The sequence below is a fragment of the Temnothorax nylanderi genome, unplaced genomic scaffold (assembly GCF_030848795.1).
Source record: "Temnothorax nylanderi isolate EJ_2023f unplaced genomic scaffold, tnyl_v1.0 TNYL_tig0197_pilon, whole genome shotgun sequence".
NCBI lineage: Eukaryota > Metazoa > Arthropoda > Insecta > Hymenoptera > Formicidae > Temnothorax > Temnothorax nylanderi.
Window position 1 is genome coordinate 1 of NW_027249259.1, and position 144,179 is coordinate 144,179.

Genomic DNA, 144,179 nt, shown 5'->3' on the forward strand with positions numbered 1-144,179 from the left:
TCTTATTACATATGTCCTCCGGGGCGAAGCCCGGGTAACCAGCTAGTATATACATATATAGATATATATTTCGAAACTTCTTCTTTCTCTTATACATATGTATATAAGAGAAAGAAAAAAGAAAAATTTTTTCCATATAAATCCATATAAATGTATAATTTTTTGAGCGTAACTCTTTCCTTAAAATAATTTTTAAAGTATCGACATATGTTCCAAAACAGTTAATAAAAGTTACTCCATTCTAGTATCCTTATTAAACTTATTAGATAAATACAAAAAATATAGAATTACCTGGGCAATCGTATGAGAAATGAGTATCATATAGAAGCACGTTGCACGAAAACGCTCAAACTTGGTTTTTTTATAAGGCCACAAACCAAGAAACCTCAAAAGGTTTTGATTAAGTTTATGATACTGATCGTCGAATATGTACATTCTCTTGCAATGGTCGAGACACGAATAGGAGGCGGATCTGCAAGAGCAGATTTCAGAGAGCGGATTTCAGAGAGCGGATTTCACTTCGCGCACTTTTTCCTCCGTAATGATTTATTTAATATACCGGCCAATTTCTTCTTGGATTTTTCGCGACGCGTGATAGACAGCGGGAGATACAACATCGAGGAGTGAGTGACAGTTGTAGCAATTTAAGTATTGTCCGTGTCTGTATGATGGAAGAAAAAAAGAAAATCAAACTTTTCTATTGGCTATCGCTGATATAGCGAGATATGAACAAAGCGAAGGAAACATGAGTCATGTAAATGTTCGGTATAAAAAAAAAATCTCTTTAGAAATTTTTCATAAGCAAATTAGCTCCCATTCCGTTCTGAGTTGGCGCAAGCGCATTCGCGTAGCGTTGCCGCCGCAACGCTTTGAAGAAATTCATTCCCGCATCAGCCGTTCAACACAGAACTCTCTTTTTTCTCCATAAAAGAACATCAACGACGACATACTACATCTTTTGTTAAACTACGATAAATTAGTCGAGGTTCGAATTTTTACGAATGTAAATGTGAGTTAAATAATTGCGAGAAGAAACGAAATTGGAAACATACGGGTGCGTATAAAAATAATTTGTGACATACACATTGAATCGAGACGTTTTTTTAAATAATCATATTTTTATTAAACTTTTTGATACAAAGAAGGAATCAGTTATGGTCTTGACTAGACTGTATTCTTCTCATGACTTGTAAGTGCTATCTTCATACGTCTAATTTACATTTATTCTATTATTTCAAATTATTTTCGCTACTTTTTTATCCACAAAGCTTTAATGCTATACTGAACTCACTTAACGATATATTTTTTATTTTCTGGATTTACTTCATTCAGGTAGGAGAGAATTTTCTCAATGCAAGATGAAAAGAAGACAATTAAAATGCTATTAATAATTAAATCAATTCTATTTATTTTTAATGATTGTAATAATCAAAATAAGAGATTATGTATCTGAATATTTGCGTCAGTGTTAGAGTTTTTGTTACAAATATATTCACATATTACATATATTCTATCATTAATCTTTTTTATCATCATGTAGAATAAAACATCCGCTGCTCGTGGTACTTGGCGCGTTTAATACTTGACGCGAGATACTGCCATGTCTCTTGATATCGTAAAATAAGATAACGATCTGCTTATAAATTTCAATAATTAGTGTTTCTTTATGTGCAAATTTTTATTTTGCATCTTTTATCAGCTACATATTATTTATAACCCAGCAAAGTCACTCGTGTTGTCTACTTTTTGTTATAGTAGAGTATACATTACCATGAAATAAGACATTGACAAGTTTACGAGCTGTAAAACATATTTGTTAAATGCTTTCCGTTAATAAAAATCTGTCATTCTTCCATATATATCATATGTTACCTCTCTCTACCTTAGAAAAACCTTCGATTGAAGTGGAAAGTAAGTTACCAATATTTATAACATATGGCGTTGTAGTACTTTGCATTATAAATAATAGTAATTTCTGCATCTTTATTGGAGCCTTATACCATTTTACATTATATCTGTTAATAAAACATTATTTTACATATTCTAAGCTTTTCTTGAAACTTAATCTAATTTTAGGAAGTTTAATTTCTGGTTGACAATAACGAGAGTGATTATGTAATCGCGATAAATACTCACGCAGTATTAAAAATTTCGTTATTATAATCCGTAAATTTTTGCCCATAGTAATTAGCGATAAACATGATTAAAAAATGAAAACTGACGAGTATTGTTGATGAAAATAACTCGTATATATATATATATATATACATATAGAGATACCGATTCGAGGGCTCTCCGGTGTATATCCACTGCGGTGATTATGCCTTGATGAGCTACACAATCTTTTTGTGCAGAATTATGCGATACATATTTGTCTATTGAATGTTCAATCCGATAGCTGCAAATATATTTAATCGCTTCTTTATTCGTAATTTTGATATAATAATATTTACATATATTATATATATTTTAAATAATTTTGATTTTCATATAAATTTTTTTACGTATATTATCTGGACTCCAAAGTTAGTATGCAAAATGTTATTACTTTATTTTTACATTAATTTCGATTACTTCATTATTTCAATTATAAACATAAATCATTATTCAAGTATTGAACTTTAGGTCTCACCTGGCGATTCTTAATAATCCGCAAAGATTTTCGAAGTATATTATTTCTAACAAACTTGTGGCCATAAGGACAGAGATACCGAAAAGCATGGAAATTATATAGTGGCAAAAAATTGGATAAAAGTACGTTGTTTTGTCGATGAAATATTCTGTCGAAGCATGGAGCTCTTGCGGACGCGTTTGATTTATATCGGAAAGATTAGATCAAGAATAGTCGGTAACAGTTCAGTGATTGCATACAGAATAGTACATATGATGACACTCACTGGAATTACATCAATACATACATATATAAAATTCTTTGTACTGAGTATAATACTCAATAGTTGTTGTTAATGTGTGTAAAATATAGTTTATTGCGCAATGTATTAAGCAGGTTTTAGACATAAACGAAACGAATAGGTAATGAGGACGATGATGAGTAATTAGCTGTGACTAGAAATTCAGAAATAAACACGAGCTTTCAAAATCGTGTTTTAGGCAAAATGATTAATACACTGAGAAAAAAATTGGTTGTACGGACTCTATTTGTATAGTTGTTGATCCAATGGTTGATTCAACAATTATTAAGTTGCACCAAAAAAAGGTATAATTCATGCCAACCATCAATATTTTTTAATCAAGAATTAATTAATTCACCTAATGTTTAGTTAAAACTAATGTTTGGTTAAACATATCGGACTAAATATTTTAGTTGAAAACACATTTTGCGTTTTTCAACAAATTCTTTTTCTCAGTGTAGTAACTATTAATAGTTATAATTATACTAAGAAAATTTTTATGGACATTCTTGTATATGGACAAAATCTGTATGACATGTTGTCGTTTCTTTATAACTCTCATACATGATGTGAGTTTCGTCATTAGTTCACCAAAAGATGAATGTTGCCGCATTATGTCGCGTTCCGTTTCATCTTTCAAAAGACTCCAATTATCACGTATATCTTTCCAAATTCGCTTCACCTATATGATTGGATTATTTCAGATGACTTTCTGACTATTGAGCGAAAATAAATGATGGGATACAGTGGCTAACTTACAGCGTTGCGATTTACACAAAATGCGCAGTACTGTACGATATATGAGAAACCCGGTACGGCGTACGAGAGTACCATAATACAGAGATCCAGGGTGAATTGTAATGTGAGAAACGATGTTAACTGAAAGTGATGAGGACATCAGAAATGGTATGCCTTAGTTGTACACTCTTTTCGAATATATAAATCTATTATACTAACGTGTTTAGTTTTAATGTTCTCATAATAGATTTGTGTTATTAGAGTCATTTTTAATTAGATTTTTACAAAGTTAGTCGAAACTTATACGAGAGCATATAAAACCAAATTGTTCAGAACTAAATAATACGTATAATGTACATTATTTAGAAAGAATATATTTTTACCTGAAAAAACACAAAAGATCCCATTATACCAAAATGGAAGATATGATTAATTATCGTAAATGTCGAGCGTTGATATGGCCATAGACCGACCGCCGACAGAAGTATTTGATTTAATCTGTAATAATGATTTTCGGCGAAATCTGTCTTCTCGCGATTCAACAACATGTTAAAAACAATATTGAGGCACCGTATGCGTTTTTTCCGGTAGAATGATATAACCGTTTCCACCCTCACCGGATATTATTATAAAATATTGTCATCGGCGTTCACGGTATCGCGCCAAGGTGGGGGCCGCCCATCGATCGCTCGCGTTTTTACGGCGCCGAAGGGGACGACAGGAAGTTGAATTATCAAAATTGCACGTTATATTCGTCAGATGTAGCCTTTCCCAAGGCAAGGGTGAAATAATATCCCCTTCTTTTTTCTCACGTTGGCGCAGGCGCGTTTTGGGCTTTCAGAAGGTTTCTCACGCGACACCCCTCACAGTCACATTCGAGACGTCGCGAACATCGTGCTACCGAATCAAGAGACACGGTAGTGTCTTGCGCCAAGTACGCGCGGAGCGAGACCGCACCGGTGACTCTTTTACGCGAACGCACGAGTTGCGAGTACCCGAGATTTTGAGATTGCTCTGTTACACGAGTGTTTTCCATGTCGTGCCATATAAAAATTCATACTTAGTTTTATTTAGTTATTAAAATACTAATGTGCAAGAAATGTGCGGTCTCATTGAGTGTATATGTGAGTGAAATTTATAAAACTACATATATAAAAAAAGTAATAAATCCAAATAAGAGGATACAGCGGGAATATTAAAGGTTCCTTTCTTTCTTAGTAAATATTCACTTGGAAAGATTATACTTATTCGATTTTATATAGATTTTAATTACTATGAATATGGACAGCGTAAAGAACACATGTCACAAGTAATAAATTTAATGAGAGTTGAAATGATTAGATAAACACTGATAATTTTAAAGTTGATTAATGTTTAACTTAGTTAATAATTGAAAGATTCAAAGATAACATAACAAACGACACATTATAAAAACTTCGATGAAATTCTCAGGTTTATTTCCAAGTGTTTCAATTGTTTTTTAAACAGATTATTTTTTGCAGATCATGAATAAAGAAATTTGAATTTTGAACACTAAGATATTCCATAATTTCAATAACGTATTTTAATCTGTCTTTATTACTGATATTAATATTTTGCTCCATGTGATGTGACATTATTGCAAACTTTGATTCCTTTCGTTGAGTTTCCGTGAAAGTTGAAAATATGGTCGGTATCCGATTCCTCAACAGAATATCGGCTTCTTCAGAAATCTTGTGTAATTATCTACGACGGGCTACTAAATGCTGTATCGCATCCTATGTGGTCATCGGGTGGAGTAAATCATTGTGAAGTAAGATACTGTCATACTCGTCATCTAGAATATATATTCTATTTATGTTCTCAAGGTATATAATTTAAAATAAAGAATAAATCATATATCTATATATATAAAATAGTTGATAAACATATATATATATAGATTTGTTTATTTATTATGAGTACATTACCGAGGCAAAACCTTCTAGAGAAGCGACGAAAATGCTACCGATAGTAAAATAGTAATTTTTCGTATTTCTCTGCATTATAAAAAGCAGCAGCTTTTGCGCTTGTAACGAAATCGTGTACCATTGCACGGCATACCTAAGGTGTTAAAGTGATCAATAGACCTCAATTGATCGTACGAAAGTTTGCAATAAATATGTAAACGCTGCTTTTTGCTTGTGAAGTTACATTGGGTGTTTAAGGATATAAACAAGATGTTTTAAAAATACTATTTTTACGGTGTAGCAATGGATTATCGTATTAGATATTAATTACATACGTTGTAGTGAGAATATCGGTATTATGATCTGTGACTACCTGACCAACCAAATTACCGATAAACATATAACAGAAATGGGCGATAACTAACAAGCCGCATGCTAGCATTCCGTTCGTATCGTTCGTAAACATCATAAGTTGCAGAAGCTGTAACACAAATTTTGTTTTGCGAGGAAATTGCAATTTTTTGTCATATTTTATCACATGTATTTTTCATACATCTAGTTAATTCGATATCTCTTCTACATAATTATTTTACCATAGAAAGCATCATCTTAAAAACATTTTTTTGTATCGTTAAAATGATAAAAATCAAATATAAATTAGTTATTTCGGTATTATATTTTATGTATATTAAATAGAATTTTTTCGAAGAATTCATATATAGCATTCATTATAGCATATAAGACAGAGCAGCCGAATTAGGTATACTCACTTGAAACATGTTAATGGTTAAAGATGCGATACCTACACCAATTAATATGAAGTATAGTTTCGAAATACTAGATAGTATATATTCGCCAAACTCGAGCGCTCTGCGATGTATGTCAACGGCGTTGATTATTCTTTTACAAATAATGCAATCTTTTTCGGATTTAGATACTGATGGTAAATTATCGTTTATATGTTCAAGACGATAACTGCAAAGTCGAATTACATCTCTACATAATTCATTAATCGGAAAAGGATACTGTATTTATTTACGTATATAAATTAATTGCAATTCTTAGTCACTTTTTTGTTCATCGTTACATTATTATAATGTAAGATCAACAATTAAATTGTTGGATGAATAAAATAACTATAAATAAAAAAGTACTAATGTTGTCCGTTACTGTTGTCCATACTTGAATTATTACCATTCCCCTAAGTCACTTATTAATTTTGTCAATATATAAAAAAATCATTATATTATATATGAAATAATGTTTGTAGAATTATTTCTTTTACATCAGCATATACAGTGAAAGAAACTTTTTATCTTGAATAAGCCATTATTAAGTTATATTTCAATTTTTCAATTCTCGCGATTCTTACCTTGCTATTTTCAACATTGCGCAGATGTGCATTATAAATCCCATAAGCATAGTACCAGTAGAAACTATTGAAATACCTCCGATATAAACGGCCACTAGATTATGTGTTAAAATAAAATAAAAGTATTGCTCTTGATCGACGAAGTACTCGGCTAAGAATGTGAAATGACGCTCACGAGATTCATTAAGCGGTATAATAATGTCAAGAAGGTTCGGAAGAAATTGAAACAAGCCGAAAGAGTTCAGAACAAGTAATATCAGCACTGTAAAACGCAACGAGAAATATATATAGATATATATAAATTGTCCTGCTGTTAAAGTTAATTATATCTTCAAATTATTGTATTAAAATTTTCTTTTATTCCAACACATATAATGCAGCAACATAATTCATTTATTATTTTATTTGATTATTCCACAAAAAATAAAAAAAAATTGTGATATGATAAAAATATCAATTTATTGTGATATCCCAATATTTAAATTCTCTTTCAATCCATATAACAATCGATATTTATAATATGTACATATCTGATTCTGATTTTAGTAATAAGTCCATGCAAATGCGAAAACAGAATAAATCGAAATAATCGGAATTAAAATAATCGGATTGATTCTTTACCCGTCATTGTCACCGTAAATAGTCTGGAAAAGTCGGCGTATTTTCTTAATATATCGATTTCATCTGTAGCTTTTAATGTCATCCATTCGTAACGAAGCCGCTCGAAGAAGATTTTTATCTATACTTTCGAATAATCTATGAATATGTATAACAACATTGGAAACCGAAAATGACGGATATGAAATGTTAATTATGATATACGCACGTATCTATATTTTACTCAACTTTTAGAAATGTATACTTACTTGTTTATTATTCAAAAGAAAAGAGATATACATTAAGAAATATATCAAACAAGGAAATGCTTGCGAGAGAACCGTTAACATAAGATTTACATTGAATTTTGACGTAATGAACGTTGCCAACTGTAAATGATAATTTAATTATAAAGATTCATGTATTTAATTTAAACGATAAAGAATATCCTTTTGAATATTGGCAATAAATAGCTATTAATATATGATTTTAAATAAAATCAATGTAATACTATTAAATAATAATATTATTATTATAAATATCAACATTTCGAAAAATTACAAATTTATGTAGGCTCTCTTTAATTTTACTTTAAGTTGTTAAATATAAAACGTACTATTGTTTAATCTTAAAAAAAAATGTGTATGTGTATGTATATATGTATACACTAAGAAAAAAAGTTGTTAGCTTGACTAAATATTTTCAACTGATTATTATTTTTTAAATTAAAATATTTAGTTTGAAGTATTTGAGTCAAATTATGTCATGTTAGATTTAATATGTCGTATTTAATTTAAATACATAAATATTTCAATTAATAAAATAATAATCAGTTGAACATATTTAGTCAACATTAGACGTTTATTTCATCGACTACAATTGGCAAATAATCATCGTGACGATTCGACCATTGGTTTTGGTCCGATTGATCGTCAAGACGTTAATAATCTTTGATATTTATATATATAAGCATCTCATTTTTAAATAATTTAAATTAAATATTATATAATAATTTAAATATTGTTGGCGAATTACGAATGTACTTTCGGTTTAATTATACACCGCGACTTAAATATCGGTGTCTCCATCTTATTATTGTTTAGTGTGTTATTGCGATAAATATTACCACATGCCTCAGTGGTCGAATTGGTACGACGCCCTACATGCACGGAATGAGGGAGGTTCCAGGTTCGAGCCCTGGCTGAGGTAATATTTTTCGCAATAAATTTAATAATTTAATTTAATTTAAATTATTTAAAAATGAGATGCTTATATATATAAGTATCAAAGATTATTAACGTCTTGACGATCAATCGGACCAAAACCAATGGTCGAATCGTCACGATAATTATTTGCCAATTGTAATCGATGAAATAAACGTCTAATGTTTATTATATTGTTGGCGAATTACGAGTGTACTTCCGGTATATTTAGTCAAGTTAACAACTTTCTTTCTCAGTGTACGATAAATATTTTAAACATATAAAGCAACTATGTAATAACTGTTGGACTGTGAAATCGAATCAGAGTGAATGCAAGCAAACCTGAGCGATCAGAAAAGAAATGAGCACACTAGGAAACAATGTAATTTGAAAAATTCGGCATCTCCACTTTTGATAAGGCCACAATCCCATGATCTTCAGTAACTTCCGATTAACGTTATAGTATTGATCTATGAATGATATCATTTCTCCTCGAATGTTGAACAACATATGAACTAGAGGTTCTCTATTCTCCTACCCCAACATCTCTATATTGAACATCTCTAATATTTTTTTTTCTTAAATTTCTTTAGGCTATATATAAAAAAAAATTATTTCTTCAGAATTGAGTGACAGGATATATAATTTAATATTCACAGCTATCGTAACTAATGTCGCGATACAAATATCAGTCAATTACCATTATTTGTACCTTTAGAAAAGAATTATCAAAATATTTTTCTTTGTACAGACATTGCACATGCTTTTATCGCACGTTTATACATTCTATTTCTCCACGCAAGCGCAGACGAAGTTGCTACTAAATTTTCAGAACTTATCGTCAGTATGGTTTCAATCGTTAAGCGCTATACATCTCTGACTTTTGGAACTTCTAAATAGTATCACAGTGTGTTGCTACAATATCTTTATTATCATTATAATTATCTTTGGGAATAAGTTATGTATGTATAAAGATATTGGTAATAAAAGAAACTTTCAATGTAATATCATTTATTAGTATATAAAAAGTAAACAGAGAACGCAATTTTTATAATTGTTGTTGCTGAAAAGTGCTAAAAAGGTGAGAATTATATAGATAATTTCGCCTTTCTATTATAAAGTAAAAAATAACTGCTCAGAGCTGGATTTTTATATTCTTGTATAACTAAACGATGTGTAAAGAAATGTTTCTTCTATCGCAAATTGATTTTTGATTAGGAATCGCGCCAATTACTTATATTTATTATTTTCAAGTTTTTCTCGTAATTAAAAAAAATATTATTTTTTGTCTTTTTAATTTTTTTCTCCTTTTCCTGATCTTAAAAATTTCACGCAATACTCTACCTGTTCGGCCCACCATGCCTACAGTGTCTAACAGAAAATCCGACTCTAGCAGCGCTGACAAAAAATTGAAGTATTTTATAATTTCCATATGGTAACAACTTGAGTTTTGTGTTTTATTTCTTTTAGAGATATTTCAAAATGCTTATATCTCCATTGTTTTGTCTTTCAATTGCGTAGAGTAAATTACCATAAAATAGGAAAAAGATGTACTTAGTATCTAAAAATATATATTTTTTATATATTTATATGTTTACACACACACACACACACACACACACACACGCACGCACGCACGCACGCACGCACGCACGCACGCACGCACGCACACACACACACACACGCACGCACACACACACACACACACACACACACACACACACACACACACGCACACACACACACACATATACACACATGTATACGAGAATTAACTTTATGACATCCGCTTTATTACCAATGCTCATTACCGTGGCAAAACCTTCCAGTGAACTGACGAAAAAACCGCCGAGGATAATGGTAAAATTTTTTGTGCCATATTGTAGTAGGAACAATACTAATTTCTGAACTCGGAGCGGCGCTACATACCACATCGAGTTATATCTACGAATTTTTATAGAACTAGCATTAAGTAATATTATTATATAAAGATAGTTTTTTAATAATAATGAAAATTTTTAAATTTGAGATAGGATTTGAATATATCCTATGATTGGCAACATATAAATAAGGTTTCTTACACATAAAATCACGTTTAAACTGAGTCAATACTTACGCTGCATAAAACACATCGTTACAGTGATCTGAAAACTCTTGTGCTGTATTATTCGCGAGAAACATATATAAAAAATGTCCGATTAGTAGTATTAAGATTATAAAAAGTTCACACCAGTCACGATTTGTTTGTAAGTTTTTAAGGAACTGGAACATAATTGGATTTTTGGTTTAAAAATAGCTCAATGTGTAGAAAATGCACTTCTGTATAAGTGCTATACTTATTCTAATATATATGTATATAACTTACTCGAAACATATTGACGCTTACGGCAGCCGCGCCTAATACGATTAGAGCAAAATACATTAGGGCGAAAGTAGACATAACGCGGTTCGTGAACCTTTAAATTCGAAATAATTTCTTAAACAAAATAAGCATACTTTGTAAAAAAAAAACCATAATCTCCATTCAATATATATATGTATATTTTCGTTAATTAAACTTTAATTTAAATGATTTTTAAGTGTAATATAATTTTACAAGATAAAATATATTTTATATAACACACTATAGCTTATGCTAGATACAAACTTCAACGCTTTTCGTTGGATATCTACGGCTCGTATTATCCTCAAGTACATAACATATTCTCTTTTTAATAGAGAGACTTGTTGTACGTTTTCCATATTTATTGCATGTTCAATTCGATAGCTGTAAAACTTTGGAATATTATTCAATGACTAGGATAGCTGCCAGATTCATCACTTACCTGGCAATTTTTAATAAACCACAAGCATGTTTCATGTATAATCCTATGAATGTAGCGACAGCTACAACTATTAATATGCCAACACCGGAGAATACGATAAAATGCAATAATATGACATAAATGTATTTTTCTTGATTAACGGAGTAATTGATTGGAATATATATATATTGCAAATAAGTATTGTTCTTAGATAAGTAAACGTTAATAATATAAAGCGTTATTGGCGTCACGTATATAATTATAACGCAGCAGAAAAGTACTAGAGTGCAAAAAAAATAATTAAATATTTATTTTATAAGGATGGCTAAAACATATAAAATAAAAATAATAATATAAAAAGATAAATGTGTAAAGCATGACTTTATACATTTATATGCTCCATATGTAATTGTAATAGATTTCTCTTTATAAATAAATAAAAGAATTGCAAATAAACAAATCTTATTATAATATCTTCTAATATAGAAAATAAACTTTATTTATGAAAATTTCTAGTAATATAAAAATAGGTATCTTTGAATAGTAATTTGTAATTTTGCAAAATGTTATGTATGAGAGATAAATGACAGCATTTTTCTTACATATTATAAAGGTAGTAATTAATCTCCAGTATTCGGTATATGATTTTATTATTTCACGTTCATGCTTATCCTTTAGTAAGTTCCAATCGGCTTGAACACATTCTAACAGCTGTTTTATCTATTACCGAATATTTAAGAAAGACATATTTAATATAATTAAATAATATAAATTTAGTATTTATCGTGAATTGTGATGATTAGACTGTCTATTCTCTATTTCATAACATCAATCTACAGCAACACTCACACAATAATTACAAATAAAATTAATAAATGATTTATTAGATTTATTTAGAAGGTCTTACTCATAAAAAAATTTTACAATGTTAGATAACATGGTCTTCCAAACTGACTTTATTCCTGAACAAAGGCCGTAGCCGGATAAGAAGGGTCAATGTGCCCCCACACGGATCATGCTCATTTTTTTTTGCTTTGATTGCTGTCAGTGTCACTTACAATTTAGTCAAATATTAGCCCTTAATATTGAACCGTTTTGCTGTAAAAAATAAAAATAAAAATTTCGAAAATAATTCATATCTTTTGATCGGCTTAACCGATTTTGATGAAATTTTAATATGTTGTAGATATCATTGAGACACATTTGTGGAAAATTCGGGAAAGGTTTCTGATGACAGAAACATTGATAAAAAAAATAAATAAATGTTCTTGATTTTTTTTAGTCTCGATATCTTTCTTGTACAATTACGAAAAAATTTTTCTAGAATCTTGGAGTAGTTTCCTATCGGACATAATTTTTTGGAAGCGATAAAATGGGTAGGCGGTACTTTTAAAAAATAAAATATTTTTATTTATTTTTTTTAAATATGATATGCTTTTGGTACGATCGCCATATATTTTATGTAGAATTTTGGGATAGTATTCTACAACAAGTAATTTTTTCGAACCAATAAAATAGGTAGGCGGAAGTTAAAAAAAAAAATATTGTTTTTTATTTTTCTAAATTATGATATGCTCTTCGTACCATTGCCATATTTTTTTTGTTAACTTTTGAGACGGTATTCTATAACAAGTAATTTTTTCGAACCAATAAAATAGGTAGAAGGTACTTTAAAAAACAAAATATTTTTTTTCAAAATTATTATAGTTTTTTGGTACCATCGCCATATTTTTGTTTAGAATTTGGAATGGAATCCTACAACAAGTAATTTTCCGGAATCAATTAAATAAATAGATGCAGGTACTAAAAAAATAATAAAATAAAGTAAAATGAAATAATTATGAAAGGATAAACTATAATCGTATTAAATCAAATGTTTATTAATGAAGTACACATACACATTCGTTCACATAATCACTCTCATACTATTATTTACACTATTTATAGTTATATTTATATGGATGGACTAATCTTCAGCATTATCTTCATTGATAATAGGCGTGATGCCGTCTGTTTTAAATATATTTAAATATAAAAAAATATTTAAATATATTTAAAACAGACGGCATCACGCTTACTATCAATGAAGATAGTGATGAAGATTAGTCCATCCATATGACTATAAATAGTGTAAATAATAGTATGAGAGTGATTATGTGAACGAATGTGTATGTGTACGTCATTATTTTTAGTGTATGTGTACGTGTATGTGTATGTGTACTTCATTAAAATAAACATTTGATTTAATACGATTATAGTTTATCCTTTCATAATTATTTCAATTTACTTTATTTTATTATTTTTTTAGTACCTGCATCTATTTATTTAATCGATTCCGGAAAATTACTTGTTGTAGGATTCCATTCCAAGATTCTAAACAAAAATATGGCTATGGTACGAAAAAACTATGATAATTTTGAAAAAAAATATTTTGTTTTTTAAAGTACCTTCTACCCATTTTATTAGTTCGAAAAAATTACTTGTTATAAAATACCGTCTCAAAAGTTTACAAAAAAAATATGGCAATGGTACGAAGAGCATATCATAATTTAGAAAATAAAAAACAATATTTTATTTTTTTTAACTTCCGCCTATTTTATTGGTTCGAAAAAATTACTTGTTGTAGAATACTATTCCAAAATTCTACATAAAATATATGGCGATCGTACCAAAAGCATATCATATTTAAAAAAAATAAATAAGAATATTTTATTTTTTAAAAGTACCGCCTACCCATTTTATCGCTTCCAAAAAATTATGTCCGATAGGAAACTACTCCAAGATTCTAGAAAAATTTTTTCGTAATTGTGCAAGAAAGATATCGGACTAAAAAAAATCAAGAACATTTATTTATTTTTTTTATCAATGTTTCTGTCATCAAAAACCTTTCCCGAATTTTCCACAAATGTGTCTCAATGATATCTACAACATATTAAAATTTTATCAAAATCGGTTAAGCCGATCAAAAGATATGAATTATTTTCGAAATTTTTACTTTTATTTTTTACAGCAAAACGGTTCAATATTAAGGGCTAATATTTGACTAAATTGTAAGTGACACTGATAGCAATCAAAGCAAAAAAAATGAGCATGATCCGTGTGGGGGCACATTGACCCTTCTTATCCGGCTACGGCCTTTTATTGAAAGTGTTAATAGAAGTGTTAATAGAAGACTTACAATTCCTGCATTAATGTTAAAGTAGTAATACTTTATTACGACCACGAGAGTAGGAAATATAAGGGACAAAACTTCGATGATGAGAGCTGCGCTACATTCATGTGTGATAAATGGAGATAACTGCAACATTACAGTTATGTAATAGATATTTAGAAGCGAAAAGCGTTATTCGGTAAAAACTTTTGATTTAATTTCATATATATACAAAAAGCAATGATTAATCAGAACACCGACAGATATGTTTAATCTAATAATTGAGAAGATAAAAGTAAATTCTTCTAATCATACCTCAGCACAAATTCCGCTCGCCAGGATAGCACAAACAAACAGTCTCTGTACTTTCGCAAGTATCGATCTTTGATAGGGCCATATACCGACTATTAGAAGAAGGATACGATTGATTTTGTAACGCTGCTCTTCTTCGATGGCGTGCATCTTGCACGAAAGTTAGAAGCGGTTTGTAGAACGCAAGTTCACGAATTTCATTTCTTCTTTTATTTTGTATTTCTCTGAATATTACGATATAATCGCACGATCTAACTTTGCACTTAGAGAAAGATAAATGTACAAATAGCTGCAGGAAGATAAGACGTAATATAGACGTTTTATACATTTAAAATATAGCGTAAAGCTACAAATTTTACTAATATTGTAATATTACATAAATAGAGATGATTGTATAATAGGGGTATAAGACGAATACATTATTTTTTTAGTGAAATATACCGAGCGAAAATTATCAATATAAGCAACGCAAGCGCAGTAATCGTGACAATAGCGCGTATACCTTTTATTGTCAGTCGAACTGCTGTGCTTGTATTTACTTCTCTCGTTTCAGACATTTCAAATCTTTCTAGGTATTAACAGAATAGTGCACGGTATATACTAGAATAATGCATTGATGCAAAATCAGTTTAATGTAATTGTAAGAAGGTTTGTACGAGAATATGATTCATGTTTATATTTCTCGTAATCTTATTTAAAAATTACCAAAGCTAATTGTGATGCATTTTTGTAAGAATTAAAGAATGACATCAGTTTTGATACTAAATTCGCAAAGTTTGTTTAAACTTCAGAGTTCTGTTTATAAGCATAAAATATATACTATAGTGTCTTATTCTAATTTATTAATAACATATTATCAATAATAATTAATACAATACACATTTTGTGTCGCTTTGAGCAATAACAGCATAGCTAAACTTAGTTCGTGTAATCGGTTTGATATATGTAAGAACGTAAAATCGAGGAATTTAATGTATATAATTAATTTATAAAATTTTAAGTTGCACATTTTTTTATTAATTTTATTCTGTATAATTATGTCGTGAACTTTTTGACGTTTATTGTTTATGTATATACGAGAATGAGGTATAACATTAAAACATCCAGAGATATAAGATATGTGAGATATATGGGTTACAAAACTTAATTAAGTAATATATTCAGTAGTGAGATTAGGTCAGCAACTGGCGATAAAATGTCATTATTCAATCGATAACGTCAGTAATATTTTTAAAAAATTTTAATATTGTCAAATAGTAACTGTGTTATTCTCTGAAAAAATTTTCATAATTCAACTATTTGATTTGCAGGTAAATTATTTTCTTCTACTGACTCCAATATTCTTTTCATAAATGAAAGAATGAGAGCTATAGTAAAGGGAACAAAACTGAAAGACTTCTTGCTGCTTCAAACACAGAAACATGGTATAATAGTGCAAAGAATTTTTAATAATAATATATTACATAATATATAATAACATACCTCACATTTAATTCATGATTTAATGACGCTCTTTAATTAACAAGAAAAGTCAAAGAGAAAAAAATTTTTATGTAGATAGATTTTTCTTTGCAACATACATGTATTTTTTTCACATCAAAATCACATTACTATTGTTATATTGATAGTAGTTTACATACAGTTTTGAACAAAGAGCTCCAAACGTATAAAATACAATAATGTTGTCAATAGAATAAATTTTATTAATATAAATAATTAACCAATGTACCAATACAATGATTATATTATATATCTTTAAGAGAGATTTTGTGCATGCTATGTACGATTATATTACGGTTATGAAAACTGAAATTCTTATTCCAAAATTGTACATGATTAATATCTTAAAAAAAATACAATATAAAGAAATAATGCTTTCTTATGTTCTCATGTGTATCCGCGGGAAGATAAAAATTGATATATTAATCGCGCTATTCATATCTTTTTCATTTTGATTGAACAGAATACATCACAGCGACGTAGGACAGCGCGGTATTAACAAGCTAAAAAGATACTTAATGTACACATCTTACAATTAGTAAAATTCTGTTGTTTTTTCATTGTTAGCTTTTCTTACCAAGGCGAAATTTTCTATCTTTGCCACAAATATGAAGCCGATCGTGTAGTAAAAATCTTTACCAGTTCTGGTCAATAAAAATAAAATCAGTTTTTGTGATGTGACAGGCATTAAATACCATGATGTACCATATCTAAAAGTAAGGGTAAAGAGGAAGAGAGAGGATGAGAAAACTTAAAATAGTTTATACAAAAGACTTTACGCGAAAGAATTTACTCTGATTGGAAAACAAATTTTATAAAAAGCGAATAAAATTTTGCTGCTTAAAAAAGTAATTATAATTATTTTACACAGTATAGAAATGAAAAAAATTAAGTCGTAGTAAAAAGATTATATAAAATAACGAAGAGAACTTTTACCTTGTAGGATTTGAATGTTCATAAAGCTCCTACTATTGAAATTTTCGCGTATTGCGAGCATTAATTGAACAAAAGTAATTACTAATACTTACACTAATTTAAAAATATTGTTATTGTAATCGGTAGCCTTCTGCCCAATATAATTCGCCACAAACATGTAAATTATATGACCCATAGTGGCAGCAAAAGATACAAATATATCATCCATGTTTTTTGTTAGTGTTATCGCTTGAACGAACTGTTTGATTAGAAATCACAATTTTTATAAGCTGCATGATCATTAGTGTAAATTATAATTAATATTTATAAGACAAAAATCATATTTACTCTGAATAAATTGACACTCAATGAAAGCACTCCAAGGATAGCAATAAGGCAATATGGCACATTAAATGACGACGTAAAAATGTTGGAAAATCTTTAAATAAAAAGAAAAAGTTTAATATGAAAAAATCCTATGCAATGAAATTATCGTACGACATAACAGATGAGAAATGTTCATTTATTTCTCTCATATTTTACTTAAGTTTTTTAATTAAGTTAAGTTTTAGTTAAGTTTTTTAAACTTAAATTTATATCTTTATTTTCAAAAACGTCGAAACTAAATTATTGATATAGGACTAATGAAGATCTTAATGCTTTAAAAAGAAACGATAATGGACCTTACAGAAATAAATAAAATACAAAATGTACTGACTCTATAGCTCTACGATGTGCAATTACAACATGGATAATCTTCTCGCAAATTGTACGTTCACAATTTGGCATATGTAACACATGATCATCAATGGAATGCTTCATTCGATGACTGCAAATATTCCCAAATTTAGTTTGTGATTGATATATATTTCAATTGGTATAAATCAATATGAATCGATCGTTACCTGGCGATTTTGAACATCCCGAAAGAATGATACGTAAATAACAACAATTGCGTACCAGTGGATGATATCATTGCCGCATATAATGAAATAATAAAAAATTCATGGAGTGCTATGATATAAAAATAATTATCCTGAGCGATAAAATATTCCACTGTAATAATAGATTTACGTGACCGAGGTTCGTCCAATGGCAAAACAAAGTCAAGAATAACCGGAAAAAATTCAGTAATAATTAAAGCGACTATTAAACAACCGCAACCCTCTGTAAGACACACAGATTATAAATGTACTATAATTATGTTTTAATTTTATAACACGAGAAGTAATATACTACATATATAAAAAAGCTATTGCGCTTTTTTTTTGTAGATTTAGGTTTGTTTGTGTACGTGGATGTTATACAGATTAATTATAGATTAAAGATAAAATAAATAATAGCATGCAGATATCTATATTTTAAATATTATTATTGACGTTATTTTTATGACGCACTATGGATAAATATAGAACGGGATTAATAAAATGACATTTTCTTACTGAATATAAAGATAATATGATTTTGGCAGTCATGAGCCTCTTTCTCCATAATATCATTTTCTGATTTATTTTGTATCATTTTCCAGTCCTCTTGGATATAATGATGTAAGATTTTTATCTATAATTAAAATGTTCATTGGTTTAACTAACGGTTGTTAGATATATATTTCCACAAATAAAATCTGTAATCGTTGGTTGTACAAATAAATTGAGAAGCAACTCACAGTTTTTGATTTAAACATAAAAGCGCAATATTTCAGTGTAATTAATATAGAAGGGAAAGCGAACGACATAGTTTTAACGAAGAGGACCATATTATAGTTTTTTGTAATAAAAACTGACAACTGAAAACAATAAATACAATTATTGTATCAATAATATAGTAAAAGCAGCATGATAAACAGACAATTTAAAATTTTTATTTTTATATGTTGCAACTTGAATTCTGTTAGCTCCTTTAATGCTTCAGAAAATTATTGAAATAAAATAAATAATTTTTAAAAAATATCAATTATAAACTGACATTATACGAGAATTGCTGTAGATATATAAACAATTACCTGCAAAATAATATATGTTACAGTTAAAGTAATGACCAGCACTCGTTGCCAAAATACCAATCGCGATCTGTCATGAGGCCAAATACCCAGAAGTTTTAAAAAGGTTTTATTGATTGTATAATAATGTTCTTCGACTAGATGCATGTTGTACTAAAGACGAATTGCAAGTGAACAGCGAAGTGTTTGTTTAATACACACTATTTCTTTTTCCTTTAAATTATCCAAGAAACGGAAGACAAACGGTGAAATATATTTTTGCTAACTAAATTGATACCTGCCGTAATAAATATGTGATATACATTGAAATTATTTAATTCGACGGAAAAGTTATAGTCATATCGGTGTGTGTGTTTCTCGTCTAAGAAGATTAAAAAAAAAAACGTAAATTGTCCAAATTACTGTAAGACTTTCCTTCGTCTCATCATAAGATAACAATACTTTATATTATCGCTTCCCATAATTGTGATACACATGCGCAGTGAAGCGTATGCTCCGTAATGTACCGAACGACGTATCAGTCCCTTTTCAACCGTCGAACGCGACAGGTAGAGTATATAGGTAGTCTATAGTCATAAAACAACGAATCGACTATTTTAAATTTAATAAATTTAAATATTTTATTATCCATTCAATTATTTAGAAAACATATTATAAGGCTTTTTCAGCGTCTAATTTAAATTTGTATAAAAAAATAGATAAAAGTATAAAAAATATATGATTAGTGAAAGAGACATATTAAATCTAATTATTATTATAGAGCCAAATATATTATGTTAAATATATATGTTAAATATATCGTGTACAACAATACTAAATTATATATTTTCTCGAAATATACAGTCATAGATCAGAAAAAAATATTTTAAATAATAACTAGAATCTATTTTTCGTGATTAAAATAAGTCGGTATGATAACAATAACAAGTGATTTTTAAACCTTTTTTATTTACCAATATTTCACTTATATTGCTAAACTCAAATAGAATATTATTTTCTTTTTAATAATTTATTTGTATATTTTTATTAATGCTGCGTGTTAAGAGTGTTGGAGTAAAAAAATATACATTTACATATATTGTTAGTAGCATATATTCAACGCATTTTCTATGTACATGCGTTACACAACTATGTTAATTTGATAACAAATATAACTAATTGAAAATTGATTTTTCTTTCTGGTTTATTATTATCGCGTAGAATAAATCACTGTGAAGTAGGATACTGCCGTACTCGTGAGCTAAAAGTAAATATTGCTTTATACGTTACATGGATATTGGTAGTTTAATTTTCTTTTCTGTTAAAGAAATTTTAATTTTACCGAGGCAAACCCATCCAAGGATGCAACGAATATGCTAAAACACGATATGTTAAGATTTACGCTTCCTCTTTGCATTATAAATAATAACAATTTCTGCGTAGACAATGGCGCTGCATACCATAATCCATTATAACTACAATTTTTTAAGATAAATTTTATATAAAACTAATATAAAATTAAAGATGTTTTGCTAATTAGCGTAAAATTAACTACATGTTTCAAAATATCGGAACAGTAAACACAACATCGGCTTAAATCAAATTTATAAAATAAATCTATGTAGATCTGCATGGGTTACAATCTGTATAAAAACGCAATACTCACATGGCTTTGAATAAGTCTACTCCGTTATTGAGCACTATTTGTCCGCAATAATTAGCCACAAACAAATAAGTCAAATGAGCAAGTATTAATATAACGATCATAAATGCTTTACTGATATTATTTGATGTTATTAGTTGAAAGAACTGTAACAAATTATTACGTAAAAAGCAGTTCAAAATAAAATAGAATAGAGAAAAACGCTACTTACTAGATAAAGATTGCAAGTTAAAGAACTAATGCCAACTACGATCAGAATAGCGAATGGAATCAAAAAAACAGATGTCATAAATTCATTAAACCTTTAATAAAAAGCTGAGTATTGAAACTATTACATTATCAATTTAAATACAGCATTAAATAACATATATGTTATTGGACTCAACGTTTTACAAAGATACTATATTGTTAAATTTAAGCAAGTTATGAAATTAACTGCAAATATTTAATGTTATAGATTTAACTCTTGGATATTGATTAATTTTAAATTTTCATCAATTTGAATTGCATTTAACGTAAAGATATATCAATAAGATAATCACTGAATATCAAACGTGCGATTATGATTGTGTGTAATCTTTGTTAGATGTAACGAATGAAAAATGACTGCGTAAATAAAATACTATTACAGAAAGTTTTATGACAAAAGTATACTGACTCGGCAGCTCTCTGATGAATAACAACTGCATGTACAATCTTCTGATGAAGAAGATACTTCTTTTCAGGATTAGGGATTGCTAATATATTTCTCTCGATAGCATTTTCTATTCGATAGCTATATAAATCTACTAATGTATATTATGTTTGAGACAAGCGTTCGACAAGGAACAACAAGCACATTTTATATTACCTTGCAATTTTAAGTAATGCACATAAATGCGTTACATATGTCATAATTGTCGTACCAGTGCCGTAAATTGTGATCATTCCTATACAGCAGACTAAAAACTCATGTAGCAACATAACCTGGATATATTTATCTTGACTGACAAAGTATTCCATGATCGCGAAAAGCTGATAAGGTCGTGATTCGTTCAATGGTGATATAATATCGAGGATCAACGGTAGACGTTGAAGTATTCCGAAAAGGAATACGCCAATGTAACCAAACGCTGAAAAATGTTAAATTTAACTTGATAATTTAACTTGAATTTAATTATGTAAATTACCTTAAATAAGCATTGCAATATGCGTCAAAATACACCTATTTTGAAAAGTATTAATGTAAAATGAATAGTTTTATACATATCTATATAGAATATATAACTACAAATTGTGTTACCAATCGCACTTATTGTGAAAAGTCTCATATTACTAGCGTATTTTTCTATAATATCAATTTCCAATTTATCCTTCAACGAATTCCAGTCATTTCTGATCTGCTCCATTAATTGCTTCAACTGTACCATTTTTCTTTATCAACATTTAGAATACACTTTACTTTATAAATGTTACAACTAAACGTTCAAATAACCGGCTTATCTCGTTGAACTTACACTATTTGTTTCAACGATAAAAAGGAAATATTTTACAGTAGCGAAAAGAACAGGAAAGACGACTGAGAGAATTGTGAAAAGAAGATCCGTATTGTACTGTGTTGTAATAAATACCAGCAACTGAAAGTAATATTTAAGATATATATTGATTACAAATTATTTCTACATAAATATGTTAACACGTGAAACAAATTTTATCACACGATAAAAGACAAAGCAATTATTTGAGGAATTTATATAGAGGAAAGTCCCCTATTATGAGATAGGGATCCTAATATGAGATGGCGGGGTTTTTTCATGGGATCAACAGATGGGGCCTATATAGGGCCTTTTAGCTTAAAATATCTCATATTAGGATCCTGTCTTATATAATAGGGGACTTTCCTCTCTTAATTATATTAAAAGATAATCTATTATAAAAGTGCTAATAAAAGGTTGTCGTGTGTTACATACCAAATAGAAAAAATGTAATAAAATTAAGGAAAACATTCATTAACGCGTGTACGTATTTAAGAATTATACACTCTGTTACTATTTCATTATAATATTATAAAATTTTAGATTTGTTATACCTGAGCAAGAATAAATGTCAAAAGAATACTAGCAAACAGAACTTTATGTATTTGCGTGAAATACGATTGCTGATAGGGCCATAACCCAAGCGTCTTAAGAATTATTCGATTAATCTTATAGCGTTCCTCGATCACATACATTTCATATGAAAGCTGCGACACAACTGCGTCCACGGTAAAAATTATTGTACTATTTTTCTTGAATATCTCGTGAATGTCAAACGATCGATACAATAAGAGTATAAGAAAATTCTGCTATTTTAACATTAAAGCAATATATTTCATGATATAGGCAGAAGTAAATTAGTCTAAATTACCTCAATTTAGAATGGTGTTTCTTAAACATATAGTTTAAATAATTGTTTTGCGCAAACGCAGTCACGACTTCTATTTCTTAGTAGTGGAAAAGGTTTCAGTTTCTTCAGGAACGTCATGAGGTGTCTTTCTCGTCTTATATAGAATTATAGAGTGCATTGCAAATCATAGGTAAGTTAAACGCAATATTTTGCGATTTAATTTGAAGAAAGTATAAAATATGTAGAAAAAGATACGAATTTATCTAAAAATTATTTTTTTAAGCCGAGCGTATATTACCATCGATATATGTATGCAGAAAATTATGAAATATTTACAATATAGGTATATAAGATACAATATATATCTGAAGAAAAAGATATTTTTGTTCTACGCAATTTTTTATAATTTATTTATGCTTTGTTCAATATAAAAGTTGACATAAAAACATATCCTTTGATAGCGATTATCTAGAAATATATAAAAATTGTTACAAGACTTTTTCTCGAAAAAATAATGTGTTTTATAAGTATTAGCCTAATAATTCTAATATACATCAATATGGATAATTTAATTATCTTACATATTTTACTTCATATGTTTAAAGTTGTACGTTTTAGTTTAAAAATTATACGTGCCTACTAAAATTATGAAAATTTATAATATATCTCATTTTATTTGTTCTCAAAGTTCTAACAGAATTACATAACAATTTAGTAATGCAAACCTACATAATGCGAAGCATTTTACATGTTATCATGTGCATATTTTATGGAAAAATAAAAGGTTTATTTATTTAGATCATTTTATCACCAGGCAGAGAATCGCATGTATTGACAATGCCCGATGGGTTTACTGCACTTTTAAAAACATATCATGACATGCGACTCACTAATTCTCGTTTTTTGTGAACATGAAGCAATTAATGGAACCATACACAATTAACTAAGTAAATAAAAAGATAAATTAATAGACGCGACTGTACATCACAGCGACATAGGACAGCGCAGCATTCACAAGCTAGACAAAAATTTAAATTTTCTTTAATTACACATTTTAGTAAAATTCTGTTATTTTTTTTATTCTTCGTACTCCTTACCGTGGCGAAAGTTTCCATCCTTGCCACAAATATAATGCCGATTGTGAAATAAAAATCTTTGCCAGTTTTTAGCATAAACAACAAAATTAGTTTTTGCGATGACACTGGCATTAAGTACCACGATGTACTGTATCTAAAAATTTAACAAGGGTCTTATATCATATCAGAAATGCGGAAGAATTTATATTGGAATAATCAAAAAATGAATTTCATGGAAAGCAGATGGAATTTTACTGCTTAAATTCCTGTTTAAATTGTTCTTCATTTATATTTTTTCTCCAGAAACAAAAGAATTACATATTCTCTATACTTTTTTTTAATTCCCGTGCAAGATAATTAGCTTAGAATTTTCAATTCTTGTAATTTAGAGAGCCAAAAGTAATAGTTTTGACATTCATTTTCTGATTGCTGCGTATAGTACTACAAAAAGACTAGCTACTTACATTAATCTAAAAAGTTCGTTATTATAATCAACAATCTTTTGTCCAACATAATTCGCTACAAACATATAAACTAAATGAACTAATGTCATAACAAGACAGAATAGTAAGTTGACCATGTTCTTTGATATCGTTGCCGCTTCCACGAACTGTTATATGGGAAAAATGATTTATTGATATTAATATTGTAACTTTAATGATATTACTACAGCAAATTTATGTTCAATGTATAATTCATTATACATTTTACATGAGATTTTACTTACTCCGTACAAATTGATGCTTAACGAAATTACTCCAATAACAGCAATGACGCAATATGGTACATTAAATGATGATACAAAAATATTGGAAAATCTTTGAAAAAAAAAAAAATTAAACGGGAGATCTTAAATGAAGAAGTTATCATTCAATTGATAGCAGATGATATTTGTGAAATTCTAATAAATAGTTATCTTAAGTAGGAGTAATTAGTCTCGAAAAGAAAAAAAAGTTAAATATCTTTAAAATACAGGCATACGTAATAGTTAGGGAGCTGGGTGCCAAAATTTCTATATGATTTGTTCATGTGGCAGACATTATTAATAGCGATAATTGTACCATAAGAAACATTAAGGACTGCGTCTGCCACCATGGTAGCGCTGCGTTGTCAATTGACAGCGCTTCGAATTTGTTTAAAAAAAGGGGGTACTATATGATTTGTTCATGTCTGCCTCTGAGGCTGATGTTCAGAATCCTTCTGAAAACGAAGAAAATCGAAGAGGCAGACATCCAGGGCTCTGACTTTAGTAGTAATCAATTTTTCAAGTTTTTTTTATGATTTAAAAAAGTGTATATGAAGTGTACACTTGGCAGACCTGAATTGTTCGATTAAAGACAATGTGAAGGACCACAGAAAAATGGTCTGCCAGCATGTTGCCTCTGCGTTGTCAATTGACAACGCTTCAAAAATGTTAAAAAAAAAGGTGTGCTATATCATGTGTTCATGTCTGCCTCTTGGACTGATGTTTAGATTTCTTATAAAAAAGAAGAAAATCGATGAGGCAGACATCCAGGCCTCTGATATTCCAAAGGCAGACCATTTGAATATATTTTTGAAAAACTCGCGCCAAGCTACAAGTGCTTTTTTTTACTTTTTTATTACCTGTTGGGTTGAGTTAATAAAAATTACTAAACAAAATAATAATATTAAAACTATTAATAATAACAATAATCAGCCGTAATACCCGCTTTCCTTTGATTCTCCTTGAATTTCAAAAAATTGTACAGTTCAAAATCAGTGAGCAAAATGTCTGCCAAATTTTTTTCGTATTCAGGGAGTCATAATAAATCGAATGGACGCAACTAGAACCATGAGCAAATGACTTAATAGAGCTTTTTTTTTTACATTTTTACAACTACGTCCCGTGATAATGCAGAGCCCTGGATGTCTGCCTCATGGATTTTCTTCGTTTTCAGGATGATTTTGATCATCAGCCTCAGAGGCAGACATGAGCAAATGATTTAGTACTCATTTTTTTTTTTACAAATTTGAAGCGCCGTAACGCAAAAACGCAGCGACGTAGGATCTTAATTGACTGGACCAAATCGATTCGTATTGATCTGAACTTTAATCCCTATCGATATGAAACATGAACAAATCATATACCGATTTGGCACCCAGCTCCCTAACTATAAGTGTGGCGTCGCGTAACGCCATTTGAATCTCTTTTGTCTTCTTTAATGTCTTTATGTTCGGAAATATCGAAATCAGACAAGTAATAAAAGTAATTATGAAGACAAGTATTTTTTTAAAAAAGAATATTATAATTACAAGAAAGTTACTATAAAAAGAAATGTGTTACTATATAATAAAATAGTTGCTATATAAAGAAATCTGATATACTAACTCCATAGCTCTACGGTGTGCAACTACGGCGTGCATTATCCTTTTGTAAATTGCGTATTCCTTCTCGGGATTTGGTATGTGGAATACGCTATTCTCAATGGAATACTCTATTCGATGGCTGCAATATTTTCAAGATTAATTCATGATTAAATCAAATTAAGTCGATATATACACGAAGAGAATTTTTTGTTATATTTTACCCTTAAATTCGCTACAAACTTGGGACAACTTGGCAACCAAGGAATTTTTGAAATATATAAAAAACATTTTACAAACAACGTGATAAAAATTACCAAGCAGATTGGTAAATTTTGAAAAATTATTGAAATTTCTTAGATATATTTTAGTAAAATTAATCAAACATATTTTATATTTTAATGTAATAGATATTAATATTTTTTATCATGGTAGATATTAATCAGAATAGCTCGCATAAAATTCTTGGTGGTACATGTTGTCCCACAACTACCATGATTTCAGGGTAAATTTTAAGAGAAAATTCTCTCCGTGTAGTACACATTGATCGCTATATTACCTGGCAATTTTAAACATCCCAAAAGAATGACAGCAAAATACTAAAATTTGTGACGCCGTCGCGAATATAATTGACGCACATATCGCAATGATCACGATTTCATGAAATGCTTTAGTCAAGAAGTATTTATCCTGAGAAACAAAGTATTTCGCCACAACAAGAAGTTTACGTGGTCGTGGTTCGTCCAACGGCAAAACAACGTCAAGAATATTCGGAAGAAATTGGACGATGGCTATAACAATTACTACAAAATCGACGAATACTGTAAGACATGTAAAACAAGAAAACCTTTATAAATTTACATGCAATGACTATAATTGTAATTATTTTATATAATTATTATATTTTGTGCATTTTTTCATGAACAGTATTTATTTCGTGAACAGCACTTTATTTCCATAAGCGAAAGGTATTTTATATTTGGAACTAGTAAAGAGAGTAAATCTATATATTTTTTAAATATTTATAAAGCACTTGCCGGAGAATAATCTTAACATAATATGCATTTTAATTTCACATTAAATAGTAATAGGTATGTAGACAATCTTTTTTTTTTAATGTTACAGAATAAAAAATAATTAAATATATCTAGTAGTAGGAATTTCTAAAATATTATTTATACATTTTTAATTTCAGAATACTATTTTTATGGTAAATTATAGATAGATATAGAACTGAGATTAACAAAACAATTTTCTTACGGAACAGAACAATAGTATAAATTCGACTACAATGAGCGTATTCCAGTATAATCTTGATTTCTAATTTATTCCGTATTATCTTCCAGTCCTCTCGGATGAGATAGTGCAAATTTTGTATCTGTCATTTAAATATTTATTAGTTCAATTAACATTTGTTCAGTGTAACTTTGCAAGTGAAACTTCTAATTGTTGTTTGTGTAAATCGATTTAGAAGTAACTTACAGATTTTGCCTTCAAGATAAAGATGCAGTACTTTATTGTAATTATTATAAAGGGGCAAGCAGCCGACATAATTTTAATGAAGAGAGTCATATTATATTTCATTGTAGCAAAAACTGATAACTAGAAGCAATAAATATATAATGATCGCAACAGATTATAATAAAAGTGTTTTATTACGCTGTAAAACGAATAAACATTTTAACGTTAACTTTATTTATTATAATAGTTCTAATACATTTCACTCTTTAAAAATTATTATAATTAAAGATTAATTAATGTAAATAATTTTTGAAAAGTATTATTTAACTTTTTAAAAATATAAGTCACATATTGTTTTTGATAATGATTGATAAACATTATACACAAATGAACTGTTACCTGCATGCCAATATACGTGATGGTTAAAGTAGTAATTAACAATTGCTGCATTAATGCAAATCGTGATTTATTACAAGGCCAAATACCTAATATTTTTAAAAAAGTTTTATTGATGGTATAATAGTGCTCTTCGATTAGCATAATGCACTAAAGACAAACAGAGACTGAACAGCGTAGTTTCGAAGCACGTATTAAGTCCACATATTGTTTACATCTCTCATCCCTTTTCTTTTAAATTATCCGAGAAACGAATAATAGAGTGTATATTCTTGATGAATATTTAATACTTATCAAAATGTGCTTGCGATATACAATGGAATTATTTCGTAAAGAAAATTGTGTATAAAGAAAGCTATCTTTCCTGAAATATTAGGAGAAATAAGAAATAGGAAAATAACGTAAATTATTTAAATTGCTATGAAACCGCCTTTACTGCGAGATAATATTGTTCTATTTTCCTTATTTCTAAAGCACATGCGCAGTGGCGAGTACATTCTACGATGTATCGAACGACTTATCAGTCTCTTCTGAACCACCGAAACTTACGCTGATCAAGTATAGTTACGAAATGATGAATTCGCTTTAAGGTTCGACAAGTTTAACATCTTGCACGTTTATATCATTTCAATTAAATATACACTCCAAGCCATGCATTTTCGCGATATAATTAATTATTTCGAATAAGATAAATATAGAAAAGAAATATAATACGGTTAATGACAGAAATGTTGAATTATATGTCTTACAATTAGTCAATTGTATGTCTAGTCAATTGCGTATTATGATAATTGCTATGTATTTTCTGAGCAACACAGTTTAAAAAAAAATAACTTTAAATTATTGTTTAATAACCATATTGTTTAATAACCAATTCACGATTGAACTATATTGTTTCGATGTTTCATGTTAGTTATTTACGACGTAAATTTTATGATAAACAAAATATTCAGACTTATACATATATTACTAAATTTGATTAGACAATATGCTTTCTTTTCGAGAGTAATATGTATTAATATTCTATGTATTAATAATCTATGTATTAATATTTCGAATGTATTAACATTGAAGGATTAAGAACAAACTTTAGTATGTAATATATTCAACAAATTGCCGATCAATGTATTCTATACATTTTAATTAATTTATTTTAATTTGGTAAAGATATGCTTAAACAAGTTTTCTCTCACAATTATTGTTATCGGATTGGAATAAATCACTGTGAAGTAAGATACTGCCGTATTCACAAACAGACAAGTAAATATTACTGTGCACATTACATGAACATTAAAATTCAATTCTTCTTTTCTATCGTAAAAGAAATTTAAATTTTACCGTAGCGAATCTTTCCAAGGATGCAACATATATTTTATCACATACAAGAGCAACAATTATTGTTCATTTTCGCATTATAAATAATAAATTTTGTGTATGCAAAGGTGCTACGTACCATAGTTCATAATTACAATTTTTTCATCAATAATAAGAAAGAAACGTTACTCATTCAGAAAAAATTGATATTTAAAGAGCCAATGCCAACTACGATCAAAATAGCGAGTAATATCGTTAATCGTACATGTAAGTGAAATAAATCACAAAGTCAGGAAACCTTTAAAGAGAAGCTGAATATTAAAATTGCTAAAACTAATACATACACATTATTATTATTAATAATACAAGATAACACATTCATTTACGATAACTATTAACACATTCATTAACGATAACTATTATACTATTATATAAATCTGTTCTATTCACATATTAATATTCGATGATAACTGCCTGATTCTATGTACAACATTATATAAAACATCATGTCATTCTGTCGATATTAAACATATAGCAAATGTTTAATATATTGTTAACTCTTGAATATACTTGATTTTAATCAATTCAACATTTAAATTGTGCCAAATGCGATTTTATATATCGATGAGATAAGATATATCGGTAAAATTTATTTAATATTAAATATGCGGTGAAAAATAGTTTCAGAATCAGTCAGTTACTTTTAATGGATAAAAACTCACTCTCTAAAAATAGGATACTATAAAAATTATCTATAAAAGTATTATAATAAAAATATAAAGATACTGTCGGCTCTTTGATGCCTATATATCAACCGTGCAATGTGTACGATCTTTTGATAAAGAAGATATTTTGTTTTAGGATTAGGGACCATTAATATATTTTTCACGATCAAATATTTTCGACAACTATATAAATCTACTTATTAAGTATATTTTAATTAGAATAAAACTCAACAATAAAAGCTTAAGAAAAACAAGCGCATTTCACATTACCTTGCGATTTTAAACAATGCACATGCGTGCACGATATACATATACATAACAATTACCACACCAATGTCGTATGATGCAGTCGTTCCTACGTACCGGTTAGTAACTCGTGTAATATTAAATAGTAAATACATATATCTTTCCTGGTTAACAAAATATTCCGTGAATAGAAGATGAAACAGCTGTGATTCATTTAATGATATAACATTAAAAACCTAACCAGCGCAGCGGGAAGAATTCAAATACGAGTACAAGAGAATCTGATTAAATAGCAATACTGAGGAATATTAAATTTAATTTGATTCAAATCAAGGAAATTATTTCGAAAAGATTGCTCAAGATGCATTATGGTAACTCATATTCTTACCTATATATCACAGTTATTACGATCAGTCTCATAAGCATATTTTTCTATGATGTCAATTTTCAATTTATCTTTCAATGAATTCCAATAAACCATTTGTAAAATAAACTTTAATGTTTTATTATTGACACGATAATAAACAAGGAATTGAGGCTTTTACATTTATAATATAAATATGTATATCTATTCTAATTAAAGTTGCTAGAACTATAATTAGAAAGCTTGTTCTTTTCTTTGAAGGATATTTATTTATTAGCGTAAAGTATATTAGAAGTGAAAGATATCTTTTTCTTTTAATACACAATATTCAACATAAATTTACATTGTATTTATATTGTATTTAATAAAAATCTGTCAATTAATTAATAATAAATTTTTCGCTTTATTTGTGTTGCGCAGAATAAATCAATGTAAAGTAGGATACTGCCGCATTTACGAGCTAAAAAGGCATATTATTATGCATAAATAAACATTAAAGTTTGAGTTTTTTTTTATTGTTAAAGAAACTTTAGCTTTACCGTAGCGAAACCTTCTAAGGATACAACAAATATGCCTCCACATGTAAAACCGATGTTTATTGTTCCCTTTTGCATTATAAACAATAATAGTTTTTGCGTACGCAACGGTGCTGCGTACCATAGTCCAGTGTAACTGTAATTTTTTAAACATTGAAAATAAAATTAAGTGTAAAGTAGTAAAAAGTTGACGACAATTTTACGATAATCAATTAACGCTAAATTATCTGCGTATTTGGAAATGTCAGAAGAATGTATGTATAGTAACAATTTCAACTATAATTCTAAAGAATAAATGTATTTAGATATATGCATATATGGATATACATACACTGAGAGAAATGTTTTGTTGAAACAACCAAATTTTGTTACAGTAACAAAATTTTGGTTGTTTCAACAAAACTTTCTTCAACATTTCTCTCAGTGTATAACTTGTAATAAATACCGATCTAAAAGTACTGCAAAACAATACTCACGTTGCTTTGAACAGCTTTAGACCATGATTTAATAATTCTTGCCCACCATAATTAGCAACAAACATATAATTCAAATGTAGGAGTATCAATACAGCGAACATAGATGCCTGACTGGTATTTTTTGTTAATGTTATTAATTGAAGGAACTACGATGTGTGACATTATGTAAAAATGTGGTCCGCAATTAACTAAAGTAGGAAACGATATTACTTACTTCATAGAGAATGAAACTTAAAGAACTGACGCCAAGCACGATTAGGATAGAGAATAATGTCGCAAAACTGGATGTCAAAAGTCCAGCAAATCTTTAACGAAGTTTATATATTGGAATTATTGCATGACAAATATAAAGTAAACATGTATATTCACTTCAAAATATACATTTGGTTATAATAACTATTAAAAACATAATATATATAACATATTATATTTTAATCATATGTCGTTTAATGTTAACGACAGCTGTCTACGTTTCTACATTTTACAGAGATATGTTAGATTTGAATGTGTTATTAAAATAAATAGCAAGTATTTCAGATTTATTTTATACAGAATTTTTAAATATATTTGATTTTACGTTTTAAATAATTTGAGCTTTGAATTATACGTTTAGTACAAGGATACATCGATAATAGGTTTAGTCTTAAATGTGCGATTTTAAAAACATAATTTCGCAATCGATTACCTGGTATAAGAAATGTCTAAAAAAAAGACTACTTAATAGAAAGTCTCGTAACAAAAATATAAAAATACTGACTTGCTGGCCCTTTGATGCATAACAATCGCATGCACAATCCTCCGGTAAATGAAATATTCTCTTCTAGGACCAGGGATCATTAATGTATTCTTCTCGAACGTACTTTCTATTCGGCAACTGCATAAACTTATCTAAGTATATATTTCAAATAAAACAAGTGCTCAAGTAAATGCGTTTCACATTACCTTGCGATTTTAAATAATGCACATGCGTGCAGGATACATATTACAATTATCGCACTGGTACTACACAGTGCGGTCGTTCCTACAGTGTAGGCTAATATCTCATGTAACAGCATAGGGTAAAAATATTTATCCTGATCGACAAAGTATTCCGTGACCACGAGAAGATGACAAGGCCGTGATTCATTTAACGGCAAAACAACATCAAGAATTATCGGCAGAAATTGGAATATTGCGGAACATAGTAAGCCAAAATAGCAATATACTGAGAAATAATAAATTTAATTTGAGTTAAATTACGCAAATTATTTCGAAAAATTGTCCAAAATGTATTTTTTGTCTTATCAGTAAAAAAGATTATTAGGAGAAATAATATTACGTGTACTAATACCACAAAATCATGGTAATTCATATTCTTACCTATTATAACTATTGTGAATAGCCTAGCGTTGTAAGCATATTTTTCTATAATGTTAATTTCGAACTTATCTTTCAACGAATTCCAATCGTCTTGGATTTGGTCCAATAGTTGCTTCAACTGTTTATTCCATATTTTTTCTTAACAATGGTTAGAATGCAATTTACTCTACAAAATATTATAATGAAACGATCGACTTGTTTTCTTAAACTTACGTCATTGATCTGAATGATAAAAAGGCAATATTTTATCGTGTCGATAAGAAGAGGAAGGACGAATGAGAGAGTTTCAAAGAGAAGATTCGTATTGTACTGCTTTGTACTAAATGTCAGTAACTAAAAATAACATTTAGAATATGCGTTGGTTATAAATTGTTTCTACGTATCATCAAAATATATTTCACACATAAAATGCACCTTATTTTACGATAAAAGACGATATAAGTTTATTTAAAAAAAAAGTTATAAAAAAATTGTTATATTATTAATAAATGATTGCTTGATATAAAAATATACGAAAAATAATTAATAATAAAGAGCGATAAAACAATATTATTAATTTACGCATTTAAGAAATGCCGGTATTTAATCGCCTCTATTACACAAATCATATAAACGTAGTTCGATATACCTGAGCAAGTATAAATGTCACAAGAATACTGACAAACAATACTTTCTGTAGATGTGAGAGATATGACTGTTGATAGGGCCATAAGCCTACTGTCTTAAGAATTATCCGATTGATTTTGTAATAGCGTTCAATCGCGTGCATTTTACACGGGAATTGTAACGCAACTGTGGAATAGGCTTTAGACTGTCGGTTTATTTCTCACGAAAGCTTCTGCGAATTTTTAACGATCGATACCCTCGCGCGAGGTGAGCAATCGCAAAAACGGTTATATTCTTCTACTAATAGTGGAATAATGAATTCATGTTATAGACGAAAGCGAATTAGTCTGAATTACCCAATTTTGTAATCAAAAGTAATATTTCTTTAACACATAGGGTAAAGAATATTTTTGCGCAAACGCAGTCATGACTTCTTTTTCTTGGCAATGGAAATAGTTTCAGTTTCTTTCGATGCTCTATAAGATGCGTTTCTCGCTTTGCATCAAGTGTAGTGCGATCACATATAATATGAAGGTATTCACATTAACTATTATGCATTAACTTTATGCATGTAGTATCTAATATATATCTACATACTTATTATGATTGCCGCTTATTTCTTTATTATATATTTACAAACTTGTAGTTAAAATACTAATATGAAAATTTTCATACAATAATAAGAATGTTTATTTATAAGTGAGATTTAAACCTAATTAACCGTTATATAACAAACAAGTGAATAGAAAATGTTGCATTATTTTACAGTCGGGCTGGATCTTTTGTGCCTAATAACATTTTTTACGTCAATTTCTGCTTAGTAAAAGGCGTGTTTGTTCTAAGCAGAAATTGTACATAAATTTACGAGAAAAATATTATTGACATAAAAGATCCAGCCCGATCGTATATTTTGGTACATTTTCTATTTACTTGAATGTTTATTTAGTTTATTTATTAAAATAATTATTTCTTTAAGACTTTAATACCTATACAGAAAAGTATGCAACGTTTATATTTGATTTAAAAATAATTTAATGCAGAGAAATTTAATGCAACATATTATATATATGCAAAGAATAAATTTAAATTTTCTCACAAATTGTTTTTAAGATAGGCATATCAATCGTTGATACAAACATGAAATTCTGATGTACATATTCTTTAAAGAAAAATTACTCCCTTTTTACGCAATTTCATATACACATTCATGCTTTACTCACCGCAGAAATCGTATCAATCACCCCGATAGTAACTTTGTGTACTTACCTGAAAATAAAGAACAATATATTAATTATGGTTAACAATAACTTAACAATTATGACTATTTCATAAAACTATTACGGAGTGCTCGTAAGAATAAAATTATTATATGTATTCAAAATTATATATAAATATATAAATATATCTATATATTAATAATGTTTCAAAATTTTCTAAAATTTTCTCTTACAGTGTACACATGAAATATAAAATTTTCGTTAACGTTCTGTATTATTATATCACAAATTTTAATATTTTTCATATTGAGTTCTATTCGAAATGTTATAACTAATAAATATACAAAAAACAAATTATTTGATGATTAACGTAAGAGAATTATTGAAGTGAGAGAAGATATTGTGCGACATTAATGAATATTCTTATTTTCTTTTGTAGTCCTTCCATTTTTCATATGCAAACTAATAAAGATGTAAATTATTTTAATTGCTTGGTCTATATATGTATAAAAAAGGTATATAAAAAATTTCCTTTGTATGTAATGCGGACATGATGTTCGTTATTATGTATTATGTTTATTGTTCCTGCAATGGATTAGAATTCATCTCATTTCCTCATAATTCTTCAGTACTCCAATCAATTCCTTATAAACAGAGGCGTACACGGAACGAAGATTGGAAGATCTCGAACTCGGGATATGATGTTCTTTATTAATATTATTATTTTACAGTTTTCAAATTATAATATAAACTATGAGAGGGATGCCGCATAGCTCAGGGTGGGAGCATTGGTCTCATAGTTGATGGGTGTCAGGTTTGATTTCTCATCTCACATACGGATTTTTCAAATTCGTAATCTGCATAAACTAAGAATAGGAGGCCCTGATAGAAATCTTCCTAGTTAGGAATCGTGTTAGCTGACAACTACATCATGTGAAACACTTATTGTTACGAATGTTCATGAGGAAGTAAGCCGAATCTTTAGGACAGGCCAAGATTTATTCAGGGTTATGAAGTCAATATTGATTTCGATTGGTATTGATTGTTTTTAAGAAAAAATATGCTTCTGCTATTCTTTTTATTTTTTATAATTTAAATTATATTATCACTGAAATCTTTTTTCAAGTAAAGTAGCATTATTAATATTACCAGTTGCAAAATTGACTATAAACATTCGTGCGTCACTACAATTAATCTTTATTTTGTAGAATAAATTACTGTGAAATACGGTATCGATGTTATTGTAAACTAGAAAACATAAAATATATAATAATATTAATAATAAAATTTAGTACAGTATGAATTAAATGCGCAATTAATTATGATATGCACATTATCATTGTGAAGCTATTATATGAAAATTAAATAAACCAAATAGCGTTATACAGAATACATGTGGGACTTCAGTGGACAGGAGACACAAAAGGAATGAAAAAAGTTCCTATAAAAATGTGTCAAAACATTTAACCTTATTTTCGAGTTATAGTCATGTTTGTATTTCATTATAATGTGGAGCTGCTTAAGGGGGCATATACCTTTCTCGGACCAAAAAAACAGCATATTTCACGATTTTTTTCCGATGAAAATATAAAAGATACGAGGATCTGGTTTTTCGCAAATAAAAGTACATATTTTAAAGTGCATTTCCTGATTTTTTTTTATTAGTGATGGAAACCCCTTCCCCTACAGCCCCTCGCCCTAGGCCCTGCTTGTCGTGGAGGGTTTTGCGGTACCGGCGGAATCTCCAAGCTGGCTCATCTAAAGACAAAAAATAAAAAAGGGTCTTAAAAAAGTTTATGATATTTTCTAGTCCCTGTCGAATGGGATTTCCGAAATTTTGATTTCTAACAAAATGGCGGACTTCCAAACTTGAGACATCGATTTTTAGCCAAAATTTTCATTTTGTTTCTTAAAAAACGAATAGAAATAATTAAAAAATTGCAAAAAGCATTCGATAGGGACTAGAAAATATCATAAATTTTAAGACCTTTTTTGCTTTTTTGTCTTCAGATGAACCAGCTTGGAGATTCCGCCGGTACCGCAAAAACATGCAGGGCCTAGGGCGAGGGGTTGTAGAGGACGTACTTTCCATCGCAAATAAAAAACAAAAATCAGAAAATGCACTCTAAAATACGTACTTTCATTTGCGAAAAACCCGATCTTCATATCTTTTATACTTTTATACTTTCGTCGGAAAAAAATCATGAAATATGCTTTTTTTTTGTCCGAGAAAGGTATATGCCCCCTTAACGTTATAAGAAGTGCTTAAAATGACCACCTTCGGCCTGAATGCAAGCCTATACGGTCGTCGTGTCGTAGAATATGCCTCACTCTTTCAAAAATACCCAGGTGTTTGTCGGATCCGTTGGCAGCCTTCTTGTATACGTTGACGAAGCCATTTCAGTGCTGATAATGCGGGTGTTGAATAAACAATTCTTTTCAAGGCTCCACAAATAAAAATCTAATGGATTTAAATCTGGAGAACACGCAGATGGATCATAGTTTTTTGTGTGCAGTCGTGTCAGCGTCGTTCATCGTTATTCGTTCGCTATACGTGACTCCACTTCTCGCTATATCATGCTCGCTATGATGCTCACTGTTGCTAAGAGATTTAACAACTAAGACATTTTACATGCCTACCGAGTCCGGCCTATCGCTTCTCATGCGCTCATTCGCTCAGACGTTTTAATTAATTAGTCTATAACAAATATTAGTATATATTGCGGGTTTTGCAAGATGGTACATGACTTTTTTTCAGTTTGACCCAATCTACCTTCACGTTTCGGTTGATTAGTGACTTGTCTGACACCCTGTATACATACTATATATACATACTATATTTTTTATTTATCAAAAGAATTAAGTTTAATTATTTTCGATAAACTATATGTTAACAAGATACGTTTTAATAAATTTTATTTGTTGATTCTGTGTTCTCTTAAATAAATAACATTATTGCTTATTTCCGTTTGCATGTATTATATGTCAAGTGCTAGAAGTCAAAATTATTTTTGCTATGTTAATGCCGCTAATGGTACCGCATGTATTTAAATTTTATATAATAATATGATGTGTATGTTTTGTTTAAGCAAATATTTACTTAAGCAATAATTACGTACCTATAAATCATTAATTATCTTTTGTAATATGTGCAAATACCACTACATTAAAATTTCTATAACCAATTAAAATTTTTTATATACTATTTCGCCGACACAGTATATATTGCAGTAAAGTATGATATTGCTGTAGTTGCAAGCTAGAAAAATATTTTAATTTTTATGTCGTTAGCAATAATTAAGTTTCATTGTTACATATAATGTTACATAACATTATTATTTTTTAAAATATGTATTAAATGCAATGAATCAATTTTCTATATATAAAAAGAAAAAAAGATAAGATAAATCCTTTTCCTAGAAAATTAGTTTACTGTTCACTACAAAAAGTATTTATTACCGTAGAAAATCCCTCTAGAGATGATATATAAATACCACCAATTATTAGGGTGTGCGTCTTCAGAGAATTTTGCATCACAAATAAAAGCAATTTTTGTATTGATAACGGGGCTAAATACCACATCGTATTGTACCTAAAAATTTACAAAGATGTTAGATTTAGCGTTATTTTTGCTTATGCTCGCGTATTCCAATATCATATGAATACTTCTACTTTTTATTTATTTTAAAAATGTAACAAATTTACAAGTATGTAAATATTATTCTAAAGTAACAATATTTCTTTAAACACTTTTAATCTAACATTAAAAAAAACAAATTATTTAACACATTCAATGTCCACTCACTAAGATGAAAATGGAATTTAGGCCGATCTCTATATTCTTGTAACTCGGCGTAATGGATCCACTACAATAATAGCTACCAAATAGGGAATACTGTTCTCTCTTCTTATAATTTAATTTTTAAATTTATTATTGATTATTTTTGGAAGGTATAATTTGGAAGGTATAAAGTCGGTAAAAAATGTCATATGTGGGGCATTGAATTTGTTGGAGGAATCCATTTATTTCGTTCATTCATCATTAGATTTGAATCTTTATATGATGTACTTACGCGGCATTAAATATTTCTGAACTGTGATCGGTAAGTGATTGTCCAACAAAATTAGGTACAAATATCATCATAAAGTGGCCTGTTACCATACCGATGCATATTATTATTTCGGAAATCTCATTTAACGCTGTTAATGCATTAAGTAGCTATAAAAATATATTACATTAATATTCATATTTCACTTTATAATGCACGAATTCATAACTATGGAAATTAAATTAAATGTAACATGCAAAATACATATACATGTGCGTTACTTACTCGAAAAAGATTGCAACTTAAAGACATTACACTGATCATTATTACAGCGAAATACCATTTGTTCATAATATTCATAAGAAATGTAGAAAACCTTCAATGGCGAAGAAAAATTCAATTCATTAGTTTCGAATCAAACATATCAAGGGTACAAAGAATGTGCTTTTTTATAATTAAGATTAAAGTGTGTCATGTATAGACGGTAATTAAAAGAGCAAATTAAATAAAGACTAACTGCATAGATTTTCTATGAATATGAACAGCACGACTAATCTTCTTATACATCACATGCGCTTTCCGACAAGCAGGAATTTGAAGCGTATGTTTAGTCACTGTATTTTCAATTAAATTACTGCAAACAATTGATATATAATCAACAATTCAAAATAGATTATTTTTTTTAGCAAACGTAAGAGATACGCACTCACCTAGCAATTTTGCAAGTTGCGCAACAATGCCGCAAGAATGCCATCGACAATGTTCCCGTCGCAAGTATCGAAAACATTCCAATTATTATTGTCATGACTTCATATATTAAATAAATATAAAAATATTGTTGCTCGTCAATAAAAAATTCGAAGTTTATCTTTATTTTACGTGGCCGGGATTCATTCATCGGTGCGACAGCATCAAAGATAACCGGTATTAATTCGATAATTATAACACAAAATATAGCAAAGGCGACGAGAACTGGAAACGTTAAAAATGACAAAATAGCATATCCCCTTATTTAATTTATCATAAGTATTTATTTTCAATTTCAAATATAGAGGTATAGTGTTGAAAATTATACGTATAATTTGTTTTATAATTTACTTACAACTCAGAAATAATGAAAAAAGACGACTCTCAAAAGCATACTTCTCCAATATTCTAATTTCATTATTATCCTCGACTGTATTCCAGTCCAATTTAACTTGTTCGAACAAATATTTCACCTGTCGTTCAAATAATTATTGCTTCCCAAATTTCTCTTACTCTCGAGAATTAAAATTCTCGGATAAAGGGACACTCCGCCATAAAAATAAAATTGCAAGTAATACTTACTTCTTTAAAATTAAAATAATAGGAATTATAATTTACAATATATAACATGGTAATAAAAATATATGAAAATTCTTTAAAGATAAATTCCAAGTTGCACGTCGTCGTTAAAAAAGTCGTAAACTGCAACGCATAAGTATATAAGTATAATGACATCGGTATACCGAAACTAATAAAGAGTCACCCCAAAAAGCGCCACGTGTAATAAGAAGAAAATGATCGAGAAATTACCTGAAACAAAAGAATTAAACAATATGCGCCAAGGAAGAACGCTGTTTGCACTTGCATAACGATCGACGTTTGATAAGGCCACAAACCAATCGCTGTCAACATAACCCGATAAATATTGTAATAACGTTCGCCAGAAAAGACCATCTTGAGTAATGAACGATACACACACGTTTGCGGATGAAAATATCGTGGATAATACTGTATTCTGAATATTTCTTTATTTTCCGCAAAATTTTCTTCGCAGGCGATAAAACGTGGGTAGCAAGACCAAGGTAATTTAATAATTTTCTATAATTGACACAATTACGCAGTGAGAACGGAAAGTGCTGTAATTCCGTCAACTATATACGTGAAATAATGATATGCTACATTAAAATTGGCTATATTCTTGCGGCAATTGTTGATGTTAGAAAAAAATATAGATATATCCCGTTTCGTTCTCATGGTTCAGACCGGCGCAGTACGGCGTATCTCGGCGAGAACGTAGTTCACATCAGTGCGACATTCTCCAACGGACGAACGAGTTCTCTAAAGTTTCGAGACGATTAAGAATATCTATCGGTGTAAAATATTTATATCTAGCTTTTCGAAAACAATCTCCTCTTTTGAGTGACGTATTACACGCATTATATGCATATATTTTATTGGCTTTTTGCAAGTATTGATTATTTTGCATGGTATAAAAAGATATAAAGGATACTGTAGAATTTTTCTAAATGATCAGTTTCAAGTATGGTAATATTGACTTCAGTAAATGTACAATTTTAGTATAAGGGATAATGCATGTGTTTATTACCTTGTAATTATTGTGTATAAAATTCTTATAAACTTCTTGATTTAATTGATATAACTTCTGTTTCATAATATCGATATTTTTAAATGTAGCTTAGAGAATAAGCTGCAAAATAAAGCTGCATAAAAAAGCCACAGATGCAAGTAAAATGTTTATTATCTTCAGAATTAAAAACTAGCCTTTTATATAAGATAATTTTATTCGTGAGGCTATACGAAATCGCTGATAAAAGATTTAATGAGACGATGCTTGAAGGTGCTGTAAACAATTACGTATTAAGTACATAAGTTTACATAAGATATGTCTAATATTATTCGTAATTTCATACCTCTGCAATTTTCAATGCATACTACTATTGAATTTCTCTTTAACATATTGCATGTGCATTAGCATGGCGAATAAGTATCTCAACGATGTTACATTATTGTTGTAGAGAATAAATTACTGTTACGTAAGACAATGATGCGGTGGAAAGCTATAATAATATGCTCCTTTATATATTTCTAATTTCAGAAACGGAATTAGTTCTAACACTTAGTTGATTGAATTAATAGCTTTAAGTTTTGCAAATTATGCAAAATTACGAAAAAATCGAATTTTCCATTAAAATCTTGTCGTAACTTTCGTTTTCAAATAATTTACATCTTCTTAATGCTATACGTATTACCGTGGCAAGACCTTCCAGCGATATTGCAAACATATTGCAGATAACCACTCTCAAACTTTTTATCATTCGATGCATTAAAAACAGTACTGTCTTTTGCGATGAAAATGGAGCGATGTATACCACAATACATTACATCTGAAGAATTCGAAAGATAGATTAGATATTGTATATAGAATTATACATAAAATTTGTGATTAATCTTGTATTTTTTTTTCATATACGATTCAATAGAAAGAGAGGGAGCTGTTATATGAATAATGCAACAATAAATATGATGTTTTAATTTGTATCAACATTTTTATTTACGTAATTCAAGATTTATATTTCCATTTTTATATGCTATTATACTTTTTATATGCTTTTAAGTTTAATTTCAACTAAATTCTACTACTGTTAAAATAAAAAAAAATGTGTTATAATTAAAGTTTTGCGATATACCCACGTTGCATTAAAAATATCGTCGCTATGATTGGTTACCGTTTGCCCGACATAATAATTGACAATGAACATATAAATAATATGACAACTTATGAGTGCAATAGTTTTAAACAATTCTGGTATGTCGTGTCTCGTAGATGGTAGAAGCTAGGAGCTGCAATGTTATTGCGCATCAATAACAATAAAATATTTTAGCATAACTTTCTAATATATATGTTGCACATATGTATATAAAATTTGCTTATACATATACTCACTTGAGCAAAATCATTGAGTATTGTACTTACACGATATAAATTAAGGCTTACGGAAGCAACGCCGATAATAATTAAAATAGCACATGGTATCGCAAAAGTTGACAAAACTAGATCAAAGAATCTTTAAAAAAAGGAAAAGAAAGATCTTCTTACATTGATAGAAAATAAGTATGCAATCTAATTAGTATTTGAGATAAATAGAATGTTATCTTAATTAAAATATAATATTAAAATAATTTAAACGTGCTATAAAAAATATTATTACGATAAAAATTATTTCATTCTGAAATTTGTGATAATCATTCTTTTGTGAAAAAATTAATTTTGCATATTACAGTGAATACAGTGTTTATTTTTTCACGCAGTTCGTTCAGTTTTCGTTAAAAGTTGTGTAATTCAGACTACACTTTTACTCTTATTTTGTTATTAATATCTAAATAATTTAGTGAACAAATCCGCGATCTAATAATCATTGTCTGTGATACTCGATTCATATTGAAATATTCAAGCAAATGTCATCGACACATCTACAATTTCGACTATTCTTTCTCTTATATACTTATACTTATTGTTACGAGTTCAATCTGATATGCACTTTAGAGTTCTCCTGTGCAAATCTATGGCATGTACTATCCTGTTGCAAATTATACGTTCTACTCGAGGACTAGAATGTTGCAGCATATTCTTGTCTAACACACGTTCTATGCGAAAGCTGAAAACTTTCCTTCGATCAATTAAACAATCAATTAATTTCACGGATTAATCATGATTAGATTTTCTCACCTGACAATTTTCAGCACTCCACAAGCATGTTGTGCATAAGCCATAATTATTGTTCCGGTAGCAACAATTGTGATGGCTCCTAGGCAAACCATAAGAACTTCGTGTAATAGTATAAGAAAGAAATATTTTTCACGATCGATAAAATATTCCGTTTTAATGTGGAGGTTACGTGGTCGAGATTTATTCAATGGCACAATAATATCAAGTGCAATTGGCCAGAACTCCGTAAAGATAAAGACAATCACACCGACCAAAAATGATACTATAAAATGTTAAAATAAAATAATCTTTCTAATAAGTTTTTTCCGTTAAGGCTCCTGCTGGCTCGCGAGCCAACTCCGCGTTGACAGTGGCGACCTGGCGACTTGGCAAAGCTGTGAACTATAAGACGTGAAAAATGACACGTCAAGAAGCAAAATTATCCTTGCGATTTACAGCGTTATTCTTCATTTTAGTGCAGTGTTTTTACATTTAAAATTATTGTGATAGTGTTAAAATATACCGAAGATATCCACTTTATTGTGATTTAATATGTGCAAGCAAATACTTATTTCAATTCGGCAGCTGTCAAACGGCTTGTTTTCGTTCTTGATTAGGCAACATTCACCTCGACAAATGTGGATTACTCATATAAAAGGGGAATTTTCGGTGTATTTTACAAATCTATTTTATCGTTCACAGATAGTATTTTATTAAAAAGCATTTTTATTTTAGTGTAAATCGCAAGAATTTTCATGATATATTTTCATGATTTTCTCGCTTCTGACGTCATCAATCCAAGATGGCTGCAGTGAGTGAACAGGAGCCTTAAATAGATTTCAAGAAAGTTAAATAAAATTCCTCAATATTTTTCCTTTTCTCACGCGTCATGGCATTCGTAAAAACATTCATGGAATAAGCATATTTTTCGATTATTTCGATTTCCTTCTTGTCATCTAAAGCATTCCAGTCATTTTGTATTTTGTCCATCAGTAACTTGACCTATAATCGCGATACTTAAGATCTTGAATATGTATAACTGTATTATACATATATGTGTATACATATGTATATGTATATTAATTAACAATATTAATTATTCTTGTTCAATATATATATTGTTGATATATAATGTTATTATGATTTGTTAAAAAACTCCATAAAAATTTTATTAATATTTTCAAATATATTGTTACAAATATATTAAAAATAACAATAATAGAAAAGATGTCAGTGCACTGTAAAGTACCAATTGTAGTGTTTTTGTGTGTTTTTCAACTACGTGCATAATTAAGACAGATATTTTAAGTATTTATATCTATATCCCCCTAATGACAGACAAAATTATAAATCCGAAACAAATTCTTATTAGAAATTTAGATCTGAGAAGATTAAATCAATATGTGAAATATAACTCACTTTTTTTAGCATTAATATAATAGGCATTGTACTTCACAATATAGATCAGAGTAGGCAAGATATGAGAAAGCACTCAGATCCATGTTATAGTTTGAAGTAAATATACACAACTGCAAATAATAACAAATTCCAAATTATTAACGATTCAGGTATGTAAATTTTTTGCCCGACACGTATTTGAATAAAAACGATTGATGCACCTGTGCAAATAAAAAGTAAAACAATATAGTGAGGATTAATATAGGTTTAATTTGTATGCGCTTTGCTGTCTGAGATGGCCACAGTCCAAGACTATCCAGAAGAAACATGTTAATCTTATAGTATCGTCTTCCAATGAAGTCCATTCTGCACTTTGACAGAAACACGACTATTATTCATGCGAGAGGGACTCGTTCTCTCTTCCTTAGAAACAATTACTTCTATAGAGTTTCTTTTTTTTATAAATGGCAATATCAAAATAATTGATAATGACCATAATTGAGCAATTTTCGCGACGCCCACGCCAAGTTGACGCCGTGTGGAAAGAACAAACGTGAAGTAAATTGCCATACGACAACGCGTTCTCTTTAATATTTAAATTCGTAGATATATTTGTTATATTATTTCGTTTAAAGTAGCGCAAGAGCGCAGCTGTGGTCATATTCCTCAGTTTATTTCAGTTCTTTATATACAGGAAGCTTCCTAGCTCCTCTAATTCTCATTTTTTAACAGCTCACTAGATACCGTAGTAATGTTTTATTATTATTTGTGGAATGCAATCTGATATTACTTGTTTAAAAGAAAATCAGAAATATTTAGTAATAAATGGTTATCAAGAGATGGAAACAACTTTTTTTTAAAGTTTCTAACATGAAACTGATGTTCTTTCTTTTTTACATTTGCAATAATTCTTTTGATATCTTAATGATTTTTCTAGTTTGAAGTTATAGGCATACAGGAAATCTTATATTACAAATTTTGTTTTATATGCTACATCATAATTTATCATTATTTTCATAGCTAACTGAATAAATTTCATAATTAGACTTAAATTGCAACTTGCTAATATTTCTCTATTTTATCAATTTAAATATTTTTGTTACAAAAATAGATGCTTAGCTAATCTTATTTTGTACATTTTAAACAATATTATTCTTTTTATTCTATTCTAATAAAATTACATTTTGTTGATATTAATAACATATTGGACTTATTAAAATCATTAAGATATATCTTTATTGTGATAATGCAATATTGTCAGCAGATAAGTTTCCATCAAAGAAGTGGCATTAATTACAACATCCGCCACTTCAAAACAGAACCGCTAGTTAATCGTCTCCGTGTTAAATTAATGCAAATCAGCTACAACTTTCTTTGTAATAACGCTGCACCTTACGAACGTATAGAATAAATTACCATGACGTAAGACAGTGACTAGCTAGTAGCTGGTAAACCGCAACATAAAGTGTTCACCTCGGATCGTTGCTCAAAGTTATATCGGATTACCAGTGCATGTATTTACACTACTTCGGATGATGGGATGAATATTATACTTCTGGAAGATGCTGTTTTTCACACTTTTCTGCAGCATGACGAGTATTACATCTGCACGTATAACAAAGTATATGCTTTTAAGAAACCTACACAATTGTCCAGGTTTGTTACCTAATTAGTTAAGTGTGCTATATAAAATTTACATTAATAAATGAGATATAACCGCCATTTCGGTTAATTCTTCTCTTCTTATCATATAATGACTATTAGAAAATGTTTATTAGACGCTCTTTCTCCAGTTGATTTATAGTATTTATATATAGATTAGTATGTTTTTAAAGATCCCTTTATTATTATTTTATACAGGAAATATGTCTCAGAGTTTAGATTTTTTTAAGAAAACTGTGAGCTGCTATATGTGACTGAATTTATAATCGTGACTTCTGATATTACTTAATAGAGCAAATTACTGTAAAATATGAGACTGACATACTAATAAGCTGAAACAAGACACTTATTTTTTATACACGGGGGAATAATTAAATTCTGATATCACAAAGAATTGAAATAATTAATTACTGTCGCAAAACCTTCCAACGATGGGACAAATATACTACCCACGGTCATGGCAGAACCTTTAATGGTTTGTTGCATCATGAATAATAATAACTTTTGCGCATGGAGTGGAGCATTATACCATTGTGAAACATATCTGTAAATATAAATACAATATAATTAGTATTGTGTTTATATAATTTGATATATAGTTCTTATATAGTTATTATAATATTAATAATAACAATATATAAATGAAATATATTGTATATTAAGATTTAAAAACTTGCATCTTTTATGTTTTAAATTTTATCTTTTTAAATCGCTAGTAAATGATTACACACATACTTAAAAATTTTTTTTCAATATTATTTCATATATAATATAAATAGCATATTAAATTTTTGCATTATTATGACAATGTATTCAAAATTTGTGTATCTATTAAAATTGACCTTACAAATTGCTTTACAAAATACTCACGTTTTGTGAAATACATCTGTGCTGTGATCTATTAATTTCTGGCTAGTGTAATTGCCGTAAAATATATAATAAATATGACCACAGACAAGTAACCCAGCGATAATACATTCTTCTAAATTGTTTAGATATTGTGCAGCTAAAAAGAACTGTGATAAGAAATTAGATATGCTTTATAATCTTACGCCGATTAATCGTACGTACACGGAGAGAATTTTCTCTTAAAATTTACCCTGAAATCATGATAGTTGTGGGACAACATGTACCACCAAGAATTTTATGTGAGCTATTCTGATTAATATCCACCATAATAAGAAATATTAATATCTATTTCATTAAAATATAAAATATATTTGATTAATTTTACTAAAATATATCTAGGAAATTTCAATAATTTTTCAAAATTTACCAATCTGCATGGTAATTTTTATCACGTTGTTTGTAAAATGTCTTTTGTACATTTTAAAAATTCCTTGGTTGCCAAGTTGTCCCAAGTTTGTAGTGAATTTAAGGGTAAAATATAACAAAAAATTCTCTCCGTGTACAGTATACAAATAGAGTAACAAACTTACACGAAGTAAATTAACAGTGAAAGAAGTAACTCCCAAGCCAACTAAGAAAAAATATGAAATAACAAAGCCGGATCTTAAAAACTCGATGAATCTTGAATAAAACAAAAACTCTGGTAACAGATTGTATTGAGATTTAATTATATTTATACTAATTATATTGATAAAATAATACATTGATTTCTTATTATAATATATTAATTCTTAAAAATAAATTATATTTTCCGCTTAGTGTTACTTGAAATTAATGTTAATTAAAACGTAAGATATATTTAATCAATTAAATGTATGTTTGTCACAAAAAATGATACACTAAAGAATATCATGCCATAAAACAAATGCAAGTTTTCGAAAGATACTGACTGTGTAGCTCTCCTATGAATGTGAACGGCGTTTATTATTTTTGTACAATGTGAACAACATTTTTGTGATGTCATCATGTCCAATACCTCATCAAATGCATGTTCTATTCTGTAACTAAAAAAATCTGATGTGCAACAAGCTAACTTCTTTTACTATATATATAAAACACGCTAATTTTATATCTAAAATGTCGCAAAGCGTTATTAATGAATACTAATAAATAAAACCCTTTAAAAAAATTTTTACTTTTTTATTAAAAATTTTTAATGTTATTGTACAATACTATTGTATATAAAAATAATTTTATTGCAAAAACATATGGTTTAATTTAAAGTTTACCTGGAGATTTCAAACATTCCTATGGCATGTCGCACATACGCTAGAAGTAAAGACTCGGTAGAAATCATAATAGTGAATCCTACAAGAGCTATTATGTCGAAATGCAATAAAATCGGAAGATAATATTCCTGTTGATCGACAAAGTATTCTACAGTTAGTGGTATGTTATGCAGCCGTGATTCGTTTCGCGGTGCTACGATATCGAGAAAATTTGGTATAAATTGACTCAACATATACAAAAAGAAACCGGAGTACATGGTCACTGAAAATATGTGAATAAATACATGGTGAGTAAATTCCCTATATATTTCTTATAGATATTAATTAACTATGTAATTTTAAATAATTTGATAGAATGAATAAAGCTGTCGAAAATATTTCAGATTAGTGCGAAGTATAATAAAGAACGTTTATCTCACGTGCAAATAATAATGTATACAATCGTCCAAAATTGGAATGTTTCTTTATAATGTCAAGCTCGGCATCAGTTTTTAACAAATTCCAATCGCTTATAACACTCTCCATAAGACTTTTTACCTGTAGATTTTTTTTAAGACTTTATTAATGTAATCCAAAATAACAAGCGACATGGCCGATTAAAGATGCATTTGTACAAATTTTATATCATTTTGTATTAATAAATCTCATAATTGCTGTTGACTTACTGTTTCACTACCAAAGCAAAAAGAAATATACTTTAAGACAAACACCATGCAAGGTACTGCAAATGACAGAACCTTAAGAAGAAGATCCAGACTGTACTCAGTTGTGAAAAATTTCATAAACTAAAAATAATTATTGTTACACCAAAGTTAAACTTGTTAAATCTTAATAATCTACATAGACCCAGAAATATGTTGACAAAATAAGAAAAACATTGATAAAAATACATTGGCTTATGTATGTAGTATAATATATGAGTCATCATATCACATATAAAAATGCATTTTTACTAAGCGTTTCTACTAAATTACATTAAATGTATTTAATATAAATATGTATATATTTTATTAATTAATTTCCTTCAATAATGATAGAATTTAATAATTAAAATTCTAACTTTAATAATTAAAATTAAAATAATAAGTTAATACAATATAAGCATTGCGTAGATCTAAATATTTATGTGATTGATGCTATATTGATACTTAAAACTTATTTACCTGAATAATGATAGAAGATGCAAGAACAATAGAAGAAATTACCAATTGAATTTTTTTCATTTTCAAATTTTGATATGGCCACAAACCGATTGAAGACAAAAGAATACGATGTATGTTATAATAGTAATGTATGTTACCTACAAGGTCCATATTCGTTCAATAGGCGAGAACGTTTATTCATTCTCCACTCAAAATGAATTTTTATGATCATTCATATCACGTTTAAGTCTTTAGACTTTATCAGAATTTCTACAATTGATATCGAATTGCAGTTATTGTTCAAAATTGCAACGCTATTAAAAAAGGTATAGCATCTTTATTTTCTCTTCTTTTATTGAATTTCCTCAATAATATAAGTTCGCTTTTATAGTGTTTAAAGGCAGAGAGAAGGGAAGTTGCAATTATTTAAATTACTCAAATTACGGATTCCGTGGTCTGAGGCGACGAATATAGCGATGTTCTTTTCCTCCAATAAACTAACGCAAGCGCAGTAGCGAATGGAACATCTATGCCGGCGAAACGCGATACATTCGCATGTAATTTGTTTTGAGGACAACATCTTTTCTTATAGCTCGATTTAATTCTAAAACCTGGCGGAATCATTAATAAGAATGTAAGGTGTATGAAGTGAAGTGCGCTTTATTTGTTCTGAAAGAAGTGGCATATAATAATATATTTGCTTTTTAATCGCAAATTATCTAACAGCTAATTTTAATTTTCATGTATAGCTGTCATTTTTAATATACAGAAACTGGATCACAGAAATAATTTTATTTCAGATAGACCAATATAATTTTAAAACTTTTATCTTATTTCTGCAGTGTATTTGACAGATGTCTTTGTCTAAATTATTGCATAAGTGTAAGTTAATGGTTCTACATTATTAACGCGGAATTTAAATATTTTTCTTTATTTAGTCATCGCACAAAGTACACAATACCGTATAAAATAAAGCATTAATGTATTTAACATCTAAAAAAATAACTTAATAATAAGAAAATTACCTACACAATAAATGGATATAATTAGAAACGCAATCAGATTTAATATATTTTTGTTAACTTCTTCTATCTAACGCGCGACACATGCCATATATACAATATATGCCACAAACATTATTTATATTCCAAGAATATCGTTACTTCTATATATAGATAAGAAAAATAAACATGTGCATAAAAAAATAGGGTAAATAATAGAAAATTACCTTCTTTTGTTCACAATGTATAAATTATTATATGTAGAATATATCCTTCACACAATAGAAATCATATTTATATTTATTTATATTCACATTTAAGTGTAGCCCATAAGAGTAATAGGCAAATATAAAAAGGTCATTAAATCCACGTTTTGTGTGTATAATAAGTTTTGAATTGATATAATGCTATTTTTATATTACATTCTGATGTTTTCAAAGTTATTCCATTTTAATGTAAATTTTTATTACTTAATGCAATAGTAATATTAAACTACATATGGTATAATTAAAGCATATAGCAAAATTAAAAGAGATATTACGAGCGCAAATTATTTATTAATATGTATATAATATTTAATATAAATAAAGAACAGTCTATTGAATTAACAACATATAAACATTGAAATTCCCACCTTGATATTCTTGATTTGCAAAACGTTCTAAAAGTAACTATTTCATCTTCGAATAGGAGAAATTACTATATCAGCCACTACGTTTCCACTCCTTTTACAAGTTTCATTGTTGCACAGAATAAAGTATTGTGAAATAAGATAGCGACATGCTCACAAGCTGAGAAAATAAATTTATTATTTTAGGGCAAACTTAGAAGTGAGATTTATTTTCATATCCACGACACAAGTTACCGTAGTAAATTGTTCCAGTGACACACAATACAGGTTAGCCATGACCCATTTGCAGGATTTCATGCTTCTTTGCATCATGAACAATAATAATTTTTGCGTTGGCACGGACGTCATATACCATTGTGTATCGTATCTAGAAATTTTCATAATATTCAATGCACTTCTCTGTACTAGAAAAAAAGCTGTTCAACCCATTGCGCCTTGCAATATTTAAAATTAATAAGGACATTTCTACCAATTTTCAAAATTGGTAGAAATGTCCTTATTAATTTTAAATATTTGTTTAGTAACTTCACTAAATCTTTATATTTGCCAAGAATATAATTAATAATAGCATTTATAATAAAGTTTAAAATTTTGACATATTATAAAAAAATAATTCTATTTTGAAATATTAAAATTACATATATGTATATAACATTGACAGAAATGGATCATTTGAATCATTAATTTATCGACAATACTCACGCTTTTCTAAAAATTTCATTGCTATTATCTATAACTTTCTGTCCCATATAATTACCTATAAACATATAATAAAAATGACCGGTTACAAACATCGCAAACGGTACAAGATCGTTCTTTTGATCTGGTAGAGTGGCAACTTGAAAAAGCTGAAACGATAATATCAAAAGAATTTTATATTAACATTCTCTATGATGCTAATCTGATATTGAATAGATATAATGAAAGTATTTTTTATTAAAATATGTTAACATACGACTAATTTGCGCAAATCAATAAATTTATTTTTTACTTACACGAAATAAATTTATGCTCAAAGAAGCAACGCCCAGAACAATTAGAATAAAATAGGATAGCGTAAATGTAGATGTAAAATATTCAAAAAATCTTGAAAAAAAAAAGAAATTTTATCATGTCATTAAAAATATTTTTAACAAATATTTGCGAAATTTTATAACACAGTACAATTGCTGTGTTATGTAAAATCGTAATAAATTAATTAAAATTATGAAAATAAATGAAGATACCTGTAACAATGGAAAACAATCAAAAAATTTATAAATTAATAAATAAAATGTTAAAAATTTTTATACAAAAATGTTTTCTTACTTTAATTAATTAGTAAAATCTGATTTAAAAACTTCTTTAAAATAATAAAAAAAGAGACAATTAATTATGAAAAAATCAAAACAACTCTAATATTGTTAATGAAAAAGTAGTAGATTACCAACTCGAAAGCTCTTTGATGAATTTCTATAGCATTAATTAGTTTCATATAAATCGTATTTTCTCTATTCAATCTTAATAATACGCTCTTATCCAATGCACACGTTATTCGATAACTATAATAAATGCAAAGTAATCAATAATCATATGTAATTATATATATACTAGAGTGATTCTTTTTGTTCACACTTAAATCTTCATTATACAACATATCTTACCTAACTATTTCAAACATGCCACAAATATGATAAATATATGCAAAAGTCAATGTTTCTGTAGATACAACTGTTACAATTCCGATAATAAGTGTTGTAGCCATATGCAATAATATAAGATAAAAGTATTTTTGTTCATCAAGAAAATATTCCACTAGGAACGGAAGATTTCGCGCGCGTGATTCATTTAATGGTGCCACAATGTCAAGAATATCCGGCAAAAACGGCAATGAAACATAACCAACAGTAGCGGGATAAGCTACGCCTGAAATCACAAAGTACATGAAGAGCTAGCCTATAAGAAATTACAAACAAACGTCATTCTTAAAAAAATATGTCTATTTCGTATAATTTATATTTTTTTGGTTCGATATCCTACCTACAAATGCGTACATATATCTTCTTGCGGTCTTGGCATATTTCCGTATTATCTCGATTTCTTCTTCGTCTTGTAACGCATTCCAATCAATTTGAATACGTTCCATTAATTCTTTAATCTGCTTCATGCGTTAAGTTTATTGTCAAAAAAACTCAAATAATGAAACAGCAAATCATGTAACATCTTACCTTTTGAGATTGTATATAGAACGTACTATATTTTAAAAGATAAACTATGGAAGGAATAGCGAACGACAGATCATTTAACACAAACTCGAGATTGTATTCCATTGTAAATAGTTTTAACAACTGAAACCATAAGTTGTGTACATATTGTCAAGCTAGCAAAACAGTTTCCTTTTTTATCATTCAACAAAAGTGCATGTTCGTTTGCACAAAAATTATAAAGAATTACTTTTAATAATAACATAACTCTTCAGATATTTTTATTAAGCTTTAAAATAGTTAATTTATGTATGTAAATTTTTATTAATATTTTCATCACAATTAAAAAGAATATTCTTATTTATCTGAAAAATCTTTACATACATTTAAAAATAGCTAATAGCATTTTTACATTGCAAGTGGCGTTCAAAAATAAAGCTTTTTATTTTTTTAAGTTTTATAACTAATACTTTACACAAGTGCCATTGCGAAAATATTATAGTTGAAAAAATGTGAAATAAAGGGAGCTTTCCAGCAAGCGGCACAAGTCGATACAAACGTCGTTCTATCTTTCTTTTTTGGCAATGAGTAACAAAGACAAAACGACACTTGTATCGCTTGCTGAAAAGCTCCCAATGTCAAGCAAATAAATTATAAATGTGAGTCGTCTAAGGTGACGTATTATTATAAAACATAGAGATATATAAGATTATAATCTAATAAAATACTGAGTATTTATTTCATCTATATTTATATAGTGTGAATTTTTTTGTAAATTATATACCTGAGCAGTTATCAAAAATAGAATCGTAAAGATACAGAAAATCGCGTAAATTCGCTTAAAGAATGAGTCACCATATGGCCATAGACCGAGTGATAATAAAAAAAATCGATATAGTTTATAGTAGTGATATCCAAGAAATTCCATTCCTTTTAGAGAAGTTCGTCGCGTGTGCGTGTTCAAAGTGCTTTGGTCTCTTTCACTTCACCATTCAACAGTACACTTTATTAGATACTATTTTTCCTTTTGGGAGAACTTTCCTCTATAGTTCCAGATATGATCTAATATCGCAAATTCCAATTTAATGTAATAGCTATAATGTAAGGCGAGAAAAATAATGGACAAAATAAAGGCAATGATCGCAGCATGAGAAAAGTTGCCGGTGCTCGCAATTATGTAAATTATACTTTTATTATTCTATAGACTTTTGTCAAAGTGCTTCTTGAATTATTCTATTTTATTTATTTGTTACCTACGCAAGCGCAGTTACAGTTGCGCTCCATTTCACTTAGTCTGTCTGTTAGTATTATTCTGTTTGTCGTGCATTACGTTTCGTAATTTTATCCATACAAGATACAAGATAGAGCTCTGTATTAGCACATTGTATTATGTTAAAATTTATAAAATAACGTAAATTATGAATATTTAAAATTAAATTATGATTAATACAATTTTGACATCTTATGGAAATAGAAGTGAAGTAATGAAGAAATAAAGTAATTGCAAGAAACAACAGATTCACATTTATATTATTCGGTATGTAGAAGACAAACAATATTTTGTGATGCCTTATAATTTTGTGAAATTACAAAACTGTGTAATTATACAGCCTTTCGGATTGTATCATACATTACTATTAATTAAAAAGTTTCTTTCTTTGTATAATAATATTGACTGTAAACAATTGTTCGTTTACAACATCATCGCATTGAATAAAGTACCATAAAATAAGACACGGATGAACTCATAGTCTAGAACAAGAAGAGTATCCGCAAAAGAGAGTATAACACATATATGACGAAAGATAATACCATATGTTAAAAAACAAAAAAATAATATTACCGTGGCAAAACCTTCCAGTGATGCGACATAGATACCACCTACGAGTAACATACAATTTTTCGAACTTCTTTGCATTACAAATAATATCAATTTCTGCGAATGCAACGGCATCATATACCACTTAGAATTATATCTAAAAATATAATAACGATATATAACTGTTAATTAATTATTGTTTTATAATAGTTATTAACGTATATGTATATATATATATATATATATATATATTAGGGTGATTCAAAAAAACCTTCTTTTTTTATTTTTCGCGATACACCCCAAAATATCAAAGCTTACCTAAAAAAAGAATTTTCCTCAAAAGGGGAGCAAAACCGAACAAGTTTTAGAGGTCGCTACCAGCGATTTTCAATATTTTCGATTAAAAAATCGGTTTTTTTTTCAAATATTCAAAATTGCATAACTTTTCGAGTTTTAATGATAGAGGCATGAAATTTTCAGGGAATCTTCGTCAATTTATGTAGTTTATAAATATTGAGTTAAAAAATTTATTTTTGGAAACAATTTTTTTACGTTTTTTTTGTTTATAATAAAAAAATAATTGTCTATAACTAATAGGCGCCAGCGATCTGGGACTTGGTTTTGATTTTAAATTACATCTAGGTAATCCAAAAACACATTTCAATAATCAAATGCTTGAACATCGGTGAATTTGTTGCTAAAAATTTGTTTTAACAACAAATTCAAAAAACCACGTTACCCGTAATGTAGAAATAACGCATGTCATAATCTTTATTTAGGTGTCTGTATTGCATTCCAACTTTTGTTGTCAAATTTAAGTTGATAGAATAATAAATTATCCAAATGCTACATATTCAATAATTGTTTTTTTACTGCGACTCATATTTGTAAAATGTTTTTTTTACTTGGACAAAGGCACAAAAAGTATTTTTACTTGGAGTCGTAAAGCATCGAAAAAATATCCCAAACTTAAACAAAAAAACAATTATTAATGCTATTGAGAAAAATTAAAGCGTAAGGGCCCGTTCCCTAAAATGCGAAAAACTTATAACCGTGTAACATGAAACAATTAATGTGCTATAAGTTTTTTGATCGAAACTGTAAGATGTACTTATTGTTCTTTGAAAATAAAATTATTATGACAAATTACAAAAAAAGTAACATTGTTATTGATCTATCCATTTTACAAATATGAGTCGCAGTAAAAAAACAATTATTGAATATGTAGCATTTGGATAATTTATTATTCTATCAATTTAAATTTGACAACAAAAGTTGGAATGCAATACAGACACCTAAATAAAGATTATGAAATGCGTTATTTCTACATTACGGGTAACGTGGTTTTTTGAATTTGTTGTTAAAACAAATTTTTAGCAACAAATTCACCGATGTTCAAGCATTTGATTATTGAAATGTGTTTTTGGATTACCTAGATGTAATTTAAAATCAAAACCAAGTCACAGATCGCTGGCGCCTATTAGTTATAGACAATTATTTTTTTATTATAAACAAAAGAAACGTAAAAAAATTGTTTCCGAAAATAAATTTTTTAACTCAATATTCATAAACTACATGAATTGACGAAGATTCCCTGAAAATTTCATGCCTCTATCATTAAAACTCGAAAAGTTATGCAATTTTGAATATTTGAAAAAAAAACTGATTTTTTAATCGAAAATATTGAAAATCGCTGGTAGCGACCTCTAAAACTTGTTCGATTTTGCTCCCCTTTTGAGGAAAATTCTTTTTTTAGGTAAGCTTTGATATTTTGGGGTGTATCGCGAAAAATAAAAAAAGAAGGTTTTTTTGAATCACCCTAATATATATATTATATATATATATATATATAATCATTATATTAATACAGTCATTAACATGGTATTATTAAAAATATAGTGAAATTAAAATTTTAATACATACATACATTACAATTTTTATTTTTTTGCAAAAATTTGATAGTTATAATTATACAGCAATATGAATATATTTTTATTGTATACACAAATCAAATAAAGAAAATATTATTAAATAAAGAAAAAATATATATTGCATACTTACGGATTTGCAAATAATCATATTATACCTTTGTTTATGTTAAGAACAGTTTTGCATATTAAGATAGCTATAATAGCACGACTAATTTTTATTATAAAAACTTTATAATATCATAATTTATAATAAAAACTTTTGTGCGCAGTGTTGTATAAACGAAAAGTGTAGCACTTTCGTGCACAGTGCAAAAAGAATTATAAAATAATTCAAATAATGGGTTCAATAAATATCGATCTTCAACAACTTACATTCTTGATAAAAAATCATTGCTATGATTCAACACTTTTTGTCCCGAATAATTGACAAAAGAGAAATAAAATAAGTGAATAAATACATTTGTTATGGGAATGATATTTTCAACAATTCCCTTTGCAGTTACAGCCTAAAAAATTTAAAAAAATCTCAAATCTCTGCACAAGAAAAAATACTTTGTCAATTATATATTTATATTAGTACCGAAAAAAAATAAAGCTTTTAATATACATATGTTTTTATAATTTTTATTCCATTAATGGAAATTATAATCAAATGCGCAATATCTTACTCACGCGACACAGACTAACAGTTAAAGATGCTATGCCGAGCATAAGTAGGAAAAAATACATTCTTACAAAAGTATTCTTCATGAATTCGAAAAACCTTTAACAATGAGAAAAAAGCATTATGTGGATCACTCAAGGATATTACGAGGTTATTACACTGTTTAACCAGTTTCGAAACAGAATAGATGAATACATCGTAGGATGAACATATCACGAAAATCCGCGAAAAAATTACCACACAAGCTTAAGTTTGAAGAAACGTATAAATGATATTTAAATCCTGAATAATGCGATGAGAAACTACCGACTCGATAGCTCGTCTGTGAATGTCGACGGCACTGATTATTCTAGCGCAAGCTACGCAACGTCTTTCAGAAACTGAATTGCCTCTTTTATGATCGTCCAGAACATGTTCAATACGGTAGCTGAAAGAATAAAATTATCTTAACAAAAAGAAGAATTATATCATTCAGCACAATGACTACAGATTACAAAATGTAATCTACTCTTAAAACGCTTTATGAGCAAAAATAAAAAAATACGACACAAATATTTTTCGAAGTTCCACACGTGTGCACTGCAGTTTCAAAAAAATCGGCGTGTGACACTTGGGTAGTGTTACTTGTCAGATATATTTAAAAAATATGTATATCTTAGAATGTATATATTAATTCGTTACATATCATTTTCTTACCTAGCTATTTCAAACATTCCACATGCATGCTGTATGAATGCTACGTATATAGATGTGGTAGACATTAGTGTAATTTGAAGAATAAAAAAGCCCACGGAAAAATGTAGAAGAGTAGGATAAAAGTATTCATCGCTGTCAACAAAGTATTCCACTAAAATCAGCAGGTGACGTGGACGGGACTGGTTAAGCGGCGCCACAAGATCAAGAAGATTTGGTATAAAATGTACACAAACGAAGAATATCGGAATGCTATACGTCATTACTGTAATTATTAACACGAGATTAATATTGATTATATTGCATGAAGATAAAAAGTTAAAAACTTGAACATAAATTCAAAGTCAATAATGCAAGTAACGATTGAGATGATTAAACAAATCGTTCTTAGCACATATAGTGAGGAACAAATAATTTTCTTTAATTTTAATTAATTAAATTAGTTAATTTCTGAGACAATTAACTTTATATTCGTAAAAAATTGTGATAAAAACTATACAAACTTTGGAAATTTAATTGCTTTATAAGTTTAAAATATAAGTTTAAAATATTATTTATATAATATTAATATATTTCACACACTTGTGATATAGCGTAATAAAGTTTCACCAATCTTACGTGCAAATAGTAGTGCGTAAAATGCTCCAATATAAGTATATTTCTTAATTATTTCATATTCCATTTCATTTTTTAATGTATTCCAATCGTACTTTATCATTTCCATTATCTTTTTTATCTACAATTGCGCACAATATACGTAACTTTTATATTTATAACATAATGCTTAGCTCTTAAATTACCGCATTCATTTATTTTAAGCATTATACCGCAATCTTTTTAAAGAATATACAATTAATTTATTTCAAAATATATTAATGGATATCCTATCATGATAATTTAATTACGTTACTATATAAGAACTTGACTATTTGTTAACAGTTATGCAAAGATAAATTTATTTAAAGTAAATTGAAAAAAAATTATTGTAATGTTTATTGTAATCTTCCTATTCTGTGTATTCGCTTATAGTTTTTTAAAAATTTAAGATAAAATTATAGATAAATTCAAGTACAGTTTTCAAAATAATATGTCGAATAATATCGTGGTGAGTGTGACTTACCGATTTCATTTTCACGCAATATGTAACATATTTCAGGATGACAATGAAACAAGGAATCGTACATGATAAAATTTCAAGAAGATGATCCAAATTGTATTCATATGTGGCAAATGTAAATAACTGAAAGTTGCTCGATATAAAATATAATCTTACATTATAGACAATAGAAAGCAAAATTAAAATATAATATGGCTATTATATAGTTGTAGTTATCCTTATCTATTTATCAATAATAATATTTGATGATACCTGAATTATTATGAGAGATACAAAATAAAGTAGACAAGAAATTCTTTGAATTGGGATATGCCATGCATTTTGATACGGCCATAGTCCGATAGTGGATAACATCACCCGATTAAGTGTATAATACCGACCACCATCGAAGTCCATTTCTGTGAGACAACTGAGAGCATATTTTCAGCGGCAACCAAGAGGGAAAAAAAGATAATTACAGCTGTTTCATTATGCATGACATTATTGCAGCGCGACAAAAAGATAGGGGAATTTACTTATACAAGTCAAGGGGTGAAATAGCTGTGACGATTAGGGTGGCGCATTACCGTGAAATAGTAGTAAGTAATATAAATTATATAAATTGCTTAGATCGCATCCGCCCTTCTTTTGTAAAGCCACTATAAATATTTTCAATATTTGTAATAGACACAAGAGAGTGCATAACACAAAATATGATATTTCATTAGTTTTATTTTACACACTTTTGTAATTTCTTCTTTGGACTCGTGTGGTAGCAAAAATATTTTATATACTATGTCTTATACCATTGAGTTTTTCGTTACAAAATAATAATAGTCCAAATATTTTTCACGTCAATTCTTATATAAAAATAATTGGTTTTATTATCTTAAAAAATATTTATATTGCAATTTAAGATAATAAAAGTAATACGTTGTTTTTTGTTGATATTAACAATTATTGTTAACAGTTGCTACGTCTCTCTTTTAATTAGATAACAGAATAAGATCCTGTGTCCCGATTACAATTTAACACCATGCACATAATCAAAATTATTGTAAGCTAAAATTTACATCAATTCACAATAAACGGTGTGACTCGAGTGATGTAGTCGCTATCAACATCAGAAATTCTTTGTTATTAATTACGTTTAGAGTAAGTACAACATTGCAAAGTAAGACAGTGATACAATCTAAATAATTTAAAAAAATAGTTCTTTTTACTTTCGCCTTTTTATTGTAATACAATTCTAAAACTGTTACTGAAATATAAAATCCTCCCTCGATGCAATAATAAAACCGTTAAATATATACTGAATATATACGTATAAATATAGCATAAAATAAAAAGAAAATATAAATTAAAATGTGCAGATAAAGATGATAATGTGTAGTATATATATTTATATAAAATTGTATAATTTGAAAATTATAGTGTTTAAAATACTAATTGTTTTTCTAAAGGAATTTTTGTACTATAATAAAAACCATGGAGTAATTACATTGTGATATATTTTTATTTTTGTAATTACGTAATCCAATCCTTTGGTTTGTTATTAGTAATGTTGACGATTGCATATTACTGCTGTATATATATTGCATAATTATTTACGAACCGAGTACATAACCATACAATAAGACAATGACATACTAACAAGCTGAAACAAGAAATTTCTTTCATATTACTAATTTCTTTTCCTTATGTTTTATTTCATAATATTATGCTTTCTTAAAATTTTTCTATATATGTGCTTCCGACTTTTGTGTAGTAACACTTTCGTACTTTTAAATTTCATTACTATATGTACAGGGTGTCACCTAATTCGTCCACTATTTACAGCAATATTCCTTATCAAAAATTGAGTCGAAAAGTCTTGAGCCATTTTTTTCTAATTAAGTATAATTAAAAAATTATACTTTGTTTTTTTATAAATAGTATAATTATAAAAACAATGGAATAAAAGATAAATCTTATCAAAAAAAAAAAAAGAAGTTAAATACTTCAAAATACAAGATACATTTCTTGATAATATATAGATACGTGATACGATAAAATATACGTATGTATATATTTTCTATATAATATGAACGTAATATTACCGTGGCTAAACCTTCTAACGACATAACAAATAAGCCGCCAACGATCATCTTGCTGTTCTTCGTGCTTTGTCGTAATGTCATGAGTAATAATTTCTGGGCATATAGCGGTGCTGTGTACCATTGTGTGCTATAACTATATATTAATATATATAAATTGTTTGAAAGATTTAAAATTGTTTGCTGCAGTTAGGATATTGTGTAATACATAAAATACTTTTTTGTAAAGTAAAAATTAGCATGTTATTTATTAAAATGCACTCACATTTGTTGAAAAAAATACTCGCTATGGTCAATTATATCCTGCCCGAAATAGTTCATAAAAAAACCATATGCCAAATGAGAGTATACATATAAACCGGTTGCAATAGCTTCAAATATATTACGCATCGTGACTGCCTCAAATAACTATCATCAATAAATATAATATTGTCAGACCATTTATGATATTTATCTTTGATGCTATTTTAAAAGTGTTACTCACACGAAACATATTAACACTCCCCGAACCCACACCAAACACAAATAGAACAAAATAAGATGTCGAAAATTTATGTTGCATATTCTCGATGAATCTTGAAAAGTTAAGGCAATAATGTACGTTACAAGTAAATAAAAAATTATGCTTTATAACGATAATGTGATATATTATAATATAATATGCAATATTAGATGCAACGAATACATATCTGATCTTGTTACGCTTATAAAATGTTATTAAAATTTTTTTTAGCCTCAACGCAAAACAATTATAAGTATTTCAAAGTATGTCAAGTACTTACTCTAAACAATGTTGATGAGTGCTAAAAGCACTTAACAACTTAGTGCAAAGTCTGCATTTAGTTTTTGAGGGTGTCGTTTTCGATGAGCATGTGTCGAACGCACATGTTAACCGATAGCTGTCAATACAATTATGTCTTTATTGAGAACATAAAAATTGTAACCGATAAGAAAAATATTAAAAAATAAACTTGCTAATTGATTATGATATCTTCGATCTATTTTCCACAAAATAGTAATGCTTATAACATATTGCCTACTTGAGATTAAATGTTACAAAAATTAAACTTAAAATATCGCCTATATAATTAATAAGACTTTAAGAGACTCGCTTTTCCGATTTTGATGAAAACAGGTATATGTATAGTATTTACTAAATGTAGTCGGAACCACTAGTGCGGAAATGCGGAGTTTCCGAAAAATTCATTATTCGGCCTAATTAACGTTTTTCAAGATTTTGATATAAAAAATAATTAGAATTTAAAAACATTTTGCTGAAATGTTTTATTTTATTAGTGCAACGTATTAGAACTGTACGTACAGTGTTGACAAAATAAAAAAAATTCATTTTCCTACATTTTTCGCACTGTAAACACCTCGTTTCACGTAGAAAATAAGTGAGAAACCCGTGTGGAACCGTACAATAATAGACCTCGTTTCGCACCGTAAGTATATATAGGGGGCGATGTGGAGTGGACCTCGCTTCGCGTGGAAAGTTGGAATCCCATGTGGAGCCGTACAATAAGAGACCTTATTTCGCACTGTAAGCAGGGGGCGGTGTGGAATAAACCTCGCTTTGCGTGGAAAGTTGGGAACCCTTGTGGTTACGTTCTATTTACGAAACTTATTTTGTTAATAACTTTTGTTAATAACTTTTTAATAAACAACGAGCGACAATATCGAAAAATGTAATGAGAAAATAAGCTTCTTTGCTTTCTTTTTTTTTCATGTTATTTTGACAACATTAGATATATGTAGGGGAGACCGGGGCGAAGTCGTCACTATTTTTTCGGTGCCGATTTTTAACAACAAAACAAATAATTTTAGTAAAATGTGGTATACCGTTGTAAAGAGTAAACCCTTGGCTACAAAATTTATAAGGACATTTTTGGTCTACGTCGCTTTATTCAACTGGTATAGAGTAAAAACGACAAAGGTGCAAAAATTGAAATGTCAAAATTGCCGGGGCGGAGTCGTTACTCCATTCTCGGACTGAATTTTAAATAAAAATTCATAATTTCGATCATGAACAATGATAAGATACATTTTATTAATTATTTTTTAATAGAAAAAGGAAAACATTAATTAAAAACACGATGGCGGAAAATAATTACAAGAAAAGCGCACACACTTATGTGCCCTACGCTCACACGTTTCTCGTCAGCTCTATTCTGTCATTTCTGAGCACACGCAGCACATATTATCCAAGTCCTCGCCGGAATCCGACCACTGCTGCTTCTTTGACTTTGATTTTCGCCGGAAGCCTCCATGATATGGCTTGGTGACGACTTCGCCCCGGACACAAGTTTCAAGTTTGGTCGCTCATAAAATATTAGAAATCAATGAAAATAAAAAAAATTCACTGGATTCCTGTTCAGCATGCATTACTCTTTAGAATCACTTACTTTGAGATTCGGAGACACAATAATATTTAAGATATTATAAATTTTCGACGCGCAAATAATTTTACTTTCGACCTCCGAAAACACGTTTGCCTCGATAAGAATCACAACATGACACATAACCTCACTAAACTCCGTTGGTCACGTGGGCACCATAAGCCGTGTTTACAGTATTAAGGCGAGTTCACACAACATACAGATTTCGAGATAGTTGCAATGACGACTCCGCCCCGGTGACGACTTCGCCCCGGTCTCCCCTACAGTTATCCGATACAATAATAAAATAAAACATTTCAGCAAAATATTTTTGAACTCCAATTGTTTTTTCATATCAAAATCTTGAAAAATGTTAATTAGTCTGAATAATTAAAATTTGTATTTATCGAAAACTAGGCATTTCCGCAACTCCAGACTAATATGGAGTTGTAGACTACATTTAGTAAAAAAATCGAAGGGGGGGTAGCCTTCTAAAGTTAAGCCGAGAATTTCACATTATTTCACCTGATAAGTTCGAACAATGCACAAGAATGCTGTACAAATATCATGTACATGTTTTCCGTCGCCATAATTACCGTCATACCTACAAAAGCGATTATTATAATCATAAGTGAAATAAAGTAAAAATATCTGTCTTGATCGAGAAAGCATTCTATTTGTATTAGAAATTGTCGTTGACGAGGCTCATCTAATGGCATTATAAGATCGAGAAAATCTGGTACAAATATAATTAAAAGGAAGAGAAATGTTCCTGAATAAACGATCGCTGAAAATATTCAAATTTAACAGATAATATTTACAATAACTAGTAATATATATTTACGTGATAATTTGTTTTCAGGCATCTCTGACAGATACTTCTTTCAATTTAATTCTTTATTTATTTTTAAATAAAGTTCAAATCCTATAAACATTATTAAATGAGAACCGTGTTCTATTTTACTTACATCCAGAAAAGATTGCATAAAATCTTGTTTTATATGCATATTTTTTAATTATTTTCAGTTCGTCCATGTTTTTTATCAATTTCCAATCGCATTGAATTTGATCAAACAGATTCTTCACCTACGATTACAAACAATGAGAGATTAAAATATTAAGTAGATATTTCATAGAATCACTTCTAATTAACTTCTTAAAATTGATTCAGATGACTCACGTGATTAGAATTAAAATACACCGTATTATATTTCAGAAGATAAATCATAAAAAGAATGCTAAACGAGAAGACTTCAATAAACAGCGATGTACTATATTCGTGCGTGATAAATGTTGCCAACTAAAAACAGAATTCTTAATTCATTCTTAAACTCTTTTTCTAAATCAAATATGCATGTTTTATTTTGTGCATAGAAGTCAAACAGTAATGTAAGATGTGCAATTTATACGTGCCTGTAAATCTACACCAAATTTACGTTGTAAACTAAACATCTAGATGTTACATCTAGATATAATTTTTATATTCTTTTATATGTGCAGGGTGTTCCATTTTAATCAATCACCCTTTTTATCTTTACAGGTTGAATAAAAAAATATATTTAGACAAAATCGTAAAATTCTTATAATTTAAGTTACTCGACTACTTTCTGCAATTTAATACTCACTTTTTAATATTTTACATTTTTTAATATTTTTTGATAAATATGTAAAGTACACATTTGTGATTCCAATAAAATACTGTTTTAATTAAATGACACAAATAGAAATTATTAAGCTTTATCTTACTCCATCTATATAAAACATACATATGACATGCATTTTGTTTTTATTCTTATTCTTCTCATGATTTTTAAACTTTGTCGTATTTTGTTTTCACTTTTTCAGATGTTTATGGCACCATTACTCGCAAAACCGCGTGTACATGATGTGTAAATGTGAGCAGTATATTAAGCTTCGTGCATTATATTAAGGTCCGTGATGTGCTCGCTAAACCTAAATGACTGCGCGGATCAGTCATCCCTATGGGAATAATATTAGAATAGATGCAACGATCACAGAGGCCTACCTGCAGTAGTAAGCCTTGAATGAGAATGAAGGACACGCAGAGCATTCGAACCATTCGACGTTCTGGCTTTTCATACGGCCACAGACCGATCGACTCCATTAGATGTCGGGTGATGTAGTACTCATTGTTGAAGAAATCCATTCCGATTGGTAGTCGCTGCGATTTTGTGCACGCAGATTTGCAAAGATTACGCGCGATCCTATACCATTCTACCATTACCGGAATATTTTAGTATAGCTATTACAAACTTATTGCATGCATTTTCCGCGTTATAATGACGATAATGCGTGGCATTACGAAGAATCTGAGACACCGGGGGGCAATTTATAAATTAACTTATTGCCAAACGGTCTTTAAAGCAAGATTGGACGAGTCATTCGACTATCGTGCACCGTGGACTACCAAGAATCTGATTGCAACGTAAGGCAACTAAATTACATGTTTAATGTAACCACTGGTGGCTTTCTCAGGGGTGAAACGGTAGCAGTTACCAGAATTTTTACGCACGCGCGATGCGACAAAAAATTTCTTACATTCACGGTGGTTTGTGCGCAGGAGAGCGTGACGGAGGGTTTCTCTTCCAGAGAAGTGTCTCGCAAATACGTTACGATACCGACAAGCTAGAGAAGCTACGTGTGAAACCATTATTTTTGAAATTACTTTTACAAATTGTACGAAAGTGTATTTGAAGAAAATATCATCGATGCATGTGTGAAGGACATTCGAGTGTTCTGTTTCAGAAAGCCATAAGTGAGAAAAATATATTTCATTGTGATAATTGATAGTAAAAAAATCTCGCGTGTCATGCTGAAGTAAGTTTTATTGCGTGATAGCATTTTTTAAAGTATAAAAAAGGGATTATAGACGATTCGTAGCCATATTTTTGTCATATCGATATAAATCATGTCCGGGTGGAATAGAGTAGCATAGAGTATGACAAAGACGAGTTAATAAGCTATAATAAAATTTATATTATTTTGCATTATTCATGTACATTATATTTTATACATATCCAAAATAATTATTTTTGTTTAAATATATTTATTCATAATAAAATTATTACCGTAGCAACTCCGTCCATTGAGAATGTAAACATATTGCCAACATCGAATAAGATATTCTTTGAGGATCTGTGTAGTATAAATAATATTTTCTTTTGAATATGTGGAGACACCGTGTACCATTGTACATTATAACTATAAACATAAATAATTAGTAAATATGTAATAGATATTATATTTCACTTGCTAGAACAAGTATAGGCTATTCATTTTTAATTCGGCACTTACGTTTGTACAAACACGTCGGCACTGTTGTCTATCAAGTTTTGACCAAAATAATTAACCCAAAACATATAACATAAATGAGCAAAGACGAATAGACCAAAATAGGTTATTTGGCTCGTGTGTTTTGATTCAATTGCTTTTAAGAGCTAAGATTGAGCAAAAAGTATGAGTCTCTCAATTAAAAAGAAGTTGCTAGAAATCATATTAACACAAGTTTTACTCACTTCAAATAAATTAATGCTTAAAGAAGCTACCCCAAATATGCACAAAATAAGGTAGGAGATAGAAAAAGTAGAGCATAAACATTCGGCGAATCTTGAATAAGAGAAGAAAATCATAAACCTGCACGTGTACGTGTATGCGAATCTTCCATGTATATATAATTTATATAAATTTAATATATATGTATAATATATACATATATATCTAATTTTTTTGCGGAACATCGATTTTATCAGTTTATGGATACATGCTTTAAAATATAATCTAGCGTATATACGTAAGTCGTTTAAATATAAGCAAGCTTTGAATATATTATCTGCACCAAATTATCCTTAAATTAATACGCACTCTAAAGATCGTCTGTGAATTTTAATAGCTTTAGACAATTTAACACAGATGGTGCACTTTGATTTAAACATACTCATCTGTTGCAAACGATCGTCGAATGCGTTCAAGATACGATGGCTAAAACAATGCCAATCGCATAATTTATAACAATTCAGAAATTGACAATATATATAACAATGAAATAATACGTAATAACAAACATCTTACCTAGTAAGCTTCAATAATCCGCAAGCGTGTTGTATGCATATTGCATATAACGTTTCAACGGTCAATAATATGGTTAAATCTATAAGAGCGATTACTAAGAAGTTTATAATAATAAAGAGAAAATATTTTTCCTGGTCGAAAAAGGTTTCGATTGCGATAGGCAATTGATGTCGCCGAGGCTCGTTCAATGGTGCCACAATATCGAGAATGTCCGGTACAAAAAACAATAAAATGAAAACCAGAATGCCAGAATATAGACAGACTAAAATCAGTGAATAATAATATATACATATATATATATATATATATATCGATAATATATCAATAATGGATTAAGAAAAATTAACATTGATTATTAATTAGCTGTTTTAATAGATATTTAACATAATTTTTGTCTGTTTTCGTAAAATTTGTTACAAATAAACTATTATAAATGAGCTAGTGTGATGATATTGTAAAATATAATAATAGCAAGATACACACAAGATATATTTTTTAATTATAATAAAATAAAAGTAACAAATACATGCAAATTCTCATAATATGAGTTTTGTTCTCACATCCTGCAATAATAGTACATAATCTCCCTTTATTCGCGTATTTTTGTATTATTTCTATTTCCTCTGCATCAGTTAGAGCATGCCAGTCATATAGGACTTGTTCGAAAAGACACTTCACCTGTCAATTAAGTACCATAATTGCTTGCAATAGTTAATTTCACTGTCAATGTATAATTCTATAATAATTTATTTTAATGAAAATAATATTGTGATAACGAAAACATTATTAAAAATGTAACACTATTGACAATGGGAGCCTTCCAGTAAGCGACAGAAGTCGACACAAACATCGTTCTATCTTTCTTTTTTGGCAATGAGTAACAAAGACAAAACGACATTTGTGTCGACTTGTGTCGCTTGCTGGAAAGCTCCCAATAATTGTCCATGCAAGATATTGCAAATGCTAATTGGAATCAAGTAATTACTATTATATTTGAATAATGTATAGCTTGTGAAATATTTTGTATTGTTGACCATTTTGTGCTTTGTTATTGTAGAAGATTTTATTGATTAACTCACTTGTTCCGATTTAAAATATAGCACATTATATTCTACAGTGCTGATAAGAATAATAAAAGAGAAGGAAAATACTTTTGTAAGAAGATCCCTACTGTATTCAATCGTAACAAAGCTCATCAACTGAAAGTAATATTGTTTAATATTTATTATCATTAACAATCATTTTTAGATTATTTTGAATCCATATGATCATTTAATGTACAATAATAATTTTAATTATAATATTTAATATATTAGTATTTATAAGCAATTTTTTATAAAAAATTCTAAAAAAAATTAGATATGTATAACTTAAATAAATCTTATAAAGAATAATAAGTAGTAACAATAATAGTAATAACAATAATAGTACATTATATAGAGTAAGTGCTCGTGCACAATGAGAGGAATAAGGAACAAGGTATTCAACATAGAGAGAATTCCGTGTCTTGAAAAAAGAGAGAAGACCGTGTTGAAAAAAAATGCGACTATGAATTCTCTCTATGTTTAATTCCTTGTTCCTTATTCTTCTCATTGTGCATGAGCCCTAATAACCAGAGCACACACACACACACACACACACACACACACACACACACACACACACACACACACACACACACACACACAAAATATATCTATTAAAGATATGTATACCTGTGCCATTATACCTTCTACCAGGAAAAATGATACAAGAAACATTTTAATCCTTCTAGATCCTAGCTTTTGATAAGGCCATAGACCAATTGACGACATGAGAAGGCGGTTGAGATTGAAATAGCGACTTTCAAATAAATGCATTTCGATTTGCACGTTGGAACTTTGGAACTACATGAGTATAGAATAAAAAAATCCCCCTTATTTCTTTTTTTCTTTGAAACTGTTTTTTTTTCTGGTTTGTTGGCTCTTAGTGCATTGTTGTCCGAGATAATGTTAGTATATTATCTGATACCTTTTAAATTGAAAAATTTTCTATACCTCACAAGAGGGGAAGTAAAAAATGTGCAGATCAATTTCGTTAATAGGTCTCTTTGCGCAGAACTATAGATAAAGAAAATTATATATAATGACAAATAATCGTCGCATTAGGTGTGAAAGGAAATGTATTTTGTGAAAAGAAAAAATGTTCTTTCTTCCAGTTCGCGCAAACGCAGTAACGCGAGTCATCTTCGCAACTTATTGAACAAAAGTGCCATTCACGGTTGAACAGTCGGCCAGTACACATAGTCGTTATTTTTTCCCGAGGAACCGATTCTTCAGATCATGTGTCACCATAAGACGTTTATCTGATTTTTAATAAGTAAGTATTGATTAATATGTTGATTAACATCGATTAAACATGTTCATATTTCTAATTGCTATCCAAATCGTATAATTTATAAGTTTAGAATATAACATACCTACAGGTATTGTGATCATTGTGCGTTTAAAAATACAAACAGATTGTAGATTATAACTTATAAAAATTATTCCTGCTATTGAAGAAACATTCTCAATATATCTTCTTCGTGATATCTGTAGATATAATTGTTATCATTCTAATCGCAAAAGTGTAAAAAGAGTGATTGTTGCGTTGCTATTGTTAGTTTCCAGATTATTATCTCAAAAAGTCTTGTGACAATAGGCATTTTTACAAATGTTTTATAAAACAACACTTACAATTAATGTGATTTATAATTGGTATTGAATTATCAATTAGATGTTACCTAACGTTGACTCATCACGCACAACTAACCGCGTTTGACTCTCAAAGCCCATTTTCCCTCGTTACTCGTAAATTTTAATATCAAGAGTCTTTAATTAATTCCATTTATTTGAATTAATATGATATTACAATAACAATTATTTTTATACGAAATCCCTTCTAGAGCTTAATTCAAACAACAGGTATTTACAGGTATCCCGGTTTGACGATTTTTTTCGGACGACAACGCCCATGCACAGAACATCGCATATCCACGCATTTAGAAGAGTATGTTGCATGCACAATGGGAAGGCGAAATGGGGATCGACTCATTTTGTGATGCATGCATCTCTTCGTTGTGCGCTATATAGCTGGCACATAGCGCTGTTAGACGAGGCCTGGCATAATTGTGCAATACGTGGTACCTCGCATATCTCAGCGTGCATCCTTCCTTCCGTTTCGCCCTTCGAGAGCTACGCTGCATACCTACCAAGCGCAACTTACTCAATGTCGACGAATAACGGGGCGAGTTGCACGTCGATACGTTGATTCGCGCGTACCGTATAGCTGGCAGACGAAATGTTCGTTCTTCCAAACGACTAAATCGGCATCGATTGGCATCATCAAACGCACACAAAATGATGTCCAACTCGACTTCCAAATCAATTTATAGCAAATCACGTCGAAACGTAAGTAAAAAAATGCGTACGAAATAAAATCATATCCCGTATTGTCAATGATAAAATGTTGTGTATATGCATACTTCATTACATACCTAATACATACTTTATAATAATCTTTCAAATGTTCTTATTAATAAAAATAATATTAATAACGGTTGAAATACATTATATATTTTTATACTTGTATTTACATTGATTTACATTGTTCTCTTTTGTATATCAGATGTTATTAAATTCTTATGATTATTAGCAAGAAAATTCCATTGCTTGTAATAATTAATCTTTTATAGTTAAAAGCGAAGAATCATTTGGGTCTTGTTGTGAATTTAGTAAAAATTATCTCCTTCAGATTGCAAAATTTTTAAGAGACAGTAATAAATAAGATTCTGCCACATTCATAGACTATTTGATCATAACGATATGGCGATGAAACCGGTTACGAATAAACTTCGACAATCGTATAACAAAAAGTAGCAAAAGCCAAACTGTTAAGCATGTATCTCTGAAAGCGAGAGAAATCGCTAAGAGAGTGGATTAAGGACGTTCACCGGTCCTTATACTAGAGAAAATCGATTTTCTCTAGATTTTCTTGAAACTGTGAATATACGTTAATTTAGATGTGCTTTATGTGTGGTATAAATTTCAGTACCTCTTGCGGTATACAAATCGAAATACTGAGCCTCAAAGTTTCAACTTTTACTAAATTTTGGTAAAAGTTGAAACTTTGAGGCTCAGTATTTCGATTTGTATACCGCAAGAGGTACTGCAATTTATACCACACATAAAGCACACCTAAATTAACGTATATTCACAGTTTCAAGAAAATCTATAAAATTTCGATTTTCTCTAGTATAAGGACCGGTGAACGTCCTTAAAGTGAGTACTAAATTAATAATTTAATTAGTCATATTATTTGTATTTTTCTATTTACGTAATATCTTAATGCGTGCATATTTTTTCAGATGGAACTTTTAACATTATAAACGAGAACCTGTCAACCATTATCAAAATTAACTCCGAGAATACGGATTGAGCATTTGAGCATCATGAGGCGCATTTCTGTCTGTATTTTTAGTTTTAGATTAATAAGAAAATAATATCAAGAAAATATGATAGGGAGTTCAAGGAAGAAAATATGGAAATACATCAAGTACGAAATAAGCAATAAACTTCTATATTAAATTTTATGCAAATAGATTGTGAGATATTTATCATTTAAAGTAGACAGACACAGACATGACTGTAATGCTATATGTAAGAGAAATACGAACTGCAGCGCTTTTATAATTTTAATACTCTCTTTCACATTTTTTCCTCTTTATAAGTTTGTTATTCTATTATTATAACAAGTCAGCTTAGAACTGATTAAATAGGCTTTCTAAAACAAACGAGAAGATCCTCGAGGAGTTCAGTGTCACAACACGATTTGTAAAAGTACGTTTAATACGTTTATTATTAAATTCTTTCTGAGTTTTAGCAGAAAAGATTTATACATGACTGTCACTAACAAATGGCTTTTAATTAAATAGTTTTTCATGCCCTATGGGAACTGCAAAATAACGTCGCATAATTTTTTCAACAGCGATTTCAACTTAACAAAATTAAAAAATACGCAGCTTTTGCGAATACGAGTATATAAGTGAAGAGGCCTGCGACCAAAAATGTTTTCACATTATCGTGTTTACACTGAAAACAAATATATGCGTTTATGTACATTAACGTAAATGCAAATGCATTTGCAAGTTATGTAAATCTATTCTAACTTATTAACATCGATACCGTGCTAAAAGCTTTAATGCATTGCACGACATCGCTCTCACATTTTCTGTCAGTAAATCGATAAAAAATTTTCAACGATTGTGCATATAAAGATTATACATGTAGAAGTTTTCTGATATTGTTTTTTGTTACAGTCTATAGCATTTTAAACTGATAGCAATATAAATTCTATTTTGTTGCATACAAGATATGTATATTTCATTTTTTTTTTCTTTAACTTTATACGGTTGTGCGTATATTAACGTGAAATGGCGGCGTCAGATGCTAAATGCGGCTAGTACCTTGTATTCCCATCACCTGCATAAATTAACGCATAATACGTGATGCGAGTCATCGTTTTGTACTTGGAGCAGTTAGGCCCCTTCGGATGCAGTTTTCTTCCCGAATTTATCGCCCGTCCGAATCGCGAACAAGTCCATATAGCCCGCCCGCGTGATCTCGGTTCCCACCTATAGCCCGCGTGCAAAACCTGCGCACTCGCCGCGCGCTGTTTTCATTCTTGTATAAATCTCATTGCAGGCAATATATATTGCACACGGTATTCCTTTGGCCTTCTCGCTCATATCGACCATTGGAATTTATCTCGCTGACCAGACGCGAATAACCGAGATGAATCGTTGCCGTGCTGCCTTTTAATTTCATCCTTTATCGTTTTTATTGAACGTGCGTGAGATACAGGATATTCTTGAATCATCCTTATTCTTTTCAATATTTCAGATGCTGATCACAATAGAATGAAGGTAAGATATATTAATATTCGAATATCTGGATAAGTTTATATGTTTATGCGTATTTTCAATATTAACTGTTTAACATTTAGAAAATATAACTTAATAATTTTATTAAATTGCACGTAATATTTCTATAATTTTAAAGAATAAAAGATATTAAGAAGCTCTAAAACCATTAGATGTACAAATATTTATAATGCAAGTGACTGATTATTGTGATAAATATTTTAATTAAAATTTTTTAAATCTCTAAATAAATATATTTCTTACGTGTGTATGTATGTGTATATATCCAAATAAATAACAAACCAAAGTAAATTATAAAAGGATTAAACTATGGAATCGTATCTAATATTCCTTGATGTAATTTTACATTCCTTGCAGCCAAAACGATCCGGAGAGACGAAAGAGTTTCACAAACAGCCGCGAAACAATAGGCATAACTTCTAACACGGTTGACACGCCGGTTACCGCAAGCCGAAAGCAGCTAATACAGCAAGTTATCCACTTAGAAATCCGACGGAACATTGCGAGAGAAGAGTTTGAGGAGTCGGAGGGTGCAGGAGGCTGTTACCAACTTTGGATAAACCGGACTAAGTTTCCTGGCTCGGTACTTACGAAACTGCCACGCGAAAACGTTCAAGTTTATTCTTCTCTCACGCACCGACAGAGAAATACTGCAGGCATCGATTTGTATAACGATTAAGTTAATTAAGCGCATTAATGTGTTGTTTATCAAATCTCCCTTGAAGGTAACATGTCTTTAGAAACCACTACTGATGGCAAAAATGTTTAACAAAATAAATATACCCGAGTGGTAATTGGTCTAGCCAATCTGCATTTTACAGCTAATGGCTGTATCACGCAGGCTAGATATGTTACCTAGCCATTGACTAGCTTAGTATTAGCTATAATTTATGAATAAAATTCTTCGCTGTCTAGTACTTACTCGATGGTGCAACATAATTATTTTCAGATCTGTATCTAGTTAAATTTTTAGATACTTCAGCATTCTTTCCGTGATGAAGGATTACATATTGCTAATTGTACGTAATTTCTTAAGCTTTATCGTTTGTCACACAAAAAGAATATTTGATGTCGCAATGACATATTTTATGTCAGGACTTTAAGCTGACAATTTGTGTCCTACAAAATGGTCCGTTGTGATATTTTATCGAGAAAATATTGGACCCAGAGTCAGGGATTTGAGATATTTCAGTGTGGTCCTGTTCTCTAAAGATAAGATTCTCGTTTTCCATCAAGGTCGCATATCCACGCGGTGACAAAGTGAACGTTTGCAATTTTCAAAGAATTATATCGAATTTTTGTAAAAGTTAGTGTGAAGAAGTTTAATGTTTCTATGCTTTTCTCTCTGCTTTTTTCACTCTTTTCTTTTTCTTTCAACACTACTTTCTTATGTTACCTACTACTCTTATAACGTGTGATTAAAAAATTATATATTTATGGATACCTCGTTTAAAAAAAATCTATTTTAATTTTAATAAGAGAACTATTTTAATTTTAAAATCAGTTTCGAGATGTAGAAGAGATGTAAAAAGAGGTAGTTTTATAAATATAGTTAAACTTCCACTTTTTGGAATGTCGAAAGAAGTAGAATAACATTATAAAAAATAATGTTATTCTACTTCTTATTAAATTTTATCTGAATAGGTCGCGCGCCAAGAGAAAATCGAAGAGTGTCTTCGACATCTCGTCAGAACGGGACCTTCTTCCGAGCAAACACATTTCCGGCATGTTGTATAACGCAAAAGTAAAGGAAGGATGGCGCGGAGGAGGAATAGTGTATGCAGACGCGAGCCTATATCAAAAGTTCGCTTCCGTTGGGGACCGCGAAAAAGGAGACGATGACATGGCTGCGTCAGGTAAGTTGACTCAGGACGAAATTGGTTTCGATGCGTGTCGGCGAATGTCGAACTTTCATCATGATACCTTCACTTAGATAGACATCACTGTACTTTCGCAGTTTTCATGAAAGGGAAAACTGCAGAAATTCTTCAAAGAAATATGCACGGAAAAAATATTCGTGCTTACAAGTTTAAAACACAACTCGAAATTTACGTCTTACTCTTATGTTAAAATTGTTTTTCACATTACATATAAAATGTTAATAAGAATAATATGATACACTGAGAAAAAAAATTTTCTGCATTTTAGTTAAATATTAGTTTGCATACAACTGTGACTACATTTACTAAAATGAATAAAATTTCCCTTTTTATTAGTATCATGTGTACTCACTGAGAAATCACAGTTGTATGCAAACTAATATTTACTAAAATGCAGAAAAATGTTTTCTCGGTGTACGATCATGTCTATTATATGAAATTTTATGTTATTTTTTAAAAAGATAATAAATTAGTTTATCATCATGAAAGGAAACAATTTCGTAATTGTCTGAGAGGAATAAATTTAGCACGGAAAAAAACTCATTGTCAGAATAATTAAATCCTCTCGTAATTAACATAACGTCAGTCAAATCCTATGAGACAATTAAAATGAACACTTGACAAATAATTTATTAAAGGTAATATGCGCTAAGTCCGCCATATTATGAGTTTTATAACAATATATTTCTTTTAATATTAATCTATCGATATATCAAAATAAAATAGAATCAGTCCTTAGATTTTTAAAAAGCCTGTAAATCACAGTCTTCTTCGTTTTAATTATATTTTATTTTTATTCAAAGGAATGCTGTTCTATAAGATTTATTTTGACTGTTAAAAATATTGTTCTTGTATGCCGCTTTCAAAGGCACACAGTATAATTTGCTGAAGATTCGGTGCCATGGTTATCTCAGTGTAAGTATCTCGCTGATAAATGTCACTGAGAGATATGCGGATATGAAGGCATGCAAATAAAAGTGGTACTCACGATATCGAAGTCCAGATTCTCGGCAATCCAGTCGCGTCCTTGTTTGAATTCATCGTGGAGACCCATGATGTAAAGGGTATCGAGTCCATCGACGATAGTCGCGCCCATATTTGAGGCCCCGAAGATACTGGCACTGTGACCTCTCTTCGAGATTGGTCTTAATTCGTTTTTCCCCCATGCGTACCGCACGTAGTTGTCCCAGCCATGCTTCATCATCTGCGCCAAAAAATCGCGAAGAGTTAATGCAAACCTTTCACTTAAAAAAAAATATCTACTAAACTATTTCTACGATTTATATAAAATAATGTCAATTATCCACACAATTGCCGTGATATAATATTATAAATCATATGTCTTCTTTTTGAATCGTACTTTTTCTTCAGCACAAAGATTTAAGTTTTTTAGAAAATTTAGCATTAGCTACACGGCATTTCATATTAATAATTAATATTGAAAATATAGATGTACCAAATGAAAAAGTCAATATCTCGGAATTTTAGAATCTCCCTTCTATAATTAACGCACAGCCAAAGCATCAAGGATATATCAAGTAGGATGATATGGACGCTTCACGTGAGCCGTTCCGTGAATAACAAATATATTGCCCGGTCCGTTCGTTGACCGTTATTTCCGTTTCTCTTGATTTTTCGAGCCATTTGCCGAGCACCCGCGGTTATGGTCGCTTCATCACGTTTTTATGACGGCATAATTTAGGGGCAATATAATATCGAAAAGACCTGACCAGTGGTATTACCAGAAGGGGCTCTTTCTCTCTCTTCCTCCGGCTGCGGTGGTAATAAAAAAAAAAGCAGAAATTAGAGAGCACGAAGAATCTCTCGCGAGATGACAGTAGAAGAGAAACGCGTGTCATTTTACAATTATCTACGCCCTGAATCACATTTAAATGCAAATCCGATTTATTTTCTGCGACTTTTCATAACATATAATCATATTGAATGGAAATAACATTATAGCTTTTAGGAAATATCATAATTTTAAGCTGATCTACTGAAATTGGGTGAACGACGAAATTCTCCAGTCTCTGGACTATTGAAAGGGGTGATAAGCTCGCGCGATAATCGCGCGAGGGATGGAAAAGCGTTGAGAGGCGAGCCGTCGCAGGAAGGATGCAAAATTCCGTGGCGCTCGAAAGGCGATGATGTCGCGTTATTACGTCGGGCTTAGAAAACGGGTTGGCGATGCAGAAAATTGCAGAGGACGATCGTATACGGGTTGGACGGCGGCATCACGCGTCGTTCAACGCCTTCCGCCATTATCCATGTAATCGTGGATAATTTGTTCCGTAGAAACCGCGGCGAATGCACGGCACATGTCGGATCTGTAGCCGGTAATCTGGTTAACATCCATGTTAGGATTAAACCATTAGCCTCGGTGTCGGTCGACGGATCGAAAGGGAATGGTGAGGAGCGACACGGGAGGGGAGGGGAGAGAGGAAGATGCAAGGCGGACAAGGAGAAGGCAAAACCTCGTGTCGGACGTGTGGCCCCGTTCAATTATTCTCTCTTTGTTACGTCACTTCCGTGGTAACCGGATTCTCTCTCCCCGACTCATCCGGAAGACCGGAGCCCCTTTTTCTTTCTTCTTTTCGCTTTTGTAATCCAAGAGTAATCCATTAAAACCATTTAATGCGGTTAAGCAGTAAGCACCGGCACGGAAAAAGCGGCGCGTCGGTCGCGCGCGAAATACGCGCGCGAGAGATGTCTATTTTAATCAGCAGTAAAATTATGCAAGATTCATTTTTACTTATTTACATTTGGGAAACTGATAAGCGCTAAGGTATCGAACGTATTCGATAATTATTGGGAGTAAAATGAATAAAAAACGATTGTATCCCTCTAGTTTTTAATTCTTTTTTTTTCTTCCGACGCGCCGTTTTGACCAAAATGCGCGGAATTTATTACAAAACTCGTATGCGTAGTCCTGTATCCTAAATTTGCCTCTAATTAATTCAAGCTTATGGATAAATTCATTATTTTACGCGCGTTACTCACGCCCAGACAAACCGCGGCAGGTCGGGGCATCGCAGACGATATGAATTCTGTATAGAGCTCCCCGCGGGAGCTCTCTCGCGTTTTGAGAGAGAGAAAATATCCTTTCAAATTGCCTATGCTCCACGCATTTCCATTAATAAACAAAATGCACGCTGGAAAGGAGGAAAAGCAGCGGCGCAGCGCTTCAGCGAAAAGGGAATGGAGGGCGGGGAGGAAGAGGCGGTGAGGGGTGAGGGGGAGGGGGGAGGGGGAGAGGGGGCGGGGGTTGCGGGGCGATACTCCGTCAGACGATTGAGTATGCATGGTGTACACAAACAAAGCAAAAGCTTTGGATACTCCAGGGGAGATGCACACAAATGCGCATCGGCGCACGGTCTGTGCGTGTGCAATGCGCGCGCGCGGGTGTATTGCCGATACCGGGCACGTATAAGTGTACTTAACCGTGGCGCTTTTATTTCCTCTCTTTATTTCCCGCGGTTTTCAATTTACGTTATTTATTGCCCTTCCACGAACGTCCCAGTCGTCCCGCCGCGTCGGCGTCCCACCGTGATTTTGTGAAAGCTGCACCCCAAACCCTCTGCCTCCGTCAACATACTCACACCACACCCGCTCTCGCGCGCGTATATATACGTGTATATGCGCGTGTCGGACACACACGCGTGTGCTTTCCAGAACCAACACCAGCAGGAATAACGCCCCCGTATACGCGATATCCTTTTTTACCTGCGGTACGGTGAGCCTGCACGAGGGTCAACGTCATGAAGCCTTTTAAAAACGATTCGCGCACGTTATAAAAATCTAACCGCGCCCGTCGCGCACAGAGAGGCGAACGCATTTTATACGCGTCGCACCTTTGAGGGAAAAGTCAATCGAGGAAGGAAACTTAATATGTAACAGAGAGAAAAGGTAAATAAACTAACAATAAGTCAAAAAAGAAATAAGAAAAATTATACATAAAAAGAAATTAAGCAAGAGAGTATAGATTCATTTCGGTCTGAATATTTTTGTAGATTTTCAATCGTTTGTTCATCAGCGGGAGTTTATCACACGAAAATAAGTAAATCTTGGGTAAAAACAGTTTAATATCTAACTTTTTCATTTGTCGATTTGTAAATTATGTTCACCGTGTAGTTCCAAGCATCGAGTGTAAACGCATCGTCTTCTGTATTTCTCATAATCATACAGCAGAACGCATCTCCACGTATGACGTATCTCCACGATTAAATGTCATTACGTACAAAAGTTGCTTATGCGGAAGTTGCCGCGACCAGGCTGTCGAGAACGGAGGCTGAAAATTTATGTAGCCAATCACTCTTCACGGATCGTACGGGTTTTTATCCAAACTAATAAATTTTTATACCGAATTCATTATCTCGTCGGAAACTTTCCTGACGTTCTAAGTTTCTCGTTACTTTATTATACGTTTATCAGATATATATTTGAAGTCCCGCGAATATATATATATATATATATATATATATATATATGCATCTCCCGCGCAAAGGCGCTACTGTATAATTGAAAGCAAGCGCACAGTAGAAAGAAATATAAATGCATATTCATGCAACGTGTTGCATGCACCTCGAGTTGGGAGCGTGAGAGCAAGCGTGACACCATGAGAACCACTACGTAAAGGACGTTGTAGGAAATTCTACTCATCTCGAGCGTCTCTTGGCACATATACAACTCAGCTCAATGCAGCGAGTTTAGGTACAAACGGCCCGAGATATGTATATGTCCGCTTGCAAAGCGCTTGGTACAGCAGGAAGTAGATATGAAGGTTGCGTGAGAGATAAAGAGAGAAAAAGAAAGAGATTGAGGGGCGGGAGGGCAGAGAGGAAGGGCGCCAAGATGAGATGACAGAAGAGACCCCGAAATCCTACATCCAAAAGGATTGTCTTTGCGACCCCCTTCAACGGGATTTAGAGTAATTATAGCTTTGTTTATTATTGTTAGGCGAGTTGCGCATTGTACAGGCGCTCTCAAACCAACGCGAATTAATCTTTGCTAAGTGGAGCCGATGTGGCACTGGCATTCCCATTTCTCTTCCCTCCGCGCCATTCTGCGAGATCCGCGGATGAAAGGTAGCTTCAGAAGAGCCTGCGCCTTCGCTCTCTCGCCTCCCCCCGCCCCTGCTTCGTGAACTCCATACTTCTATCATTATCCTATTCTGCCTCCCTTAACTAGCATCTTTCATTAAAGGAAGCCGTCACCATTGTGCCCAACTTGTACGACTCGATAGACAATGCGACTTTGTCGGACTCCCGCAGTTGCCATTCACGCCGCTTGCTCTTGGATCCTCCCCACGAAATTTCCAGATCTCTAAGTGCTAATTCGCGAGGAAGAGGATATATCCTACAGACGCTATCGTAACGAAGCACCTGGAGCTTTGGAGCCAGCGAAAGAATGTCAGGCTAGTATTATTAATGGTTTGCGTTGAATAAATAACCACGCGATACGATGAAATTCAAAATCTGGTGTTTTTATCGTATATTCTTGTAAATTTATGAATTTGTAACGAGATTAAAAATATTCAAAGTCTCTTTTGTCCAAAAATAAAGGGAGGTATAATTTATAAAATAAGGTTAAAAAAAGTTGCAATAACATTTTTACATAATAATCGTGGTAACAAACTTGATACAATATATATGTCTGGTAAAAATATTATTTTCTTCTTATAAGCTTAAAATACTAAAATATTTTTGAAATCTTGACTCTTATTTTTTTTATATTTACTTGTTCTATTATCGTTTCATAATTATTATTACAAAAAAGTTACTAAAACCTTTCGGTAGAATATACATAATATAAGAGTGATAATTTTTAAAATTAATAGATTAAAGTTAATAGAAAAAAAATAGAAGTAATAAATAAATGAATAAAAATAATTAAAATTTAAAGATGTCTATAAATGCTTGTCCTATTTGATTTATCACAAAATCCTATAGATACTTAAATTCGCTTTTCTTAAACTATCCCGTGGTTGGCGAGAACGGCGATTATTTCAAGTTTAAGAGGGTGAAAATTTAATATCTGATATGCGCGATTAAACGAAGTGAAGATACGCCTTGAACGTGCGGGCATGAAAAATGCGCGAGTGTTTTAATCAGCGTCGGCTGCATGGCATGATAATGGGTGGTCACGCCTACTGCATTAGCTCGACTAAAAACAATTAGTCTGATGGCTACCCACGTTTCTCCGTTCGGAATTATTCAAGAACCGCGACGCCGCGCCGCACCGCGCCGCGACGACGTAGCGATTTCCCTCGTTTCATCTGAAATCACCGGTCGTGACGCCGTCAACGAGGTTGCGCAATGAATTTAGTGCCATCGCGTTTCTTGATCATAAAGAATTAAAGGAAACACACAACGTCTACGATAAACCCAAAACGTAAAACCAATTGATTTAAATTAAAGAACACTGACGTGTTGACACTTATTACATTAGTTAATTTTCTTGTTATTTCAGTTTTTAGTTCTATCCTAGTAAAAAATGATAAAATGTAGTTTAGTTGTAGAAATTTAAAATTGTTTAAATGAAACTCGCGAACACGGAAAATATTTTTATAATAATGATCTAATTTTAAAATGCGAACACTTTATGTATTATGTCATTACATGAAATAGTCTTGTAATTACAAAAATCATTTCATATACCTATAATCATTGTCTTCTGTGAACTTCGATCTTTACGTTATTAATTTTCATTCACGTGCTGTTTTTTGAAGCGCGAAAAACACATAATTAAAAGCATACTGTAAGGTAAAATATGAATGTTTAATTAAAATATATTTTATTTGGTAAATTATATCAATTCACTAGTAAATCGCTTTATTTGGAATAATTGCCTTCGATATATAATCCACGAATAATTTGAAATCGAATCTTTTTCAAAGTATATAAGTAATTTCTTATTGTGTAGAAATATTTATAATTACCACAGCTGCGTAGCTACAAAAACTATTGGTCATATAATTGTACTATTCTTTTATTATTTTACCAATATTTTAACATTTTTCAACAAAATTATTAAATTTCATAAAATGTGCTTATTTATATCATTGATATTATATATTCACTTTTGTTCTGGTAAAATCAAATATCATAATATTTATTTTATTAAATAGTTTTATTAATAATCACATTACACTATCTTTTTCCCAAGTAAAAATATTGGTTTTGATTAAAAATAGGTTAACAAGAGAAAATATTTAATTTCTGTATTATCCCCTCTAGTTTTACATTTTCCAAAATATTCCATGTAAAATATTAATGTTAAAAGCATATCAAGCGATAAAATACTAATATGACAAATATTAACAGTTCTCTCGTTCATTTTCAGATAAAAAGATGAAATGTCCATTTCATGACGCTGAATGCGATGGAATTAATTAACCTGCCCATCGAAATACGATCGGACCTTCCCTTCGACGAGCACCTGCTCGTCATATGTTACTGCGAAGGACAAGAATCGATTAAACTCTAAATTGATATGGCTGCGTTGGATCAACTTAGTCATACTAGGTACGTCATGAAACATGACACATTCGTGCGCCGGTCAATCCAGTTTGACACTTCACTGGACAGTTATCTGTCATTCATATTTTTTTCTTTTTTTTTGTCGACAACTATCGGTTGCTCGGGGGTTAATTGATTGAGTTCAGTTTGTCCATTTCTGGCTCAGTATGTCGCAATTGATTAATCTCGCTACCGAGGATTAAAATCTTGCATGGAAAACACATGTTTTTTTTGCATTATTAATGCACCTCCTCTATTTCATAAAATTGACGAAGTTAATTTTCTCTCTTGCAAACATTACATTGCAATCTTATAAAGATACAATTTTGTAGGACTTTGAGAAGAACTTCAAAACTCTACTTCTTGATCAAATTAAATTTTTTAGTCAAAAATAATGCTAAGACATAATTACAATTCTGATTTAATCTAAATTAGATATAATTGAATTTTAGAGCAATTTATTTGAATACTTCATCAGTCTAACTGGATCTTATAAAGTTACATATTATTTTTAAAAATTTTGTTTTATCAGTCTTAGCCTATCGTCCCGAATGGTTTTCCCTGATTCTTTTTCCACCTATGACCCACTAATCCAAACGCGAATATTGATGTGGCAGGACGAACCAAGAGCCCATCGGTTTTCTTTTACGAATCTCTTTAATTTCCGCCTCTATTTTCTGTGACGCCGCAGTGACGAACGACACGGCAGTGGTAAAAACTACCGTGAACAAAATGAGTTTTCGGAAAATGTAGGTCTGAATATGCGTTCAAATGCAGGAAATGGAAATTTCACCTTAAACCATACGTTTATCAAAGTAGACAAAACGTAAAAGGTTGAATCATATTTCAATTTTATAACGCATGAAAAAATATACATTGTATAAATAAGTATAACAATAAAAATATATATTTAATACAAAACTAAGAATAATCTTATTGTGAAGCTTACCTCCTCGAGTCTAACCTTTTGCACGACACGTCGGCTTACCCCTTTTTAGTTCTAGCATGCAAAACAAAAGTCAGTTGTAATCTTACCTCCTTAACTTTTTCACGGCGCTGATTGGTCACATCGTCCAGAGGTGGATTAGGCGGTCTAATAACGTAAATGCCAGCAACGGACGCGGCTGGCGCTTCGACCACCGAAGGCTCGAATTGTTTATGTCTGATATCTAAACGTCGATCTTTATCTTTATCTTTATCTTTATCCTCGATTTCAGGCTCATCCTGCCCAGGGACCACGTTATCCTGCACCCAGGCCGGATTCAACTGTTCGTTACGTTCTTCCGGCGCGACGCCTCGATCGACGACACTCGCGAGATCGCGCCGTGTTATAAATGTTCCGGTTAGGAGAAGGATCAGGATCACGGACAGCAGTCCGCTGATCGCTAATCTTTGCATGAGCCTCATGTCGTCTAGACACTTGCCGCAGCTCGACCAGCCGCCTGGAGTCTCGGACTGGATTGCGCTCGTATTGGCAGAGCTATGAAGAGAATGTGAAAGATTCGTTGTGTCAAATGTATGAATTTTTATGACAGAGAGCTTACTGATGTAACGGCAATCAACGATACGATTATACGAAAGCCAGTACAACACGTAAAATGTACAAGCTTTGTGCACTCGTCTGTATATACATATAATAATTTAATTATAATTTACAAATCCAATTATTAGTTTTAAAATATCAATTTTAGCAATATAACCTGACAATATAATCTGAATTTCTTAATCTAAATTTTTTAAATTATACTAAAGAAATAAAATTATACAATCATTTCTAAATAACCAAAGTATTTTAAGTTTGCAAAGATTGGTTAAGATAAAAGAAAAATGTATATATTTTCTATAATAAATAATATTTTTATCGCGGTATACATATAATAAACGACAAATAATAAATACAATTATAATAATACAATATTGAGCACTTTTAATACTTTTTGGACTCAAATTTTTGAATATGAAAAATCTGTTATTCAAAGAAAAATTTAAAGTTTAATTATTTAAAGAACGCAATTGATTTCTGAATCGATCCGTCTTTCATGTTCAAATTTTATCGCGCCATTGAGCAATTTAATGCTAATATCGATCACGAAAATCAATTTAAAAAGAATGTTGATGCCGTACATCAGAAATTATAAGTATGAATCACATCCGCAGCATCTCGTGGTACTTACTTGCGAACCACCTGTTAAACGTAATTCGAGCACGGCGGCGAATAAGTATGCGATTTTGTTCCAAGTTCTTACAGTAGGCTATATCAGATTGTTCCTTGGAAATGACTAATTCGACGAAATTAAGCCTATCAGGCCTCGCGCTTATCAGCAAAAATCTGCGAAGAAAAAGCATTAACTACGTTACTAACCGAAATCTCCGAACGAATATAAACAGGATATTATTCGACGATCGTCTGCAGTCAGCGTTATGTTTGAAATCGCCCGAAACTATTGCCGGAGCAAGGTTCGTTGACTCGAGTCGCAAGGCTGATCCACCCGAGCGAAGGTAATTTTTCGGGGAGAACGATTACATCAAAGCGTCGCGCGAAAAAATATTAAAAGCGTTATACGTACGCCAAGTGCTGCGAGGGATGGCGAGAGCGCGCGGTATCGCCGATCGAGAAAGAAAGGCGAGCGGGAGGATACGAGAAGAGGTGAGAATCAAAGAAGGCGAGATAGTTTGGAGATTCCGAAGTCTCTGCCGAAATGTGATCACTGCATTTTTTATCGAGCCCGAGGGATCGCGAACGGTTTCTCCGGTCCTCCCTGGCAGCATCGAGAGAGCCTGCGTGCATTTTATCGCCCCGGTCGCTGCAGGCGTTACACCTGCAGATCTCGATTTTCTTTCCTTTTTGCTATACGCAACGTGCCTTTCAGCGCGGCCTAAAATCTACCGACTTTGCCCGCTCATTCGTTATCTATTTCCCCGGTCAAAAACGGCTTAAAACTCAGAGTTTTAAGAATTTCAAGTTTTAAAAACAATTCTCACGATCATACAATCATCGATAAATATAATCGAGAATCATTCGCGATTCTTCTCATTCAAAAGGCATTTAATTATCGCGAATCACTTCTAAAAGACAAACATTCTTATTTAATATAAAGTATTCATTATTTCGAGATACTTGAATATTGAAATATATATATTCTATTAAATGTATTGTTAAAATATTATCGTTCGAAATTATATTATTCCCTAATTATAATGTAACTCCAACCGTGTCTATTACTTCGCAGAAGTGTATTTTCCTAGCAGAGATGCCTGGTTTTACATTCTGTTTGGGAATAAGTATTCAAACGGCATTAATGCGGTTGCCACGCGACATACTAATAAGGCTAGGCGATCGTTTGTCGGATGTAATGTACTATTAGAATCGAACGACACGATTTCGCTTCACTTCATTACTAAAACAGCAAATTAGGTAGAACGAATTCTACGAAATATTGCGCTTTAAATTATTCACAAGGCCGCGAGTTTGTAGCACGATAACTGTCGATACTGCAAAATATCGTGGCAGAAAGTTCGAGATATCGAAGTTCAGGTACAGGTAGAGGTACGCGTTCCAACGTTGATTCAACTCGATCGTAAGCGATGGTCGAGATAGAAAAAAGAGAGCGAGACGGAAAGAGAAGAAACGGCACAGGAAAAAGGATGCAAAGGGCGAAAGAAGGAGAGAAGAAGACAGAGGGAAAGAGAGAAAAAAAGAGAAAGGGGCAAAAGAGAGAGAGAGAGAGAAGGAGAGAGGACAGCGCGTGTGATGGCGAGAGAAGAAAAGAGGAACGGAGGGAGAAGATAAATCGTCGAAGCTACACTCGGTGGCCAATAAATTGCGCGGCACGGCCCCGAGGTTACCAAGATTGCTACGTGTCACATTCTTGCGAAAAATTGGACCGATGGAAGTATCTTAAAGTCAGGCAAATATGCGTCGCGAATGGACACGTACGCGAACACGTCAGACCACCCACCCAATTGCGAAGCTGTAGCAAAAATAATGGATATTGCATCCGTTTCTCGAGCCTTCGGTAAACACAACGCGAGTCTATTTCTTCCTTCTTCCGGTCTTATCATACATTTGAAAGAACATACGGTTGCTTTTCCATTAATCATTGATATTACGTGCCAAAATGGTGCAATGTCATAAAGAAATGTTGGAATGTAGAACTGCCTTATGGATGACTTTTTAAACCTTGCACTGTCCTGACCGATAAATCGTTTAAACTAATTAGTAATATCTCTCTTATCTTTATCGCGCAAAATGATAAATTTATATACAAAAATAAATAAAAGGCTTTAGAGAATTTCTCAGGATAATATCATACGAAGGTGTGTACATAAAAATGTACAATTTTTATTTTACCTTTCTATTAGTTTAATAATTTAATGATTTTTAAACTTAATAATAGCATATTAAAAATTCAATAACAAGAAAATTAAAAAATTCCATTCTTGTCATCATGTATTCCTAAACATTTCAAACATTTGCCTCGAGCTTTTGTTCTTTATTTAATTATTCGTTCATGATTTCCCGTTCATACGTTCTGTGCTTGAAACGACGTATATAACCGTTCTTCGAGAGCTTCTTCGCTGGGATGCAGAGAGAACCCCGCTCTCTTTTGATCTTATTATTCCCGAAGGATAAGCGGTCGCCGATCGTAAAGGTCGTATCTCTTGGCGCATCGAGTTCAATGAGGCACACGGAGATCCGCCACGACGAAGCGAAGGAGAATCGCGCGCTACTACGGAAGAAGATGAAGAAGAAGAAAAGAACAAGTAAGGAGAGTGAAATAAGAGACGCGAGAGTAAGAGCGAGACGTCGAAAGGTTAGCGGGTGGTTCAACCAATCTTCCACTTCGTCCGAGGTTTTACGAAGGGGGTAACAAATAGGGGTGGCAGAGAGGAAGGACGATTGCCAAGAAGGCGGCGAGGCGGGAGCACTCCAGGAGTTTACGAGAGGACCGGTGCATGAACACGTCAAGGTGGGGGCCTGGGGCACACCGGTGGTTACCGTCCCGAATGCCCAGCACGTGTGTAAATTCGTATATATATGCATGCACGGGTGCGCCTGATATACGTATATATACACGGAGAGGCGGCGGCGGCGGCGGGGACCTTGGAACCTGCCCAAATCGAGTGTCGGGGCACACTGTACCTCGCCTCTGAATACCCGGCATTAAAGCCAACTATAACGCTCTTTGGATCTCGATTATCGGCGATTCCACCTTTGAGGGCAAGATATACGACTCGGTTCGGAGATATGTCGTTTTGATCGTCCGATATTTAAACATTTTTAGAATATAAATTAATATATTTGATAGGTGTATTACTCACGCTAGATATCTTTAGATTCAATTTTATTACTGTGCTAAATTCTCAGTTGTATAAGATTATATTATTATGCAAAGTTATAAACTATGATTTTATCAAAATTTTTGTATTTAATATTTGGAGTAAAGTTCAATAAAGAGAAGAGAGAGAGAGAGAGAGAGGAATACATTTTTTATTTAAAAAGAAAAAAGATATCGTGATTTTCATAGGTTTGCTTATCTTTCGATATAATAATATTTATAATACACGCAATTAAATTTAACCCATTAAGTCTTCCTAAGGAGGTTGCTACGCGTTTTTCTGTTTTAAGTCCTTGTATAACTTACAATCAGATCCTATAATTAAAATTTTAGACCACAGTTGATATTTAGAGGTAAAAAGGAATTGCTCTTTCCGAAAATCTAGTCAGCAATATAAAGTTAGATATTTAAAAATAAAAAAGATATAAAGATTGAAAGTGGAGATAAAAAAGTAACCTCTGCTTGTTTACTGAAATGTATTCAATTAATAAATTATTTCGTTTACCTTTTTGAGTAGAATAAATCGATATAATTATTATTTGAATGATCTATATTAAGAAGTTTATTTAAAAAACTGGACGAAATTATTTATTAGTTGAATCAATTTGTTTGTCAGTAAAAAGGCAGGGATTGCTTACTTTTTTAGCTGCATTTTCAAATTTTATATATATATTTTTTCCAGATATCCCATCCCATCATCGACTAGATTTTCAGAAAAAATAACTCTTTTTACCTCTAAATAGCAATTGCGGTTGAAAAATTTTGATCACAACCCGCGTTACAAGAATTTAAAACATAAAAATGCGTAAGGGCCTTCTAGGACTTAATAAGATAGAAATTAGAAGCATTTTCTGGAAAGACACGCGTACTTATTTTATAAGGTAGCTTTTTTTATTTCTTGAAATTAGAACAAATACAATAGAGATATAATAGACGTATAATAGAGATTGTTTACACATGTATTTGCTTCGTCATTATGTGTGTAAGTACTTAAGAATCAGAGATCTAATTTATTTTTAATTAATGACTTCAAAGTTAGCTAATTTTGATACAATATCGATTTGCGCTGTAGCTGTAGCGAATAAGAAGACATGGACAGTTCTTTGAAACTGATACGAAACTCATAAGAAACGAATAATTGTTGACCGGTCTTGCGTACTGTAGTTTCCACTTGCAGGAAGTTGTAGCTTTTTTTTTATGTAACTTTTACTATAATCCCTTCTCTTGCGAGTTCACTGCTTGCGTGACGTATCCAAGCATTTGTTCCCGGCGTACTTCGTAATTTACTCAGTGCGTTTGCATGTTTTATGGACGTTATATAAAACGTCGGAAATATACGGCATCTCAAATATTTAAAGTTCGCTGGGGAATACGAGGCGAGACCTTCTCGCTCCCCCTACCCTAGGTACGTTTGAAATTTCCACAGTCAATCTCTCTTTGCGCCTTCCTCGCCGTTTCGTATCTCGCTCCGTCCCGCCTCGTCCCTCCTCAGAAACCCGTCACGGCGTGCAAGTCTGCAGAAGCTCCAATGGAAGTTTGCTTTCGTAAGCGAACGTACCGCTTCTCTAACTAGCGCAAACGGAAACAGCTGAGAAAGAGAGGCAGATAGAGAGAGAGAGGGAGAGAGACGGAGGAAGGAAAGGAAGGAGAGCGAGCGGGAGAGAGAGAGGGGGAGGAAGAGAGTCCAGCCGGTTCCTGAGCAGGATCGGTGGTGCATACTAGCAAATCATACCTAAACTCCTAGGTTTGATTCCGCCTCACTCCCCCATTGATGCAGCCTGAGACTTTAGCCCGGAGGTATGTCTACTTAGTTTGCCAACTCATTACCCAATTATCGTTATAAGATCAGAAACCAGTCCGACTTCATGGCAAAGGCGAATCGGAGTAGTCGGGCGGAAATCTAAAGCAATGCTAATTGCGCCCTTCTCGATTCGAGAGGTCTCGTTAGATATGCGGCAAAGTGGATATTTAAAAATAAAGTTTCAGGCAAACAAGCCTCTCCGCCACTTATTTTATATTCGCATAATCGCATCGATCTCGTGTACAAGAATAGAGAGCGAGATAGGACCGCGAAACAATTTCTCATTTCGCGCGACTATCCAAATGTGGCGAGCTATTATAATTAAATCAGCCATTAGGCAGAATTATAAGTTTTTACGACGTTGACCGACACGACAATTAAGCCCCAGATAAATGCGGAATTGTAATTAACGATCCTCTCGTCACCGCTCTGCTCTGGCGTTACATATTTATGCCTGTCCGTAAATAGATGTGAGCGCGCGCGTAGACTTGTGCGCGCGCGCTGCACACAGGGAAAACGGGATGACCGAAGACAATGCGGGCAACGTGTTAATCCCAGGATACCGCGTGTTTATCGCGGTTCGTCCAAGCGCCTCGAGGCTGTACTTGCAGGGTGTCCTACGGTTCCTTCGGTACCTCCGAGATATCAAGGGCCAGGCTTTGTCAGTGGTGGTAGTACCGAAGTCACCAACATCCGTGGCCACTAACTTACGTCGCACGATTAAGTCAAGGACTTCCCACTTCGTGCATCGAGTAGCGCCGCTCGAGACATATATCTGCCGCTTCAAGCCACGGGGATTTATGTATACAGCGGAGCCCGCGCGTTATTTCACTCGTTCAAAAATAATTCGACAGATTTGGGATACTATATATATATGTTGTCGATAGCATGCGCATACTTTATAACAATAACGTTATATTGATATCTCATTATCGGCTGTATAATAGCGATTTCGTTAAATGCCATTGTTCTGATTGGCGTTAATATCGTTAGTGACAGTTTATGTGGTTATTACATTGCACAATATTAAACTGGTATCAAAATTACGCAAACAACCGTGTATGCGTCGCTAATTAGCTTATAATTTCCAGTGCGTACGAGTATCGAATTTTTAACGAAATAATCACACATGATAACGGCGTGAATCGAATATTATCGGTAATCAAGCTACAATTCATTATTACCGCACGCCACTGAGATTTTCATGCAAAGATAATGCAGAATACCAACGTTGTATTTTCATAAACGTCAAATGGCATTAATAAAATGTACGTCCACATTCTAATGTATATAAATATTAGGATCGTATTTTATACAATATGCGCGTATATTTCGTTCTGAAATAAATTAGGCCTTATTACTGCATGGAAATTAGATATATTAATATCCTGGTGTCTAATTGAGGAGGCGAGAAGGATGAAACTTGCGAAAGAAACTTTCCGCTAGCGATCATAGAGTTTAGCAATTTCATCACGATCTAACAAAGATACGATAAATGATTAACAAGGTGTCTCGTCGACACGGGGTCGTTGGCTCGTAAAGTTAGTTGATACAATGCGATGTGCGACGCAAGTTGCCTTGGTTGGCTTCTATGTCTTATATACGGTTTCCGTCGGATGCGAATTCATCTTGGAGTCGAGCAGAATTCAACCGCTGCCGTGCCCCGGTCGTCCTATTAAAAGATAATCTTCTCATTGACCGAGGCGCCTAAAGTCATTAAGTCTTCAAATTCGCGTAAATAGCTTTGACTGTCACATCACGGATTACATTTAATTTAATGGCAGAAGCTGAAAGAACAACACTGTGTACAGTTTAATTCGATTTTATTAATGTTCAGCAAATTTATATTCGTTAGATTTGGTTTAATTGGAACATATACGTTAATAAGTGAATATACATGTACATTCACTTATTAATGCAGTAATCATTCGGTAAAATAATTTTATTTGGAGACTTAATTCCCGCGCGGTAACGGCAGCACAAATATTCATCTTTGCAATTAGTAAATATACGACATAAAGCAGTGCGTTTTGTTTTACAGCGCTGCGCATTCGAGATCAGTGGTGCGTCACACAACCCAAGTAAAACGAACCGTTCGACATACATTATTCAATTAGGATACGATTGGGGAGCCGTGCGAATGACACTGGGGGAAAACAGTGGAACAAGTCGAGAATCAAATTTAATTTCGCATTTGTAGCGGAAGGGAAAAAAACCTCGGACCCTGAGATACGTGTGGGATGAAATTGCCCGACTGAAAAAGTCCGTTATGCCAAGGGACGGTCGTTATTCCAGTCAGATTTCAATCATTGTAACTGTGAGTAAGCAGAGTTGAAAGAGTTACTTTGTCGAATCAAGAGCCATCATCAGGCGGTACAGATTAAAATGTGAAACATACACAGAATAGAATTCATCTCTTTCCTCTAAATATAAAAGAAAATATTTTCAGATTGTTGTTGTATAATTAAAATATTATTTCTTCGTAATTACCAACATTTGTTATTATTTTACAATGTTCTGAGAATAGTGAAGATTCGGATCTTAAAGAATATTCGTGTTTTATCAATTTAGAAAATATAAATATAAAGATTATGTATCACAGAACGCAGTAATAAAATGTAACAAATTATTTCAGACTTATCTCAACTAAAGTGCAGTCATCAAGGGTCTAATGATACCTTCTCAATTAATGTCTGTGAGTATTATCAGAACGAACAATGTTGATATAAATTATAAACACTGAATGAGGAGAAACATCGTCCGGAAGAAAATACGATAAATTTTAATTTGATTATGATGCCATCTGTAATTATGTAACCAAATCATCCAACCTGTTGTGTGATAATAATTTATATTCAAAAAGCGAATAATCTTTATTTGATATTTCGAGCAAAAGCTTAATGAACTAGTTCGGTACGTTCAAAATGAATGAAATATTATACGAAATTTTTGCATAAAACTTGTACCGAATAAATTATTCTTTAGTGATTTTATTAAACGCGGCTATTCAATTAGTCATTATTTGAGCTCGCGAGAAAGCTCATGGAAGACTGAAAACAATCAGTGGCGGATATCGCAAACGCACGCGACGAATTTAAATTTGGCACAGGTCGTTCGCCTGCCTCCATTCCTCACATTACACGACTGCAAGAGACTATCCAACCTGTTGGCCCGAGACCGCACGTTGGAGACATGAAACTCTCATTCAACTTTCGCGTTTCATATGATAAAAGATGATCGGACATGTCAGTTTACATATATGTACCGTCCATTTTGTTATTGTCTGTTCAATTCACGTTTAAAATTATTTGTAGATTTATAAATTGAAATGTCATTCATTTAACTGATTGTGAGTTGAAGATAATTTCTTGGTTGTTATATAGCTATGCGAGTTTTATTGAGGAAATCGTTAAAGAAAGGATATTTGCCATAATATATAAATTGAATACAAAGATATTTTACCCCTTTGTATACATATTAAAATTACTACAGTCGTTGATATATTATTGAGAAGTGTCTAAATTATTATACTATTATTATTTTGTACATAATCACATACAAAATTAAAAAACAAATAAAAAATATAGTTAAATCTGCAATCAAAATACAAATCAAAATTAATGTCTGTCCACAAAAGTGCGGTTATTATTAAAACGAACAGAATTTTAGTAGCGTAATATCAATTTTATAGTTTGATGAATAAATTAAAATCTTAATAAGAAAAGAATCACTCAGTTTTTATCAACTATAACTTGCATTATTGAATCAATTAGGAGACTAGGACACAGATGTATATGGTTGGCAACTGCAATTGGAAGATCGCCAAGATATGAGGCTTTACACCTCTGGATAATGGAAAGCGAAGAATGCGATTCTTGAGCAACAGTGAAAGACGCCTGGGCTTAAATTTATTTAACTCAAAACTCGTTAACTAACTCTAAGGTATTCGACAATTGGAAGGATCATGTTCAATCAAACCTTTTATAAAGAGGGTATTTAAGATTAACGATCAAATAATAATATAGGTCGCCTATTTTTTCAAAATAAAAGAAGGTAAATTTGGATCTTATCTCTTTATTTGAAATATTATAATTATTCTAACATGTTATATATTATATCATGTTATATTATATTATATTATATATTATAAAATGTTTTAATAAATATAGCATGACTTTAGCAATTATAAATGGACAATTAATATTATTTCATAAGATCGTTTCATTTCGATGTCTTTAAGTTCATAAAAAAGATTTTACAAATATATGCGATTTATATTTAACACATTATAATAGTTAAAGAAAGTTAATCAATTATTTAAATTAGGATTAGTCAGACTTAACACAGATTATGTTAACATAGATTATATGTTAACATCTTAACGACCAATACTAATATTGTAAATAACTCACAATCAAATCAATTCTTTTAATTTGTAAGAATCTCAGCTAAAATATAGAGTCCATTCGCAGATTTACGTTTCGGAGAGGTACGAAGTCTCACTTCCGCATGGGTGGAGCATTTTCGCGTCGTTATTAAAACAGTCCCGACGGCACTTAATCACCGAGTACAAAATCCGCAATACGAAATACACGAGCTTTTTCCAGCCGCAATTTCCACTCGCGCTTTCGTATATACACTTGACTAACTTTCGAGCTCACCACAATCAAATTATTACCTACTGACAAAGTGGATTACACATGTTTTACAACAGTTTGGAGATATGTTTCTAATCGACACGTAATAATATATAAAGATGATTAAAAACCTATTAATATCGCCTGATGGAGATATCGCAACATGATAGATTTTAATCAATCTGTTAAACTTTGTTTATTAAATGCACAGAACTAATGCAGCACATAGATCATTTCAATTAGTTACATTTTTGCGTTCTAAGAAAAAACTTGATCTTTGCATGCTTATATTTACATATCGCTTTTATGCGCGATAAAGGAAATCAGCACATCAAAATGATTTTAGTATCTTTTTTCGCGAAACATGAAACAGCTATTCCTATACCAAAGTGAGGGGTGTCGGATCGTTTTTCATTGACATTCTTCGGAGTAAGAATAGAAAGATAGAAAATGCATTTCAGTATTGTCAAATGTCGAAGTATGACAGGCATAATAGACAAGTTGACGTTCTTCCATGCCGATGTCGTGACATAAATAACGTTACAAGCGTCGACGACTCATAAATTCGTGCTCGCATGTCCCGCTTCGTCTTGAGCTTTCACAGTTTCTTTTTTTATTTTATTCACAATCACGCGTAGGATTTGTCGGAAGACTATCGACACTTTTTAAAAAGATATAACTTTGACTCTATTGGCATGGTATAATAATGCGAGAAGATTATTTTAATTCTTAGCTGGCACATTTCACCAGAATCACATAGCTGGCACACTGGGGCCGTTTCAGACCCCACCACTAAAGTGCTTGCTGCGAGGAAGCTATTGATTTTTTTTACTTAAAAAAATTCCAAGATAGTCTTCGAATGTTGTTTTAACAAATGTATCATAGGTTATTTTAATAAAATGTAATATTAAGTATGAAAAAAATTGGAGAACGTAAAAGAAAACGAAAAAATGACTGTTTTCACTCAAAAATTCACAAGTCTTATATTTTAACTCTTCCATTTTTTAGTAGGGGAGACCGGGGCTAAACAGTCCGTTTTTTTTCGGTGCCGATTTTTAACAACAAAATAAATAATTGTAGTTAAAAGTGGTATACCACTGTAAAGAGTGAACCTTTAGCTACAAAATTTATATAGGAAATTTTTGTCTACGTCGCTTTGTTTAACCGGTATAGAGCAAAAACGACAACGGTGGAAAAATTGAAATCTCAAAAATGCCGGGGTATAACAGTCTGCACTGCATTTTCAATACATATACGTACATCTAATCCTAAAAAATAATAGGATACATGCAATAATTGTTTTTTAAGAGAAAAATATAAAAATTTATTTAAAATTTTTATGCGAAACATTATTAAAAAATAGTTACGAGGGTTCCTCTTTCCGCAGAAGTCACTCGCCCGACTTGTTTCACTCCTCGACGTCCGATGACTCTATTCGGTGTCTGAACGGTTGTAATTCCCGTCTCATCCATATTCCATATGCAGTGAGCCCGAAAATGCCTTGGAAATGCACCCGGACTGCTTACTGACCGATTAGCCCCAAACACAAGTTTCAGGTTTGATCGCCCACGAAATATTAGACATCAACGATAATGAAAAAACTACACTGGATTCGTGTTCAGCATGCATTACTCTTTATAATCACGTACCTCGAGATTTGGAGAGCAAATATTATTGCAGATATTACAAAATTTCCACGCGCAGAAAATGTAACTTTTACCTTTCGAAAACACGTTTGCCCTCGTAAAAATCATAACACGGCAGGTAACCTGCCGAAACTCCGTTGGTCACATGGGTACTATAAGCAGCGTTTACAATGTTAATAGCGAGTTCGCACAATATACAGGTTCCGAGATATTTGATTAGACGTATTTACCCCGTAGACGTTTTAGCCCCGGTCTCCCCTACCATTTTCGTACTATAGGGGGGGCTTAAATTAGAGCTGAACTAGGCTGGGTCGTTTAATACACTACAGTGCCAGCCAAGGGTTAAAAGAGAAGAAAACTGAAATTATCTTTTACTACTTATTTTTAAATGTGATATATAAAGAAACCTGTAAAAGTTCGCGGATAGTAAAAATTTAATACTTTATTGATTATATATTGACCAATAATTAAACTACATACGTTATCAGGTTATAAAACATTTTATGTGATAAATAAAGACAACAGAGTACTATTTTAAACTTCTTAATTATTATTTCTTTCTTTTTAAAACTCTTAGGAGATATTATTTACTGAAATGTCTCGCAGAAATGGAAAGGGTTGTCAAGAATTCACAAGAATTGTAGCGGGAGTCGATTACACGAAAGTACAACGAAAAGCTACAATGACTAATTAGACGAGTTCAAAGTCCCAGGTCGACGAGGGTCTTAAGAAACTCATCGAGTCACAGAAGCATCTCAAGAAGCTTTATGTTGGCTAAGAGAAGTTTTACGATGAGAATACGAGGTACGTATATATCTCTTTTTCAAAATTATTACTAAACGAGAGATAGCAAAAGAGAAAATATAATTATAATGTAAGAAAAAATAATGTATTCTTTTTTTTATTGCAGCCTCAAGCAGAACAATATTTTCGACTTTTCTGTAAAAATTTTACAGAAAGATGTCAGGATTATATATTTACCGAAATTCAGAATATGTAGGTACATGTGTACTTGTGTGTGCGCGGTTAAAAATCTATATTCCCATATAATATATTTATATTTTTTAATAAAAATTATTCATACCCTACAAATACGTTGATAATTCTCCAAAATCTGTTAAACTATAATAAGTGTTAAACTATACATAAATATAGATTTAACAATAATAAAGAAATTTTTGAGTCTAGAAACTATTAAAAATATTGTAACTTACGACTTTTATAGAACAATTTATCTTTAGAGAGTAATATATGCATATATACATTATTATAATAAAGATAAAAGATTGCAATTTAGAAAAATAAAATATTTAGAAACATTTCTGTGCGGCAGGATTAAAACTATTGTAGATTGTAATTTTTTCTCTTTAAATTATATTGAATCGTGATTTGTGAATTTATAATAATCATTTTGTAACAAACGCATTTATGTTTATCAAAAAATACGCTAATTGCAACTATGTTGATTACATCCATGCAATAATTTAAGAAATTTCTTAAAGCCAATTTTAATAATAAACATCGTTATACGTAATAAATATCAGGTATCTTAAAATTCACGAGTCTCGTTTCTTTCTTATTACTTTCGCTGCATTTTACTTACTCGCATGTTTAATCGCTTCATAATTAAAAAGATTCCTAAGAATGGGTATACACGCTTTTAAAGCACATTCCAGAAATTGCAAAGAGAGGAATTTTACAAGTTTTAAATAAGCTATGCACTCCAACTTTTATCCATCCCCTTTGCTCATTCATATAATATTTAATAAGTCTGATTTAATTCACGAATCGGGAGCAATTTTAAAGAGGTTCCTGTTAGCGTCGACGACGCGTTCGCATGAAAGCATTCCATCGGAATTTCAAAGGTACAAGGTACAAGAATCTCACGGTATCTCCGAGGGCTTCGCGGTCACGCTCCAGGTGGTGCTTTCGATCCGCGTTTCCGAAACGATAAAGATTCGCCGGAGATTACAAAAATTCCTGAGTAAGGGTACAAACGATCGGCGGCACATCGAATTCAGGAGCGACGGCATCCACCGCATCCCACACGACGTATCCGATTGGCTCGAAGGGACACCGAAGGAACCGCGAAGCGTTCGTTGTACCCACAAGAGCTCAACGGACACTCGACTTGCATCAGACGTGCTCTATGACCATGTCGACCCCGGTACCCCTCGTAATCGCTATCGAAGCGATTTATCTTGATCCGCGTGCGAAATAAAAGAAGGGCGAGCGCCGAGGATGAGGAGAGCGAAGGGAAAGAATTTGCGGAGCGGTTCGTGAGATCATTGAACCGGCGCGACGGACGCAGCGTACCTCGACAACGATCGATTCGGCTCGAATTGAACATGGTAATTGTGCTTTATTTATTTCGAATTAATCCGAATTTTTTATTTATACAAAAAGCGCGACAAATTTTCTCACAGAGAGAATTAAATCAGCATAAATAGGTCACTTTATATATTCTTTAACACACGGAAAGAACAGTTTTGCTGAAGTATCTAAAAATTTAGCTGGATACAGATCTGAAAATAATTTTGTTGCACCATCAAAATAATTATAGTAGCTAGGTCGCTGAAGTACGATATGATAATGCTATAAAAAGTTTTGACATTTTAGCAATCAGTTTGAGTGTTATACGTAATTATTTCAATGGTGCAACAAAATTATTTTCAAATCTGTATCTGGCTAAATTTTTAGATACTTCAGCAAAACCGTCCTTTCCGTGCAGTAATTTTAACAAAATCTCAATTATATTTAATTTTTTGTCAGTCATTATTATGTTCTGCCATTATGAAAAATATAAAATTGATTGTAGTATTGATAATAATGAGACTGCCCTTCCGCTTTCTGCACTTTTGTGTGAGCGAGTATTAATCATCTAGTGCGAACCATGAACAGATAAACGACGAATGTGAATGAATAGAAAAATGCATCAAATTATAATTTATGGTTAGAGGAAGAATCTCAAAATGTAGTTACAGTGTTTTTGTTAAAAAAAACTGCAATCGCATCCTTCATGCGCTTCACAAATTGGAATAAAGAAGTTCCTCTGGAGAGAAATACGGGATGACGCTTGTTTTGATCGCGAGATGGAAGAGAAAGTAGGTCACAAATGATATGATGACATCCGGTTTCATGAAGTCGACCGTAGTGTTTTCATACTAACATTCTTAAAGATTTATGGAGAGAATTTATTTCGCACGAAATACAACATCATATATTTTCTCGATAAGTCTGAACACATTGCTTCTAATTTTAAAAGCTCCGTCAAGAGAAAGTAATTGTAAATCATCAATCAATTGTAAATATTAAATGACCTGATCATATTACTTAGAATTAATGTTTGTATTCTAAATATTACATTTACAACTAACATAAAAAATGTGTGAATGTAATACATCCATCAGCTAATAAAAAGGTAAACATAGAAAAATATATACTACCTACAAGTTAATATTACTTGCTTCAAGTATTTGATAAGTTCATATATGAGCAAATCTACCATAAAGTCGTCATAAGTATCACATTTACTCAAAACATTTTCTAGATCTTAGCAAGTTTAGTACTTGAAACAAGAATATTAAATTAATACGAACATTCTGTTTACTTACAATATAGAGTCCACGGAAGAGAAGCATATACTTCAATAAAGATATCACATTTTCTTGAGAGAAGTTTATCCGTTATTTGAATCAAGTAAAAATTTTATTTATTTAGAATAATCGTTTACTTCAAAAAAGAATTTGTATTCTTGATGATTACAATTAATATTATTTTTATTTATTTAATTTTCTTTAATTCTTTAGTTCCTAAGTGGAATGTAGGTTAAGAGGTTTTCGTGCGCGGTGCGGGGAGGGGTACAGTTTAGAATATAAAAATTCCTGTCCTCAGGTGGACTCGAACCCGGTTCCTCGTGGTTATGAGTCTGACACTTTATCACTAGGCCACATCTCTGATTATATTCTTAGTGCTGCAGTATCTAGTTTTCACAGAAGTGATTCATTGATTTCAAGTATTTCATATTCTTACCTAAAGAATCAGTAAATATTCAAATCAAGCTTATGTGGCTTTTCTTAGATAAAGTTTACAGAATATACTTGAAATCAATGAATCACTTCTGTCAAAACTAGATACTGCAGCACTAAGAATATAATCAGAGATGTGGCCTAGTAATAAAGTATCAGACTCATAACCACGAGAAACCGAGTTCGAGTCCACCTGATGACAGGAATTTTAATATTCTAAACTGTACCCCTCCGGACCGCGCACGAAAACCTCCTAACCTAGAAGAATGTTCTATACAGCCAAGTATTTCATATTCTTACCTAAAGAATCAGTAAATATTCAAATCAAGCTTATGTTGCTTTTCTTAGATAAAGTTTCAGAATATACTTGAAAGAAGAATAAATTCTTCTTTTAAGCACATGATGATAAGCTTTTCTAATACTTATGATAAGTATATCTTAAAACTAATATTAAGAAAATATTCTTTGTTGAAGAAAACTATTACTCAAACCAAATAAAATAAAATGAGTAATTGCTTTTCTTGGCTGTAGAACGATATTTTTCTGTAATGTAAATTTCAATAATTTTATAATCCTTTCAAATATTATTTCATTTGACAAATTAATCATTAATGTAAAGAAGAATGGTTTTTTATGTGCAACTTACTATTATCTTTACATTTGAAATAAAAAATTAAAAATATTTTATTATATATTATAATATTTGTATTGTGCATTGCATATTTTCTATATGATTAAAAATTCATCTAAAAGTCATTTCCGAATATGTAATGTTTAGTAATTTTATTCATAAGATAAGAAAAATCTGAAAATGGAATATTGCCAATATTATCTGTCTGATGTCTATTAAAAAGACTTTTGATTTAAAAAATTATTACATGTCGATAACATTAAATTAGAGTTACATAGTTTTTAATTAAAAGATTTGATTAGTGCAGGGAAAATAAGACTAATAAATTTTAATTAATTAATTAATTTTATGTTTTTACACATTATTAGGTAAAAAATAACTTAAATAACACGTCCATGTAAAGTCATTTAGATTAAAGTGCTACTTGACTGATGTTAATTGACCAATAAAATAGGTTTTAATGCTCTTTCTTCCGCGATAAATATGTAAAGATTTATTTTATTTGTAATAATTACATTAAACGGTCGTAATAAGTGTGATAAGATGTCGAAATTTAACAAAATAACAATTTATAAGTATAATACAATTAAACAACCCACTTTAAGACCTCGGCATTATCATTTATATTATTTTACTAAAGTTTTCTTTTTCTAGAGAAATATTCTATTTTATTTATTTATTTTGGAAACTTTTAGCAAGTTCATATTTATTATCTTTCTTACTTGGATACATGCTTACCCAAGTTTAAGATAGATAGCAATCAAGAGAAAGTTATATGCGGTTAATTATAAGTAAGTGACCATTGGTCAAAGCTATCGAAGTTACGATTAGCTTTCAATACAAGAAACACGGCTAAAGGCGATATCTGCCTATATACTCCAACACCACAAATTATCTACGGACCATATCGTATTACGTATCCGACATTTTACGAGCAAACTTGCGATCTCGAGTTTCCAGCAACATGCTGCTTCCATCACATAGTTGTGGTCATGATACCTGAATCGAATGTGGCTTGTATGCGACTCATGTGTGCGATGCGCACGTTGCATACTTTGAAACTAGAATTCGTGAAACGTTTTCGAACTTATACTCGGCAACCGTAAAATTTTGGGCACAAATGTTTCATATTTTCGTGGCGCTACATTCTTAGTTTTCTTTTTTTTACAAAAACAAAAGAACAAACATGTTCAATTACTTCTGAATAAAAGACTTTTGTTATATACTAGAAAATATTTTTAGTTTATTAGAAATTTATTAACAAATGTTAATCTACTAATATTAAATATAAAATAAAAGGTTGAAAATAAAAATACGAATTAGATAAAATAAAAATTAGAAAGTGTGTACTGTACAAGAGAAGTTTAATAGATTTGTTGCATACGTATGTTTTTAATACTATTATTAATGGTATTCTTAATTTTTGTACGTATGTGCATGCATTTATACTGTTGGTTACCTTTCTTTTTATCCACGTAGGAAGGTATCACAAAAATTTTTAAAAAATTCAGTGCAACATGTATATTTCAATGAATATCCCCAAAGAATCTTGCATATCGCGCGCCACGGATAGCTTGCCATTATTATTATGTCCGCGCCGTGTCGACAATTCTCAAAAACAAACTCCGAGGAATGCGGCATTTTATCTCGTACCTCGCGTTCAAATGGCACGTGCAACCGCGTTATTCGTGCGTATATGCGCAACACATTCCCAGATACGCATATACGTTCGAAAGAAATCGATTCATATCATGCTTGCGGTTTTGATGCGGGACTACACTTCGATATTTGCGCAAAGAGCATAGTGCTATATATCGTGCTTTCCGGTGCCCAATATAATATCACGAGATAACGTGCCTGTGAATTTTTAATTTCCAACGTGATATAAAAAAGACTTGAGCGATCGATGTTCTTATACATTCTCCGATATTAGACTTCTGCATAATTAAATAGGGTGCCTGACCGCGGCGTGGCATGTATCAGGACTATCAGGTCCACATTCTACGTATAATTATATAATCGTCACTGTTTCTACTAACGCGATCGTTCCGCATATACGGGTTTTTCAGACGATTATCGGCTAACTTACTCCGACAGCGATCTAAGTTGGCCTTTTGCGGTTCGGCGTGTCGAACGAACGTGAACGAGCCGTTCGTTATAAATACCTTGGCAAAACGGTGCCATTAATCAACCCCGGGTTCTTCGTCGCGCGCACGAGAATGCTAGACGTTCTGGTAGACCGCTTTGCCGGGCGTATTCGCTAATAAATGTTTCACGGTGACATGTACACCGGCGACGTTCTCTGCGGTTCAACGCCACTGCCGTTCTACGGTAAGCGGAACGTCCGTCCAAACTCTCATCCCGCTTACTTCTTCGTTTACCAATGTACAGCGACTATCGGCTTCTCAATCTATAATGTCAAAGGACAAAAGTCCGTGCGCTAAGGTGATGGCTATATCCGATGCAATTCGATGCTGATATATGGACACCTTAAGCTTCTAATTAGAATAAATATCTAAGAACCTTATAAATAAAAACAATTTTTAAGTTTTTTAAGTATTTATTACATAAACAGCTGTCTTATAATAACACGGAAAAAAATTTAGCTAAATTTAGTCGTAAAATATGGATAACTAATATTTTTTGCAGCTAGAGCTATATTTTTTGCAGCGAGAGCTATAGTTTAGCAATAGTAGCAAAACCTTTTGTTCTCGCTGCAAAAAATGTTACTCTCGTTGCAAAAAATGTTAGTTATCCATATATTACGCCTGTTTTAGCTATAGTAGCTAATCTTTTTTTTCCGTGAAGCTTTTGGGCCTGAACAGAATAGCTGACTTATAATTTTAAGACAATGTTTTATGCTTTAAGGCATTGTCTTTCGTAACGCACAATACTGTCTTGTGTCTCAAGTCTTAAACATACGTATAAAGTGTCAACGTTTGTAAAACTTGAGACACAAGACAGTATCGTGCGTTCCTAAACAAACAAAGATTTAAAGCATAAAACATTGTCTTGAAATTATAAGTCAGCCATTCTGCTCAGGCCCTTTCTCTCAAAAACAGATGAATTTTTGCGTTGGGACGTGTAAAATCGTGTGTCTTTAATCGTATTTTTAAGATTCAAGGTAAATTCTTTAATATTATTACATTGTGCTTTTTCATTTAATGTGTAGATATTTTCTGCGTGAAGTCAATCCAACGCATTGGCAGTTCCCAGTATTACCATATACCAGTTCCGCAAATATTCGTTAAACAAGAAAAATTTGTCGAACATATCAGACTTCCGTATTTTCGTCGCATTTCGAGTCTCTATTTCATCCCAACATTACGAACGCGCGGACCCGTTCTCTCGACAGGATACATAATCTGCAATTGTATTATACGATGTACGCGTTTTCCGCCGTATAGCTATATGCGGATTAAATTAATTTAGTAGCGTGCAACGTTGGAAACGGCAAACGCATCGACCACGTCGCGTGGGAATTGCTGGGAAGTTTTCGGTACTGCGTTTTCGTCGGCGCTCCCACAAATTCTCTCCTTCTCGCTCCCACTTATCCTCAACCTTTCTTCATCCTTTCCTCCCTCTCTCTGTTCTTTATAACTATGCGACATGTTGTATGCATCTCTTGCTACCGGACGACACGTGGATTAAATTAATTTTCCGGCGAGCGTTCTAGCTACTTGCGCAAAAGCGGCGTTAATGCTGGCGTGGCAGGTGGTTGGGCAAAATGATTTCCGTGTGGAAACTGTAACCAGAGCCGTGGTCTTAAATTAAGAACCGGGCTTAAAAAGTGAGTCGTACCGTATACGCGCCGGTGAACTCGTAAGTCAGATCATATTTATGAGACTCTTAAGTTTAAGTTTTGTTCATTAAATCTTTTTTTTTATTACTAAAGGCGAGCACGTGTACATAAAATAAGTAGTAAATATTACGTTATTTTTTTTAATGATCCTTAAAGTAAATGGTCCGTAATAACTCGAGCAAACTTGACACTTGCGTAATTACTTCATTAATCTATTTGATCATATTCTATTTGATCTTAACGTTTCTGATGTATATAAATTAGAATAACATATAAAATTATAATGTAATTCAAAGCGTAATTTTATTAACTTATAGCATCTTAACAATTTTATTGATTGATTTTACGGTTGTTCTTAATTAACTCATCAGTTAAAATTATATTCTGTAATATTCATATGCGTTACATATTATTCATTAATACAATAAAGTAATATACTTATATATAATTTTATCTCTCTACATTTGTACTATATGTTTTTTCTTCTTTCGAGTTAAAATAATAAGAATATTAATGCAAAATAAAAATTTTATTACGTAAATTTAAAATTTTCCAAAAAATGTAATGCAAGTTATCATTTATTTTTTATTTTAGAGGAAAAAATTATCCTCCACGATTACAAGTACATCCACGTTAATTAATTACCCCTGTAACTAAATTCCACCTAACAATAAAGCAAAGATCAAGCTTTGTCGTTTGATTTCGCGCGTTAATACGCTAATGTATTCCCTATTAGCGTTCCCGACCGAATTATTACCGGGCATCGATCATAGAAATTTGACACTTATATGCACCGAAATTTCGCTAACACCACCATGGTCCTGTGCTTGAGAATGATCGATTGCCCTTTACCGTGATTGATCCAGAGCTACCGTGTAACGTTCGACGTTGGGATGAAGGGTCGCACCCTTCTCTCGAAGCATAAAGGAACCTTAGTCGCACGCAATCGATCGCAGCAATTGGAAAATCATGACTGACCAATCAGATAAGATCGGTGGGATAATCAATCAAGACCTTGTTTGGTTTAAGTACGACTAATTCTCCTTTTAGTAATTATGTCAAATAGTATAATTGAGACGAACAAATTGTAAATAATGGAAGTAATAGATTTCCTTTGCTTTTGGTGTTCTGCTGTAATATATAATGCAATAAATATATTATTCTATAATTCTTCATACAATCTATTTTCTCTAATATATAAATATGATAGATATATATATATAAATATCGTTAACGCGTAATTGTGTTCCAGTAATTATGTTCAAATATAATTATAAGTCACATTATGTAGCGAAAAATAATTGTATCGATCGGGCAATGTTTCGATGATAAAAGGCTAAAAAAGAAACTTGAACAGATTTCTGATCGATCGGAAGGCAAAAATTCGTATCCATTGCACGCGATGCCCTCGAAAATCTTTCAGGCATTACATCGTCCTTGATCGATGATTACTGGAATCGACAGGATCGATTGGTTGACATATCGTTGTTGGGTGATAAGACACGATATAATTTCGCGGTACCAGCCGGAGTAAATATAGTTATAATCAACCGCCGCGCGCTGGTTTTTTCGAGGTTGGTATAATAAGCCCGAGTTCTTCGACGAAGAAAGACCGGGGTGGATAAAAGCGCCGTAAGGGAATCTGCGAGAATTCCTCAAAATCGATGTACGATACCGTAAGACGAAGGGGGGCCTACTTTTCGAGGCTTTCGATATTGCATCGCCGCTTGTCAATAAACTTGAAAAAAAATTTCCATAAACTTTATACGATCTTTATATTCTCGGCACAATTATTACGAGATTATTAAAATAATTTGTGCGTAATAATATGGCCGGTCTTTTTTAGTCTTTGCTTCTTATAATAATTAAATTCTTTTCGAGGCACGTACATTATTAAGAAAAATTAAATTTATAAAACCTCCGACAATTTCTCCGACTAGTTCGGATACGAACATAATTATTATCTTATTATAGCCTATTACGTATTTGTTGAATCGTTGTACTTCGTAATCCACTTTGGTTCACACGCTCTTGACATACGACGACGGGAGCAAACGGTGTTACTTAATAGGAAAGATCAAGGCTCTGCGGTCTCCTTAATTTGAATCAACGGTGCGGTCACGTTGCGGCAGGCATCCAGTTTGGTCACCCAGACCTCAAGTAGTCAATTCAAAGTGCAGTGCATGCCAACACGCGTTCTCCTAAACCTATATCAAATCTGTGTGTCTTCATATATATGCATATATCGATGCATGTTGCTATACCTCTGTCGCGCTTGAATATGTCGCGCAATGCATCTCCGCCGCCCAAACTTCACTGCCGCGACAGCTTCGCTTATACATCTACGTTACTAATCGAGTTCTACGGTTGCTCGCTCCCGTCGGACTCATCTTTCGTCTCTCCTGTTACAACGAGCGCTTAAAGTACTTCAGAGCTACGGAGAACGGTCACTTACGAAGCAAAATACCTGTACCTAACCGCTTACTCTCGAGACTCAGAGGACTTAGGGCTGTTTTTAGCGGTATAAAGTGTTCCTTACAACTTCCTAGCAGTTAAGACTAGCGGTCTCCGGTTACCGAAATATGCATAATGCATGGGAAGAGCACCTTCTTCGCTCTTCGGGTATGTTATGAACGTTGTCACAGATTATCGTATTCAGCACTCTGTTGCGGGCGCAAGAAAGTACAACCTTCGACAATTTTATCAGTTTATATCTGAATTGAGTAATAAATCCGTGTAGCGAAGATAACGCAGTACAAATACAATATCTTATTTTATCTCTCGTTTAAATAAAGCACTTATATTCAAGATATTGGCTCAAATTGCAAATATTGATAATTTTTTATAAAAACTATATTTCAGTGAATATATCGATAATTATCGATATACGAACAAATTTTGAGAAAGAGATATAACGCGATGCCAAACATTCTTAGACAAATGAGTGTTTATTGGAATTTTGCTCGATGGAGTACAAAGCGAGATAACCAACCACTCCGCCGTGCTTGCTTTCATCCAAACCCCTCACATTCATCGCTCTTCCAGACAGTCCTTTTCCTGCTTATGGCGAGCGCGCGACTGCCTCGGATATTTCCATTTACCTTTTACTCTGGCAAACAAGAAGGGATCCTCGTGGCTGTTCAAACGAGATCTCCAATAGCTCGTGGAAATTGGGTAGACATTGGAAATGAATCGAAAGAGCAAATAACGCGGAGCAAGGGGGCGGCGTGCTCTTCGGTGAAGTGGCGAACCGATGAGTGGCGTCGGGGACTCGGTCGCAGCCTTTGTGTCAGCGACGGAGGGGTAGTAGACGGGGAGGTAGTAGACCGGGGGGGGGGAGGTTTGAAACAGCGAGGAGTTGAAGCGCACTCCGATGTACGTACGGAACACGATTTTACGGCACTCACGAGGGATGCTCGGAACGCCCTCGATAATCCCACGAGCGCTCTTGATCTGCTTGATCCGTTTCCGCTGTCTCTATCCCTCCCACTCTATCGCCACGAGATGTTTAAATGGCCCTGACGAATTATACACGATGAATTCCATTTGCGACAGTAGTTTAATATTTAGCAATATCCTCGAACGTAATTCGACGAGTCGATTAGCGAGCGGAACTTCGAACTTTCGGTAAGATAAACTTTCGATCGATATGTATATTTAACGATCGCGCCATGTTATATATATTTAACGCGGCGGTAAAGCTCACAAGTTGTGTAGCGGTGCTTTTTAACATTGCTTACGCGAAAAGGTTACGGAAGTACTTGCTAACAAGTCCAAAGTTTCTACCATGGAGAAGGGAGGCGTGTGCTCGAGCGGGAATATACGTCTGGAATTAATAATGCGCCGCTAAAGCTTTACCCATATAATACGCGGGCTAAGTACGGCAGGTGCGCGACTCACCGCGTATATTTAGGTTAGTCGAGCTGGTACCACTACCAGTATTATCAGCGCATTCGTTGTACCACTCATACGAAAATTATGCGTTAATACCTTAAATCACATTACTATTTATTTTATATGAGAGAAGCTGCGATAATTGATCGGCTTTAAATATGCTGGAAAGAGTAATATGCTCATTATATTCAAAAGTATTCTTCCCTAGTCTATTTGTGTTAGCCTATAGTTTTCTGTTATTTTGCTAACATGCTCTTATTTGACAGATATTTAACGAAATATATGTTTCTTTAGTAATCACAGTCCTGTACGTATGTCGTAGCAATTTTGTATCCTTTTTTCTTAATAAAATGTAGCTAATTTTTTACACTAAGATGTTAACATATTTAATTGTTATCATTTACTACTACGCTGTTTATTTGCATTCTCAACATATTATTTTTCAAAGAATTTCTCATATGACGGATACAAGATAGTGCTACTTCCTGTCATAATTACATCGCCATATCATGTTACTGACCGCAACAGAGATAGTATGTCATCAGTGGTAACAAGATAACCATGCAATGCTGGGCATAAATTGCTTAATATAGAATATAGAGTAATTCCAATTATATTCTATCTCTATTCTTTAAAAAGTAAACCTGTTCCCCTACTCACACAACGAATAGTCCGCCTACTATCCGGCGAAATTGAATTTTTCCCATCTGTCGCAGGAGACGAAGACGAAAGTGTAAAGTGGAATATTTTCGTGCGGGTTATTTTCGTATTTTGCATCCAGAAGCGTAAAGCGGTGCGGCGCGGAAAAGGCACTATTTCAATGCAAGCGTTAATCGAATAGAGAACAAACTTCGTAACTGATGATGGTGATTATTCAGTGCCACATGCAATATTAAATTAGCCATCATTACCGCGTTACAAGGGATGAGAGTGCATAATTCATATTGACGGATAACAGCGGCAAGTGAGAAAATCAATGATACTTTTTGATATAGGACTGTAAGATAACAGTACTAAAATATTAAAATCAGTCCAATATTATTATTAATTTCGAGATAATTTCTAACCGGTGATCAAATCAGTTTAAGTAATTGTCATAGTCATAAAAGAAACAGCTCCAAAATCTGTGACGTTATTCTGGAATATTGTATATGAGATCATTAATCTTCTCAATTCCGTTAAATAAAACGGAAAATTTGCGAGGGTCGATAATTTGTATGTTATAAAGACATATGTTAATCGCACGGACGTAACAATATTAATTTTCGAAACATTTCAATGTAAATGATGAGGTAATGCTAATGCATAATAATGTTAAAGAATAAACAGATACTAAATCTTGCGACAGTTATTCTTAAATAATCTTTCGATAATTATTATTTTCGCGTATAATATGTGTGACATAAAGTAATTACGTAAATTAATTTACGTGATTAATTCTTCAATTCTTGTACTAATTGTAATTTTCTTTGAAGCCTATTTCATCACCGTTTAACATAGGGAATAATCGATGAGAAACTACGGCATAATAATTAACGAAGATAAATTGCACGCTGGGGAGAATACGGTAATATATCTACTGCTTTTTTTTCACTGTATAATAATTCACGAAATTGTTACATTTTTAATGATACTATTATGCGATGGAAAAATGTATAAATATAAAATCCCATGAATTATTGCAAACATTAGAATCGTGCAGGTAAGCATTCAACTGATCACGGTTGAAAATCGGGAGAAGTATTTGGAACACGGTGAAAAAATTATAAACTACAAATTGACACAGCAATATAGAGACCTTAAACAATTAGCCATTAGTTAACTTATCGAAAAATAAATGAAATAAAATTGATAGATTCCGGTACATACACAGTAAAAAATTTTGTGTCAATGGAAGTCCACTCTCAATTTTGTGTTAAAATAACTCATTCATCGTGTTATTTTTGACATTTAGAAATGTTATAAATGTCGATATAACATTTCTAAATGTCAAAAATAACACGATGAATGAGTTATTTTAACACAAAATTGAGAGTGGACTTCCATTGACACAAAATTTTTTACTGTGTAGATAAGATTAGAATCGAGCGAAAATCGAAGAGATAGGAAGCAATCGCATCCATGGCACAGATACCAGGAATTTCAGGAACCCGCAGAATAGGAAATTCAGAACTAGAGAGATAGACATCGACGAGATCGTCTTTCCACGATGTTCTTTTGCGTGGTAATTTAAATCGCGTAAAATCATTATTAAATTCCGCGAGAAGAATCTTCTTAATAACAGTTGAATCAATGGAATATAAAACTGTTCAAACATCTAATCGAATCATGACTTAATTCGTTTTGTCTGATTTAATCTCATTTTAACATTCCACAATTAATTCTTAATTGAAACTATTGATTCAATTTAATTTATCGCAATATATGTAAAACATTTTTAATTTAATCAAAAAAATTCCGAAACAATTTTTATTTCGAAATTTGATCTGATGAAAGAAATAGATTAATTAGTATTAACAGACATTGATGACACGTGATATCTGATTTGTGACTATCTGACAGCTATCTCCATTTTCTTAATTAATCAATTTAAATTAAATATCACATACCATGATTTCTAGGAAGAAATTGATTCAAATTAAATTCAGAAAGATATATTACATGCTTAAAATAATAAATTTAATCTTTATTCTAAAAAAGTAATAATTTAATTAACTCTTTCGTGTATATGAATATACATGTATATACGAAGAGGGTTGCTCCCTCAGCGCTTCTCGTACACGGAGAGAATTTTTTGTTATATTTTACCCTTAAATTCACTACAAACTTGGGACAACTTGGCAACACCAAGGAATTTTTAAAATATACAAAAGACATTTTACAAACAACGTGATAAAAATTACCATGCAGATTGGTAAATTTTGAAAAATTATTGAAATTTCCTAGATATATTTTAGTAAAATTAATCAAATATATTTTATATTTTAATGAAATAGATATTAATATTTCTTATTATGGTGGATATTAATCAGAATAGCTCACATAAAATTCTTGGTGGTACATGTTGTCCCACAACTACCATGATTTCAGGGTAAATTTTAAGAGAAAATTCTCTCCGTGTACGTCTTTGACCGTGGAAATCGAGGTACATAAGGTGATTAGCATTTTACTGTTCGTCGAGTACTATCCTACAAAAAAAAGAACACAGTAACTTTGGATAAGATCTTTGACCATCATTCCCGACAAGAGCATTTCCTCCTTTTGTTTTTCTTATATATATGTATATCTCATATCTCCTTTAAAGTTAATAGAATTCCAGCACCATTTTTATCATATTTCAGTCACTGATATATGAAATAATATTTTTCAATAATGGTATTTTCAGTTTACTATCAACTCCAGTTAACAAAACTCAAACTTTGTGTTCACTGAGTTCTCTGTAAGTATGGTTATCACTCGGGTTATCATTTTTAATTTTCATATTATCCACGCAAATATTAACTTCAACTCTTATTATCTTAAAATTGAGCAGACCTCTCGAAGATCTTTTCGACTTCTATTCGCTTTGACTCGCATAAAGAGAAATGTGGAATTGAAGGGGGTTAGTAGAACTTAATTGGACAAAGTGCGGCGCGTTCTGCAAGATTTTGCATAATGCGGGTAGAGCAAAACGCACTTGTTATGAAAATAGGAAAACAAATCGCTGATCCTGGAAACCCTAGTTTCCCCTAACACCCCAAGATGTCCGTGAATTTTAATACAACCCGCGAGAGTTTCCTCTGTACTTAACAAACTTTGCCGCGGAATAATTTCTAAAGTACTTCGAGCAGCTTCTCGTCTTTTAATTAATATAGCGATCGCAGCGATGCATCCTTAAATATTTATTACTCGAGTCTAACGCGCGAGCTTAAGCACGAGCTATAATGTGAAAGCTCACGGAACGAATGCGACGCGCGAAATAAATTTTTTGCCAGTTTTTATTATTATGTATGCACTCTGGACGGGTGTTTATTCGATGTACAATGTGAACGTGACTATTCATCTCGGGACGCAATTTCTTGCCTAGTGTTCGTTCGCGCGCTCGCTTCCTCGCTCGCTCGTTCAGTATTTGCTCCCGCAGCGAAGGAAAATGCGAGCGTCGCATTTGCACGTTAAATCGGATAAAACGAGCGCTCGATTTACCACGGAAGTAACGCGCCATTTCAGTCATTTTGCGACACATCCTCGTTACACAATATTCCAGTAAAATGTAAAACTTGGTTAAATTTTCAAAATGTTCAAAAGTAAGTAACTCATAAATATTTCTTTTTGTTCACTGTATTATATTAAAGTTATATAAACTTTATTTTTATTGCAGTATAACTGAGATAAAATTGTATATTAATAAATTACGCGGCACACATATTTTTCTAAATCTAAATACTCTAGGAAATTCGTAAATAATATTAAAATAATTGATAAAGAAGCATAAGATCAAAACGTTACTTTACGTATCGTCGACTCAATGATAATTCTAACAAGTTAATTTCAAGTCTCTCAATTACAGCATCGTCAATGCTCTCGAAAACTTCGACGGTTAAATACGGAGGTAGATAGGTAAATGCGACGAGTTTGGCAGACGAATGGTGCAGCTTAACATTTTCTTTTCGTTACGTAAACTAGTTGGCTCCCCTATAGCTCTAGAAACGGAACGCTGTGTCGTAAAGTACCGTATCTCTCGTTAGGAAAGAGAAAATGGAGCAAAGTAAAGGATGGCGCGTGGAAAGAGCAGCTTTTACACCCGTGAGAGTATTCTTTATTACATAGTGTATACACAGTACGTCGTTTTCGCCAGAGAATCGTCTTCGTAGAATATACTTACATTTTTTGCATGATCAGTTTTTCAATAAAAATCTTTCTAAATGTTTCATATTTTCATATTTTCTTTGTAAATAATAAATCGCGATGAAAGATGGAAATACTACAAAGAGATTTGAAACAATCTAGTCTACGTATATTTAAACTATTTATATTTTTTCACAGTATTTTTATCAAATTTTTGCTAAAAATATATTGCTTTAACTAAAGGATAGAAATATAAAAATATAAAAGATTTTAAACAATTTATACATTACATTCTATTAGATTAGTCTTAAAAATTGTATAAAGTTAATACAAAGTTGTATGAGTTGTAGACAATATTTGTTCTGCGCAGTGTGCACCGAGAAAAAAACGAGTCCGTAATTATAATCGAGGAAAAACAAGAGAAAAAATTATTAATTCAAATTTCCATCATCAAGCAATTTATTTGTATTAACCTTGCATAAAAAAATTTAAACTCAACGTTTACGCGCCAGCAAAGAACAAAGTTTTATCCAACTGTACACAAAATAAAAAATACACTGTCTGATAGCTGTCTATCATTGGGCTTGTTTTGTTACGCGATACAACAAAAATCGATATTAAAGAGATAGATGGTTTAAATAATCTATGTAGCTAAATTGAAACGGTTTACTGTTATGAAACCACAAAATGCAATCCCCTGAGAGATATCGGATGCCATTAGAACATAACCCTTTGCACAGTATTTTTGTAACTAGTTTTATCGTCGATCATCGAATACGCAACAAATATGTAACATATTTTAGATTTATATTTATAACTTTATCTATATACTTTTATGTATAAATGAGGTTTTAATATTATTTTAACATTTAAAATAATTTTAGAAATATTTCTTAATAGAAATAAAATTAAAAAATTTTCACATATCACATATTTTTATTTCATACAAATGGAAACTTGACATAAAAAATTTGATTCCTGGAACATTGTAAATACATTGAGAATTGCGTTTTATGTTATTCCAATTGATTAAACGTATATGGATAATGTATTTAATAATTTAATGTCTCAGTATTATTTTCCTATTATTAAATTATTTAACCAGATAGAATATTATACGTTATTCAACCGTTTCAGAGTTTGACCCGGTTAGAATAGATAATCAAAGAAGACGTAACCTTGCGATCGGTGACCCGATTCACTTGGTAGAAGATATGAAGCTCTGCGGCGCTTTGGGGCTTCGATGGCCCACTTCTCAAACTTGGCGAGGCGATAGGGCAGTTTAGTCTAGGTCGACAATGGACCGGTGGTAAAAGCAGACGTTGTTATCAGGAACAACGAGTTTAAACAATTCTGACCGATAAAAGTTCTATTTTGATACGCATGTCAAACTATCTAGACATTTCTTATCAACATGTTTAGTAAAAAAACACGTTTAATAAGCACAATTCTGTATTCAGACGTCAAACGTTGTTTCAAAAAATTGAAAACCAAAGTAACTGATATCTCTATAGTTTTATCTATATTCGCTTCTTCATTAGACATATTTTTCCTTATAAAGAAAAATTATGTTTATATTGCGTCAAGCGCTTGCTTAATTATAACGGGACTTTGCAGCCTATCGCGTCCATAAAACAGTTTAGTCGATAGAATTACATTACTGGGATGATAACAGGATGTCGATAATAAGAAGCGAACAGAAAGCTTATCCCATTCGATAAAAATTGAGCGTATTGGGGTAAATCGTGACGAAATTGTCATCCGGTCCGGTGTAAGCCGGTTTAAATGACGAATCGCTCGTCAGATATACGCGAAGCGATGCTGATTGCACGAAGCTGCCTGCACGAGACTGCAGTGCAAGTGATTCGCGGAACAATCGATCGCGGTGCATATATTCTCCTGCCAATACGTCGATAAATCATCCTGACAGGACGAGAGAAAAGTTTTTAGGGAAGATGAAGGAACCACCAGTGTGGTCTTAGACGAGCAAAAACGGTTCGGATTTGCCGAGCATGCTGGTATGCGACTCTTTGTTCCTTTTCTTTTTATTATGAAACTTCGTCTCAAGACGAAAGGAAAGTGTAAATCAAGTACCGCGATCGCGAGAATTCTGTGCAAACACGATTTAGATTACACTTCTCAAATATTCCAAATACATTCAGATATTATATGTCACCCGTATATCTCGCCAGACTTCGCAAATATTTGATTAATTTGGACAGTTTCGTTAACTATCGCTGTTATCGTATATGCATTCTAGCATAACTTTGTCGCGATACGATATCGCTGTAACGTAATTTATCACGTGATGTAACTTTAATCATACGATGACGAGTGGAAATTTTCATAGCGGATCAAAGAAAAAAAAACAATGTATTTTGTGCGCGATTCCACGGCTCGTTAATCCTACGAAAGAGACAAATCGATTAGACTCACGGAGACATTCTTTTAGGCTTGAACGATCACGGGGGGAGGGGGGAAGACGTAAAAACATACCCGTCCAGATCAACCCGGAGAAGATTCCAATGAAAGTTTTCTCGGTGAACTTTCATTACGTACGTCGTAACTCCTTCCCCGGTTGGCACCGGTGCGGTGCCTCTATTCCGTCGTCGCGAGGACGTGAAAAGTATGATTGGAAAAGTTCGCGAGATGAAACCGAGTATTCCCATCGATTTTCGGACAGCATCCTAGCATACGATTAATCGGTGACTTTAAGTACTCGGTAAATCTCCGAAAGAGACAACTCCCTTAATGAGTCGCTGATCGTTCGTAAATGCCGATGAGAGTAACGAGTCCCGTAAGTTTAAAGAAGTGCTTTTTGCAAAGTTTGATCACTAATTTTATATAATCATAATTATCAAAAATTGCTCTGCCGATCGGCCTGTCAGTCGCCGAGCCGTTAATCTTTCGGACATTTCGCAAAGTATTGCTTGCGAGACCATTAATCTTTGAATATATCTTTTACATTTTGCTAACAAATGAACTAAAAGAGTGATAAATGACAGCATAGAACTAGCTGTTCTACTAAAAAGTAATAACAGGCATCATAATTAAATAGGTAATTATGCACCTTGTAGGTACAATGGGATAAATAAAGTAACGTGGCTAAAAGAGGCCATTAATGAAAAGAGGTGTCCCATATTTCTAACAAATAATCTTTTATCGTAAGCTCATTATTATTAAAGCCACGCGTTGGAGCGCAGAAAATACATTCTCTTGCTCGCGCGAGCGTACAAAGAGCAGGTAGCGTGCCAGCAGAGGCGCAGCATCCGCGTAGTACGGTCAAGATAAAGACGACGATTTATTTACGATCCGCATATGCACCTTTATGTCTCTCAGATAGTACGCACGTAGCTCGCAATACGATATGAATGGCAATTCGCTGGCTGAACGGATCATTCAGGCCGCGCGTTGCAGGCCGATTCTCGCTTGCACACTCTTCGATGACGACGAGCGGTGCACGTCGTCGCGCCGCGTCGCGTCACGTTATAACGTTTCACCGCGTGCCTGGTACTCCGCGCAAGAACAAGTACCGGAGATCGTCGTCGACTACGGTCGACGCGATTTCCGACCGTTTGCATTCCGCGTCTCCGCCACGTGTACTCGGTGAATAGCGTTTCGCACGCGCAGGTTGAATGCAAAGGACTCAACCCAGTAGTGGAAGACGTAGAGAAATTGCAAAATCACATACCGACGTTGGTGTCTCTAAGAAGAAACTTGATTCGCCGGACTGCATTATGCAAACGTTGTACTACGTTTGTACTTAAAAACTTCTCGCGGTCATTAAATTTTATCGCCGCGCCAGAGAAATCGATGAGGAAGTGCGCGCACATCGCAGGCTACCTTTTTCCTCGATTTAATCATTGTGACATGTCGATATAATTATTGCAAAAAAATTTAGCGTATACGTATTTAAATATATATTTTACAGTTTATGTCATCCGTTATTGGAACGTCGCGAAATCTTATCGTACGAATACCTTGCGCCTACGACATGTGAACCACGTATACTATAAAGTTTGTAAACGATAATTGTGAACGTGAATCGGCTGTGCAAACAGAGATTTGAACGACGCGACGACGGTGGATGTGCAAAATCGAGCTGCGCTTTCGAGACGTGAGATACTGGAATACATTACGCGATGATCTGCGCTGACCTTTCACGTGCCATTGTGCCAGTAGCTCTAGCTGTCTAGCATGATTGCCAGGGACAGTGGTCAAACAAAACGGTAATTCTATTGTTGATGATTGCGCGATAATACGCGGCGATCAAGTGCTATTCGCTAGGTATACGAATTTTTGCAATGCGGTAGAATCAACGAGAGTTATCAGGAGAGATACAGTACAATTATTTTATCACGTTGACTTTCCGTAGGATAATCAAACATAAATCTTTAGGGAAGACACTGCACATGAGCATATCAAATCAAGACTTATATACTCGTATATTGGCAACAATCTCTCTCTATAATCTCGAAATAAGATTAGATTAGTGTTAAACGAAGATAACTTGCTTGAATGAAGGCATTTATAGTTCAACCAAGAAAAAACGTTGAAATTCTTATAAGATTATAGATTGTTACATATACACGAGTATTGATTTGACACTTCTTTTTTTCTGTCTTTACCTTCATTGATACGTGTAATTTGAATTATGTCAAAATCTACGTTTCACGCAAGCTGCGGAAAAAATCAGCGAATTTTAACGGTCGCGAAAACTACGCTATTCCCATAAACTCTTCTTCAGTTTACGCAGACGAGTAAGAGCGACGTTGCGCGGGCATAAAAAATTCTCACAGCTGAGACATTTTTGTTCACTTACGTGTTATTTCGTTCGCCCAACCCTCAAACACCTCACGGGCCTGCCCATTATTTTTTCAGGCGTGCTAATGCTTCGCTCGTAAGGTGATCCGACGTGACATCTCGCTACGACGCCTGAGGCGTCGCGTCGTAGCGTGGATTTTCGTCGCGACGCTTTATTCTCTTACGCGGCAGTTTACTCGCTTTCCCGAAACGGCCAACCGTCGCGCGCCTCTCTCTCCCTTGATTGCAGCTATCGAGGTAACTTCTTGCATAATGCATATCGGCCTAACGCCGAGGAGTTGCAGGAGAGGAAAGAGGGATAGAGCGACAGAGAGAGAGAGAGAGAGAGAGAGAGAGAGATAGAGAGAGAGAGAGAGAGAGAGAGAGAGAGAGAGAGAGATAAACAGAGGGAAAGAGAGAGTCGGAGTGGCGCGCAGCTATATAAAAGGTGCGCCGCGCTATACAAGAGTGCAATTTAAATTTTCGGACTGACTCACCGCAGAGCGGGAACTTTTTCAATGTATATAGTTTTTAAAAGCACCCGCGTCCTGTTGTGCCTCCGTCCTGCATAATGCAAAGTAGCCTTCGTATCATCCGCACCGTTTTGCCGTGGCGCGCGGCGACCCCGGCGACTATCTGCCGGGTTCGTGAATTTGTACGAACGTGGGATATGCACGGCCGGGGTCGCCATTTAGCGCGACGCTTTCCTTTTTCCCGTCGCCTCCCGTCGCGAGACGGTTTAAAACCGAGCGTTTAGATTTACGACTCCGACCCTCCGACTGTGCCGTTGCAATTTCGTCGCTCCTCCTTTTTTCGCAGACCGATTCTCGGTGAAAGGATACAGAACCGCATTAGATTCGCGCATTAGACTTTCATATTCGCCACGCGCAAGTGTCCCCGGCGGTTCCACGTCCGTTTTTCCGTCGTGAATAGAAATGCCTCGGCTTGGAAAAACGACCGATAAATGCCGAATTACGGCCGCGGGGTGCGGAATTTCCGAGCGCGTGCGTCACGTTTTCCGCGTGTATCGCGAAAAGCGTAGACACAACGAAAGCTCGCGGAGTGAAATGTATCGCGGGAGCCAACCGAATTTGCCTCCCAAATTGTACCGTTTGATATACTTCTGCAAAAAAAAAAAATCTTCGAATTCACCAAAAAATATCGTCGCGTCGCGTCGTGGACGAAAACATTTTTCAACGGTACTCGAAAGCAGGTCAAAGTACGTAAAATCGCGAAAAGACAAACAAATGAGTGTAGCGCTTCAATTGATTGTCGCAATCTACTGTGTTCTGATTGGTAATCACGAACGTGCGCGAGAATATGAAGAAGTACGTAGAATTGGATAATTCATTATCGTAAAATTATCAATTATAACTCGTTTTAATATTAATTACAATTCGCAATTGTGGGTGTGAGTCAGATGGAGATAATATAAACAAAATTAAATAAATAAATTGACATTCCACTTAATTAACATTCATCGAAGCCATTAAAATTCTACAATATTATGGTTTGAATACGGTTGGAGCATCGCGATAACACTTACTAATAAATAAATAAAAGATACCAAAATCTAATAGAGCAGATATAGATACTTTATCAAAATTAACTTCCATCACAAATAGTAAAAAAAAAGTGTATTCTTTCTACAAACAAACTATTTACTCTTATTCAAATATCTGAAGTTAATCAATTTAATTTTTGTCACACACACCTAAATCGCGATAATAATGCAAACAATAACTTATATACCGATAATAATATTCATATAAAAATATATAAATTTCGTGAAATGGTTAAAAACAGCGAGATTCGTATTAAATATTAATTTCCGAGATTCATTACACTAACGAGCGTTTGGCGCGCGGCGTAATACTGCGAGTACAACTACAAAAGCCCGGGCGCGTACGTTCTGGAGGCTTGGGAAGGATAATTCACCGAACAACGCTTTCAGCACAGATTTGACAGATGAAAATACGGTTCCCCGCAAATGACTACCTCGTTATCGCCGTTGCTATTAATAGACCCGAACGGCCTTGGTCAACATTCTTCGAGGTCGTCGGCTTCGACCGGCACCCTCGTGTATCGTGCAGATGTTTTCTCGATTGTATTGAATTTCTCAGTTATACAGAAGTCACCAATGGGACTTTTGAGGATTTCGTGCGAAGTGGACAGGCAAATAACACACGCTTTTTCAGAATTATAACCTTGCTTATGTAATATTGACCATGGGTTACGTTGGAATTCGTGCACTTTCACAACTTTAAAGTGGTAAAAAACAAGAAATTGGCATAGTAACGAAAATTGGAATCCACATTATCCCTAAGACTTTTTTCATTTCTAAAATCGATTAAAATGTTACTAAAGTAAAAATTCATCGAAAGTTAACCGAGGAATAAATTTCTGTTTATACACGTAATGCGTTAATTCGACAAAATATCTTAATTTTAATTGACGCTTTTTTATAACAATTTTAATTAAACAGATACTTCTTTCTCTTTTAAAGGCACAGAAGATATACAGAAGGCTTTTTAAACTGAAAAAACTTCTTTGCAACCCTGACGAAAAAGCGAAAGAAATTAACTCAAACACCATACAAAGGAGACTATATTTCGTTGCTTCCCGGTTTCTTTCCTCAGAGCAGTTGGTTGAATTAAGATTTAACAATCTCACAGAAGATCGCTAAGTGGACAACCGAGTGTCAAAGATCGAATTTCGGCAGTGATCACTATGGTACGTCATTGCCGTGCTTGTTCTTCTCCGTAAATCATCGTTGAATCGAAAAATCGCCAAAAAATCCCCGGATCTCATTCGCCTTTCGGATTTCTAAACTGCTCGCGAATCGGTGGATCAGCCTCGCGAAGTCACCTCTATGCGCGGTGCTCTGGGAAAAATAAAGACGGAAATAACCCACTTCGGGGCCCACGATTACGCGTAACTAAAAATCGTAATTAGCTATTCTATCTATTTCAAAGATTTTTAAGTTATACTAGTCAATTCTCTCAATTAGTTCTGTCGATATTCAGTTACGCAAAACTAATTTTCACTTAAGGGGCACTAACCAAAATGTTAATTAGGGTTACGATATCCAAATAATTTGATTATCTAAAATCGTGGGCCCCAAAGTGGGTTATATTTTTCCCAGAGTGGCAAAGACAATTCGCGATCTTCGACGACGCTTCGTTAACGACACTTCGACGACCGGACTGCAGACAACGCGACTCACGTTAAGATAAAATGCAGTAGCGGATACGAGGATTTCTCGTATCGGCTTCAGATAAACGTCATTACGTAATTGCGCCAATTTATCGGAATTCACCGAGCGGTGCGCGCAAACTGACTGTCGATTCGTGTCGCGATGCGATAACGGAAAAGCGATTCCAGCCTGTGTGAGCCACTGCGTTCTATCTTATCGTCGAGATACATAAAAGGGAGGAATCCGTGACTTTTCGGATTTTCAATACTTTACCGATTTCCGGACGACGAAGGGGGAGGTCCTCTCGTCAATCCCGGCGAAATCTCGTAATATCACAAGTTTTATCACAGAACGATGGGCAGTATAAGATTCGGTGATACATCCAGGTATCCCATTCGAGGGCAGAGAAGAAATCGATCGTGCTATTCGTATATGTATCGCAGGTGTATCCCTTCCTCGCTGGAATTTGCGAGCTCGTGCAAACGATAATCCTGTCCGGTTCGGGGGTGGAGGAGGGTTCTTCTCGCTGAAGCGGCGGTTACCCGGGGGGGTCCTCGCTGATCCCCGCGTTAAAGTACGCGCGACGAGATCGACGATCGGCGCCGTTCCGGCATGTGCAGGGTCCCCGGTCCACTCGTCGCGGTATTGTCACGAGGTAAATTGTCTCTGTCGGAGCGACGACGCCGGCTGCGATTTTCTCGCGCTCTCCTCCTCCTTTCGCGACGGCACGCGACGGCGAACGGATCCCCGGGAGTCTCGCGCGCGGATTCGAGCCTCGATCGCACGGTCGTCGGCGCGGCCGAGTGCGGATCGCGTCTCAAAAGGTCACGCGGAGCTGTTGCATGTCCCGACGGGGCCGAGCAGCCGGCGAGCAAAGGCCGATTATTGTTAACCGCGGCGGTGTCGCGGCGTTTCAGCGTCGAAACTGGAGCGCGACGATTAGCGTCCGATTGTACCGCGGACGTGTCCGGCCGGGCGCCGCGATAGCAGCGGCGATAATCGTCGATTATCGACGATCGGGGTGTAACGTGCGGTCGAAACGCACCCCGGTGAACGAGCACGGCGTCGAACGAGCGCACCCCGTGCGGGGGAAGCAGCGTGGCGGTTTAATAAAAATAAAAAAAAAACGGGGGGAAAAATCCGGAGCGACAACCGGCACGCGCTGCCACGTCACTCCATTCGCGCGTAATCGCCGCGGCGTGAACTTGGCCGCGCGTTTATACGCGTGAAGCTAACTGTGAATGGCGCGCGCGTCACACGCCGCCGCCGCGCGGTCCTCCGCTTCCCTCGGCGTGACGAATGCCAATTGACGAGAGTCACGAGCGCGCGCGCGCTTGCCACGAAAATATAGGCCGTCCGTCGATCCTCTTTTCGTCTCGAACTTTTCCCTCCTCGAATTCCGTTCGACGACGGAACGAAATCGACGCGGGGAAGACCCCTTTCACGCCACGGGACACGTTGGGCGCTCGCGTAGAATGTCGGGAACGCGCGGAATGTCGCGGGGCAACTCTCGGGATGCGCGTCGCGATCCCGTCTTTTTCCGCAAACGGTATACGGCCGTCCCTCGCTCTCGCACCGCCCGCGCCGGATCTTCCAATATCGCCTCTCACTCACTCCCGCGCACTCTTTTGCACTCAAACGGCACTCGCGAGTATGGACGCCCGCCGCGCGCGGATATATTCGGTCGCACCACAAGGTCGCTCCTTTTTCGCACGGTCGCTGCGGCGCGACGCGAATGGGAGCCGCCGCCGGGTCGACGAATTAAAAAATACGAAAACCGAGAATTTAAATGCCGTAACGCGCGCGATCGCGTCCGCTGGAGCACTGACGCCGCGGTTCCGTGCCGAACTCCGCTGACTCCGCGAGCAACTGCGGCCCGACTTCGGCCGGAGTACTTCGGCGGCGCCGCTCGCCCGCCGCCGAGTGGACCCGAGGCGTCACGAAGCGCCCCGTCCATCCGCCGCGACATGCGGCCCGACGCCCGACCGCCCGACTCGACCGGCCCGACGACACTCCGGTCTCGACCTCGGGTCGAGGCGGAGCGCCGGGCGAGAGATCGCGGAGATCGGGACCTTGAAGGAAGAGCGTCGCTCGAATTATAGAAATGGTCCACGTTAACCGTGACATTAATCCGCGTGACGGTATTTCGGTAATGTCCAGAGCGCGATTCCGTCCCATCCCGATCCACGCTTCCGAAGCGTTCCAACGAAGTTATTCGATACGTCGTAAATTTTCCCAACTCGCTCAATACGCTTCAATCAAGAGAGATACTGCGCGAGCTTAAGCGTAAACATTTGAAAATTTATCTTCGTAACACTGACAACGTCGTTGCGTCAGTGGACTGTTTTGCGAGAGGTTTAAAGAATAAAAGCACGTGGACTGACGTGGAGCAGTTAGGGACGACCATCAGCCGGACTGCACTTTACGTAATTCGGATTATCTCGGCGGTCTAATGTCTGTCATAAATCTCGAATAACAATCCCACGCCGCGCGTTACATCCCGTAATGCAAATGACGAGGCGCGCTATCGATAAATGTTATTCATCGTTAACACTAGAACTACCGGAGATCAATCTACATTTATTTCTACTTAGAAATCTTGGAAAAGAAAGGAGAAAAAGGGAAAACAAATTAATAAAATTAATTATCTGTGTAATTTCAATAAAAGTCAGGGAAAATTTCAAAAATTAAGTTATTTTAAAAATGAGTAATAAATTATTTAAAAATGTCAAACGGATAATTTTGACCCTCTTGGCAGTTCTAGTGTTAAAGCAACAATGTCGCCGGAAATGCTTATACGAATTTTTAAATCCAGAAGTTGAAACGCGGTAATAACGCGCGCGATGCGATATGCACTCAAATTACGCCGTTCCGATTCCGTTTCTCGCGTTGCGCAACGTCTTCATGCACGATGGTCGTCAATTATCGTCGTTGCATGCGCTTCGCGTTGAATTAAAACGAGCGCACGGCGTATGCCTGGGTGCGTGATGGAAATCATTTTCACGCCAGGCCAGGAGATTTTCGTGCTTCGTGCACCGGGATTCAGTACATGTCGTACAGTCCCGGGCAGCGTGCCTGTAAGGGGAACGTACGTTAGGTACCTATCGAATTCGCGCTACGGGTTCATCAGAATCTAGTTAACTCCTCGCGGTCTGCCGAACTTCGATCTAATAACAAAGCGCACGCGAGCCTATCTAATAACCATCGCGATTACATCTTCATTAAGGGGCCCGTCCGTGCGTCGAGATGTGTATCGCGTATATCTACCTCACTGTTGTTAAGTCGCCTACGCAAATATCCATCATAAATGTTTACACACGTAAACATTACGTTCAGTAACGGTATACGGAAAGACTATGATTAATCGACCGTCATTAGTTCCCTTTTTTTTCCTTTATGGAAAGCAAGATTCCATTTTATAGCGTACGATTATACATAGCATACGCACGCGCGGTTAGAGAATATAATAATTTTTTCCTTGTAAAATGTGTTTCTTTTACATTAATTTAATTATTCAGTTTATTTTTATGTATCGCGACATTCAGCAGGTATTACATATTCATTAAGACTTTCATATTAATCCATTAATTTTATTTTACGAAATACATGATATATCTCGTATATTCTTTATGACCCACGTTCATTCGCTTTTAACCTTCCACCGAAATTTCTCCAGAAATTCTTGCACATATACGAAAAAGTCTGAGGCGAAATTTTATTACACACATAAATCCCGCTTCGCGTTGGCGTTCGGCAATTTCGGAACTTGCATGGATTTTGTTTTTCGTCGGTGCTTATTTTCCACGACGGAATAAGAGTTTAATTGCCCGCAACTCGGACTGCATAAGACACGCGATATCGTTTCAGGCAGAAAAATATTATCTCAAAAGCACTATATATATATATATCCTATATATCCACGACTTCTCTGGACGAGATTACAAAATCCAGATGACCGGATGTACGCTCGTTTTACATTTTCATTAAAGCCCTGATTGCCAACGCGGACTTCTTGGGCGTTGTTGAAAGCCTGTCACCCCGTGTAATAAAGCACTTGGAAAGCCTCCTCCCCCCCCCTCTTTCTTTTTGCAAACCGCCGACACATTCCAACTTTGATCTTCTTTTCAGCAACGACTTTATTCTCCGTCTTCTCTCTTTCGCTCTCCTGACGAGGTCCGTCGACCTCGTTCCCTCGCACGAGTTTTCCCCGAACCTGTCTCCCGAACGACCTCCTGCCCCCCTCCCCTCTCCCTCCTTCTCATAAAAAATACAATATTTTCCTTTCATTTGATCCGACAACTTCCCCTTTCCTCTCCTATCCGCCGCGCCGTGCCGGTCTCTCCGTGTCTGCTCGTCTCTCTTTGTGTGCCTGGCGGATCTGTAAGTTTAATTCGACGCGGAAGTCCAGGCGAGTCTGCGCCACAACCGCGCTCGCTCTGGGCGACTTGATTGCTTTGTCCTCTGAGACTCTAATATGAATTACAAACCTGCTCCTTGACTTCTCTCCACTCTCGTCCCCCTCCCCGTCCTCCCCCGAACCGTTATCTCATCGTATTTCCCTGCCGATTGCGCGTTCGCGCAGATAAATGGGACAGTTGTATAAGGGTTGCCAGAAACATTGAATTAAAATGGAAGATAATCTATTTACGATACAATAAACGGTATGTGCGTGGCGCTTGAAGAATGTCACAAAGAACGTATCCGCGTTCACTTCGTCGACGTAAAATTCGCAAGCATAATAAAAATACATCTTCATGATCGGCACTTATGTTTCCTGGCAACGCAATCGCAATTTGCAGCGTATACGCTGCACGGAAACGATAAAAAAGACTCTCCTGACGCGTTTGGACGTGCGCGTGTCCCTTTTACGAGTTCCGCAGTGTCACGGAAACGCATCTCCGGATGCGAGCGATAAAAAAAAAAACGTACCATTCACGATGATCGTATTTTCTGCGGGCGAAGACGCGGGAGGCAAACAAAAAACTCATCGCACTTTCGTGCAATAAAATTTCTATGTTCGGTTTTTATCAACTCTTTCGTTCGTCGCATGAATATTACGGGGCGCGAAAGCCCATAATATTCTGGCAAATGTTCTATAAATTTCAAAAGAGCGCTATCATTAAAAGAAAGTTGAATAGCGCGAAGATACCGAAACGAATAAAAGTAACGGGCAAACAGCACGATATGAAGAAAAATTGACAGGGATTTAAAACAATTGGAACGTAATTTTCGAAATATCTATTCTTTTCTACGAGACACCGCGATTTATGGGAATCATAATAGACGCAGAGGTAGACGCTAAGAAATTTGATATTCCTATATCAAACTTTCATAGAGGATCTGCGGAAAATCTATTTAGGATGGAACAGAAAAAGCCCTTCATATTATAGATATGCGATTACGACGTGAAGGAAACGGATATGCAAAATAGAGGCGTCCTGTAAACGAAAATCTATAGAAATATGGAACTTTGAAATCGCTATTCTCTACTTTCTGGTACCCCCAGTGATGAATCGCTATGAGGACAGAAATGTTCGTGGGTATTACAGAAAATTGAAATTCTTGTTTTCCTTACCTACTGCGCCACTATAAGATCCCTTAGTGTTAAGCGATGCCAGAGAATAGTCAGCTTTTGCAGACGTTAATCATACAGGTACATATATTACAGACATTTTTAAAAATATAAGTGGCATAATTGTTTTAATTATACAAAAATGTTCATTTACGACATATTTACCTGTCATATTTGAAAATAGATCTTCTAGTGTCTTAATTTTAAACAAAAGTTGTAATTAGTAATTTAGTTTTCTTGCATTTTAATACAAATTATATAAAATAATATGTTATAATAATTATATAAATATATTACTCGTAAAATAATTTGAGTTTCATCTTATTGTAAATATAGTCCTGCATTTATTCTATTGCATTTAAGCAATTTTTATGCGAATAATAAGTATTAAAATTGATTGAAAGAATTACACATCAAATGTACGTGCTCATAACATTCCAAATTTGACGTGAATTGAATCGAAAATTCAAATTCACATGTAAAACGTCCATCAAATACAATTTGAAAATTCATCTCTTTGCATGGATGATTCGTAACGCGAACGCGATCGTACTTTGAGCGCTTATAGGATCTCCTCGGCAATACGTGGATTCGATAAATCAACAGCTAATCGTGGTTCTCGTATGGAAAATGCCGTTTCTGAATATCGCGAGGAACAATCGAATAAATAAATGATGTTTAGAATATAACGATCGCAAAGAATTGTCGTTCTAAATGTCACATTTATTTATTAGTTAATCGCGCGTATATGCGCAAATATTTTATCAAATATTTTGCTACAGCTTCTACCTCTGCACTGGGTGTGTACATATTGATTTGCTGGACCGCACATACTACATGCTATATAACACAATAGGCTTCTAAAGCTTTTCAAAAGTAGTACAAACTTTTCTTCGTACAGATATACAAGTACATTTTAGAATGCTTATAATATTTAAATATCATTATATTCTTTTATTATTTCATTACAAGCAGAAAGTTGTATTGAAAAGAAAAAATTAAAATATACATATTTAATGAACTAATGATATGACTGACAAATATCATGGAATTTAGACGATCGTATATTTTTAGTACGTTTTTAGTACCTTTGATTGCTAACATGAGTTGCGTCGTGTGTAAAAGTTAGATATTCGTATCACGTTCGCGAACCTGACGAGTAAAGTGGTTTATCTAAAGGTACAGGTCAAGCGCGTCATAAAAATTTTCCGTTGGCTAAAAACTGGAGTAGGGCGGGAGGAGGAGGAGGAGGAGGGTGAGGGTGAGCGTACGTTTTCCTCCGTAATTCACAAAATGTGACGATTCAAGTTCGCACAAACTGCCTATGATTAGCTCGAGTCGCGTCGCAATTGAGTGAAGAATCGAGAGGTAAATTGACATTTTGTCAGAAAGTGTATCATGGTCTTGACAGCAATTAGCTCAGCCGTCGCGAAGCTGTTAAAAGATCTGAGGCCATAGATAATCAAATGAGCGGGCGCGATAATGGTGCATTAAGACGGTACACGATCTCATGGAAGTTTGAGATAATTGAAGAAAACTGCGAAGTTCACGAGGGAGACTGCTATCACCGATCGTAACGCGTTTCCGCCGCGTGTCGCGAAATTGGTAACAGTTGGCTGGAATATGTGTTTTCACAGTACTCTCAGTTTACACCTATGTCTCGTAATTAAGATCCCTTTCGCCATACTCATGTTGCAATGAGACTGCAGTAAAATACAATAGATATTCATGTAACTTTTTGCGAGTTTTATAATACACACGAATTTATAAAGATTTGTCTATATCAAAGAGTATCGCTATATGCGAGACGACGTGTTGGCCTGCATTAAACTTTCATTTTCCACGGGCATCGAGCAACAATGTGAGGAAGAGGGCTCTTTGTAAGATCGTTCGCTCAACAAAGGCAACAGAGAACACAATGGACCCTCTAAGTTCTGTGAGATACGTTAGAAGGGCGGCTCCAAGTACGGGAGGACCACCTTCGACGGGATGTTTGTCACACAAGTGTGTGTCGTAAATGTTGATAAAGTTCGATACAGAAAAGATCGAGCTTACCCTTATTATGTTAACAGCATTGTACATGTCAGTTTCCCCCAAGAAAATTTTATATAAGTTTCCTTAATACAATTTTATATAATACAATAATATAAATTTTCTGTCAGTATTTTATCTCTTCAATTATTCCACAACTTTCATAACTGTTTTTCACAAAGCCAGCGAGTTTCGATAGATTATTAAAATGTTTCTAAAATTTATTACTGCGTTTTCCCTCCCATTTTCATTATTGAAAATCCAATTTTTTAATATAGAATTTCCTGCTCTTCAAAACTTTTCTCTAAATAATAAAAATATTGTAAAAATATGCAAATCTGCGCGTAGTATTTTTCAAGAGAACGATTATTTGGAGATTCATGAATACAGTTCTTGGAGCCGAAAATAAATCTCGATGTGTTTCCACCAATATTTTTTAACAATTTTTGAAAAAAATAGATTTTATGGTAGATATAAACGTGCAGCGTGTTCTAAACTGGAGATCAATTTCCAGCCCTTTATCAACAATGAACTCAAAACGGAGATCACGCGACAGTTCAGTCATTTCTTGGAGGTGAATACCGCCATAATCCGTGAAAGTGGATTTTTCGTGAAGGAAATTCGATCGCGGTGGATTCTAAAACGCCCGAGTAACCTATGATGGCGGCGGTCGCGCGCTGTGTAAACTCGGAACAGAAATACGACAGCTAAAGGGACGACACCCTGTGCTGAGTCATGGCCACTGCGAACTACCGGAGTCCCAGATCGCACCAGCTCAGCAAACCATCGTGAGTCGAAGCGCCTGATTCTAAACTATCGACTTTTACGGGAGCTGTATCTAAGATGAATCTCACTCTACCGAAGACTGATTGAAACACGAGAGAAACCACGATCATAACATTCTCAACTGCATATTGCGTGAAACGGTATTATTGGAAGAACGATCGTTCAACTTTTCTAGAAACTTTACCGCTTTATCGTATTGAAAATATCGTAAAATATATCGACTATTGTATAGTAATTACAGAAATAAAGAGAAAAAAGTAATGTAAATTGCATGGCATTACGGGGTATTACTAAGAGGAAATTTTACATTCTATATACTATTGCATGAATTTAACTTTGTCTCTCTCTCTTTCTCTCACCTTTTTTTCCTCTTTTCGCAATTCGTGTTCAAATAAATTTGTAAAGACATCGAATCCATTTACCAGGTAGCTTTAACAAAAATAAGCTTGACACATTGCCGTTTGCGTATAAAATGGGAAATATAATAATAATAATGGCCGTAATTTACAGTGTGTTTGCTGTTCTCACGTTCTAAGTGGCTGTAATATTTAGTAATTATTCTTTCCCCAGTGAGACAGTAAATGATGCTTCGTTATCGGTTTTCCAAGCAGCGCGCCGAGAAAAGATGAATCCTCTATGGAGGTCGAAGGAGCGCCTTGTCATTCCACGGCCATTAATAAATCATGGTACGAAGTCTCCCAACGTTTTCCCAATGCGCGCTGTCGAAAGGTAGAGTAAAGGGAAAACGACTCCGGAAGAGGACCCGTACGCTATAAGGGTGATATAAAAAAAAGAAGCATGCACAGAGCGATCGAACCGAAAGATATCTATTCGCATACATGTTTTCCATCGATATCGCAACGAAAATACGAGCGCGCTTTGTTACACACGATTTACATGTTCACCGTACGCGTTCGTCAAGCGACAGAAAATGTTTTTGATTTTATCCATAACGGACGTTGTGCAATGCCATCACAGAAGAAGTATCGCTTTTTTTATATGTGTGTTTTTAACAAATCCGATTTTTTCTATTGATAATAAATCATTTGTACACTCTCAAATGCATATATAGTTTGCGCGTGCGACGCGCATTTCGGTTTGATAAATAATAAAATATTTTTTATTTAAGCGCTCATATATACATATTAAATCATCGGCTTGTCATTTTTCATTTTTGAAATAGAATTCGATATAAACGCATCAATCATTCGTGATAATAATCCCCGTCTAGAATAACGAGCTATTTATCAGAGATTAATGTCAAAAGCATGAATTAATTCAGAATACCGTGTAAGTCAACGTGTCCGCAGTAATACGGAATATTTCGAAAGATATGAATAACGTACGATAACAATGAATGAGATAAATATCGGGTGAGGTTAATTAGACTCGGTATCGAAAGATCTCCCTTTTTGTTTCTTGAACGATTACTTTATGGAATAAGCTGCTCAAAATCTACGTATCGAGGTATTTTCTTACCTACACATAATGTAACACTATTGCCCACAAATATTTATCACGTATGTTTTTTTTTATACACGCGATATAATAACGTCATTATATTATTATATTAGCATGCTTGTAAAGTAAAATTAATTATACGTTTTAAACTGTCAGTCCTCCATTTACATTCACACTTCTGTGACTAAAATCTAAATGTGCATAGCAATCTACGGTAATGTGCGAAAAATATGCATTATAATTTCAATGATCACTAATCAGCGCCACGTAAATACGGTCACATTCGCTCAAGTATCATAATCCTAAATATTGTAATAACCGTGGAGATTGCTGCAATATATCCGCTTCTTTTCACGTGAAGTTCGTTGTACCGGACTAATTATTTTGGACTTTAGGACGCAGGACGCAAAACGAAATATATATATTTGTTGAAAATTCACGGTGAATCGAACAGCGAGCAATTAATCCGGGTAGCGAAAACTGTTGGATGACAGCTCGGATGTCAACGAAAGTAAATGGCACGTTCCAGCCCATCGTTACGGCATTGTAGTACTGTCAATATAGATACATGTGGAGCCGAAAAGCGGATCAGGTGCGTAAAAATATTTTTGCGGCGTTTTAAATGGATGTTATTCCAGGATGCGCACTTGCTGGAACAATCGGAACTGTATTTTTACTGTATTTCTTTTGCGGCATGATCCCGCGTGAACGAAGATACGATTTTTTTTTTAAATGGAATTGGGCAACAAGTGGCGAGAACGAAAGTCACCGGATGGGATCATATTGAAATGCCAACTGACACGAGAGCTATATGCTCCACGCTGGGAAAGAAAAAAAAACCTGCGTAATCGTTCCGCCATCTGTACCATTATTACTTATTGTTGGAGAAAAGCTCTTTCGATATAATCGACTTTTTTTTGCTGAATGACGTGAGATTCTATTGACAGATTTAACGCGCATTCATCATTCCGGCCAGTGACACGCAACTCTCCTCGATAATGGCTCCTCACTTGAAATATTCGAAAGCTGGCTCGTCCTAAATAGATTTTCTGCGGATAAAGGCGATCAAGCGGCGCACCTTTCGTATTTCGTCTGAAAATAGCTTCGGTCGCGTTTGTATAAGCTATAGCCAGGGTAATGTTATCGATTACGAAAGCACAATGCAATTTGAGGTATTACTCGCGAAAGCTGCGCTTTTATTGGCAACCGACACGAAGCGACGTAGAAACGAGCGAGTAACCCAAAAAACCACGAATGAACATGTACAGATGCTATATCGTATCGTAATAAAATTTTCAAATAATGAAAAAATAAATTTCTCACAATTTCATTACATAATAAAAATCGTAAGTGAGTTATGATACCTATACTTAAATCGTAACATGAAGAGTCCAGTGATTTTATTAGTGATAATATTTTAGAACCAAGTTATGGAATATTTTTTAAATAATTAAACGTCTCTGTGTGAGTAAATTTATTTGTAAACAATATTGGTAATGCAATTGTGACACACATGAAGCCGTACGGATGGCCATAAACCGCGAATGTAATCAGAGTTATAGATAAATCCGCTTTGCCGGCGACAATAAATTTCCGAAATCCACCTACGGCCGTATTGCGCGGATTCTGCGGTAAGATATAGCGAAACGCGCGTAGGGGAAATTTGGCCTGGGGACGTACCCACTAATCCTTCCGTGGTAATCGACGATTTCCGTCCCTAAATTGTCCCACTGCCGTGGAACTGCATAGTTAAGGGGTTCCCTACGAAATTAACTTTAGATCGGACCGTACCAAGCCGTCGGCGCTTTTGTTCTTCGACAGCAGCGGTAGCAGAGAAATAATTGTTTCGATTATATCAACAAATTGCTGGTTCTTTCGAACGGAAGAACATTGTTACACGTCCCGTGCTGAAACTGTAGGTATATTCGCAAAACTGGTATTATTCATTGGATCTCTGCGCATTGTCTCGGAAATAAAAATGAGATATTCAATTGTACCTTAAAGGATTATATGCTGGATAAAAGAATGTTTTTTTTTTGAACAAATTTTCAACGTTCACTTATATCTAAATGTTTGAACATATTACATGTACGTATCAGATTCTACATATATTTCACATGCACTTACGGTTTTCCCTCAAGATGGATCGAACACGCACGTTTATCCGTAATGAAACGCCTTGGGCCGATAGGAAATGGCGTCTTGGTAAACACTAATAAGCACTCGCTTATACATATATACGTGTTACAGTCTACGCGAGACCAATACACCCACACGCACAACACACACAACAAAATAGTTTCCGTTTTCGACCGAAATATACGGTATCCAATTTCAATTAGAAGTTTGCTTCGCTCGGTCGAGACGCCGCGGTCGACAAAGTATTTAATCAAAGAACGCAATTCAAGGGGAAGGTAATATCTCCATCGATCTCGGATGATTTTGTTCTGAGAACCACACTAATTGGTAAATAATGAGACGATGAGATATGATAACAGAAATTATTATTCTTCGACTGCAAATTTGTATCTATATTACTAGGCGATATTTAACAAAAATCGACACGTTTTGATTATATAAATGATTGAGTTTGAGTTTCGTTTAACTTGTGCAATCGCAACAAATGAAGACTTTAATCAGAAATCCATCATTAAACTAAAAAGCTAATAATGCGAAATCATTATGAGCTAATATTTGCACGCTAAACCTAGCAGAATGTAATTGTCGTTAATTGTACCGACAATTTATTATTGCGCGTTTGAAATATATGCTCCAGTTTCTTTTTGTCAAATTGTCATGTACAGGCAAAATTTCATTTATATAATATTTGGCCTGTATAACTCTGAAATTCAATTTACGGTAATTATACAGAAATTAACATGTATGAACTGTGTGCGAAAATTATTAATTTCTCTTCGATTATATTGTAGAGCGTTCTTCCACGCATATACATATATTACGTAGTAATTTAAATATTTGATTACTATTTATCGTTGCAACTCATTCAACAGAAACGACGAAAAACCGAGCACATAAACGAATCGCGATTCAAGGATACTTATCTAAAGCAATCAAGTTGGATGTTGACTTTACGTTAAAAATTCTTCGAAAATCTTTCTTCGACGTTAGAATTGACTCATTCAACTCTATATTTCCTCGACAAAAATCTTTAAAAAAACCAGATAAATCTGTAAAATTGTCCTGCTCTTTCTTTGTGCAATCCTGCACTTTTATTGTATTCGATTGAATCATTAATAGTCCATACTCATACGGGAATTTAATGAACGGTGATATTTCTCCCGCGATATTCTAGATTATAAATAAAATACTTTATTTATTTTTTTGTATAATATAATTATCTAATTACAATTTTTAAATTTCATAAAATTAGTAACGTGTTATACATACTTATATAGTACTTGTAAATGTGAAGAAGTCATTATTTCAAACACTAATAAAGTAATTATGTTAAACTGAAGTAAAGCAATTAATGTTTGTTTAAAGATTAGATTTAGTTAGTTTAGTTAACCTAATTAAAATATACAAAGCGTAGAATTTGTAGCACAGTGGTGCCTCGATGATGCCAGTAGTTTACGTTTAAAGCATTGGTGCACGATTCACGCAATGCCGAGTTTACCTTTAACAATGTGTAAATTTCGTAGGTAGTTAATGCACGTTACATGCAACGTCACCAAGGTATACGAACACAATGGCCGTGCCTCTCGTTGTATGCTCGATATTACCGCGGTCCATTATACCGCGTCCGACTTCGCCTAGGCAACCGTGGAGGTTGATGAAACCGTAGAGCGACGTGTTACTTTCGTTACCATCAGAAGTGTTTATCTCTTCATCTGGCTTCATCCTAGCCTAGATCAGAGCTTGCGCACCGTGAAAGCTCATCCTAATCGCGATCGCTATACGAGACAAGCGCAATCTCGATTTAATTATCTAGTGGCGTGAAGAAAGCGTCAAGGGTAAAACGAGATCGTTTCATCTCCGGATCCGTTTCATTTTCGGATTCCTGATTTTTCTCCTTTATTCTGCGGATCGTCAAGTTTTCCCCTCACAAGGGAGATATAGCCGGAAAGCGATACAAAAGAGAAGTCACCTTTCTTTTCTTTCGGCTTTAAAGTTCCTCCGGTTTAAAGTTCGCTTAATTTCATTTACAGGCGAGTTAGGAAACTCTAAAGTAATCCCACGGATAACGTGACTTTTTTTCATTATTATTTAGTTACTGCAATGCTGTAACGTTATTATAGCGCGAAAAAATATATAGATCCCGTTTAAAATGTGACATGTTAAAAGCTGGTGCCTTAGAAACGACATTTGGGAAAGGGTCGCAAATTGTTTGTCGGCCGAGAGGAAGTTTGCGTCCGTTAGTTTGCGCCCGGGTACCAATAAATGATTTTCCGGCGGGTACTGGTAACCGCAGGAAGGAAAGCCGCGTTGCGCGGAGGACACGTGGCAATTTCAGTGCGACAACCGCACCATTTTCGCCCCTGCGACACCTGTACAAACGGAAGCAGCTTATTCTCCGCGTATAGAAGTTTGCGGTTTCCGCCGCGCGCACGAGCCCGCTGTTTGCTGGAACAACACCAGTGACGACTATTTAAGGGTACAAAGAGCGGAATCCGATGCATCGGAGGAGTGAATTTTCGTAATACCGGCCCTCTCGACGCTCGCAAAATATTAGTCGAGATTGTTTTCAAACGATTCTCCCGACCCTCTCACGAGGAAGACACTCGTCGCGCGGGAGTAAACACTCGTAACGTCCCGCGAACAAACGTTCCGGAAACGGCGCAAGACAAAGGGCCGCGTTGTGCAAACATTCTTGTCCGTTTTCTTCTTCAACTCGGGACGCTATCTACTCGTAAGTCAAAGAAAGATAGACATTTTCCGAATGACGGTAGTAAATCGAAAAAAAGCTTCTCTATAGTTGTATTATTAACAACGCGAATAGTGGCGGCAAACAAGAGCTTAATACAATTAAAAAAGTTATTACAGAAATCAGAGCTTGTTAATCTAAAAATAAAACGAATAATCCAGAAATTAAAGTACTGTTGTTTTACTTTTTTTTATATTATGCTAATTCGCGTTTCTAATTAAAATAATTTGGATAACCGTATTCGCGCGTTGCATTTAGAATATAAATTAATAAAATGTAATCAGAATTTATGTCAATCAATATGCACGTCTATTTATAAAAAATCAAAATGTGTAGCTCTTGAAACATTGACACAAATATTTGTCAAATAAAAAGAAGTATCAATAACTTACAATGTAATAAAATTATACATGCAAAATATCCTGAGTATAGACATAAAAGATACGAGAGGTAAAAGAAATTGTCAGTAACTTGCTCATCATAAAGAATGAATTATTATTGTTGACAGCGTAAGATTCGATATTAATCTAAAATAATTCAGCATTGCGTATATAATACCATCAAAGCGATTAAGAAGTTTACGCTCGAAAGTTCCCAAAATACGCTCAAGCAGATCCTTTGTAGCTCGAGAAAATTATGGTCGCAATCTAAAATTCTTCGCGGCTAATTAGCTAAATTTATTAAATTCCGATTGTTATCGCACGAGAGTGGAAAATGGAGAGTGTCAGGGAGCCGGTATGTAATTTTCATGCATGCGGGGAGACGCGACGAGCGCCGGTTTAATGGACGGCGCAACGTACAACGGCCGTATCCGGTTTCTACGGTACGCAAGAAGATCGAGGGGATAAGGTAGCTCAATAATAAAATAATGGCACTTGCACGCGATCTGCGAGATATACGCGCTTGTTTTACGTTATTGCATGCACGAACATATTGTGCGGTTCTGCCATTCTGCTATTGTGGGGATTATTTTTTTCGATTCGGATACATGTAGATCCTGTTATCGGGTACGATCGCGGTTATTGGACTCCAACTTCCTTCGACTCAAACGAAAATACTTTCCTCGAGGCCGATAAGAATCTTGATCTTAACTATTATCAGCAACTGGCAGAATATTTTCAGTCGTGTGAACGTAATAACGTACGCAAAAGATCGAAATTAAAATTAAAACCTTGTAATAATTATCTCAAAAAGATTACGATCAATATATCGTCGCATTATCAAATAGGAGGATGACGGTTAGTGTTTTTTGTACGTAAAATAAATTGATGTTTATTGAATAATATTCAAACCTATATTTTTGGAGAAAACGCAATTAAGTTATCAATAAACACGGATAGATATGCTATAAAATATATTGGAATAGATCTGGGTTGTTCATTATGAAAATAAAGATAATAATCATTAGTATTTTTTATTAAATAAATTAGTTGAAATGTGTTAATTTTTAACAGAAAGATAATATTCTGATCATCTTTTATGTACGTTTGTAAAACACATGTCAAAAGAAACCTCTGAATAACGCTTTTTTGTTCGAGTTTATATAATTTTTAATCTCGGGGACACAGAAAGAGAGACCAATTTCAGATCCTCAAACTGTTAAAAAATATTTGGGAAAGCAAAAATACAGTAATACAACTAAATTAACAATTTTTTCCAACTGAGATAATGTATCTTTATTTCAAAGAGAGAAAGTACGCGTGTGTGTGTGTGTGTGTGTGTGTGTGTGTGTGTGTGTGTGTGTGTGTGTGTGTAAACTTGTTCCTCTTTTTACCACATATGATATATGAACACCATAAAAAATTATAAGTTAAAATTTTATATTCTAAAAATGTTGGCATTTTGTTAGTCGTAATTTTATTCCATTTATTTCTTTTTATCTTGTTTTTTACTAATTAGTTAAATAATAAACTCCAAAATTAAACCTATTATAATCTACTTGACATAAAAAGTAGACGATAAAACATTTAATAAAATTATTAATGTTATATCATCATGTTCTCAAATTCGTTTCCTGAAAATCTTAGGTACTTGCGCTTATAATTCCTATAGGTATAAAATGTTCAATAACTTAAAGATTACATCAAATCCGAGATTATATATTTGTACTAATCTGTCCTAGTCTATATCTCATTCTAAACTGAAGCTTTATAAAATATCTATTAATGAATCTTTATAAAGTATCATGTGTTTACCTATCTTTCTACTCTCTTTAATTTAATACACACATTTGTATACGTGCCACTTCTCATGAGCAAATAGAGTGTATTAAACTGAACAGAGAAAAGTCCTTTACTATTTTGCGCAAGTTTAATAATTAATGAAAATGTAATTAATAAAAATCCGCGAATTAGTACGCGTCAGTGCGAATCGGTATGAGAAGAGATAGCCCAGCGTCACGCGACGATTACGTTTGCTACGCGCGCAGCGAGGCATTGCATTGGGAGGAATGTGCATCTAGCAAGAATAATAGATAACGCTGAACTGTCTCTTGTCACTGAATCGCGCGCGTGCACGCTTATTTGCAGACCTTTATTAATTAATTTTTCATTAATTTATTGAAATGATAATAATAAATAATGAGTTATTAATTAACAAAAATCTGCAAATCAACGTAGCGTTCGCGCGATTCGGCGAGAAGAGACAGCTCAGCGTTTACGTTGCTACGCGCGTGGCAAAGCATTAGGAGGAGCGCTTTATAAACAACAACGCAAGCAACAACGGTTATGCACGAATGTCGCCCGTGTATAGCCGTTGTTATTTACGCAGTGCTTCTTCCAATGCTTCGCCATATATGCGCTGGACTGTCTCTTCTCGCCGACTCGCGCAAAATAATCGCAAAACGGGCGCGTACAGGCGCTCAACAAAGACGTTTGCTACGGGTGCCTACGGGCGCATATACCTACGCATTTATAACAGATATATTAGTAAATTGGCGTAATCGCGAAAGATCAAAATCATACTTCCTGTTATGCGTTGCGTGATCACTCAATACCGACGCGAAAAAGAGTTCCAGTTACAGCACTTACTATATACCGCGGCTGAGTTCCGGCCATACAGAGTGTTCAGCGTTGCCCTACTCCGCGCTCAAAGGATTAATCACATGCAATGCGCTCTTTATTGTTGCACATTGAGACAAAAGTATAACACGAAAGAAAAGACCAAACATTTATGATCCGCTCGACAAATGTAAATCTCGCAAATTATAGCATATAAAATAAAATGTAGAATGAATCACGCATAAAATTATACTTGCTTCGATAAATAATCATTACATTTACAATCGTTTATTGCGGTAGTTAATTAAACACGCGGATAAATAATAACTAATTGTAAGAAATAATCTGGTTTGGTATCTTCTTATATTTGCAATCGCAATTTGCGAAAGTTAATTAATCGCGCATTAATTATTCATTAAGAGAATTACCATGTTTGAAGTCTTTGAGTACCTTTCGCAATCACGTTGATAAACAGAGCGATTTGTGCCGTTAACTGCTCTCTTGAGTTTTACTGTGTGAATGACAACGCGATGCGCGATGGCCTTGTGTACCTACATCATAATATGCTGCTATCAAAACAATACCAAAGCCGATCGCCAGTCGGTTTTGTTGTCCGTCTCGAAATATTCAATGTACAAAATAGTTTCACGCCGAATATATTTTATTCTTCACGTGTTCCAAATTTATTATCAAACATTCAATATATTACGGCTTTCCGTATCATAAATTACGTGACAATTTGTACGTTGCTTCGCACTCTGAGAAAATGCAAAGCAAATTACACTTAACTCGGTAAAAAATTCGAAACGCACATCGCAGAATACACTCGAAACAATTCCAATAATTATTGGAACAGTATTATGTAACAGTAATTCGTAATTTTTATTTTCTATCGAAATTCGATTCAAATAAATAAACCGTGCAAATAATCCGTTTCGATAAATCACCGTCGTATTAATACGTTTATGAATCGTTAATCGCGTAGGCTAATTAATAAACCGATATTTCGTAAAAGACTTGTCGCATTTCGAGTGGTAGTGCGAACATGCACGAAGTGGCCATTATTTTTGCTCGTTCTAGGTTCGCTACGATACAAATGACAACACGGCGGATAGCGGTCTACTACATAGATAACAATTAATGCACGCCATGCAGTCAATCTAGCTTTCAACGAAATATTTAAATAAACGTAAATACTCTATTTCCTCCATTTAAATATCAATATAACACATCATCTTCCCGTTAGTTGCGCAAATATTTCGATCCAATGATTCATATTATTCCGCGTTATTAATCTCAAAATAATAGACAAATTAAATTTAAATAAAAAGTTCATAGCACGCGTATATAACCAGTTCCAAACATTGCAACGGAGGTACTTATCATCCATAAATATCGTGCAATTACAATTTATCATTCTCATCCTCTATCGTTCTGATTCTTGCTTTAAATTAGTATATATATTTCGCTTAATCTTATTCTTTACACTAAACTTATAAAATCACACAATGTCTCTACTCTCGAAACCTAAACAGTTAGGAAGAGAATAATAAGGTAATTTCCCAATACTTTTCCAATTAAAACGCTGTAACATTCTACATTAATCAAAAAATATCTTATATTATAAATGTTTAATTTATGTAACATGTCAATATGAGAACTTCTTTCACTTATCGTTGTCAGCACAGAGCTTGCATACTTTAATGGATTATACACTTACATAATTGTCAAACGACAAAACAAAATTCCCTAGTACATAACAAAGACCAGTAGTTCGGAGCGGTCAGTAATTAACGACAAATGCATTTTTAGGTTTTCATGCGTGCGCCGTTGGTTTCGTAAAGCCGATATATTTCGGCATATTGCTCGTGGCTCTGGTTATTACGATAAATTGAATATACAAAGGCACCTGCTGCTACGCGTCTCGATATATAGCACCAACTCGGTGCAGCTTCATGCATGATATGCGAGTAGCTCCACGTTTCTCGTAAACGTAACGTATCCGGCAAAGCTTTCGCCTCGGAACGGCCCTATTAAACATTCCATTCTTCTTTCCCGCACGTCGTCCGCCTTTCTCCTTCTCATTTACCAAAATCCTTTTCTTCTCTTTCTCAATAGTCCATCACGTGATCCGTTTCTCGTTTCACAGTAATTGCGACGATCGTTCGTGAAATAAAGCCGAAACTCAATGAAAAATATATAATTGGCTTTCCCTCACGTCTACATTAGCACATTAGCTCTATCATAAAGTATGCGGATTTAATTTGTGATTGTACATAAAGTGTGATTGTATATATAGACAAATAATTGTATAAAAGTAGCGTTCAATTATTAAGTGTTCAATTTATTAAGTGTTCAAAATATAGCTTTACCAGACTCGAGTACAATTTGATTAATTTCCGCGCATTTTTGTATCAATTAGAGTGAGAAATAGAATTTGTCCGACGGTTATATTATATTTTAGGAATATTTTGCTTCCTCATAGAGGAAGCTTTGTTTTCATGAATTTCGTATATGAACCTTCGATTGCGTTTAAGTTGGGTTTAGTCAACCAAATTTAAAAAAATTATATATGAAATAGGGGTAGAAGAAACCAACGAAGAGATTGGTTTTTGAGTTTTTTCTGCCAATATGTTCAGATTGTTGTAAAACGTCGAAATATCGCCTTAAAAAAATGTCTGTATGTGTGTGTGTATGTATGTATGTATGTATGTGCACATTTGATGTTGTGGTTGCTCTAATTTCCGCAAATATTGAGATATCGAGCTGTTTTTTCTTTTAATCGATAGAGTATCATTCAAGAAAGGTTGGTATTGAATTTGGAGACGATCGGTAAAGGGGTTCTTTTTTAAAAAAATTTTGAATTTTTTTAGAAATGTCCGTGGTTGCTCTAACTTCCGCAAATATTGAGATATCGGGCTGTTTTTTTTTTAATCGATAGAGTATCATTCAAGGAAGGTTGGTATTGAATTTGGCGATAATCGGTAAAAGAGTTCTTTTTTAAAAAAATTTTGAATTTTTTAAAAAATGTCCGTGGTTGCTCTAACTTCCGCAAATATTGAGATATCGGGCTGTTTTTTTTTTTAATCGATAGAGTATCATTCAAGGAAGGTTGGTATTGAATTTGGCGATAATCGGTAAAAGAGTTCTTTTTTAAAAAAATTTTGAATTTTTTAAAAAATGTCCGTGGTTGCTCTAACTTCCGCAAATATTGAGATATCGGGCTGTTTTTTTTTTTAATCGATAGAGTATCATTCAAGGAAGGTTGGTATTGAATTTGGCGACGATCGGTAAAGGGGTTCTTTTTTAAAAAAATTTTGAATTTTTTTAGAAATGTCCGTGGTTGCTCTAACTTCCGCAAATATTGAAGGTTTCTACTTGCACACTTAAAAACTATAAGGAAGCAATGTGCAGGTTTTTTTGCTTTGACTTATGTATATGCTGTTTTTTACCATGGCTGGATAGCTTAATCTTAAGCTATCCAGCCCTTCGTAACTTTTTAAT

At 33.1% G+C, this 144,179-nt stretch overlaps 7 protein-coding genes, 6 long non-coding RNA genes and 3 pseudogenes across 16 annotated transcripts; 4 read left to right on the top strand and 12 right to left on the bottom strand.

Annotated features, from left to right (window-relative positions):
- Positions 1-3,621: 3,621 nt before the first annotated feature.
- LOC139778816 (uncharacterized) lies at positions 3,622-75,998 on the top strand. Of its 4 annotated transcripts, none has more exons than XR_011719698.1 (5): positions 3,622-3,818; positions 71,179-71,339; positions 71,937-72,412; positions 73,369-74,925; positions 75,301-75,998. It is a non-coding gene; the product is annotated as an uncharacterized lncRNA (long non-coding RNA). The 4 variants fall into 4 exon arrangements; XR_011719699.1 differs by lacking the exon at positions 3,622-3,818 and having other exon boundaries at positions 71,166-71,339; positions 73,369-73,556; positions 74,705-74,925; positions 75,301-75,653; XR_011719700.1 differs by lacking the exon at positions 3,622-3,818 and having other exon boundaries at positions 71,097-71,339; positions 71,927-72,412; positions 75,301-75,759.
- Positions 5,086-7,992, bottom strand: LOC139778814 (uncharacterized; annotated as a pseudogene).
- Positions 16,706-19,612, bottom strand: LOC139778813 (uncharacterized). Its single transcript, XM_071716916.1, has 9 exons — positions 19,434-19,612; positions 19,098-19,217; positions 18,874-18,991; positions 18,337-18,598; positions 18,150-18,260; positions 17,780-17,870; positions 17,545-17,690; positions 17,094-17,226; positions 16,706-17,019 (listed from the first exon to the last, which is right to left on the bottom strand). Exons 1-9 carry the CDS (start codon positions 19,575-19,577, stop codon positions 16,963-16,965), a joined length of 1,182 nt encoding a protein of 393 aa, XP_071573017.1. The 5' UTR covers positions 19,578-19,612; the 3' UTR covers positions 16,706-16,962.
- LOC139778808 (uncharacterized) lies at positions 20,505-23,649 on the bottom strand. Its single transcript, XM_071716912.1, has 9 exons — positions 23,141-23,649; positions 22,569-22,688; positions 22,355-22,472; positions 21,923-22,184; positions 21,731-21,847; positions 21,284-21,374; positions 21,076-21,218; positions 20,752-20,884; positions 20,505-20,670 (listed from the first exon to the last, which is right to left on the bottom strand). The coding sequence occupies exons 1-9, from the start codon at positions 23,279-23,281 to the stop codon at positions 20,620-20,622; spliced, it is 1,176 nt and encodes a 391-aa protein (XP_071573013.1). The 5' UTR covers positions 23,282-23,649; the 3' UTR covers positions 20,505-20,619.
- Positions 24,091-24,975, bottom strand: LOC139778819 (uncharacterized). Its single transcript, XR_011719703.1, has 2 exons — positions 24,534-24,975; positions 24,091-24,454 (listed from the first exon to the last, which is right to left on the bottom strand). It is a non-coding gene; the product is annotated as an uncharacterized lncRNA (long non-coding RNA).
- LOC139778815 (uncharacterized) lies at positions 31,678-34,520 on the bottom strand. The gene is made up of 8 exons (XM_071716917.1): positions 34,343-34,520; positions 33,928-34,047; positions 33,715-33,832; positions 33,298-33,559; positions 33,113-33,229; positions 32,570-32,660; positions 32,356-32,501; positions 31,678-32,015 (listed from the first exon to the last, which is right to left on the bottom strand). The coding sequence occupies exons 1-8, from the start codon at positions 34,481-34,483 to the stop codon at positions 31,862-31,864; spliced, it is 1,149 nt and encodes a 382-aa protein (XP_071573018.1). The 5' UTR covers positions 34,484-34,520; the 3' UTR covers positions 31,678-31,861.
- On the bottom strand, positions 35,495-85,747 carry LOC139778809 (mannosyl-oligosaccharide 1,2-alpha-mannosidase IB-like). Its single transcript, XM_071716913.1, has 3 exons — positions 85,376-85,747; positions 77,812-78,027; positions 35,495-35,586 (listed from the first exon to the last, which is right to left on the bottom strand). Exons 1-3 carry the CDS (start codon positions 85,745-85,747, stop codon positions 35,554-35,556), a joined length of 621 nt encoding a protein of 206 aa, XP_071573014.1. The 3' UTR covers positions 35,495-35,553.
- On the bottom strand, positions 38,465-41,302 carry LOC139778810 (uncharacterized). The gene is made up of 9 exons (XM_071716914.1): positions 41,144-41,302; positions 40,916-41,035; positions 40,689-40,806; positions 40,297-40,558; positions 40,104-40,220; positions 39,872-39,962; positions 39,611-39,756; positions 38,997-39,129; positions 38,465-38,796 (listed from the first exon to the last, which is right to left on the bottom strand). The coding sequence occupies exons 1-9, from the start codon at positions 41,285-41,287 to the stop codon at positions 38,740-38,742; spliced, it is 1,188 nt and encodes a 395-aa protein (XP_071573015.1). The 5' UTR covers positions 41,288-41,302; the 3' UTR covers positions 38,465-38,739.
- LOC139778823 (uncharacterized) lies at positions 43,802-47,049 on the bottom strand (annotated as a pseudogene).
- LOC139778820 (uncharacterized) lies at positions 47,281-60,835 on the bottom strand (annotated as a pseudogene).
- Positions 61,915-67,229, bottom strand: LOC139778807 (uncharacterized). Its single transcript, XM_071716911.1, has 9 exons — positions 66,919-67,229; positions 66,073-66,192; positions 65,861-65,978; positions 65,418-65,679; positions 63,297-63,413; positions 62,999-63,089; positions 62,780-62,922; positions 62,518-62,650; positions 61,915-62,075 (listed from the first exon to the last, which is right to left on the bottom strand). The coding sequence occupies exons 1-9, from the start codon at positions 67,132-67,134 to the stop codon at positions 62,022-62,024; spliced, it is 1,254 nt and encodes a 417-aa protein (XP_071573012.1). The 5' UTR covers positions 67,135-67,229; the 3' UTR covers positions 61,915-62,021.
- LOC139778811 (uncharacterized) lies at positions 67,721-70,849 on the bottom strand. The gene is made up of 9 exons (XM_071716915.1): positions 70,697-70,849; positions 70,061-70,180; positions 69,542-69,659; positions 68,982-69,243; positions 68,775-68,891; positions 68,429-68,519; positions 68,208-68,350; positions 67,982-68,114; positions 67,721-67,873 (listed from the first exon to the last, which is right to left on the bottom strand). Exons 1-9 carry the CDS (start codon positions 70,838-70,840, stop codon positions 67,820-67,822), a joined length of 1,182 nt encoding a protein of 393 aa, XP_071573016.1. The 5' UTR covers positions 70,841-70,849; the 3' UTR covers positions 67,721-67,819.
- On the top strand, positions 76,051-82,236 carry LOC139778817 (uncharacterized). Its single transcript, XR_011719701.1, has 2 exons — positions 76,051-76,799; positions 82,026-82,236. It is a non-coding gene; the product is annotated as an uncharacterized lncRNA (long non-coding RNA).
- Positions 83,950-86,004, top strand: LOC139778818 (uncharacterized). The gene is made up of 2 exons (XR_011719702.1): positions 83,950-84,346; positions 85,558-86,004. It is a non-coding gene; the product is annotated as an uncharacterized lncRNA (long non-coding RNA).
- Positions 86,005-93,420: 7,416 nt separating this feature from the next.
- Positions 93,421-95,512, top strand: LOC139778824 (uncharacterized). The gene is made up of 3 exons (XR_011719705.1): positions 93,421-93,797; positions 94,116-94,175; positions 95,254-95,512. It is a non-coding gene; the product is annotated as an uncharacterized lncRNA (long non-coding RNA).
- A 1,657-nt stretch (positions 95,513-97,169) lies between these two features.
- LOC139778822 (uncharacterized) lies at positions 97,170-97,622 on the bottom strand. The gene is made up of 2 exons (XR_011719704.1): positions 97,485-97,622; positions 97,170-97,385 (listed from the first exon to the last, which is right to left on the bottom strand). It is a non-coding gene; the product is annotated as an uncharacterized lncRNA (long non-coding RNA).
- Between the last annotated feature and the right edge of the window lie 46,557 nt (positions 97,623-144,179).

Coding starts and splice junctions, on each gene's coding strand:
- LOC139778813 (XM_071716916.1), bottom strand. CDS start 19,577: ATGCATCTAGTCGAAGAACATTATTATACAATCAATAAAACCTTTTTA. Junction 17,691..17,779: donor TGAGTGTCAATTTATTCAGA/GTAAATATGATT, acceptor CTAATCAAACAG/TTCGTTCAAGCGATAACACT. Junction 17,020..17,093: donor AGATAGAAAATTTCGCCTTG/GTAAGAAAAGCT, acceptor GTATCTTTTTAG/CTTGTTAATACCGCGCTGTC.
- LOC139778808 (XM_071716912.1), bottom strand. CDS start 23,281: ATGTATGTGATCGAGGAACGCTATAAGATTAATCGAATAATTCTTAAG. Junction 21,375..21,730: donor ATTCATCAGAGAGCTGCCGA/GTCAGTATACTT, acceptor TTTTTATTAAAG/GTTTAATGAATTTATGACAT. Junction 20,885..21,075: donor GTAGACTTATTCAAAGCCAT/GTGAGTATTGCG, acceptor AAAAAATTGTAG/TTATAATGGATTATGGTATG.
- LOC139778815 (XM_071716917.1), bottom strand. CDS start 34,483: ATGCACGCGATTGAACGCTATTACAAAATCAATCGGATAATTCTTAAG. Junction 32,661..33,112: donor ATGCATCAAAGGGCCAGCAA/GTCAGTATTTTT, acceptor ACTTCGTTAAAG/ATTTGCTGGACTTTTGACAT. Junction 32,502..32,569: donor TAAGTTTCATTCTCTATGAA/GTAAGTAATATC, acceptor CACACATCGTAG/TTCCTTCAATTAATAACATT.
- LOC139778810 (XM_071716914.1), bottom strand. CDS start 41,287: ATGGTCTTTTCTGGCGAACGTTATTACAATATTTATCGGGTTATGTTG. Junction 39,757..39,871: donor TAAGTTGCAATCTTTTTCGA/GTAAGTAACGCA, acceptor ATATTTTTATAG/CTACTTAATGCATTAACAGC. Junction 39,130..39,610: donor TCAGAAATATTTAATGCCGC/GTAAGTACATCA, acceptor GTAAATTTTTAG/GTACAATACGATGTGGTATT.
- LOC139778807 (XM_071716911.1), bottom strand. CDS start 67,134: ATGGTAGAATGGTATAGGATCGCGCGTAATCTTTGCAAATCTGCGTGC. Junction 65,979..66,072: donor TGTATTTTAATTCTAATCAC/GTGAGTCATCTG, acceptor TTGTAATCGTAG/GTGAAGAATCTGTTTGATCA. Junction 63,414..65,417: donor GCATTGTTCGAACTTATCAG/GTGAAATAATGT, acceptor TTGTATTGACAG/CTATCGGTTAACATGTGCGT.
- LOC139778811 (XM_071716915.1), bottom strand. CDS start 70,840: ATGCATTTATTTGAAAGTCGCTATTTCAATCTCAACCGCCTTCTCATG. Junction 70,181..70,696: donor TAGAAGGTATAATGGCACAG/GTATACATATCT, acceptor TATTACTTTCAG/TTGATGAGCTTTGTTACGAT. Junction 68,520..68,774: donor ATTCACAGACGATCTTTAGA/GTGCGTATTAAT, acceptor CTCTTATTCAAG/ATTCGCCGAATGTTTATGCT.
- LOC139778809 (XM_071716913.1), bottom strand. CDS start 85,747: ATGAGGCTCATGCAAAGATTAGCGATCAGCGGACTGCTGTCCGTGATC. Junction 78,028..85,375: donor GCCGTGAAAAAGTTAAGGAG/GTAAGATTACAA, acceptor TTTTTGGCGCAG/ATGATGAAGCATGGCTGGGA. Junction 35,587..77,811: donor AGAATCTGGACTTCGATATC/GTGAGTACCACT, acceptor CTTTATTTTCAG/GTAAGTACACAAAGTTACTA.